This window comes from Carassius auratus, chromosome 32 (genome assembly GCF_003368295.1).
Source record: "Carassius auratus strain Wakin chromosome 32, ASM336829v1, whole genome shotgun sequence".
NCBI lineage: Eukaryota > Metazoa > Chordata > Actinopteri > Cypriniformes > Cyprinidae > Carassius > Carassius auratus.
In genome coordinates, this window is record NC_039274.1 from 27,280,713 (window position 1) to 27,424,891 (window position 144,179).

A 144,179-nucleotide genomic window follows, 5' to 3' on the forward strand; every position below is an offset into this window, starting at 1 on the left:
CAACATGACAACTAACAAACGAATGTTACAGTATGAATTACTGACTGTGGAAAACATGAAATATTGTAATTAGTAGTTATGTCTAATTTATTCGTTATATTTTCTGAATTATATGCATTGTTAGATATAAAAAAATATTATAATATAGACTGTAACACTGACTTACCTGTCGAGAAGAAAACTGGCCACTTCAGCGTCTCTTTTGAAATCTTTATCAAGCATTAGCTCTTTCCACCTAGAAAAAGCATCCCCAACATTAACTCTTGTTTTCTGTAATCTACGGTCACGTTTCCTTTTACGTTCTATTTTTGACTGTTTTGGCGACGATGTTTTCTTCTCCTGTGGCGCAGCATATGTATGGTCCATAATAAGAATGCAATCCAGACTTTTAAACTTGCCGGTGCAGTTTCAAGCGCCTCTCACTGCTCTGCACCTGCGTTTCTGGCTCTGACCGAAAACGCGCTGTGGAAACGCGTTGGCTTAGTACTTTTTGTCCCTCTCTGCTATTATAGTTTTGCAAGATGGCGGAACTACATGGAAGCCTCCATCAACCTACCCGTCCCATGTATATAAAGATAATAAATTCTTCATTTACAAGGATTAGTTTAAACATTGGCATAGGTATTTGTACACCATTGAGGGCATATTTATGAATAAAAATATTGATTTTAGATAATAAAATACCTAAAAAGTTACTTATTGTCCCTTTAACAGTTTAGACACTGAAAAAATTTAATTGGTGGTTTAATAGAATGGGGAAACTTACATTTTATGTTATTCACAAAACTACTGGAAAACAGCCAATGGACAAAAGTAGTCCTATAAAATGTTGAATAGATTTTAAGGTCCTGAATCCTCCTTATGTATAAGTCCATTATGAGCAAGGACCAAACTATATTGCCAACTCTATTGTCAATTACAGTTTACAATTACTTACAAAAGTCTTTTCAAGAATCACCAAAGCTGCATTTATTTGAGAAAAAATATGAAAATTTCAAATAAATTCTATTTGAATATAACTTAAAATGTAATTAATTTCTATGAAGCATCATTCCTCCAGTCTTTAGTCACTTGAACTTCAGAAATCATTCTGATTTGTTGATTTACAGCTCAAAACATTTCTTATTATTATAAAAAAGTTGGGCTGCATCGCATTTTTGTGAAAACCATGATACTATTTTTTTCAGGTGTCTTTGATGATTAGTTCAAAAGACATTTATTTAAAGTTATTTAATGCATTTTAATGCATCCTTGCTGAATAACATTAAAATTAAAATCGTACTGACCCCAAACTTTTGAAACGTAGTGTATATTGTTTACTTAAATAAATAAAACATTTGAAAAAATAAAATAAAATAAAAAAAAATTTAAACACTACTGCAGTTTTAAATACACAACAATATAATCAAGTATTTACATTTATGCATTCCTTGTAAAAGTAATGTGATAAAGAATAATGTTGAATAATAATGTCTTTCTCTCTGTAACACTGTAGTTGCATTGTTTCATCACAATTCATTTTGCGCAGGCTGTACTTCAGAGTGCCGGCTGGCCGAACAAAAGGGGTGTTATATAAATTCTTATCATAGACACTGGTATGGTATCCTAAAAATCTCTGTCACTCTGTCACAGTCCTCACTTATAATGAATCCTTTTTTAATTAAGGGGGACAGAATAAAGGTCCCCGGATACTGTCCCCGGATACTACCCTCCTCCCTCACTCATACTTTTGCTTTCTCACTCTGTGCCACCAACAGCAGTAGTTGTTTTTATTATACTTGTGTCTTGCTGACGGGGGGTGACGAGCCCTCTTTGGTATTGTCTCGCTTGACCATCTAATTTATATAAAGACACTGATTAAACACTGTGAGATCTGATGATCTAAGCGCGCTATGACAGAGACCTGTCTCCCATGGGCAACCTGCTGGAAAAGTGATCGTTTGATGAAGTTTCTGGTAGAGAACTTCATAACAGCATGTCTAAACCCTCAAAAGTTGTCTGACTCATGGGGATTTTGGCTTCTATAGAACAACACTGTCAGGGAAAGGAACAGGACCCAACTGCGGTAGAATGAATGAGGCGTTTTATTGAGTTACTCAGAGGACTTAATCCATTGGAGCATGAGAGAGTCAGCGCTCTGCATGTACAGCCAGCTCGAAGATCCCTACGGCGACCGCCGCACAGCAGGGAGGAACAGGTGGCAGATCAGCGCTGGCGAGCCGAAGCGTCCGAAGGCAATGCACAGGTGAGTCGAGACAGGCGCCTGGTTGATGAGGACTACTGAGTACGAAAGGCAAGCAGGGAAAAAAACAAAAAAAAGCAGGCCGACTAGATAGAGAAAAGATACAAAAACCGAAGTCAGGCAAACTAAGACAAGCAACTAGAAGCTTACTTTAGCAACGCTTACGGACTGACACAAGATAGCAAACACAAGGGTAAGATAAAGGGAAGATAATCAGAGTAATACAGGGTGCAGGTGAGGGAGAAAACGTTAACAGGGATAACAAGAGGGGCGGAGAAAACATAGCGAGAATAGTGAAACACCTGGAGAGCCAGCAAAACCCAAATCATGTGCTCCAGGACAGAAAAGGCCTCAGCCCCCACTGAGATCATGACAGTACCCCCTCCCCCAGGAACGCCACCAGGCGACCTAAGGAAGGGGCTTACCATGTTTGCGGCGGAAGTCGTCGATCAGCGACCGATCCAGAATGTCCCGAGCTGGGACCCAACTCCTCTCCTCCGGGCCGTAACCCTCCCAGTCCACCAGGTATTGAAAGCCCCTGCCACGACGACGAACATCTAGTAATCTCCTAACAGCATAGACAGGAGAACCATCCACTAGACGAGGGGGAGGGGGGGCAGGGGAGAAACTGTTGGTATTAAGAGGGGATCTTAAAACTGGTTTAACCCTGGATACATGGAAAACAGGGTGAACCCGACCAAGAGAGGAGGGCAACTTGAGCCGTATCGCAGCCGGATTAATGACCTTGGTGATCTGGTATGGGCCAATGAACCTGGGTGCCAGTTTGCGAGAGACAGCCCTGAGAGGCAGGTCCTTGGAAGACAGCCATACCTTCTGACCACAGACATAACGGGGTGCTGGGGTCCGGTGGCGATCAGCCGCTGCCTTGGTCCGCCTAGAGGCCTGGGCCAGGGCCTTCCTAGCCTTCCTCCAGATGCGGCGACATCTTCGAACAAAGGCTAGGGCAGACGGAACTGCGGCATCGGGTTCCTGAGAGGGAAATAAGGGAGGGGAGTAACCAACAGAACATTCAAAGGGTGACATACCTGTGGATGCTACTGGAAGAGTATTATGGGAATACTCAATCCACGTGAGCTGTTGGCTCCAGGAGGCAGGGTTACGGAATGCCAGGCAGCGGAGAACTCGCTCGAGATCCTGATTGGCTCGTTCACACTGACCGTTGGTCTGGGGGTGAAATCCTGATGACAGACTTGTAGAGGCCCCAATCTGTCGACAAAATTCTTGCCAAAACCAGGAGACAAACTGGGGACCACTGTCAGAGACTACGTCCACCGGGAGCCCATGGATACGGAAGACGTGGTCAATTACCAGTTGGGCGGTCTCCTTGGCAGAGGGGAGTTTGGGGAGGGGCACAAAATGAACCGCCTTAGAAAAGCGATCCACCACTGTGAGAATAACAGTGTTACCATTTGAGACAGGCAAGCCAGAGACAAAATCTAAGGCAATGTGTGACCAGGGGCGAGAAGGAATGGGCAAGGGTTGAAGTTGGCCAATGTAGGGACGGTTAGAGACCTTGTTTTGGGCACAAACTGAACAAGCCAATACAAACTGCCTGACATCCTGGCCCATTGAGGGCCCCCAAAATCGCTGACGGATGGCAGCCAGAGACCTCCTGATTCCTGGATGGCAGGTGACCTTAGATTCATGCCCCCACTGAAGGACCTCGGGGCGTAACACTGCCGGCACGAACAACCGACCCGCTGGACACTCAACTGGTACTTCCACCCCTCGTCCGGCCTCCTCCACCCGCCGCTCGACGTCCCAGGAGAGCACCCCCACCACCACTCCATCCGGGAGTATGGTCTCGGTAGGCACCTCCTCTCCCGGGCACTCGAACTGACGGGATAGAGTATCAGGTTTGACGTTCTTAGCCCCAGGCCGGTACGAAAGGGTGAAGTTAAAACGGTCAAAGAAGAGTGCCCAGCGGGCCTGGCGCGGACTCAACCTCTTGGCCGAACGGATGTATTCTAAGTTCTTATGATCCGTCCAGACCAAGAAGGGCAGCGCCGACCCCTCCAACCAGTGGCGCCACTCACCCAAGGCCAACCTCACCGCCAGCAGCTCACGATTACCTATGTCGTAGTTTCGTTCAGCCGGGTTAAGGCGATGGGAAAAATATGCACAAGGGTGCATCTTCCCATCCTTACTGGAGCGCTGGGACAAGACCGCGCCTACCCCAACCTCCGACGCGTCCACCTCAACAATGAATTGCCGTTCAGGATCTGGAACAGAGAGAACAGGAGCAGAGATAAACCGGGACTTTAAATTATCAAAGGCCTCCTGAGCCTGCGTACTCCAGGTAAACGGTACCTTAATGGAGGTGAGCGCCGTTAGGGGTGCAGCTACCTGGCCAAAATTCCTGATGAATCGCCGATAAAAGTTGGCAAAGCCCAAGAACCGCTGCAGAGCCCTCCTGGAGTTGGGGACTGGCCACTTGGCGACAGCCTTGACCTTGGCCTGATCAGGCTTGATCTCCCCTTCTGAGACTATAAACCCCAGGAACGAAACGGACTTGGCGTGGAACTCGCACTTCTCCGCTTTGACATATAGCTGGTTCTCAAGAAGCCGTTGGAGGACCTGGCGCACATGCTGAGTGTGTACCTGAGGGGAGGGAGAAAAGATGAGAATATCATCAAGGTACACAAAGACAAACCTATTAATCATGTCTCCCAACACGTTATTGACCATGCCCTGGAAGACAGCCGGAGCATTAGTAAGCCCAAACGGAAGGACCAGGTATTCATAGTGTCCCGTGGGGGTATTGAAGGCTGTCTTCCACTCATCGCCCTCACGAATACGGATGAGGTGATAGGCGTTGCGGAGGTCTAATTTAGTGAAGACCTTGGCTCCCTGCAAAAGTTCAAAGGCAGATGACATTAACGGCAAGGGGTACCGGTTCTTTATAGTTATGTCATTTAACCCTCGATAATCAATGCAAGGACGCAGAGAGCCATCCTTCTTCTTAACGAAGAAGAACCCAGCACCAGCAGGGGAGGATGAGTGGCGGATGAGTCCGGCCCTTAAGGATTCCTGAATGTATGAGTCCATGGCCTCTCGTTCAGGACCTGACAGGGAAAAAAGGCGCCCCCGGGGCGGAGAAGTGCCTGGAAGGAGATCGATGGCACAATCAAACGGTCGATGAGGAGGGAGCGAGGTGGCTCGAGACTTGCTGAAAACCAGCCGCAGATCGAAGTACTCCGCCGGTACCCCAGTGAGGTCAGCAGGCTCCACCTGAAAAACAGGAGGCACAGACACAGGAGGAGAGGCAGAACCAAGGCAACATGCATGACACGACTGACTCCATGAAACAATTTGACTGCGGGACCAATCCACATGAGGGCTGTGCTGAGCCAACCAAGGATGTCCCAAAACAAGTCTGGCATGAGGGGACTTCAGAAGGTACAGCACAACGGACTCATGGTGATTGCCCGAAACAACAAGACTTACACGAGGAGTGGTGTGAGTGATGGTGGCGACCGGCTGACCAGAAAGACCCCAGACTGTGATAGGAGAAGGAAGAGAGACGGCTGGAATGCCCCAATTCTTTGCAGTGCAATAGTCCAGGAAACTGGCTTCAGCGCCAGAATCAATAAGAGCCTTGCAGGAGTGATCTGAGCCCTGGTACTTGATGGTGGCAGACAGTTGGGTACGTGACTGAGGGGAGATGAGGGGAGAAACGCCCACTAGGACTCCCCGGTTGACTAGTGGGCTCTGGCTTTTAATGGACATGACTGAACAAAATGACCTGACCCTCCACAATACAGGCAGAGGCCCTTCACCAGCCGATGTTGTCTCTCCTGGGCCGACAAATGCAGTCGCCCCAGCTGCATGGGTTCAGAATCCATCTGGGGTGATAGAGGCGGTTGTTGGGGCTTGAATGGCTGGGTATCTTCTAGCCCCCAAGATGGACGGGAAGTCAAACGTCGTTGACGTAGATGAAGACGGCTCTCGACTCGAATGGCCAAGTCAATAAAACCCTCCAGGGTCTTGGGCAGCTCGTGTGTAGCTATCTCGTCCTGAATGTCAAAGCTCAGGCCCTCCCGAAACATAGCCCGCAGCGCCTCCTCATTCCAACCACAAGAGGCCGCTAGAGTCTTAAACTGGATGGCGTACTCCGTAACAGAACGCCCACCTTGACGGAGCCGTGCGAGTCGGGAAGCAGCCTCATCCCCCTTCACGGAGCGATCAAACAGCTTCATCATTTCACAGCGAAAATCTTCAAAGTTTGAACAAAAATGGGCCCTCGCGTCCCAAACAGCCGTTCCCCAGTCGCGAGCTTTTCCCGTCAGCAGTGTGATGACATAAGCGATCTTCAAACGCTCTGTAGCGTAACGGCGCGGTTGCAGCGCGAACACCAACGCGCATTGAGACAGGAAAGCCCGACATGAATTGGGATCTCCGTCATACAAGGGCGGATTATTAGCGTGCGGCTCGGGCTCGAGCTGAGCGAGAGGCTGAGAACCCATCGGGGCGGCGGATGACAGAACACTTTGTAGTTCACGGAAGCGATCACTTAATTCGGCCATTTGGGTAGTGAGTGTCTCTACCTCCTGAGCGGTGGACGAAAGCTGGCTGGCTTGGTGGCCGAGGAGAGCGCCTTGATGAGCGATAGCCGATCGAACGAACTCTTCACCCGCTGGGTCCATTTCTGGTCAGTCCGTACTGTCAGGGAAAGGAACAGGACCCAACTGCGGTAGAATGAATGAGGCGTTTTATTGAGTTACTCAGAGGACTTAATCCATTGGAGCATGAGAGAGTCAGCGCTCTGCATGTACAGCCAGCTCGAAGATCCCTACGGCGACCGCCGCACAGCAGGGAGGAACAGGTGGCAGATCAGCACTGGCGAGCCGAAGCGTCCGAAGGCAATGCACAGGTGAGTCGAGACAGGCGCCTGGTTGATGAGGACTACTGAGTACGAAAGGCAAGCAGGGAAAAAAACAAAAAAAAGCAGGCCGACTAGATAGAGAAAAGATACAAAAACCGAAGTCAGGCAAACTAAGACAAGCAACTAGAAGCTTACTCTAGCAACGCTTACGGACTGACACAAGATAGCAAACACAAGGGTAAGATAAAGGGAAGATAATCAGAGTAATACAGGGTGCAGGTGAGGGAGAAAACGTTAACAGGGATAACAAGAGGGGCGGAGAAAACATAGCGAGAATAGTGAAACACCTGGAGAGCCAGCAAAACCCAAATCATGTGCTCCAGGACAGAAAAGGCCTCAGCCCCCACTGAGATCATGACAAACACCCCCTCCAACCCAATCCTACTCTAATGGATGTTTGATGAAAGTGGGTTTCACTTCCATTAAGTGAAGTTCTTTCTTTTTTTTCTCCAGAGTGCACGTCTAATCTAAAATAGTGCACTGTATTTATTTATTAAAAAAAATGTTTGGCACCTGTGAACGAGATAAGAACAAAAGCCTATCAAAGTTCTTAGGACAAACAAAAGCTCAGCTCTGAAATGAGTTCAACAAAATGAATCAACACATTCTTTGCACGTTGAGTGTTTCAGCAGCTCTGGTTCCACAGTGATCTTGTAATAATCTACCCGCGGAGGCAATTTGAACAAATCACATATTTACCTTGTGCCACACATGACACTTTCCATGAATAGCATACAAAATCAGGTTCCTTTTTTCAACTAGGTTTAGACTTCAGAATGTATTGTTCGTTCATGTGCTTTATCTTTTCTCTTTACATGGTTGGTGGTTTATATGGTTTGCATTCTTGGTGACAGGTTTAAATGGTTGAGCTTCTATACAGAAAGGGGTTCCCGCTTATGTCACTTCCTGAGGGGGTCACAAATTTATGCAATATTGAAATTGTTAATTTTTTTATTTATTTTTTAACCGTGGACATTTGTGCTGTAACAGATTACATGCAACAAAAAAAAACAACAAAAAAACAAACAAACAAACAAACAAACTAAATTTACAATTTTATTTGCGTATAAAATTTCTGTCCTTTTGGTTTACACTGTTTTACACTAAACAAACTAATAATGCATATCTGTGATCCATATTTGTCAGTCATACAGTAAATGAAAAAAAGTATTATTTCTGCACTAAAAAAAAGAAATTTATCATCTATTTGCATTTATTTGATTTTAATTACTCAAATTTACTTAGAATCATAAATTTGTTAAAATGGCTAAAAGTGGAAAAAGCAAGCAATTAAAATGTATGAGACTGAATAAAATTTGAATTATTGATGATAAATATGTAAATCTGGTTATTGTGTATTAAAAAAATCAGAAATCTCCATTTCATTTAAGTATGACTGACAAATGAATAACATTATGTAGTTTGTTAAAACTGTAATGTAAATTAATGTTAAAACTATATGCAATTCAGATATACATACATTTTAAATTTAGACCTACGTAAATATTTTTGGAGCATGTATGTCGGATACAGGAAAATCATTTTTTTTTTTTTTTTACAAATGAATTAAAATGAGTAAAAAATATTTTTCAATGATTTACTGAATATTTATTGAACAAAATAGAAATTTATAATACCATTTACTGGTTTAAATTTTTGCATACAGTCGAGAAGGTAAAGAAAAAACATTTTGAGCAAAAAAGAAAGTGGTATAGATTAGTTAATAGTTCATATAACATCTGTATAGAATTTATGACTTAATTTATGGGATATTAATTTGTATCCAATTTGTGTAAAAATGTCATACATTTATATATAGCATTGACATTTATATATGTGACATTTCTAACACAATGTTTGCAACACATTCTAGCCTGCTTGTTGAATGAGCATTCAAATTACAGTTCAACTACATCAGATCAATAAATGCCTCAATTATTAAAAGGTGAAGTCTTTGTCAGCTTTTTGCCATCATTTTTCACCTTTTAACCTGAGGCTTAAAATGTGGTGCCATCACAGATGGAGAAGATCGATTGTTTGATTGATTGGATAACTACTCAGTCCATGGAGGATTGCAGTTTAAAGTCCTCTAACAGGTGATTATAGGAGGATAAAGTGTAAGCCATAAGACTGCTATTACACTACTGTGTTGTTAAACACACACAAACACGATGATGAAGAAAGGCAGTCTTTAACCCTTTCATGCATGAATTATGATAACATCAGTCAGGATTTTTTTCCTATATGTTTTTATTGCTCTTAGGGCATGAAAAACAAGAATTGATTTTTATTTTATTTATTTTTTTTAATTTTTCAAAGAGATCTTCAGATGTCCACTTGAGTGGACAGCATGCGGTTATGGTTTAAACTGATAATGTACTATATTTTATATAAGACAATAATCAAACAGAAAAAGGATGTGAATTTAACAAACTAATCAATACAATTATATAAAATCATGTGAAAACTATAAAATATATACAAAAATATATATGCAAAATATTGCAAAGGCTTCATACAACTTCATACAAGTTGCACTGCACCATCTTTGATATTAGAACATGAGGACATGATTCCATCAGAATTATCTACAGCCTGTCAAAGTACAACTTTGGAAACCACTCAGATGCTCCCTCCAGTGCACCAGAGTATGGATATTTACCCTTATTAGCTGATAATTCTGATTATGTTTAAGATGGACATGCACATTTATATCATAGCCCTCCTCTGAGAAAACCTAGCGATACGTTTTTTTTCTTTTTTTACGATATCTCATCTGAAATGATCAGTGTTGGGGGTAATGCATTACAAGTAACATGCATGACACATTCAGATTACTTTTTTGATGTTACAAGTAAAGTAATGTGTTACAAGTAACATGCATTACCTAATCAGATTACTTTTTGATCTAACAAGTAACTAACTACAAGTAACATGCATTACCTAATCAGATTACTTTTTGATCTAACAAGTAACTAACTACAAGTAACATGCATTACCTAATCAGATTACTTTTTTGATCTAACAAGTAACTAACTACAAGTAACATGCATTACCTAATCAGATTACTTTTTTGATCTAACAAGTAACTAACTACAAGTAACATGCATTACCTAATCAGATTACTTTTTGATCTAACAAGTAACTAACTACAAGTCACATGCATTACCTAATCAGATTACTTTTTGATCTAACAAGTAACTAACTACAAGTAACATGCATTACCTAATCAGATTACTTTTTGATCTAACAAGTAACTAACTACAAGAAACATGCATTACCTAATCAGATTACTTTTTGATTGAACAAGTAACTAACTACAAGTAACATGCATTACCTAATCAGATTACTTTTTGATGTTGAGTAAAGTAATGCATTACAAGTAACATGCATTACTTAATCAGATTACTTTGTGATTTTATGATTAAAAAAACGCATTACAATAACGTGTATTACGAAATCAGATTACTTTTTGATCTAACAAGTAAAGTAATGCCTTACAAGTGTCATACGTAAACACATGACTTTTTTCGATATCAATGGAAATTACATTCTAATAATACAAATACATTTATTTACAGTAAAAAAGTCATTGCAGATTAAGTTTTTGAGTTTTAAGTTTCAAAAACAATATTCACATTATAATTATGAATTGTAGCTGAAATATAGCAATTGATGCATGACGTCCACTACAGTGGACATGTGATTAGTCAGAGTTTTCTCTCAATCTAAATTCAAAACTCGGAAAATTTTACTGTGATATGACTCATTAGATATTGCTTGATGCTGCAATATTTTTTTACCTACCAGAGTCTCCTAGGATAGAAGGAATGGGTGGATATTCCGGAGCAACTTGGCATGTCTGACTGACACCTTGGCCATCTTGGTTTGGAGGGGGAAAAAATCGAAACACAACAGCTTGTCACTTAGTTGAAATTTATGATGCACCAGGGTCCAATGAAGAGGCTGATGTGCAACTTCGCCATAAAAACCTGTGGAAATTCAAGAAAATGCTTTTTTAATAGTTGTCCACTGTAGTGACCACTATGCATGAAAGGGTTAATAAATCAACAGAACGTAAATCCAAACAGAGGAAAGGCTAACAACACACATAATATAGAAGAGACCCAACAACAATGAAAAGAAAGAGAGCATATACAAGAAGACTTGACTAACTGAATGGAATAACAGAATTAACTAAAAGAACGGAAACATGAAAAAAAATTAAAAAGTCCAAACTGAATGATACGGTGACAACTGCCACGTTAAATACAGAGGAAATAATATAGGCATATGGTAGCATTCGTGTATATCTTTTTAGTATAGTATAATATCACAGTGTTCATTAATCATGGTAATGTAAAAAATGTTAACACAAGTAACATTTTTAATAGTATAAAATTTGGCCAAATTAAATAGCTGTACTACACAGCATTACACAACATACAGTTCTCATTTACAATCTATCATATCATATTCATTTTTCTGAGGGTTTTCTTTGGGCTGGACTCTCATTAGCATGACTAAAATATTTGTACAAATGAAGGCACACTGCTCTTAGCATCCAGTTAGGGGGAATGTTGATCTGAAACAACTGTAAACAAACAGTAATTAAATATCCCAAATTGGACTGAATTCTGGACTGAAGTCATTGCTGTATGGTTCATTAAATAAGCACAGTACTTAAATAATTAAATGAAGCTAAATGTGGGCTAATTCTGGCTATGTTCACACCTCAAGCTCCCGATTACAGTTATCTCATTTGTTTGTTTGTGAGGTCATTCACATGACTGTATTGGACAGACACACTAATAATCTTTCTTCTTGTGATGTCTGTTTAAACTGAACAAGCCCATAATAAGCTTCAATCCAAACAATTTAAAGCCATAGTTCACCCCAAAATGAAAATTCCGTCATAATTTTCTCATTCTCATGTCGTTTCAAATCTGTATGACTTTCTTTCTTTTGCAGAACATAAAAGACGATATTCTGAACAATGTTTTGGTAAGTCTCACAGTTCAGTTCAAAATGTAAAGAATAAGAAATACATTTTGCATTAAGAAAATAAATCTGAATGAATATACAATTGATCAATTGATTGATTCATTCATTGATTTGTGTGTATTTATTGGTTTGTTTATTGATTTTTTGTACCTGGTTTTGATTGCTCTGAATTACTTCTTGGAAGGCAGTGCTTAAAAATGTAATGATCAGCTCGAGAGGGTCACTGATAGTCTTGCCTGTCCTTTTCTGGGATTTTAACAATAAAAAGCAGAGCACAACCAGCAATTATTCCTGCTGAACAGATGATGCATGCTTTAGTCTAGCTGTGGATTTCAGACCAGCAACAGGGGGTGTAGATGGATTCAATGGTGTAAAATCCAAGTCATAAGGCTTGTGGTAGATTGAATTTAAAGGGACAGCTCACCCAAAGATGAAAATTCTGTCATCATTTACTCATTCTCAAGTTGTTCCAAACCTGTAAGAATTTCTTTCTTCTGCTGAACACAAAAGAAGATATTCTGAAGAATGTTGGTAACCAAACAGTTGCTGGTCCCTATTGACTTTCATAGTATTTTTCCATACTATTGAAGTCAATGGGGACCAGTAACTGAAAAATTAATAAATCAGTACAAAACAAATTCAGATTCTATGATGTCAAGATGCTGTAACTTTAAATGCAAGACAACACGCCATTCAGTGAATGAGCTCTCAGCTGTGAATTTTTTTTTTAGTGGGTCAAGTACTGCAATACTAGAATGGATTGCCATGACTGCTTATGAAAATGTGCATGAAGAATATATTTTTACTAGTTGTATTTCACTGATGTCATTATGCATTTTTAAAAAGTCTCTCTGGGGTTCAAAAATTATTAAAATATGCATTTTCCTTATCAACTTGTTTGTCTCGCTTGCTGTGTGTTTATAGTCTGAGTAAGCAAGGAAGAACCAAACAGTGCTACAATTAGCCCTGTTCTCCTCTCTTTCCTCATAGACAACAATTAGCACTCATCTGGTATACACTGACACGTTTAATAAAATGTGTTGAATAATATGTATTAAACAAATGTATTTTAATGAATTATTTTTGATGTACCCCATGATTTCATTATAAATATTGAGCTTACAGACTGCATGAAATTCCACTTAGGAGTGACTTAATAGAGTAGTAACTAAAAGCTATTTATACCTGATCTGACCATTAAAGTGACTTTTATCAGCCTGATCTCACAATCAAAAGGTACATATTTAGACGTAAATTAAAACTGTCCAATATGTATGTGCCTTTACGTATTTATAGTGTCGTTTACGTATTATGTGGACGTAATTACAGGTTCGATACGTATCTAAATTTACGTAAAAACAACCTCAAATACGTACAGATAGAACGTGTTCTCTGACCAGTCAGTTTCCCATAGAAATTTGCTCATGAATCTGTAATTAATTTTCATGTATCTGATTATTTTTTTATTTATGTATATTTTCCATTTTTATAATTTTTTTTTTGATAAATGTAAGATCCCTATACCCCACCCGAACCTAAACCTACTCATGTTATAAGAATAAAACATAATAAAACTATTTTAGTAAAAAATATAACATTAAAACGTTATTTTGTGCCACTAACGTTAATCCTACACCTAACGTACCCCTAAACCTACCCATAACCATTTCTTAAAATTACATAACGTTACTGTTATAAATAAACAAATAACAGACAAACAAACGTAACGTTAATCATTTATTTTTTGCGAGAATATCAAAAGTGGTACCAAAAGCAGTTCAAATGATAATGAGTTCCAGTCGCAGTCCTCTCTGGAGGTAATCGTATTTAAAGGGTACAGAGCAGAATTAAATGTATTAATCCGTTATGTATCTATCTTCTCTCCGTGAAGGCGCAGTAACCAGTAACAGAACTGATTTCAAATGTTTCAAAAGACGACATGTCGCAATCTGTGACGAATTAGGTGAGAACCAATGAGCGTTCGATATCAGTGCCGTAAACCAAGTCGTGGAGCACTGGCGCTATTTTCAAATTCGAATCATAACGAGCGCGGGCTTTGACTGTGACAGTCGCTGTTGCTGAGAATGAAGATGAAGATCAATTGATAAAGGGCTGAATTTGGATATGTTCCTTGCAAACATCTGGATTCTAAAGATATGGAGTACAGCAAACAAATAAAATGGACGTGATTTGTAATTTTATGCTGTGCTTTTGTTTATCTATGGTTGTATTGCACAGAAATGTTATTTCCTATTGAGTAGATGAGTAAACTGCTTTCAATAAAAACATGTATTGATATGACAATTAAATACAACCGATTTAAATCATTAAAGCCACGATTTTAATATTAATACATGGGAATTCATATACATTCACACTTTACGTCAGATAATTTACGTTTTTTTCGCTGCTAACACGTAACTATTTGTAAGTTTTACTGCTATAAATACGTCAGAATTGTACGTTTTTATGTGCATGAAAACGTAAGTAAATGTACGTGTGGTAGAACCACAATTAACGTAAAAATAGACACGTATTCTCATGAGATCACGTTGCTTTTATTGATGTAACTCAACTTTGTCAGATTGATACAGTCACATTCAGGTTATTTCAATGGAAGCTACCACATTATTGTTATTTTTTTAAAGTTAAAGTATAACAATTTGGACAATAATCCAAAATCATAATTTACAAAAACAACCAAAAAGCGTGTTTACAGTAATGCACTTGCAATAGAAGTCTACAGGTAAATTCATAGCACTAGAATAAAAGTTTAAATATGCATGGTTTTCCTACTTTACTAATAAATTTCCAGTGTAGTGTGCATGCTACAACCATGACACAAAGTCAACGATAGAAAAAGACTCGATCATAACTGATTTTAGGGGAAAGAAAACGCATCACTAATGAAACTGGAATAAACGAGTTTTTTTTTTTTTTTTTTTTTCTGCGCAGTGGACTTACATAATAGCCTTTGTTGGTCGGGAATCTGATTCCTCCTCCTCCTCTTGCAGGTGTCAGTCTTAATTCTGTCCAGTAGGTGGGACTTTATACTCGTCATCCGGAGCATCGCCGCTTTCAGCGGTACTTTCCTCCGGCTTGGACACTGAGAGCATCTCTATGATGGACTGTGGAATGGAAAGTCGAGGCGAGTTGTGGCATTTACACTTGTTCTTTTGATAAGGCGACCAGATCACGATTCCAACCTCGTATGATGTTCCCAGGCGCGCGCACTCTTATGTAGCCAACGCGTTTAGACATTAAACACTCATATCTTCATCAGCGATCTTCATCATCACCATCCTCATCAGCCCTGGAAGACGTCGAGTCGTTTTGGACCCAGAAGTCATGGATGTATGGTTCTGTTCTGCGGTTCCAGTGTTAGTCTGGAGGCTTCTCTTTCTTTCAAGCATCTTCCAGGGTTATTGGAGCTCCATGCTCGATTGTCCATTAACATGCAGCTGTTCGCCCATTGAGATCTATTGCAATAAGTCCGACAGTGGGAATTTCTTCCCTTTACTTGCTCTACAAGATCCGGCGAGCAATGGCAGTAACAATAATGACATTGAAGATCTCTTCAGGAACATCACGTCCATGTAAGTGGGCTTCTGTGCGTCCCCCTTCTACTGCGCAAAATGTTGATCTATATAAATATATATTTCGCCGCGACTTCCTCGTATAGTCAAACTTGGCTTCTGTGTCATATATGCACCATTATATCAACTTTTATGTTGTATTATATGCATTTAAAAACTATTTCGCTGATTTAGAGATTTACAATCTCAAAGACACCGAAAATGATTTCTTCCCTTTTACTAAAGAGCGTTTTAGCATACTACTATCAAACATTGAGGATATCGATGATGCTAATGCCGTTTTGGTGCCAATTGTATGTCGTTCCTTCTGCATCCATGAATGATCAGAGCATGTAAGAACCTGTTTGCGTCCTAATTGATTTAATCAATGCAGTCTTTTTTTCATATTATTGAATGAAACCCCCTCAAGGAAATGCTAATTTTGAAACGACTGCAAGCTCAGACATTGGAATTAGTAGCCCATTGTCCATTCTCCCTTTATTGCTCAAAATGGATTGTTTGCAGGTACTCATTAATATTCAGGTCTAAACATAAATCCTTTGTTGTGGCATTTATATTATAGAAGTAATTGCAGTGATAATGGAAGGCTGGTAATGAATGATTTGAAGCGAGCAGCTGTGCACCAACAGGTTACTGAGATTTCTTTCATTCAGCACTCTGGACAGCTCCCACAAACTGGGTGATTATATTTACAGTCTTGATCTGTTATAAAACTTACATATTCATATAAAATTCGGGAGATATCTATCTGTTTTTCTTGCTGTCACTCTATCCTTCCCATCTTTCTGTTTGTTCAGTTCATGGCTGGCTGTATACCATGTTACATGGCAGTGTTATTTCAGTGAACACATGATTTATTTAGTGGCTGGCTCAGAAAATGGAGGGGATCTGTCAAAGTTTCAGTTTTTAAGGCAAAGTGTCTGTTCTTTGTGTGTGGAGTTCTGTGTAAGAGCTGGTTTGTCTTCCTCAATTACGCTTTTAAAACCAAAATCTTTCATTTTTGAGTTAAATTAAGTTTGGTCTGAGGCTAAATGGATGTATTTAGTGTTTATTTCTCTTAAGTTACCTATTGTGTGTTTCAATCAAAATCTCAATAAAAAAAATCTTAAGTTATCTAATGTATTTTTGAATAGTTTACTGAATAGTACTAAATAGTAGCACATATAGCTGATTATAAACTACATATTTCTATTGCAGTTACATCAAGAATTCTTCAAGTGTAAATTATTAAATTTTATGTATCTTTTATTGCGATGCATATGAAATGCATTCAAGTTTTATTCAAAAGAGAGCACAAGTGGTTTGTAATGTTCTTGCAATAGCTTTTGAAACTGATCATATGACTTACTGCAAGCAAATCATCAAGTTTGTATGAGGCCGTTTTTGTGTTAAGTAGGTCAGGACTGCCATTTGAGAATTAAGAAGAATGTCAGAGTTCGGCTCTTTACTATGAAGAAGCGTAACTATAATGGCACTGACCCTCCTCTTCCCTGCAGTCCCTGATGTATATGCATTGCATGAGAAGTTATCCTTTAAAGGAAATTTGTGCTCAAATTTGCTTGTTTGTCTTGTAATGGCTATAATAGGGATTTTTGTTGGGGAAGCTGACTGTAGATCAGAGTATCCGGGCTACTCTGAACCATCTGCGGGGGCCCCTCTTTTACTGAGGAATATAAATGAAGCACCTTCCGAGGCAACAATCAAAAGACGCATTGATAACCTGTGGGAGCAGAGGAGGTTCAAAAAGCAAGTGCTTGAGATCTGGAAATGAGGCTCGGTTTGAGCTGTTCGAGCTTTTGAAGTTTGTTTCTAAGGTGATTGTATTTTAATTAGCTTGTCATGGAGACAAACAATAGTTGTGTTAGACATACTGTAGTGTACAGAGAGAAACTGCAGAAGAAAACACATATATATACGCATTATTTTCTGGCAGTTCTCATCTTTAAAAAGATCTAATTAAGAAAAAATAATTCACATTTATACATCATTGTGTATTTGTAAATGCAATATGTATTTATCCAGTAAAAAAGTAAATAATATATGACCATATTACAGTAATGAGAATCTGATGAGAATCACAGCTGAGAATAATGATAATTACAACAAAAAACCCTCAAAAGTAAAACATCCAGACACATTATTGTAATGAGAATTTGGAAGGAAATGTGCTTAATTCCCATGAACATAATGTCACAAAGCGAAAAAAAAAAAAAACTTAATGGTCCTAAAAACAGGCTTCATTTGCTTAATACAAAATGTGATTTATTTTCCTTTTTCTTTTAAAAATTACAATTAAATGTGACTCCACCAATGCTCATGACTCCTTGCTTAAAAAGTTATAGTACATGTACAATAACATTGGATATTCCATCCATTCATAATAAATTAATAATAATGAATCAATAACATCCAGTGCCATATTTTGTCCTTATTAGTGTGTTAGATTATGAGGTTTGAGCTCATTTCTCCATCCTAACCTCGTCTCTGAACCTGGACAGTCACTAAATGGGTGATGGGAAAGAGTTTAGGAGAAGAGGACTAGAGCTCTATAGAAGCAGCGAGGATTTGATTTTGAACAGAGCTTATAGTTTTTATTTTATTTATATATATATATATATATATATATATATATATATATATATATATATATATATATATATATATATATATAAAATTAGCAAATGTATCCCACAATGTAATGTTATAAAGATTTGTTTTACCTTGCTGCCTTCTTAATTGGAAATGTGCCTGAGTCTGTGTGTTAATGGTGAGGTTTCTAGGTCAAAACCAGCACTATTCTTTATAATTAGATTAGATTAGATTCAACTTTATTGTCATTGCACATGTAATTAGAGAGTCTTCCGATAGCTAAAGTTCATCTGAAGGAGCTGCAGTGCTTAATGCAGCATAATGCATAATTATGTTGTATAATGTATATATGGATATAGAAAGAAACTGGAGCGTCTGTACACTTTGAGCCAGTTTAAACTGACGTAGCATTCCATTTGATCCAGCGCCGATTCTTGAGGCAAAACATGCCATAATTTTAGTTTAGTTTTGAAAATATCAATATTTTTACTTTAAAACCCCACTGTGGTGAAAATCTGGTGTTTTTAATATGCTTAAGGGCAAAACTAAAAACTAATTAATCAGACAACACTCAGTTGAGCATTTCCTCCTGCAGTGTAGCAAAAGAAATGCTCAGAAATGCAGTTTGAAACCACCACAAGGCTAATGATATAAAGTATGTTGTAGAGAGCGATACTTAAAATGCATTACCAATCTGATTAATCTTACCTTTGTTATTCTCTCTTCTCTGAAATCTGTTTCTGGTTCAGAGATATCTGGCTGAATGTATCCAATATTGGCATTTGCAATTGTAGAATATTTACTACTTCAGTTAAAGGATTTAGAAGTGGAGCCCAATGGCATAAAGGCGGGGGCTAATTTGCATATTCATGGATCCTCAAAGACTTAATGAGGTAAATGTGTAGAGTTATTCTGAAGCCATTTTAAGGCGTGAAGAAACAATTTACAAATATGTAATATTGATTATCAAATATGAGTTTTAAGGGAAAAAATTAGTGACCGCAAAGGGACATTAATGTTTAATTTATTTGTCTCAGAAGAAAAGGTTTTAAATCATTTCTGTCATAGTTTCTCACCTTTAGCCTTTTTTTTCACTTACTGTCTCAAGAATCAGTGCGAGATGAGGGCAGAGAGTGAAACAATGTGACAGTTCAAATTAAATGAGCAAAATATCTTATTAAAAAAGATCACATCATGAAATAATAATATGGTAGCTGGGAGGCACACATCTCACATTTGTGATTTTTCCCCTTGGTGTCTGTTTCTCAAGGCGGTAAAAACAAAGCTACTTTAATGGCAGCAGCAGTTGTATGACAGCAGCACTATGCCACAATGACACTTTTTTCAATGCCGCACTGATTTTGTTTGCCACCACAGAACTTGACTTTCAAGACGCCATTATTCCACCATGAAATATTGAATTCATGAACAAAATTCCTTTGATCCTCCTTTTCTAGGTCACGTAAAATCCTACATGCCACAAATTCCTTACCAACACAACTATATTTAGATCCAATTTAATTATCATTTTCTCTTTTTGAAAGCCTAATTTGTGCACACTATAGGCTAGTAATGAATGCATTTTAAACTAATAGGGTAAAGACCTAGGCTACAAAGTTTTAGATGCAGTCCACAAACCTGTATATTACAAAATGCCTGCTGCGTAACATGCTGGAATAGATTTCAGAATCTCAGACGTACAGGTTCATATAATATCATGAAATTAAAACTGTAAGACATTCATGCTTTCTTTCTTTCCTTCAATAACATGAGCTGAGTAGATATGGAGATTGAAATTGAAATACAGCAGGAAGATTTTAAATGAAAAATGTACGGTTCTTGTCAGATGAGATTCTCCAATGGCTTGCAATCTGACGTATATAATATGGAAAAACTGCTGTCACTGTCACTATTTTATTTTAAACGTCTCTGTTATTATAATCCAGCTTCAGACACCATACTTACATTACTTGTCTCTGTTATATGTGTGTATACACAGCCAACTTTTAAGACAGCACCCTAAATATAATAATTTGAAGGACTATACAAAGCCAGCAAGTGCACAGAAGACTCACAGATGGGGTAATGCAATACTACAGTCTATTGAAAAAGATTGTGAAAATTTCCTTTTAGATATAAAAAAGTTTTTTTGGGGGGCTGAAACCTTTGAAATCAGTCACTTAGCTGTTTATCACAGTAACTTTTTGTGTGTTTCCCCTCAATTCAGTTCAAAAGGATCAGTGTTAGCAACAGGCATGATGGAAAGAAAAGGTTCAACTCTTACAGAAAGCTGCTTTTATGTGTCCCACAGGGACTATGATGGAAACGCAACACTTCTGAACCACTATTTCACAGATGGGCTGCATGATTTCTCACCATGCATATCCGTCCTTACTTAATTTGAATCAGAATTTAGTTAGTTATCACTTGTTGTAGGCGTGGGGAACTAGAGGAAGTTAGCGTACACTTGTGCGTGAGCACACACTATATTTGCTGTCCCAGCTGGTGGGCTGCAGATTATAATCAACAGCATGTATGTACCCGGACCCCAGATGGGACGTGCTTTAAACACACTTTATTTTCACAGCCGAAAGTTTCCCAGATTTGCATGCTGTATGGCACTTTGGGCTTCTTGCCAGTACAAAAGTGAACAGTGATCCGGTATTTTATTTAAAAGCTTCTCGTACAACAATGGGCTGATAGAAGGCTCATCAGGGGATATTCCATGTATTGCTCGACTCAAGACAAGACATATTGAGTGCACAAAAGAAAGAGCTACATGAAATAGTACTAGAAGGCTTGTTGACAGGGATACCTGCTCCGTTGCTGCTGCTGATGTTTTGCCCCAAGGAATCAACAACAAGTCATAGAAAGCAGTATTTTATTTTAATTTTAATGTGGTGGCCGGTACCCATCCAATAAAGGATGCAGCATTAGTAGCAAGTTTATAAGCAATATAGTGTTGTTTATATGTAATCTGTCAACTAATTTTTATATGACCCCCAATTATTTTTAAATTGTAGATTAATCTCCAATGTTTGTTATCGCTAAAGACCAGTTAATTGTTTTTCTTTTTTCTATTTATTATCCATAAACAATGGAGCCAAAGTTGTTTTAAAACAAATTGTCTGAATGAATGAATTCAATGACGTATTCATCGAAGAATTTGCTTATTTAGTTTAGAAACAATGGTTTTGAATAAATTTCATTTACATCAGTGATCAAATCATAATCAAATCCCTAATATATAGTTCAGACAGGACCACTTTGGCAAGTTACTTGAGTTTATTGAACACAATTTATCTTTGGCGGTATGGTTCCTTATGAGGGTTCTTGCTCCCAAATAGATTGAACATACAAGAGCTTAAACATTAACCCCCCCCCGGAACCATCAGCTTGGAAATACATGACAATTAAGACAATTAATAATGTCTTTAAAAGCAAACCGTGGTAATTGTGTAGATGTGGCAGTAGGACGTCTATCCTGTAGCTTTGTTATGAGGATGAAGTGTCTCTTAGTGGACCTCAGTGAAGTCCATGCCAACTTGGACTTGAAAGCCTAAGTGATCTGAAACAAAGAGACGGCAACCAGAAGGTGCACGGTAATATGCTCATGCTTATAATGGGGAGGGAGGGAGGTGTTGCGAGCTATTTGAGCATGCTTACTGAGCAATAGTGCCAAGTATACGTGTCCCGTGTCTAATTGGAGAATGGTAGTGATTGGAGATATTTGACAGCTGACCACATCAGCTGGTCGCAGCCTATGCCTCCATGGCCTGACTGAACTAACGCTGCGCTCGATTAGGCTAAAAAATGTTTAAAAAGTGTTGGATTCACAGTATTCATAAAACCTACAGTTATCCCATGAGGCCACAAATGAATGATATCTGACAAATCGGATTAATTCATCATACTTTATCCAAAAATGACATTTTCAAAGTGTAAATCAAAATTAGAGTATCTTTTCATTCATAAACACAGACACTTCTTTCCAAAACTACAATGCCAGAAAATGTGGGGCACTGCAAATGCAAACAAATAAACAAACAATGTCTCCCTTAAACGTACAAAGAAAGTGTTTTACACGATTTGTGTGCTATCAGAAAATAAATTTTAATGAGAAAGAACATATCTCTAATGCTTGTTCTCATTTATGTTAAATTAGCTAGACACATTTTTACATCTAAAGCTTTGTATTTTAACATTACATGTTTCAGGCTGTTGGGTCCCTAGGGAATTCTTTGTGTCCTATGTTGAGGTTTGGATCTGGTGAAACATGAAGCAATATTAGTAATGTAATTCAGTGCAATAAGGCAATGCTCATTATACAAATTACCCCCCAGCACACACACACACACGCACGCACACACACACACACACACACACACACACACACACACACACACACACACACTAAATCTCCCCCTCACAAATACTCAACATCATAGACGAAATATGCCAAGAAAACCTAAAAAACACATTTACCCCTAAACAATATTTTTTATATAGAAACCCCACTATATATATATATATACATATATAAAGAAATGAATATTGTAATTCAGCAAGGATGCATTGAATGCTCTTAACAACATACACAAACATAACAGATGTTATAATAATAATTCTTTGTTTTAACTTCATAGTTTGCTGTATTTTCCTGATATCTTCCACTCAACAGAGAGCAAAATTTGGTCCGGTTTTCCCTGATAAGTGCGGGAAATCAGGATCGCCTGCTATTCTGTGTTAAGGAAGTTATCTCATGCAGGTTTTCCAAACAAGTGCTCACTGTAGTCTTTGGTGTGGCAAGTGACTTTGGCATCCCAACACCAAAAAGATATTGGCGTCCGTGCCACTATTGCTGCTCTGTCTAATGCTCTCTACCTCATGGGACCTAATTATGCTCATTTTAATTTTGGCTGAAGCTCAGGAGTGGATGGAGGGTAGAGATGTGCTGAATGTAGATACAGTTCAGAAGGGGTTTTGTTGGGCCTATATTTAGACTGCCAGCTCTGGTCATGGACCATGAAGCTGTGATGCATTGCATACAGTTAATGTGAGGCACACTGATACATGGCCTAAATGCATGCCTGCCTAGGCACGGGTAGTTCGGGAAAGTAGAGTCTTATGTGCATTAGCTTCAATAATATGTCAGAAGCACTTTGGATCAGAAATATTTAATATGGAAGAAATGTCCTTTGAGAATGTGTAACTGCTTTTTTGCTGGTCACATTCAGATATTTTAGAACACTTTTCTGCAAAATGAAAGTTTTTGACTCACCTTTATGTCATTTCATATCTTTATAACTTTGTTTTTTTTTCTAAAATCAAGTCGTCGCTGTCTCACAATGTTTCTGCCTGACCTGTATTCTGGAAGCTCCTTCCAAAAAGTGTATTTTGTTAATTGTTAAGTATTTAAATTATAGGCTTGTTAACATCTTAAGCTATAACCAAAAATATACTCGCCAAAGGTATAAATTAATCAGAGCTTTATTTATTTATTTTTAAAATCTCAATTAGGGTGGAAGTGTCAAATTTGAACAGGTATATGTAGACTAAACACAACAAAACACCCTCATTCACAATATAAAATCAAAAATGTAGTAGGCCTACTTAATATTGATTCATTTCAGTTTGTCATTTTTGTGAAAATGTTTCATTTTTATGAACCATACAAACAAACCAATTCACTGGTTTCTTTCAAGAACTACATATCAGAGAATACTCGAGTGTTTACTTTGTATTTAGTTCATCTATTTTCTTCAGTTTGATGCATTGTGGCCCATTTGTGCACCTGTTGTGAACATCAGGTGTTCATATCCCTCCAGTCACAGAGATATGTACAGAAGAATAATTGGTTAGCTTTTATTTATTTTGTTTTTTGCCATTTCAACTATAAATCTGACATACAGAGTATTTAAAGGGATAGTTCACACAAAAATGAAAAGTACCCCATGAAATACTCACCCTCAAGTCATACATTATGACTTTCTTCTTTCAGATGAATTCAGTGGCAGTTATATAAAAAAATTCCTGGCTCCGGTAAGAATTTGCTAGTCTCGTGAGGACCATGTTTTGCTTATAGCAAAGGAAACCAGTCTCCTTTTGGCTTACATCGAAATTCTCCAATAGTTTTCTGTACAAATCCTCATTTTGTACTTCTAATTCATGACCTGTGTTTTGTTTTGCCCTCTCTTCTGCACTTCCACTTTCGTCACACTTTTCACCATGTCATCTGCTGCAACGCAACTCTCTTGTGAACACGCATATGTGAGAAAGTCTCATGTCATCACATTCTTGGATTGTTGTAATTTTTGTAATGTGCTCCTTTTTGATACCTCTAATAATGTGACATGTTCAGGAGAGCTGTGACTTTGTTCTGTTGACCATTTTAAACACTAAACAGTAGCAAACACCTAGTATTTGAAACACACTGGCAACATGCAAACAACCTGTCAGAGAGCCTTAGGAAGCACATAACAGTGCATCTATAAAGCCCCATAGCACTACAGAAGACAAACACCACTCACATTTACTTCAGAAAATGTAAATGCAACTGCATGTAATTACAGATGTTGTTAATTTAGAAAAAAAAATATCCTGCATACTCTAACTGCCATGTAACAAATGCTAAGAAACCCTTAGAAGTGCTGTCTCACACAAGGCCATATATATTTCCAGCGTCTAAAATGCAAATCAGCAACCAGGCACCTACAAATGATTCATAGCTTGTTAGCGGTTAAGGTGAGACATGTTGTTTTTATACACTGGAAATGTAAATCCTGGATTGCTGAAGCTGAAATCAGCAACAGATGGAGGCTAGCTGTAATTTCATCGACTAGATCCATTATAAATTAGGCATGTTGTACACCTGTCTCTGAATAATTACATTTATTCAGATGCTATGTGGAAGTAGAAGGAAGGCCATTAAAAAAATCTGTGAAGAGTAAAACAGTATGTTCAACTCAAGCAGTCATGGTGAAATATATTGTACTTTTCTACAGATATGGTTACTGTAATTGCTTTTATAATATTTGAAACCATTAAATTGGTCAAATTCACAGTTGTGCTCTTCAGCATTCTTTATTCTTGGAATGGAAGTAAATAAGGATTAAAAAAAAATATTTGGGGGTTTTAGGGTTCTTTACTCAAAGCCTGACTCTGAGATAAAAAGGTTGTCGATCAATGCCTAAAGAGGACGCCTGAGACAATCTATTTTATTAAATGTTCTTCCATTTTGCTCTATGTACTTGTGATGTAGATCATTTAAACAAAGTCATTAATCATGCCCAGGCATGGATTTTGGGAGCAATGGAGAGACTGGTGAGAAGATTATGGAGAATACAGCCATGAACTTGTGCACAGCCCGAGAGAGGCTTTTCATCAGATGCTGAAATGAAACATGTTCAGAGCCTTTGACTGATTTGAATAATTCACATGGCTTTGTGCACCTAAAATAGAACATAATAATAATATCTAGAAAATAAAAAATAAAAAATAAATAAAAGCAATGGAGACTGTTGGGGAAAAGAATATATATATATATATTTTAAAATTACATTTGATATATTTTATAATTTATTTATTTAATAATTTATTACTTTTATAATTTACTAATTTATAAATAAATTAAGGCTGTCAAATCGATTAATCATGATTAATCAAATCCAAAATAAAAATGTGTGTTTACATAATATATGTTTGTATACTGTTTATATTTATGTATCATTTTTATTTTATATATAAATACATACATACGCATGCATATATATTTAAGAAATATTTACATGTATTTGTGTGTGTGTGTGTGTGTGTTTGTTTGTGTGACCCTGGACCACAAAGCCAGTCTTAAGTGTCAGTTTTTCTAAGTTGAGATTTATACAGCACCTGGAAGTTGGATAAATACGTTTCCCATTGATGTATGGTTTATCAGGATCGGACAAAATTTGGCCGAGATACAACTATTTGAAAATCTGGAATCTATGGCTGCCAAAAAAAATACTGAGAAAATTTCCTTTAAAGTTGTCCAAATTAATTCTAAGCAATGCATATTATTAATCAAAAACTACATTTTGATATATTTATGGTAAGAAATGTACAAAATATCTTCATGGAACATGATCTTTACTTAATATCCTAATGATGTTTGGCATAAATGAAAAATAGATAATTTTGAACCATACAATGTTTTTTTTTTGGCTATTGCTAAAAATATACCCCAGTGTAGTTGTGGTCCAGGGTCACACACACACACACATGATTTATATTACATATTACATATATTTCTTACATATATTTACATACAGTACACACTCTTCTATTGTGTAAACACAAACTTTTATTTTGGATGCAATTTATCACAATTAATTGATTTTACAGCCAATACATACATACATACATATATACATACATAAATAGTGTTATAGATTTATTTTCATCCAGCAAGTAATGTCTGATTTGCATATTATTTATACATAAAATAACTTAAAATAATTGTTAAATTGTATACGTATATACATACACATATATGAAAAACTTTCCACATGATGACCAATGTAAAATGGTCTTAGACGTGGTTTTAGACGTGGTTCAGTGGTGAGCTCAGTCAATGCTCTTTGGGGAAATTAGTGACCTGAGGACGCTCTATAAAACCAATGGGCAGTAAAGTAGCAAGGCCTCTGCTGTATTACATTAACTGCAGTGCGACTCATTTGTAAAGTGTCACTTTCTCCACTGCTGTAAACAGAAACATTAAATCTACCTGATGTACTGTGCTGGACTGTGCTTCTAGGGGCTTGTGGCATTGTCAGGGTGTGTGTGGATCTAGAAGCATGTTTGCTTCCGTGTGTGCTTGCGTTCTGTCAGCGGCACATCTGTGATTTCTCCTGCTTGGACCACTTCTGTCCAGATTGTGTTTGTTTTAGCTGGCAGATAAGAAGCCTGTGGAATAGGAACTAAAGGCTATGCTGCATGCCCTGGAAATAGCTGAATTAAATGGAAGCATGTTTTCAAGCAGATTCTGACACTGATAATGGCGTTCAATGACACAGTAAGGGAGAGCGGTAATAACTGTCATATTTTTAGATCATTTGTAAACATGTTTTATCTTGCATTGCATAATGTGCTCATTTATGCTTATCAGCATATTTTTATGCATGTAAATCACATTTACTGTTGCTTATGGTTATATACCTCTACCCTAAGTATTAAACTTCAGCATATAATTTATCCAGCATGTTTTTACTACGGAAATAAATGATATGTCAAAATGCATGGCTTGTTTAGGAGAGATATTTTATTACTTTACCAAGAAATCGGACTGCAATTTGTCTTGGTGGACAATAAATGCTTCCAACAATTTTTCTAAAAGCTTATCTGTCGTTACTCAAAAACAAATATCCCCTGCTTTAATAAACTGGTGCTAATGGTTCTGTTTTCAATATTATGTCTCTCTTTCTTTTGTAGACACATAGAGAACTGGACAGGATTGCAGATTCTTAAGGATGTTGACATGGAACTGTACACAGGACTCCAGAGACTGTGAGTATTAAAAGAACGGATCCTATACTGGTGGATGTATTGTGTTTTAAACTAAAGCCTGGTGCACACTCTACGATTTGGGCTGTTGAACGCTTCTTCTAATCTCAGGGCGAAACATTACTGACATTTGCTCAAGGGCTTGCTTGTGTTTGTGCAATATAATTTCAGTTCTGTTTGTCGATGGGGATGTCAAAATGGGAGATGATTGATCACACATTCTACGCTGTCAATCGTGTCTAAAGACCTGAGATCTATATCACACAGTCAGACAGTTGATTTCACACAGTCTCCAGTGACATTTACCCAAGAGATTTCACTTGGGTTAGATTAGACAGTATGGCAAGTAACACTTGAAAATATTATGGTAAAAATGACAAAGTGTGCAGTGGGTTTGCACATTTAAATTGTGATATTAATGTATTTTCTTTCTGTGAAAGGTTTAATATCTTTAATATGAAGATAATAGATATTAGGGTTTATGTAATTCTTAGATTTTTTAAATACTCTTTTATTCAAAGTTTGGGGTCTGTAAGATATTTCTCTTATGGTGGTCAAAAATACAATCAAAAGCAGTAATACTGTGAAATATTAGAACATGAGAATTCTTATGTTACTGAGTAAAATAACGAGTTGCTCATCTGTTCTTCATTACAGAAAATACAATCATTTTTAACACCAGTGAAACATAGTTAAAAGATTTCATGTAGTTAAAAGTACATATATAAAAATATATAGATGAAAGGTCTAGTGGGAGGAAAAAGACTGGAGCATCTGCTGCGTATTCAGACCTCCCATAGAGTTTCATCACTCCCACTTATGAGCTTGCTTTCACCTCTGTCAAGTCTTCCCATCTTTCTCACCCCATCCTCTCTTCATCGTATCCTCAAGACAGAGTTTCTCACTCCACTCTCCTTAACCCCTCAGTAAGGAAGCCAAGTGGACTATTCCCAGCTTCCAATTTGCATTTTTTCTCATTAACATAGCTCTCTCTTCTGCAAACAGTGGGCTCTCCTGAACCTTCCCACACCTGGGAACAGTTTTCCAGGCTTCTAAATGATCTTCTGAGGTTCCACTAAAGGTCATTAACTTCCGCTTGTGTTGAGCTATGCGCTTCACATCTTTTTTTAAGCAGAAACACTGCAGATAGCAACGTTACATAACCAAACACATGAATGCATCTATCTATCTATCTATCTATCTATCTATCTATCTATCTATCTATCTATCTATCTATCTATCTATCTATCTGTCTATCTGTCTATCTGTCTATCTATCTATCTATCTATCTATCTATCTATCTATCTATCTATCTGCATGTCCATCCATCCATCCATCCACCCAACTGTCCATTATCCATCCATCCATCCATCCATCCATCCATCCATCCATCCATCCATCCATCCATCCATCCATCCATCCATCCATCCAAGTGTCTATCATCCATCTTCCAACTATCTATCTATCTATCTATCTATCTATCTATCTATCTATCTATCTATCTATCTATCTATCTATCTATCTATCTATCTATCTATCTATCTATCTATTCAACTGTCTACCATCCATCCATCCATGTATCCATCTGTCCATCAGTCTATTTAACCATCCATTGATCTCTCCATTCACCCATACATTCATCTGTTCATCTGCACTTTCATCCGTCCAACTGTTTAACCATGTATTTTCCATCCATCTATCTCTGTTAGTTTGTCCATCTATCTATTTATTAATCCATCCAACCATCTGTCTATCCGGCCATCCATCCATCCATCCATCCCTCTGTCCTTCCATCCAATCATTTGTCCATCCATTAGTCCAACCGTTTTTCTGTCTGTCTGCCATTTATCTGTCTATCCATCCACCTATCTATCTATGTGTCCATCCATCTAATGCAAGTCTTAAAGTGATAGTTAATGCAAATAGAATAATTATGTTACCATTTACTGGTTCCAAACGTGTATAACCTAATTTCTTCTGCAGAACACAAAATGTTATTTATTTTATTGTTTGTAAATGCTGTTTGTACCCAAAATATCTCTTTTGTGTTTGACGGAAGAAAGACACCATGCTGTTTTGGAAGGACATGAGTGTAAGTAAATGGTGACATAATTTTATTTTTGGCTAAACTAGCCTTTTAACCTTGTATAGATCTTGAGGTAATCAAAGTACATAAGGCCTGAAACACATTTGAAGTGCTATGTTTTTTTAATTATTATTATTATTTCTTTTTTTTGCCAAACTTTTCGAGTTCAAACACTGGTAGGGACCACTGACCTGCTCGTAGGGAGTTCACCAGCACATACAGAAGCACAACTGCAGCAGTGCCAGAATGAAATATCTGCCTACACTCGTAATCCCACCCCCACAAGTTCATGCGTGTCACGTGAAGGACCATCAGGAGGATTTCGTAATAAGGCCCCTTGCATTTGTTTTCAGGCTTTTAAGAGCTGAATGGTTAAGTGGAGAAATGGTATAAACATGGCCAACATCCTCCTTATATCTCCCACATAACAGAGATGGATAATTGTATTCCTAGAAATAGTTATAGCTATAGAGCCATCATAATAATAAAACTAATTATGTACTGATTACTGTTCACCGGATAAGGGTGTTCTGAGTGTAATCACTTTTTGCATTAAATTCCTGTAATGAAAAGGATGCAGTCATTACCAATTAATGTGCACAGAGTCTTTAGGATGCACAATTCATTCCAGCTACTGCTGCGGCTCAGTGCTGTAAAATTGGGGACCCTGATGATACCATTATTGTAACGACACTCTCTGAAGAGATGGGAAAGATGGTGAACTGAGATTGCTTCTGCAGTTTGTCATCATAAACGGTGTATATCAAACTGCAAGGCTCTAATGAACTGTTGGCTTCCTCAGGTTTGAATGATCGACATTTGAATGATCGCACCAATGCCAGGTGCAAATGACTAACAACAGGTCCCTCAGTCAAAATTACCGGATGAACTGTGCTGTGTGGAGGCTAATATAAATGTTGGTGGTCTCATCTTATGAAATTGATTTGCCCTCATCATTGCTGGATTGATGCTTGTCATTTGTGGCCAGCCAATGACACCTGTCATTCACAGGTTTTTGAGAGGAACTGTGCATTTTTCATGTGGTCGTCTCTCTCTCTCTCTTTTATTTTTCCCAGGACAATAATAAATTGCAGTTTACGGACAATCCAGGCACGTGCATTTGTGCAGAACCCTCACCTCCGCTACATGTGAGTAAAATGTCTTTCAAGTGTGTTTTTGTCGTTCTCTGAAAGAGTCTTTTAAGTGAATGAATCATTCTTGTTTGCTTCCATGCACTTGTAAACAATGTTGGGCAAGCTACATTTAGTGCATATATTGTAGCTCAGATTGTAATATTAGAAAATAGTAGCTGGTGTAGTGATGCAGTGGATGGAAAGAGTCAATGAGTGAATCAGTGAACAATTCAAAAGATCCGAGTCATTGGGATGACTTTTAAACGTTCTTAAGTTTATTAGTTTCAATCAGAGATCAACTTGATTAGATTTTACTCAGTGTTTTAATGGCATAACTATCAAAAAGTCAAGAATAGCTAGCCATACAAATTGGGCCAATTATTTGTTAGACACATTGTAAAAAATATTTTTCAAAGTTGTAAATAAAACAAAGATTATTGTCAAGTTAAATTTAATTTGTTACTTGCTGTTTCTTTGTAATCAATAGTGAAATTTAATAGCAATTTATTAGTGAAATTTTTGTCTACAAAATGTTTTTTTTTCCATGATTGGAAAGAACAGATGATGTTATTAAAGGAACATGTGACCTGTTGTAAATCAAGTTAATATTATAATCAAATGGAAGTAGCAACATTTTTGTATTTTGACATATTTTCCAATGAAAGGGACTATCGAAAAGGAAAACATGCAGGGACTTGGTTCTATCACTCAGTTGTTGATTGGATGACAGATTGGTTGAATGTGGAGCTTGCAGTCTATTATAAGAAAAGAGTGGGATTTAAGTTTACTAAATGATTGGAGAACTCCAAAATACATCACCAGAGACAAGTCTGTCGTTTCACTGTAAGATCGAGTTGACAATCTAAAAACAAATTGTGAGGTCAAAAAATAAATGTGCATTGATGAATCGTTCACAATAAGATCAATAATATGCATGTGGAAAATAGACAAAGTGAATTTTTATTTTAATGCTAAATTATTTTAAACAATTTTCTGCTGATAACTTTTTTTTTTACATCTGAAATGCAGGTTCCTTTTGGAGATAGGTCTCTTTTGGAAACCATAGCTTTTACTTTTCATGTTGGCTGACCTTTCTTTGAATCCTTGCACAACTAATGGATAGACAGTCTTTTTACCATAGCGAGGATAAATCATTTTAAAACTCCTATTACTAATTTTTTTACCTTTCATGCCAGTAAGCAAAATGTCTGTGACTTTTAATATCTGTCATAGTCTCAGAACCAGAGGAATGCATGGTTTTCTAGAGTATGCAATAATGGTCTCAGGTAAAGGCAAGTGAACAGGTTAAGCACTTATGGGCTAGAAAGTAAAATATCCTGTGTTCACTTGAGGCACGGACAGAGCAGATGGACAGGCTAATTGTGGGCTCATTAAGAAATACAGTCAGGAACTTTAATAAAAAAGATGATGACTACTTATGTCTTATTCAATTGTGGCTCTTAGAGGATTAAAGTGGCCACTTTTGAAGCTGGAATGACCGATGGAAATAAATCACTTTCAGTAACGGGCAGCATTTTCAAAAGACAGAACATACTGATTAGGGAATAAGTTAAGTACAGTACAACTACTGAGATGTTAGACTTCCTTGACTCTGATAGAGTTGATTTTTCTAGTCTGAATAAATGAATCACACTCTCTCTCTGAAGACTATAATAATAATATGCCTATAGAGGTAATAATAATAGTCTTTAATAAGTCTAATGAATATTTTTCCACTTTTGTGCAAAGGAAAGGTTCATTGGGTGTTAAAGGTTCTTCATGGGATTATAAATGCCAAATAAGGAACCTTTATTTTTAAGAGGGTTTAATAAAAACTACATAGTGAGATATATTCTGCATAAAGAAAATTACGCCTGTTTTAATTTCTTCCTTCTATATTTAGTTTCTGATATTCACTGAGACTATTTTCATGCAGTTGCCAGTACCTCAATTTCCTCTTTTGATTTTGGGGTATTCACCCGAGAAAAAAATCTGCAATAACAAGTATATATATATATATATAAGTAGATTATTTTACATTTCTGGCATGCATTTTATGTTTGACTGATAGCACACTCTTTAATGTCGACCACATTTCCATCAAAATTAATTCCCCAGCCCCCTAAAGAAAACCGCTTGATGATTCCACGCATGGACTTAAATGAACCTTTCTGTTTTTATGCGTCCTAAACGTCCTGTGTTTTAAATGACGGGGCACAGACTGGGTGGCCAGACGTTGTGTCTCCACAGCCCACATATCAACAGGAGCCTAATAAATTTGAAGGACCCATTGTAGGGAAGGAGGAAAGGTCATATCCTCTTGGGAGGGTGGAGAGTCTCTCCCTCATTAAGTCTTTCTCCTCTACGTGATTCTCCTTTCTTCACCGAACCCCCTCCTCTGACATCAAATATCGTGTGTTCATTTTTAACATGACTTAGATCGGCACAAGAATATTTCTAATAAAATGACTTTAGTGTAGGGCTGAGTAATGTTATGTGTGAAATACAGCTAGACATATTGAAATATTACAATAGTGGAAATGCTTTTTGTTGGTCACATTTTTGACGTTTCATCATACTTTACTTATGGTCTAGTACATACTGTCCTTTTTACAATTATGGGTTATGTGAAGTATACATATTTGTGATGCAGCGGCATGGCTATGTAGTACAGGACACAGTTTTTGTAAATATTGTTATTTTGGCTTTTTTAATGCATGAAATATGATTTAAATAAGTGTTTTTTGGCGCTTCATTCATGTGGAAATTCAAACTGAATTTAGAAAGCTGTATTGCATATATTCAGAGAATCTGATTTATTCTCAGTCACAAGTTTCTTTCACTCTAGCTGTAAACATGCATTTTAATAATTTTTACGTTTGAATTTAATACCCTGGCTGTGCATAGCTGTCGCTGAACTAATTATCATGCATTGCACATGCTGTTGTGTAAAGCACTCTAGAGCCAACAGCACAAACACCAAGTAAATAAAGTTAGAAAAAGAACAGTTATGTAGATGCGTATAATAGGACAGTCAGATGCATTAACCGCCTTAGATGATTAACTTACATATTCTAAATATAACATGCTTTATGGAATATTAAAAGCCAATCAAAAAAAGGGTTTGGGTTGCCAAGGACAGCAAAGAAAACCAAAAATACCCCAAGCTCAATCCCATTACCAGATTTTGATTTGTACAAGACTCAAAAAGGCACATTATACATTAGTGGACATAAAAAGAAATTACAGGATCTGTCTGAGAAGGATGTTGTGCCATTTGTATAATTTTATTCATAATTTAATAGCTTTTTATGAAAAGACTACTAATAGGCTGAATACAATGAATGGTAATTAGAACAACTGTATTATATTACAATCTTTTTATTTATTTATTAAGCTTTATATGTGTGACTATAAATAAAATGACCTCAAAATCAGTACTTTCAAGTTGTATTTTTAGTATAAAAGCCCTGGGATCCTGCACTGATCTTAAGAGCTTTTGCCCAGTGAAGCCTGATTTGTTTTTGTGGTCTTACTGATATGTTGTTTCTTCTGACAGATCACTTTACCCCATCACGACACTTATGTGGACTCACAAGAGAATGACATCGGCTTTTTTTTTTTGGTCCTAAATGTTTTTGTCAGACTAGTCAGATTCCATTTGGCAGATGCAGCATGTATTGTTCATCGAGACAACAGTGGTGGTAAAATGGTCTTTTCTGATTACATTTATTTACAGTTAGTGTCCATGCATGTTACAGTGTATTTTTCAAATGTGAGCTTATATTTTCTCATGCACAACAGCTGTAAATGATATAAAGCGCTATCATGGAACACTATTATGGACTATTATAATATTGTCCTATAATGGACACTTAGAGCTCAATCATTAGTTCAAGACTGAAAACTGTATCGGCCGTGAACATTGTTTGTTTCACGTGACTGGTGCACCACCTGACTATAAGAAGTCACTTGCAATTTTTGTGCAAAATGTGCATTAGATGGCCAGTGAACAGACTGTAAGCTACCCACAGATTTGGATGTAGCTAAGTAGGAAGATTTTAGAGGCTGTGAAAGCTTTCCAAATATCCCCGTAAGATATGCAGAACACACAGCATTTAGCCTTTGCGGGTGATAAGCTAATAGCTGTGGTTGGGTACATAGAGGGGTCTGTCCACTAACGTGATCCTCTGCTTGAATTAATTGCTGCTTTTGCTAAAGGTTGAATGTTACACTCTTTCGTTTGTTACACTGCGTTTGGATAGGCTTGGGAAGCACTCCGTCTCTCTTTGTGGTTTCAAAACATTAAAGGCGTTATTATAACACCATACATTTTTAAAAATCTATTTTTTTTTTTCAGAAATACATTTTTAAAGATTCAATTTACATTGTTAAGGCACTTTGCATCTTTGCATTGTAAAAAAATCTAACATTAATCCATTTCGAATATTGCCTTGCGTGCAGTGTATAATGTAGCTGTCTGTGAGTGTAAACTGCAATTCTGCAAAGTTGTGAAGCCGAAGTCGTTGTGAAAAAACGAATCGTGTGAATCAGTGTCTGGTTGATCAACTAAATGTTTCATCATCGGACTCGGGCTTGAATTTATAGGGTAAAATCAATACCATGCTTTCTCTCTATACATTCTCTCTATAACAAAGTACTGGGCCAATCAGAGCAGAGTAGGCTCACGCAAAGGAGGGGTTTAGAGAGACTTCTTCTAACTGCTTTGTACGAATTTGTTTTATGAATCATTGAGATATGCAGTGAAATTAAATGTAGATTGTTAAGAAACAAAAGTGTTTTTTGACTTTGCATGCATGTAAAACTGGTGTATGAGCCTCCCAAGTCCCAAAACAACACTAGGAACCTTAAAAATGGCATAAGAGGTGCACTTTAATGTCATACGTTTTTCGTTTGTCTTGTATTGAATGCTGTGCCTTTTTAAATGAAAAAATAGAAAATGTGTCAAGAGTTGTCTGACTTCATTTTTGTTAAATGTCCCATCTGGGTTTCATTCCATGAATAAATTATCCGTTGAGAAGTACTTCATCATTTACTGATAAACGGCAGCATGTCTTGGGATCTTGCACATCTTACGTAGTGCTACTTCATGAAAAGAAAGTAAATGTTCTACTGTGTCATTGTAGAATAGCTTTCCAATATTGAATCACTAGCCCGAGATTAGATTTATACTGTATTTTATTACTGATGGCTTGCCTTGCTTGTCCTGCAGAGCTGTTTGGCCTGTGTCAGTTGGGACACCAGCTAATCATCTGCCATGATTTGCACTTAAATTTGGTTGTCAATCAGCAACAGAACACATTTTCTTTTCATTTATTCTAATGAATATTTGCTTTTGCTCATGCATCCAGGTTTTAGGAATTGTTCACCCAAAAATGATAATTTTCTGAAAGCATCTGTCAGTGGAGGCTAAAGATGATCTATAGTGAGTCGCTGTAATTTCAAGATGGCAGATATATAATACATAAGTCAAATGTATTGTTGTTTCTGCGGGCTAAAAATAATATAATTGACCCCCCACACCCCACCCCACGAGATTTCTGTCTTTTAAATAAGATTAGGGAATATTGATTCACCCCAGCTCACATGCTTTGCTCAGTCAGCAGGTTGGATTTTGACAGACAGTAACGGGCGCTCGTCCTGACACTCTGTGTACACAGGTAAAGACAGCCTCTCTGAGCCGCTGTCACTCACTCCAGTCTGAAATGTTTTATCACAGCTGCGAGCTCAAGCTCATCACTGTCGGCTCAAACTCCGGGGGATTGTGGGAATATGTCTTCCATTCACACCCCGTCCACTCACCGTCGGGCTCATCTTGTTTTAGCCGGCTTTCTCAACAACAGCTGATAGTTGAGTCTGCAGCACAGAAGAGGATGCGTTTCATCCGAGACAATAAAAAAAAAGTTTGTTGGTGTACTCATTGTACATTGTTCAGTCTCAGTTGGGCGGCCTGTTTAACATAATTGAAGAAAAATGTGAACAAAAACTGAACTCACAGTGACATTTATTCAAGTGGTTTCTGAGATGTTTCAGGCAGTGAGCTGAGCTGTTTACATGACTGGTTCAGTGCTGCAAATTTGCACATATAATTACATTTTTATTTCCATTTTAGATTTTTTTTCCTGCGGTAACTGTTCTCTTCGTATAAGAAACAATCATGCTTTTATCGAATTACAGGCTGCAGCTGCATTCATCTTCATTCTTTCTGAATCATTTCACTTTCTTGAACAAAATGAGTAATAAAGTTAAGTCTAAAACTGATATTTAAATATAAATGTGAAGCTGAAGCAATATGCATGGACCATTATGACATGAGGACTTAATGGTTACACTTTAAAATTTTGATTTGCACCCCTCCCCCTTAATTATACAACTAACGGTAATCAAATAATAAAAATGAAAGAATTTTCACATATAGCATGGCTTAGTTAAAACTGAAAGTGTTGGACATTCATTTGTAGCATGCTGTACTGTACAAGCGCAGGTTTCATGCACAATGTTATGCTCACGCTGTGGATGTATCTGACTGATCTAATTTAAACCCACAGAAGCCAAACAGGCCAGAGCGCTCCTGTCAGGTTAGGCCTCCAGACAGTAGGACTCTGGCATTGTCGTCTCACAATTTTTTTTATTTTTTGCTTGCCATATCGGTCAGCTTGGCAGAGATGATGCCAATAACTAAAACAGGAAACTATGTGGGCAGTGTGATTTCATTTCATATCCCACCACTATTCAGTACATCCTTTATAGTCAACAGCTGACTTCTAGATTTTTTTTTTTTCTTTGGGCCAGACAGTAAGTCACGAGAAGCCATCATTTACAGTGATTATTCCTAGGGTGGCCATACATCCTCTTTAGATGTACTTTGGGTTTGTTTGTTTTTATTATTGACATGCTCTCTACAGTCCTCATATATTCTATCTACGTGAATTTGCATTGCTGTACTGACATCTATTTCAGAATTTTTTTTTTCTTTGAATAGGAAGTATACTTTGTACAGAATCCTGAAAAAACAAGTATCATGATTGCTACAAACTGTGTTCAACAACTGATAATAAGAAATGTTACTTAAGCAGCAAATCGGCATATTAGAATGATTTCTGAAGGATAGTGTGACACTGAAGACTGAAGTAATGGTGCTGAAAATTCAGCTTTGCCATCATAGGAATAAATTACATTTTAAAATATTTTTAAATAGAAAACAGTTATTTTAAATTGTAATAATATTTCACAATATTACTTTTTTTTTTTTAAATCAAATAAGCATCTTTGATGAGCATAGGAGTATATTGTTAAGTATCTCTTTCCACACTTGGTTGATCTGGTTGATCTCTTTGATATAGTGCGTCCAATTACGTGAAGAAAACCAAATCTCTAGCCAATCCACCAGATCAAGGCAGCCCGCTGATTGAGTTTTGCAGGGGCATGCAGCTTTGCTCCAAACAGCGTTACCCTGTGCCAGTTCAACATTGCCATCTGCCCCTGTCTCTCAACTCATCAGAGCAGCTGAAGGTGGCGGGCCCAGGTGCCAGGGCACGGCGGCTGCGTGGATGACAGCTTTGAGCTGCTGTGAGGTGCCGGCATTCTGCCAGGTCTGGGCACAGTGACAGCGCGGCATTCATTAGTGCCCCTCACACCTCTATCATTCACAGGACCCTATAGTGTCTGTCCTGACAAGCCTTGCCCTTATTGGTGCATTTAAGGGTTGGGCTGTATAACAGTACAGAGTGAGCTATGGTAGAAATGAGTTTAAGTAAATACTGTATAACACTGTTTAAAAGTTTGGGGTCGATAAGCTTTTTTATTATTTTTTTATTTTATTTTTAAAGAAGTCTCTTCTGCTTACCAAGGATGCGTTTATTTGATCAAAAATCATTCCTGTGATGGTAAAGCTGAATTTTCAGCATCAATTTAATCATTTTTTATTTAATCAAGTGTCCTTGATGGAATAAAATAGATGTAATGATATACAATGATATAAAATGAAAGCTTTTAGTCTAGAGTGTGGGATCGATCTATACCAGATCGATCTGTACCAGTTCTTGTTTTTTGTTAGCATGACTCATAAATATTAATTAGGTGACATTCACCCAATAGTCATAAATATTTTTTTCTAAAGCTGCTGACTCTGAAAATCTTTTCTAATAAGCACATTTGTCTTGTAATTCTTTACAAATATCTAAACAACAAAATTAGTAGAGAATATTAAAAATACTACAACCTATTTTAAGGAAGTATTTTAGAAAGCACCTCATTCGCATTATTATTTTCTTTTCTTTTATTAATTGCATTAAGCATAAACCTTACAGGATTTTAATTTATGCTTAATTAAGCATAAATCTTACAGGATTTTAATTTATGCTTAAAAAAAGATACAACTATTTGCCAAGAAACTTAGAAAAAGCAGAACACAGTTTAGCAAAGTGTTGATTCCTTTGTAGGATTTTGGGAAAGTGAACAGGTGACTTTTATAGACCGTGCTTTCGCTACTGTTGACAGCTGATGAGACTCCAAATGGATTTATGAATGAAATAGGAGAGCTATTGAAGGAAACAGCAGAGAGGTAGTTCCACCTGCTGGGTGCAGAGACCACCCGGAGGAACTGAAACACAGGCGATGCTTGATTCGGTCTGGCTGCAGTAGCAGTGGATCTTTCATGTCCCAAGTGTTTTTGTTCCCTACCTGAGCTTATTTCCTCTCTTTTAAAGCATCTCCTGCCAGGATTATGCTTGAAAGCATGATGTCCCATCTCATGAATCTATTTCCTCTCCTCATTGTGCAATCACTGAAAACCAGCGTCATCAAAGCCAGACAATCAAAGGGGACAGTATTCGAAAAGCCATTTGTGGGGCAGAGCATCTTGTGCAATGCAATCCTCTCAGTTTTCTAATTCAGAGACCTGCAATATATTACATTTAAAGTACCTTTTTTGTTTTCCCTCTTTTTGGTGCCACAGAGCGTGCAAACACTGATGAAATGAGTCAGTTATTTTATACAAAACCGGTGCATATTACTGTTTCTGTCTATTAAAAAGGCTTTTTCTACAGCAAAGAGCAACTGGAATGCATTTACACTGAACAAGGCATTAATGGAGCCTTTTTAAACTATTATTGAACTTGCGTGCCTTTCAATGCAACTTCTCAGTAATTAACATGAGTGTGTTGATGTGAAAATAACACATTCTGTTAACAGCACCCACTTGTGTCTGGAAAAAAAATATTTCTATTGTGGTTCCTGTTGTTGCATTTAAGGGTTGAAAACTTTCTTTGAATGTCTTAATATTAGTGAGTTTAGAGAGCCATTATGATAACTGGGGATGCACCGTTCACAATTTTTCATGGCTAATTCCGATTGCTGAATTTTTACAAGCAAATTGGCCAATTCCAATACTGACTGCCATTTTTTCTTTATTAAAGCAAGAAACAAGAAAGAATGAAAGAGTACATATAAAACATGTTCATTTGTTGTAATACAGGCTAAACTGGCTTCAAACAACAAAAATCTGTAGCAATTTGAAATTAAAGGCGACATCGCATTAAATTTAAACAAATTATTTTATTTTAAGTTAGACATCACTTTAATGTTTCATGCTTTAGAATACTGTGAATTTTGTGACATAATTCCTGTCTGATTATTTTTCTCTCCAAATGTTGTGCTTTAGAGAAAAGAAGGAAATCTCTGATTACTGTTCACTAACAGTATAAACATTTTGAATTAACTTTTATTGTTTATATATATATATATATATATATATATATATATATATATATATATATATATATATATATATATATATATATATATATATATATATATATATATAATATATGTAGCTTCAGAACTAAACTAAAATAATCAATTTTAAAATGAAACATATATTTTAACTTTAGTTAGATTACACTTTTATGTTTCATGGTTTAGAACGCTGTGAAGTCTTTGAAACTCCTTTGATACCTGCCAAGTTTTCCAAAGTTTTGCCATGAAAGAATAGCTGTTCACCCTATATTGATACAGACAGTAAAGAGGATCTTTCACCACTGTTACTGATCAACATACACTGACGATTGGATTGCCAAACGTTGTAGGTCTCACAAGCTGTGCATTCAATTTAAAGCAGGTATCTGCAGTTCTGAATAATAGACGGCAGCATGACTCAGCCTCGTGGAGAGAGAAAGAGAGAAAGGCAGAGGGAACTGAACAGGGTGGGTGGCACCATAGCAGCATCTCTGACAACACAGATCTTAAAAGTTAGCTTTAGTCAAGCCAAAAACAGACACTGGCAGAACTCCATCTCAGCCCTTGAACCAGAGCTGAGCAATTAAGATCCCAGTTGGTATTTCTTTCCCCAAGCATGTCATTCCAGGGATCTTTCTAAAGAAAAAAGAGAAATGTTCAGCCAGTCTTTAAATGTGCACAGCTTAACTCCGTTTATGTCTCAATGTGTGTTTACACAGCCTGTAACCTTTCTGTGATGGATTGATTGATTTGAGGAGCTCTGTGCAGAGCTTCATGTGGCTGTATTGGTTGCTAGATGTTATGTTAAGGAAAAGATGTAATTGTATATAGCTGTAAAAGGTAGCCTATGTACTGTATAACGCTGACAGCTTCCTTCACCTTCACAGGGCATCTCTTATGATTAAAAGTTGAATTGAATCGGGCTCAGTTTATGTCCCAATACACCCCCCACCCCCCTCTCTTTCTATTTAAAAGACTGGGACATTAATATAAAAATAAATAAAATTAAAAATATTACTTAATAATTAAAAATATTACTAAAACTATAAAATGTTATATAAATAATTCTAAAATAAAACTGGTGTTCAGTGAAATTCTGTAACACTTTAGAATAGGAAAAAATATTCACTATTAACTAATTGCATATTAGTATTAACATATTGACTATTTATATATATATAAAAACATATATGTTTTAATGTTTTAAATTTTATACTTTTAATATTTTCAGTTCAGATTTCTGTTAGTTTTTTTTTCATTCTATTTATTTTTATTTGTGTTTTTGGTAACTGAAGTATTTATGTCATAATTTCTTTAACAAATTGTAGAAAAACAGTAGTCCACTCCACGTGTGACGATGTGTGGTTCCTGTTATTAGCTCTGAATCACTGGCCTGCCTCTCGTATTGAAATCCCTCACTGACCCACACATAAACAGTTGCATCAGAAGCGAGTAGCAGAATGCCTGTGAGCACATTATGATGATTCATAAACCTCCTCTGTATATCACTGATTGGTGCGAGGTTACATGAGTCTCATTTTATTCTGAATCGTATTGAGGAAGTATATCCTTACATGTATTTTCGACTGATAATGTGGTTCTCAGAGCTTTTAAAAGACTGTGTAGTTTGTTTCCCAGCTGTGGTTGATTAACATACAGTATTCATGTCTCATGGTATTTACCTGATACTCAACAGCACATGATCATGGTATTACAGTGGTACTCTTTAGATTTTACATCTGAATAGTTAATTTGTGCGTGTTGCAGCAAGTACAGTATCCATCAAATGAATATATGGCAGTCTAAGATCATAACTTTTCTGTGAAACATACAGAAAAATATCCTTCACAGACGTTCGGGAGTTCAGAATTGGAAAATGCAAATGTTCTTAGGCATGACTATTTTGGTATCTCCTTCCTAGACTGCAACTTAAAAAAAAAAAAAAAATCAATGAATTCTGTGTGACTCCTGCACAACTGGTGGCAAATTAATTTATTTCCATAGTCATTAACTACCATCCACCCTGTTCAATTTGCACTGACATTTTTCTTCACAGTGATGAAAGATGACCTTTTAAAAGAGCAGCTCCTGAAATATGCAGGTGGCTCTGCACAAAACACCAAAACATTTAGATTTACACTGAAGGCGTTTAGCAGACTCTCTTATCTGGGAAGACTTGCAAAAGTGTTAGATTCTTTAGAGAAAATTGCTGCTGTGGTCTACCAACCACAGTATTCATTTGTTAAATTTGTTTTCATCAGGCATTACTCCAACCTTCAGTAGCACATGGTCTTATAGAAATCCTTCTAATATGCTGATTTGCTGCTCAAGAAACATCAATTTTAACAATATTTTTTTTAACAATATTTTTGATGTAATACATTTTTTCAGGATTTTTTTATGAATAGAAAAGAACAGCATTTGTTTGAAATTTGTAATCGTGTTTAAGTCTTTATGATCAATTTAATGCTTATCAGGACGCAAATGTATTAAGTGTAGCTTTTTATAGAAAATAAAAACTACACCAATTAAGCATTTCTACTTTATTCTTTTAAAATACCCCAAATGCATGTACATAAACCATTTAGTATTGTACTTATTAACTCAATGCTTCATCTGTGTTAGTTAAGGTGGGAATTATTATCACACGATACTGATTGATGGATCTCACAATGGAAATTAATAGAAATTATGCTTCTATCACAATAACAAAGTAAACATGTTAATAGCAATAAAGCCCAAATGGATGTTGAGAATGGGGTCTATCAAACTGGACAACAAATTGCACCCATTATATATAGAGAAATACTAAATAGAAGGCGACAAGATTATGCAGCCTTAAGAAACCTAATTTTAAAAATCTCTCTCTCTCTCTCTCTCTCTCTATATATATATATACAATATTCAGGATAAAGCAATCCCAGAATGCATTGCGACAAATGGAAATTCTAAATGTAGCACATTTCATTTAATAGTAAATAAAAAAGTGTACAATTTTAACCACTAGGTTAAATCACCTGAGCAGTTGCATTGTTGGGCTTTGGAGCTTGATCCAGACATCAATAGCGGGTTCATAGCAGCAGAGGAAATACATATGAATACCTGGCCTGGTTTAGGATCAGCTGGGCTGCAGCATTCTGTGCTGCAGACATTTTATTGCTTATACTGGGCCGTCGGCCAACAGCGAGTTGCAATAATGAAGATGAGACCAGTGTAGAGGCTGTACTGTTGTAAATCTCCTGTCCAGCAGACAGGAATAGAGATCTAGTGCTTTGAATTCACAGGATTGTCATTATCTTAAAGGGGTCAGATGATGAGCAATCACATTTTCCTTGATCTTCTGAGATAAATGAGTTTGATGTACTATGGATATGTACTGTGACTTTCACAACTCAAAAGTTCCTCCCCAGAAGCACTGCTTATTGAAAGGAGACTGCAAAACTGATTTTTCTTAACTTCTTGCACAACTTTCTGATGTCCGACTGACACATTGGATTCTCACCAGTGGATCCTCTGCAGTGAATGGGTGCCGTCAAAATAAGAGTCCAAACAGCTGATAAAAACATCACAATAACCCACAAGTAATCCACACCACTCCAGTCCATAAATTAACAGCTTGTGAAGTGAAGGGCTGAGTGTTTGTAAGAAATAAATCCATCAAGACATTTTTAACTTCAAACCATTGCTTCCAACTAAAATAAAAGTCCTCTGTTCAAAATATTGCTTTCTCCAATGAAGAATGCATCTCGCCTGAATCAGGAAAGAAAAATGCCCAGATCAAGCACCATTTAGTGAGGCAGTCCAAAACAGTGCTAACGAAATATGTTTATATTTAAATATGTATATATTTTATAGAGGACAAATATGCAATGGACTTTTTCAACTGAAGTATGGAGTATGGCCTGTTTTTGTTATTTTGGCCAGAAACGACGGTTTAAAGTTAGAATGCCTCGATGGATTTGTTCCTTGCAAAAGTGCAGCTTTTCACTTCACCAGATGTCAATTGGTTGACTTGAGTGGTGTGGACTACTTGTGGGTTATTGCAATTTTTTTAGCAGTTGTTTGGACTCTCATTCTGACGGCACCCATTCACTGCAGAGGATCCATTAGTGATCAAGTAATGCTAAATTTCTCCAAATATATTCCAGTGAAGAAACAAACTCTGCACCTTAGAGTTTTAATTTTTGTATGAACTATTCCTTTTAACACATGTGTAGTTACATGATGTTTTTTTGTACAATTCAGTTCAATTCAATTCAAGCTTATTTGTACAGCGCTTTTCACGATGCAAAGCAGCTTAAAATTCTAGTTTCTACATTATATTAAGGAGTAGCTGATCAGCTCGTACAGACATTTGGCTGGTCTGGACATGGTGAGTTAAAAACAGAAAGCATAGAGATGTTATTCCTAAACATCAAATCAAAAAATATAGAAAAGTCTGCCAAACCTTGTGCTATTTCTAACTGTGTGTAGCACCTGTCACTCTGCATATCCTTCTAAACAATCCCAATGTTAGAAACGAGCAGCTGAACCTTATTTTTAACAGGTGCCTGATCATTTCAGTCCCACTTTATTCATTTATGCGGCATATTTCAGCTCAGACTGTTTTGTGATTTTGTCACAATGTGCATGGCTTTGCAAAGACTCTGGATAAGATGCTAACAAACTATTTTGGACCCCCACAATGAAAAGCAAAGTTTCTTTTAAAGAAAAATATTTCGTAATAGATTAGCTGCAGGTAAACAATCCCTTGCCAATTTATAACGAATAATCTATTCAATCTATAATATTTCAGATAAAATTATCTTAAACCGCACATACATTCTGATGTTAATGTTAATGTTATGTCAGGCTGGTTTTTTGATAGCACTACAGAGATACTGAAAATAACACTTTCATATGCTTCACCTTTAAGTAACACCCACAAAGATGTGCAATTACACAGATTGACTTATGCAACACATTTTAATAAGACTCCATCAGAAGCTCTTGAAGCAGAAACTGAATGCTTGAATTACTATGAGTTTCAAATAAAAACCGACTAATGGTCAAAGGCTTCTGTCAGAGTGTAAGCGTGTGTGTTTTTGAGTGTGTGTTGTGGGTGTTGACACTTTAAAGCACACAGCGGCAACAAAGCCCCTCCCCATGCATCAGACCGCATCAGAGAGCTTGTTGCTATGGCGACAGGCTTTGGCAGCCAGCAGTGCTTGTTATAAAACTCATAAGAGTTTCTAATGACCCTGAGAATATGCCAGTCGTCTAGTCAAAATAGCTTCTTATAAGACATGCATCCACCACTCCAGCCACCTCACAGCTGTGTGCTTCTCGAAAGAGCAGATTTCTAGGGGAAAAAATGCTATGTGGCTGCTTACTGGTCAAAGTTAAAAGAGGCCATCTGCAAGTCTTAATGATATTCTGTTTCTAAATGTGGTTTGGGTCTCTTCTTGAGTGTAATTTTGTGAGATTCTTCCTATTTAATCATGCACTTGTGCAAAACATGTATGACTGATCTTTATAATCAAGCTGCACAATTTGAGTATTCTGTATCGCAAATAAGACGAGTTACAGTATATAATAAATAGAAAAATAGTAATATTGTGCAATATTATTCAAAATAGCTTTAATAACATTTAAATTTCTCTTCTCTTCTCTTCTCTTCTCTTCAAAACACTATTTTTGTGAAAACAGTAATACATATTTATTTCAGAATTGTTTGATGACAAAAATTGTCTGATGAATAGCAAGTTAAAAAACAGCATTTATTTGAAAAATAAATGTTTTGTAAGATTATAAAACTCTTAACTGACACTTTTGATTAATTTTACGTTCCCTTCTTGAATAAAAGTATCATGTAAAAATATCTTACTGACCCAAATGTTTTGAACTCTACTGTACATATCAGCAATCATTTCATTGCTGATTATTTTATATGAAAGCAGAAGCTTTAAATCATTGAGCCAGATGCTCTGTAAATGATAAAACATTATCTTTTTCCACTGATAAACCTGTAAAAGTCTTCTCTACTTTTACGGAAAGATAAGGGCTATATGTTCCTTCTGAGTGCTTCCTTAAATGTATTATTTGCTATATTTGAGATAGACAGGAACAGATCTACTGAAAGGTTTCAGACCAAGGTCCATTTAAAACCATATTTTGCACTGAAAAAAAAAAAAAAAATGCATTAATAAAAACATATTATATTTCCATTTTGACCAATATTTATGTTTAATATGATTGAAGTTGAATTAGAGATCCGTTCTCTGACATCTGCTCTATTTTTTCTCCATATCATGGATGTCCATCTTTCTTTATAGCCGCTAGATTTATTTAATGCTCCCTAACACATATCATGCCTCTGGCTTTGTTAGTTAAAAGCCATTTTCCAGTCCCAGACCACCTCTTTGTATTGAATTTGTTGGCTTTTAAAACCTGCAGTCTTTCATTGCATCTACTGAATTTGTAGACGGCGAACTGCTCAAGTTCTCTTTATTGATTTGGCTGAGCGGCCCCTGCAGCTGCTCCTTTTCTCTCAGCTCCTCTTGGCAGTGATGGAGGCTCTCTCTGATTTCCTGTTGCATAAAGTACCTCTCTCTCATGTTAACTCTTTCGTTAAAGTTGTGTTTGACAGAACGTGTTCACTGAATTAGTATTTGTGGAACAGGTTTAAATATTAAGGTTTACTTGGTTTTAATATTTGAGTGATATTCATTTAAGCCTGTGTACACTTTTAAAATGTATAGTTTTTGTAAGTATTAGACTCAAGCACTCATGGATGTATCAAGATTTTTCTTCACTTCTTGCCTAGGAAATCATGACTATCTTGTAAATATGTAATGGCGGGGGAGAAATTTGCACTTGTTAAGGTGCCTTTGAGTTTTCTATTCTACACTGAAAAAAATAATTTAGAATTTATTTGAAAGTCTTTTATGCTCACCAAGCCTGCTATTATTAGATCAAAAGTACAGTAAAAAACTGCAATATTGTGGAAATATTATTGCAAATTAAAATAACTCTTTTCTATTTTAATATTTTTTTTTTTAATGTAATTTATTTCCATGTCAGCATCATGGCAAAATCTTACTTACCCCAAACTTTTGAACAGTGAAATTACTTGTTTAGTTCCCAGCATGCTTTTCATAGGGCCAAATCAGGTGTGTAAATGTGCAAATTAATTTTTAATTTTTTTTGGAGTAAACAGAAATTCACTTACAGTACATTTCATATTTTAAAAGAGTTTCTGCTGTATGACATGATTTAGCTATTTACCATTGTGCTGAAGAGTAGAGCTTGAGGTTATTTGACTGAATAAAGATTATAAAGTATATTTCTTAACTCAATGAGTAATAGCTGTGCTAATGATAATAATATTGTTTGTTTTTGTGCTATGCTAGATATAGAAACTCAATTTAATTTAGTGAATACAACTAAAAACAGTAAGTTCAACTTAAAGGAATAGTTCACACAAAATGTTTCCATTTCAATCATTTCAACCCTGTATGAGTTTCTTTGCTGAACATAAATGAAGATATTTTGAAGATTGTTGGTAACCAAAAGTTTTTTCCATACTATGGCGGTCACTGGGGACCAGCAACTGTTTAGCTACCAATATTCTTCAGAATATCTCCATTTAGGTTCAGCAGAAGAAATAAACTAACTATAATTAAGGTAAATTTCTTGTTAACTATAAAAAAGCATTTATTTTATAAAATTATATTTAGTTCTATCCTGTTGTAGATAAAATTTATCATAATCATGTAATGTCCCCTAAAAGCTTTTTGTGTAATGAAGTTTCAATTTATTATATTTTTACGGTCAATATAAAATCAAAATTGTGCTCGATTCATCAGATCGTGTTTTTCAAAATACTAAAAGAAAATGTTTGTCTTCATTAAATCTACACAATTTGCTTCATCTTTCTCTCTATTTCAGCTGATGTCACAAATCTCACAGGAAATGTCACGTTTTGGGAGTAAAATATGTTGCAAGCCTTATGTTATGTTGGTTTAATTGCTTCCTCTGTTCACAGCTAAATCATAAATTGCTGTTCTTCTTTCTGTTTTTCTTTTTGCACAGAAACCTGTCCAAGAACCCTCTGACGACACTCTCTTGGCAGCTTTTTCAGCACCTTCAGCTGGTCGAACTGTAAGTTCATCCTGCATTAGTTAATAGTATTTCCAAAAATGACTACATGAATTCAGCTGCCAAATCGCAGTATAAAAACCAACCCTTTCCTCCAACCAATACGCTCGTATGGGTCGTTTGTCCAAATCCCTGAAATACGACCCATCAGAGCGTATACTACAATTGCGCCGCTATTGGCAAAAGGTCGTTTTCATATTAATATTTTGAAAAAAATAAAGCCTTCTTGTAAAATATGTAGGAATTACTGTGAGATTGGTGTAAAAAGTCCACACATTGCATTTAAATAAACGTGCGTTTTGATTGGTAATGACATAATACGTCATTTCATGACGACAGACGCAACGCGATACTGTCATTATTTTTACGCTTACCTTTCAAACGTAAATATAGGTCGTAATAAGGTGCTTGCACAAACAACCTATATGGTTGTTTTTTTTGTTGGAGGACAGGCTCATAAAAACAGACCAAGCAATAATTAATCTATTCAAAATAAATCTCAAAACTCTCTCTGTGTAGATTTTCTGTGATAAGCAGCACTCGGCTGCCAAATTGGACTCTGAAATGCAGGCTTGATGTTCGATTGCATCGCTGTGTTCATTAGAAATGTTTTCAGCACTTTACTGTCAACTAATTTGTTTGTGCACCCCCTGCTCCCATCTTCCGATAGACTTGTGTCTCTGTCAAAGCAAAACATCTCCAGTGATGAAGCAGAAGCACTTTTTACATGTCTGCGAACAGTCGAGTTGCTCATGCTGGTTAATTAAGCCATGGCAGTGAAATGTATTGGTCTTGTCTGCTGGGAGCCTGACCTCATTTTCTTGTTTGTCATGAATATTTGAGCAATTTGCATGTACATAAAGTGATGAGTTTGTTTATTGATTGTGAGAGATGACATGGTGTCGTCGTGTTGCATTTAAAATGACAAAACTATTCAATTCTTTAGACATGTCCCGTCTTCGTTCTTTGTTGTTGCTGAACACAACTTGAGCAGCTGACATATGTCCTGCTTAATTTTTTATAATGCACATCTTTTGGCCTTTCATTTCAGTTTTTTTTGGGGGGGATTCGGGGACTGTGCACATTGCTGCCTTTTCCTGTCTTCACTCATGTGGATATCGTGGATAACATAAACAACTCCTGTCATTTCTCCAAATCTTTCCTCTAGGAAATTAGTTTTACCAGATTCTGATTGTGTTCACGGTTGTGGTGAATTTATTTACCAGGTGGGTGCTTTTAGAGATCATTTCAGCACAGTTCAGTGCTGAAATGAAAGATAATTTACTAGTGAATTTAATAAGTGTTCAACTGCAACTCTAAAATGTGCCATTATGAGCTAATACTGAAAGATCAAAGGCCATTACTGGAATAACTCTTTAAGGAATAATCTGTAAATATGAGGGAAATTATAATATTCAGACCTGGGAAAGCTATAGAAATTAATAGTGGATGTAGTTATTACGGTTAGCTCTTTTGTTATTGTTTTTAAGGGGGGAATCTATAGTACTGTCAGAACCACTATTGTCAAAGATGATTGACAATTAACATACAGTTTAGGTTGGTGATTTTGTTCTGTTCTGGGCAAAAATTCCCTGCCCATCCATTTAGCCTTGCATGGATAAGAGCAGGGAGAGCAGCATTAAACCTCTTAGGATAAACAGAATACAACCACATTTAGCAAATGTCATTATTGTTCTTAATAACACTTTAATATAATAACTTAATTCATTAAAAATGAGTCTGATTCAATAAGGAATCAGAAAGTCAAGTCCTGACTGTTGGATGAAAGGAGGAGCTGGGGATGGGGGAGGGTAATTAGCTCTTGAGCAAAGTGAAAAAGCTGCTGAATAATACTGAATAGACCCTACATAGGAATGCTGTGATAGGCGTTATATTTCTATAGGTAGACGTGGAGTCAGCCGATGCAAGCTTGACTGATCTGACCTGCCAGAACTAATGCTATGCTTCATTAAATTATGTTATTGAGTTTGCCAATTTCCTGATAATTTACTGACCCCTATGTCGTCCAAGATTTCTTCAGTTGTAAAGAAATTACGGTTTTTGAGGAAAAGTTTCCAGAATTTTTCTCCATATAATGGACTTCAATGGCAACCAATGGGTTGTATGTCCAAATTGGCATTTCAGTGCAGCTTCAAAGGGCTCTACACCATCCCAGACGAGGAATAAAGGTCTTATCTAGTGAAACAACTGGTCATTTTCTTACAAAAATAAAACATATATACTTTTTTTAACACATGACTTGGTGATACATTCACCACTGGCATGACGTGCCATCAAAATGATTGATCATATGGTTAAACTGCACTTAAAATGAAAATGAAAAAAATGCATAGCAATAAAGCCGACAAAGTCATTGTCTTCAAGGACACTTAGTATACAAACACTTGCAGACATAAAACATCAGCATAAGGTCTGAGTTTGTCCTCTGTCTGAGTAAAATTGTGAGTAAAACACTGAACAAATTGCACGTATTATGGAGATGAATGGTGTGGATTGGTATCAGTTATAATGGTGTAATCTTCAAAGCTAGATGAGATTCACAGGCATTATTGATTTTCAGACCAAGTCAATCCATCCTAACAGTCATTGTAATATAATATCAGCCTGAGGGTTTGGAATAAGAATTGAGAATTTAGACTTTCAGATAGTGATTCTCAACTGGTGGGTCACAGGTCTGTTAAGGGTCACAGATAGCAGAGAAAATCATGAAAATACTGAAATACAGAAAACAAATGATAAACCACATTAAAACATAAAAAAATACTTTTACTTTTAAGCAAATTCAGTAGTATGTTGGGTCTCCACTTAAAGTCTAATGTAAAATCTTGATCTGGTTTTGTTTTATTCTTCAGAAAATAAATAAATACTAATACTAATACTAATACTTGTATATATATATATATATCCCATTACATTATGAGGAGTTGCATTTTACAGTTTAATTTCTCAATAGTTTTCAGGTGCATATGCCCAAGTAAATCTCATCAGCGTGCATAATCAGGTTATGGGCTGTTAGTCATTCTGATGAGAGTCAGGCCCCCCATTGGCTGCCGCTGGGTTATTCCTGGTAGCGTAAATGATGCCTTAGAAAACAAAACATCTTTTTTTGTTGTTGTCAGTATCTCTCACAACTTGTTAGTATACTTCATGAAGTCACGGTTTCATATTTCTCTTAAAATCACATTCAAATCGTTTTGGCCATTCTACTTGTCAGCTCATTCCGCACTGTACAGATGAATTTGTTCTTGCGGGTGACCTGGCTCCTGGAAGTTTGCAGAAAGGGATTTGCAAAATAATGAAGGGCTCTGAAAACATACAGTAGCGTATTTTCCAACCCGAGCATACAGATTAATGGACTAAAGTTTCACGCTGAGATCAAAGCCTGTGGGTAATGATATACAGTTCATCACGTTGTGAGCGCCTCATCTTTTTCTCCATTCAGCCACTGCGACTGTGTTTTTCATAAAGTGAAATGTTGTATTGTTCCAGTAATCAGTGTCCACTTACCAAGTACAGCTTTGTATGTTATCACATTCCTGTTTGTCAGCATACTATGCACTTTATGGAAGAGTTCATTAGTTTTAGAAAATCGGTTATGTAATATATTGTAAAATGTATTCCTGTGATGCAAATTTGTATTTTCAGCATCATTCCTCCAGTCTTCAATGTCACATGATCCTTCAGAAATCAGTCTAATATGCTGATTTAATGCTCAATATTTTTATTATTATTATTAATCTTGAAAACAGTTGTGCTGTTAATTATTTAAGGAATAGAAAGTAGAAGCATTTACTTGAAAAAAAAAAAAAAAAAAAAAAAAAAAAAAAAAAAAATATATATATATATATATATATATATATATATATATATATATATATATATATATATATATATATATATATATATATATATTGTTTTAATAAATAATGATAAAGTCTACCATCACTTTTTATCAGCTTAATGCATCCTTGCTAGATAATATTAATTTCTTTGAAACATTCCCCAAGTGTTTGAATGGTAGTATGTATATGTAGTTTGTTTACATAAAATTGTTTTGTTTTGCAGTAAAAAAACACTCTGTACTCTAGAAACTTTCTCATAGCTGTGCAAGATCAATTTCACATGTAGTTGCTTTCTATAATGTTTCAGAACATAATTCATAAATTTGCAAAAAGAATGTGTTGTGTTGCAAGGCATTAGTGTAAACTGCCTTCTGTAGGCACTAAAGCAAGCGGCTGTCTGCTGCAGTCACTTCTTTCTTTTCACAATCTTGCAGTTAAGTTCAGCTGTCAACTCTTTATAGCTAGCTATCTGAATAATAACGCATCTGTTTTTAATGTCACAGACATAGAGGAACTCTATTACCTAGGCTATGTCAGGAATGAGATTTGTCACGGGACAGTGCGCTTACAATTTCTTGCCCAAGCACGTCTACATACTTGGGTAGTTTCTGGTGTAAAATAAAGTAAATATCTGGAAGCTATTAAGATCTGCTTTCAGCTAATGTTTCTTGAGTGTTTTTCTTTTTCATTTTTTACTTATGTTTTGCATAAACATCATTTAATAATCTGATGTTTTTGTAACTGAATCTAGAATGTCACTGCTGGGAATGGTAATCGTGTGCTTTGTGCACTTGCCAGTTTTACAGCTTTGAAATGCAAATACCCATGCTTTTAATGCTGTTTGTGTTTTGCATCATGTATGTGACATGTAGAAGATGCAGTTGACAAAATGCTCATGTGTGCAGTGCATGTCATGCAATAGTAAGTACAGTCAGTTAGCAGATTATTAGGCTGCACTTACCTGGGTTTGACATTCACTTTTTTCCCAGCTGAAAAACTGGAACATTTAGGAACGCATTAAAAAATAAAAAATAAAGTTCAATGAAAATGTATAAAATAATATGGTTTTCTTCAATAAAAGACATTTACAAGATAATTTAATTACAAACAAGTCTGAAACGCACCAGGACACATTTTGAATGCTGCTCATTCAAAAATATGAAGGAGATAAAATATCCACTATTGCAACAATCTCCAACATACTACAAAATTAATAATCTAAGTAAACACTGTCACAATTCATCATTTCTTAAATGCACTGTATTCACTGATTGCGAACTACTTTGAAAATGTGAGAATATAGAAAGCGCAACAGCACTGCGTTTTAACTTTAAACATGCAACGCTCACTTATTTAAGGAATCATAGCCTTTTGAAGATTAATAATCACTTTAGGCTGAATCACGATTTTTGCATTTTCATCCAAAATTTAAGACCTCTCAAAATGATTATTATGACTTATGTTATACTACTATATAAAAATTCATACAGATTCTCCTACATGTAAATACAGTTCACACACCACTATTTTTAGTAGCACATGTGAATGAAACACCCTGCTGCCTGTGGTTATGAGTCTTACTCAAGGGCATAATGTTGATTGCTTATGGATTTCCCTATGTAGGAAACCACAACCTTTCAGTAATCATTTCGGGTCACAATGGCACATCACCCGGGAGAGAGTGTCACAAAGCTGCTGTTTTTAACCAGTGCAGGCAAAGTTTGATTGATTTTGCATGCCCAGTTCAGAATTAAAACAGCATGAAAATGGTGGAGTTTGGGGACTGTATAACTAGCGTTGGCTGTGTTGTTGATGCAGGAGGCTGGAGGGGGTCATCTTTGACTGTGGCTGTGAGATCCGATGGATTCAGCTCTGGCAGCTGAGAGGTGAGGCTGGCCTGCACACCCAGCACCTCTACTGCAAGAATGGTGCAAGCAAAATCCGCCTGAGATCAATGAGCATCGCCTACTGTGGTAAGACATCTTTCTTCATAAATAATACAGCTGTAGGCCAAGCATGCACTACATATTGTTATATAAGATTATATTATTCGTATGATGCAATATTTGTCTCACATTATGATGCAGTATTGGGGAGAGTGAGGTAAGATCTGTTAGTTACATTGCTATCTTTATGAGGGAGATCATGCAACCATTTTTTTTCTTATTCTTTCATATTCTTTTTTTCTTTCTTTCTTTTTTCTTTTTTTTGTCATGCAAAAAAAAGTACAAATGACAATCGCACATAAGAAAAAACTATTATATAATAATAATTATCTATCCATTATTTATGTCAAAAAAATCTAAATCATACATGTTTGTAAATTGCCAGTGTATAAACTATGCACATTTGGGGGTTATGATTTGCCCCAAATTGCTAGTTAGTCATGTATAAGTGGCCCTTTTTTATTAGAACTTTTAATAATATTTCTATATGATTACAGTATATATTAGTATTTTACATTAAATTAAAATTATTTAGTTTATTTCTTCTATTTAAATAATTTTAGTACTTCAACTTAAATGTATTTATTTCAGTTAGCAGCCAAAGTGAGTTTTTCATCTAGTTTTTCATAATTATTTTTAGTTTTATTTCAGTTACCAAAGCCTTTTTTTTAATGGTTGGGTTGAAGGTACAGCACTGATATAGATGCTTTCTTTTAATTTCAGTACACAGCTGTCATCCTGAAATATAATTTGGCATGAAATTTAACCAGTTTCCAGTAAATTTAAGTATAAAGCAACTCTATATAATGTGTATATATAATACTACAGAACATCAAAAATGATTGACTTTCCATACTTTCCACCAAATGCTACATTATGCTTTGGTACTGTATTAGCAATCAAAAGGACTGAAATAATCAGAAAGTTCGTACCATTCCAATTAATTCATTATGGACTCAAGGTTGTAAAAACAAAAAAAATATTCAGAAATTGCACACCATATACCATTCCAGTTAATTCATTATGGACTTAAAAGTCAGATTTTTGGCAGAAACTATGGTTATTATGGTAAAGTCTTGTAAGAGTATAATCAAGTAATGTCCATAATAATCCTTTTTGTGATCTAGACCTGCCAGATATCAGCGTTGCTCACAGTAACCTGACTGTGCTGGAGGGGGGTAACGTGACCCTCAGCTGTAATGGCTCTGGGTCTCCGGTACCTGAGGTGGACTGGACCGTGAACGGCCTTCTCTCCATCAACACACACCAGGTGGGTGCCAATCATCCCACCCCAAACACACCGTTTAACCTTATTTTCAGTCTAACCGTAGCATAATGTTTTTCGTCTGCCATCCAGTCAAATGTCTACTGGCCCAACATTCACTCCATCAACCTGACGCTGGTCAACGTGAGCAGAGACGACAACGGATTTGTTCTGACCTGCATCTCTGAGAATGTGGTCGGAATGACCAATGTGTCCCTTCAGCTGGCTGTGCTATGTACGTATATATTGCTTGTTACAGGTTTTCATGTCTCATACTTGATATTGTTGGCTATTACTCATACTGCAATGACATCCAGTTATGCAGCTTGGTGAGAAAAGATATGCTAGTACATTTAGCAACCAGAAGTAAAAAAATAAATAATAAAGAATAAAATTCTCCTTAACTGCTACTTTTACTTTTTATGGTATTTAATCTGCGTCCTGTAATTGCTGCAGGTTGAGCGAAGAATGGCTTCATTTTACAAACAAAATGAGAGGTCAAGATATCAGCAGTGTTTTTGTTTGGATATGCAGTGGCACAGCAAAAAAAAATAAAAAAATAAAAAAATAAAAAATAAAAAATTTATATATATATATATATATATATATATATATATATATATATATATATATATATATATATATATAATTGTCGAGTTAAGAGCTTGTGAATTGTATGCAAAGAGAATGTGTACTTCAAAGATATAGATAAACACAACTGTTGTGTAGTCTTCACTGTGTGCATATGAAACAAAAATACAATGTAAAGTGGTGTGCAGTTAATCAACGAATCACTCAATGGATTCATTTGAATAAATCACTCAGTCTGTCTGGAAAATCAGACTGAATCAAGCAGTCACTGACTAAAGCAATGCTTTAGTATTGCAAAGCGGTAGAGCATTGTGTTAGCAGCATAAGGTTGTGGGTTCGATACCCAGGGAGCACATGTTAGGTAAAACATGTTAGCCTGAATGCACTAAGTCATTTTGGATAAAATAAATTTTAATCAAATTGGATTGTGGTATGATAATATATTTTAGGTTTGGGTTTTGGTGTATTAAAAGGTTAAAAGTATGTAAAAAAAAAAAAAAAAAAAAGGCTGATTAATTGTTGTCATTTATTTGAATATGGTCCATGAATCCTTTCAAAGTCACATTGAAAATACATTTACTGATGTTGCAAACTTTAAATATAACACCCTACTTCTGTACGGACAGGTTTAAAATAGAACAAGGTACTAAATGAAATGATACACCAATTAACAGCTATGAACCTGTAAGACTCTGTGTTAATTTAATCAGAGGGTGCGCATGTGTTTAGGGAAGGTGTTAGGTTGTAATGCATACATAAAAATAAACCTGCTCTGCATCGTGTTAAACAGGTATAAGATGAGAATTAGACAGAGGCAGGACTGAATCCGAAACATCTCTGCAACTTTTATACATGTTTTAATAGTAATGGAGGACTTTTTCTCACTGATGGCATAAATGTTTTACGACACAGATATGATCTGACACTCAGGCATCATGTTCATTAAACAACATATGATTTTAAGACACTGCATAGATGAAAAGCATGACATTTTATCATTTTGCTGACTAATGACTTTGACGTTAAATTGAAATGACATTGGCAAGATATACAGGTGCTGAAAGGAAAAACTGTACAAGGGTCTTGTCTTTATTAAATAAGAGTGTGGAATGATTTCGAATGGCTTATAAACCCTGTATATAGCTAACTGTATTATACTTGGCTTTTTATCATGTTGAAATTTGGTGTCCAATCAAGTAAATATTGTATATTATTTTTTTTAATGATTTCTAAAAATGGTAATCTTCACATACAACTTTGTGGGTATGTTTGATTTAAAATCTGTAATAATAATAATAATAAAAAAAAATACATATATATATATATATATTTATATGTTCAGATTGTTTCCGGGAGATTCCCCGATAAGAATTGCTTCCCGGGGTTAAAATATACATTTTTTGGAAGGGTTGCCCTGGTAAAATTCACATTTTAGGAGCTAAATATCACGTTATTGGTATTGGGGTTACTTCAAACCGCGGACATGAAAAACAACCGCAGACTTGGCAACACTGGTTCAGGTGGAGCGGCTGTTACTACACAGAGCCGTAGTCTACGCACAACTAACACAAAATCGCTTTCAAAATCGACAAAGAATCGCCTGCGATTTTAACATAGATTTTGTGTAGATTGTTAGTGAGTTACGGCTCGGTGTAGTAAATGCCAACCAGTGTTGCCAAGTCTGTGGCTGTGGTTCGATTTTTTGCACAGCCCTAATAAATGTTATAGATGACATATCCCCATTTTGTAAATTACATTATTTATTTATAAATGACAGCCTCTGAAGACCAGTTCTTGACTATAATGTTCATTACCCGACAGCATGGACAATCAGTCCAAATGATCGGATTTGAGAAACATCACAACTGGGTGCAGAGTCAGCAAAGCCAAAAGGTTTGGCCCTGTTCCACTTAGCCACATTAATAATGCTAATGAAATGTGCACCCGTTGGATTTTAGCATTCCGATCAAAAGCTCCGGAATATGAGATGCACATATGGAATGCACATCCCTCCCGTTCTCTTTCTCTCTTCTGGTGGGATTGCAGCAGGAATCTGTAAATGACAGGCCTCATGCAGTAGTGAGAGCAGACAGGCCGAGAGCAAGGGTGTTCCTGCATGCTGATTCTAAAACACATGTCATCTGTTTAGGCGGGATGTGTGCCGAGCTGCTCTACAGGAGGGATATATCTCTCGTCAAGTCTCATCAGTCAGTCAAGCACAAATCACTTCAGTGAGAGAAGGCAGCTGACAATAACGATGCCTTCTCATTTGAATCACAAACAAATGTGCAGTGTCGGACAATATGCTTGCATGCAGTTTACCTTTAGATAACGTACAATAAGATACAGTCTGTGACAGCAAGATTGCGAGCTGTTTCATGAACGTATAGTGCATATTAACATAACAGTGGGCCTTCTATTTACTTGACAATAACGATGCAGGTGCATTTCTCAAAAAGTGAATCTTTGAGTCTTTTAACATCAAAGGAATAAAAATTGATCATCATTAACCCACTCTTCTTGTCATCTGTCACCATCGTCAGTCTGATGTTGTGTGTACAGTATTATTTTCTTTTATCTGTGAAACTGAAAATGAGATGTTAGGCTGAATGTCTGAGATTCAGTTTTCCATACAATGAAAGGGAATAGATATTCATATTTCCAAGCACATTTAGGCTCCGTTTACACTGCACCCCATTCTGTTCTTTCTTTTTAAATCTGACATTTAGGACTATCTGTATGCACTGTCATTTTGCAGGTAATAAAATTAGATTGGTTTGTTACCATAGTGTTGATTCCAGAAATATAAGAGAGTTGTGGTGGAAAGAGTATGTTTATATATGTGTGTGTGTGTGTGTATTACCATGGGTGAGAAATCTGGGTAAATCTTGGTTTTTCTTTCCTGATATCAGTTCCACCAGTAATACTGAAGCTGGACGAGCCGGAGCGGCGCCATCACACCTGCATTGAGTTCACTGTGAGGGGCTTTCCCCATCCCACACTGCGCTGGTTCCACAAGGACCGTGAGATCCTGCAGAGCGAGTATATCCACATGGAGATGGAGCACTACAAAGATTACTTGGAAGGCTGCTTGACTTTTCAGAACCCCACACATTACGACAATGGAAACTACACCCTAGTAGCCTCCAACTCCCTCGGGTCAGTCACCAAAACCATCTACGGCTATTTTCTTGAGCCACCGTTCATTGAGGATGAGGGTAAGCTATTTAACTGTTTATTTACTTTTGTAGCCTGAGGGATTGAGGGTTTTATTGATATTTATTGATAGGAATGACTCTGATATTTATTCATTTTATTTTGATATACCTTGATATGTGTGCCTGCTTATATAAACAAAACAATATATGTGATATTATATATATATATATATATATATATATATATATATATATATATATATATATATATATATATATATATATGCAGTACAGACCAAAAGTTTGGACACACCTTCTCATTCAAAGAGGTTTCTTTATTTTCATGACTATGAAAATTGTAGAGTCACACGGAAGGCATCAAAACTATGAATTAACACATGTGGAATTATATACATAACAAAAAGTGTGAAACAACTGAAAATATGTCATATTGTAGGTTCTTCAAAGTAGCCACCTTTTGCTTTGATTACTGCTTTGCACACTCTTGGCATTCTCTTGATGAGCTTCAAGAGGTAGTCACCTGAAATGTCTTGAAGGAGGTCCCCGAGAGATGCTCAGCACTTGTTGGCCCTTTTGCCTTCTGTCTGAGGTCCAGCTCACCCCTAAACCATCTTGATTGAGTTCAGGTCCGGTGACTGTGATCCATCACTCTCCTTCTTGCTCAAATAGCCCTCGATGCCTTCAGTGTGACTCTACAATTTTCATAGTCATGAAAATAAAGAAAACTCTTTGAATGAGAAGGTGTGTCCAAACCTTTGCTCTGTACTGTGTATGTATTTGTATATATGTATATATATATATTTAGGATAGCAATATATAATTCACTGTAAAATCTATATACATTACAGTTCAAAAGTTTGAGGTCGGTAAAATTATGTAATATTTTTGAAAGAAGTCACTTCTACTCACCAAGGCTGCAAAATATAGTAAAACTGTAATATTATGAAAAATTATTATAATTTTAAATAAATGTTTTCTATTGCAATATATTTTCAAATGTAATTTATATCTGTGATGTAATGCTGAATTTTTCAGCATCATGACTTCAGTCTTCAGTGTCACATGATCCTTCAGAAATCATCCTAATATGCTGATTTGCTGCTCAATAAACTTTTCTTAATATCATAATTGTTTAAAAGAGTTTTCAGGATTGTATGGTTAGTAGAAAGTTCAAAAGAAAAGCATTTATTTGAAAAATTTGATACATAACTTTAATGCGTATCAAATAAAAATTATTTTTTTTCTAAAACAAAAAGTCTTATTGGCCCCAAACATTTGAATGGTACATTTTTATGCTTTAAAATGTTTTACATTTTTAAACTTTTGTATGTGTTTATTGTCTCCACTTATGCTGTTCTTTCAGGAATGATTGATTACAGTAAGTGCATCTTTCTTTTTGACCAAAAGAATACAGACAGACAAAACATAGTTACATCTCATGTCCCTGTGCTGCTTGTTGAACTAATAAAAAAAAATGAAAAAAAAAAAAATATTAAAAAAACATATATATATTGCTTCAAATACATTATAATCTATGATCTTAAGGTCAACATTGAAGAATTTGATAAAAGAGTACCCTCTTTCGAGCGGTATCTCATAATAATACCTCCTCTTAAGTGCACCAAGAACACAGAAGTTGGCAAACAAAAATGCTCAACATAGCAAAATTGAAATCTTCTCTAGTATCTGTAAAAAAAAAAGGACACCTCTAATGACACAAAAGAGAGGTAGATTACAGAATAGCCCTGATGAATTACACCATGATTTTGGCACGTATACAAGCTCTATGCATTAAGAGTTCAGGACGGTGTAATTGTTTTCGAGTCCGGCGAGGACAGCTCGTGCCTTGGGTGCGTGATGTGGTAATATCTGAGCCCTGCTGCACCTCTGCCATTATGACTCAATTAAATGGCAATTCCTCCCTGACACCTGTGAACAAACCACACGGGTTCAAACTAAAGCCTCCCGAACCAAAACAGTTTACAGTGTGCCCCTCAGGCAGCATAAAAAATGTACAAGTCATGAAGTGAATTGAAAATAGACATATCTAGAAGGAACAGACAGAATTCAATATGTTGGTGGAAGCAAACCTAGTTGTTCCAGGATGAAAAGTTATTGAATCAAAAATCTAATTAAACTAGATTTATATCTTTAAATTCAGATATTTTAAAATTTGGTATCAAATTAGCAATCATTCATTAATGTTCATAAATTGTTTTACTCTGCCAAAAAGTTTATAACAAGCAGTTTAATGACATGACGACTTAATCCACATGAGTGTGATGATGTGTGTCGATGTGTGTTAAATTGCTTTATTTTTATCCCTATAAGAAATAATGGTGGAAATTTTTAACTTGTTTAGGTTTGCTGAAGCCAAGGATGAACATTTAAGAAGTACATATTAAAAGTGTTAACAACTAGTGTTATTTTAGTATTATATACAGTACATATTAAAAGTGTTAACAACTAGTATTATTTTAGTATTATATACAGTATATATATATATATATATATATATATATATATATATATATATATATATATATATATATATATATATTATTAATTTATTAATATCTAGTTTATATTTTCAGTTTTCATTTTAATTTTAGTTTCGGTTTTTGTAATTTTTGTACTACAGCTACAATTTTTTTTCAGTTGGTTGCCAGTGTCACCTATCTAATTTTGTGCAATATTTAAAAGTTTTACATTTAATATTTCTATTATATTTCAGCTTTATTGCGATAAATAAAAAAAGTTTTGGTTAACAACAAAAACACTGTCTAAAGGAAAGCATTTTTTGGCCTCTTTAATTGCGCAGTGTCTTTTTGTTTTTTTTCCCCGTAGCTCCAACATCTGAAGATGAGGCGAAGAGTCCTGAAGAAGATTCATTTGGAGTAAGATGTCTTTAAAAGCAAAAGGCTAAAGTTCTCCTTTAAATTCAAATTCAGCAGACGTATGTCATTGACTGCTGTATTGCTTTTCCTCTAGATGTCGATTGCTGTTGGTCTGGCTGGCTTTGGTTTTGTATTCCTCATTGTGATTTTCGTCCTCATCAACAAATACAGCAGGCGCAACAAATTTGGGATAAAAGGTATGACTCGATTATTTTGCTATATGTTGAAATAAAGGCAACTTTTTGCTCCATATTTTCAGGAAAGTGAGTGGATATGTGGCTGGATGGAATTTTATCCCTGGGGAATTGATTGGATTGTGAACAATGGTCTCTTTACGACAGGTGGTTGGATGGAAATAGTTTTGTCTTAATGTGTCTTAAGGTAAAAATCTAAGTATTCTCAATTCTCTTCATCCTTTCTTGAAGCAGCACAATAGATTTCCTCAGTCTTTCAGTTGTCAATCATCTCAAGGCACTCTGTAACATAACAGGAGTTCTCGGCTTTGGTTTTAGGCTATGTTTAGAGCCTGCTTTTAGACATGGTCTGGCAAGTCATGAGTCAGATAGGGTTTGGTTTGTGCTGTGTGGGTTTGTGTGAATAGAATTTGAGTTGAATGCATCCTCCGGTCTCAGACCTTGGGAAGGCAGTTGGCGGAAATGCCTGCGAGTTTGCCTTTCTTTGGTTAGCCTGACTTCCTCCGCTAATATTATAGTTGAAATCACTGTGGAGCCAGTGTTTTCAGAGATCCGGTTTAATATTCAGGCCTACGTTTGTAGTTGAGGTGGGCAGTACCACAAAAAAAAAAAAAAAAAAAAAAACATGACGATACGAGTCATTTTAGATCACGGTAACAATAATAATTGTAACACATTTTACAATTTTAAGTAACATAAGTAATCATTTTAAACTTACACAGCAATGTTAAATGTAAGTTTATTTTAATATAAAAATGACTTTGTAAATTCTGGTTTGAATTGTTATTTCATTAAGTGCATTATTTGATCCTAAACATTACATTATTGTTGCTTCCATTAACGTTTGCATAGTTATACATTTAATTGGCATTGGAAATGGCTGCAGAATTGTCCTAATAGTTGAAAGAGGCAAACCTTCAAGGGTTTAAACTAAACATTAACAAATAACTCAAACTAAAAAGTGTTACAACTACCTTTTCTTTACTCCATCGCATTTATAAACCTGAGACTGCCATCTTATCCCAGACTTGCCCTCATTTCACTCAGTCTTTGAATAATGACTGTGTGTCCGAGGCAATATGTCAAAGAGCAAACAAATTTCAGGAAATTATCTTTTGTTTCCCATCCGCATTGCTGACCTCACATCCATCTTCGCCTACATGAACACATTGAGTTTATGCGTAAGCCCCTTGACCTGCTCTTTCCTCATACGTGTCATAACATGAAACGCTCTCTCACTTTGTTGTGACAGTCCTGCGAGAGACAGAAATTATGAGTTCTGTTCACTCCGAGAGGAACGGCTCATTATGTTTCACGATCGTTGGCAAGGTTGAAGAGGCATAAAAGGATTGACACTCAAAGCGTGACGTCAATATGAGCCCTTTTCAGCATGCTGGCCTTCCCACAATACACCACTTGCACTGTTTTTCTCTTCAGATCAGCTGGAGGTCTTAGGCAGCCATTACCTCAGATTGAGCTGTATTGGATTTTTGCCTCATTCAATCATTCGGGAGCCTTTTTTTGCCGTTGGAGTTTGATCACAGAGTATTTTGAGGCAGCAAGTAATACCTGATTTTGTGTGTGTGTGTGTGCATTTTTCGCTTTTGGTGTTTGGACACTTGCTATTAAATCATAAAATCATGAACAGGTGTTGTGCCGCTCAACTTTCAGCAGGCTTTTCTTCCCTTTCAAGCCATTCAGGGCACTTCTGCTAATGGTAAAGCTTCATAATCTGGCTCAGTCTTCATTTTGGTGTTTGGTGGTTATTGTGTGTAAATATCAAGAGAGGGAAATTCTTAATTTAAGTGCATTATCAATTTTTACCTCCAACTATCTTGGGAATTTGTATACTTTCTAGTAGTCTCCAATACTAAATGGACTAGTCAGATGGTAATTTAAGGTTATGTGCATGGAATTAAATATACACTTTTGCATTGGGATGGCAATCATTTTCTGTAAAATATTCTGTATTACAAAATTGTGGCAAGGAAGAAAACATTGCATGGCTGCCTTTATAATGATCAACAGATTTTGGTTTTTGCTTCCATAAGTTCCTGATCTTGGGTAGGGAAACTTCTTTTAATCAGTTCCTGTCTGCTATGAATCAAAATGCCAATAACAAAACAGATAATTGATTTGCATTACCAAGAAGAAAGTACACAAGAAATGTTGTTTTCAAGCATTTCTCCTTGCAACATTTCCGCTGGGGATATTTAAGATGTTTTATTAAATTCAGTTCCACATAATGCATTCATTTCCTGTCAGGGGAGGATTATTTAAGAGAGCTTCAGGCTTTATCTGAATTATAATCAGACATTTTGTCCAGCCTCAGATCTGTAATATAATCAGATTTGTGTTTTTATTCAAGAATCTTGATCCATAAAATTTAAAATGTAAGTTTTTTCCTTATAGGTATATTTATTTAAAATAAATTCAACATATATATATATATATATATGCTTCATGTGCTTCAAGTTTTTAAAGAGCATAAGGAATACATTTGCAGACTGTGAAGTTAGGCGGAAAGCACTCACACAGTATGTAGATGTTTTGGATGGGTATTATGATAATTACTAACTGCGGGTATGCACTACTGCATTTAGGATAATCCGCATCCATCAGGATATGATGTTGTGCTCTAGGGCTTCTGTTTTTTGTTTTTAAAAACAATACATTCCAAATAATGATACATTTAAAAGTTAAAATATACTGCATTACTTTCCTGGAACACTTTCCTTTATTATTGGATCAAACAATATAATAAAAACAGTAATTTGTTAATTAAAAAAATTAAGGAATATTATTACAATTTTAAATAACTCTTTTCTGTCTGAATACATTTTAAAATGTAATTTATTCCTGAAATGCAACGCTGAATTTTTGCTGCTTAAAAAACATAAATTATTATTATTATCAATGATGAATCAATATTTTTGTAGAAACAATTTTTCCGATTTGATAGGAAGTTTAAAAGAACAGAATTTATTTGATATTGAAATCATCTGTACTTTCACATCCTTTCTGAGCAAGTGTATTAATTTCTTTCAAAAATTAAACCGAAAACAAAAACTTAACAACCCCAAACTTTTTAATGATAGTGTACCTTATATATATGCTTGTTCATATCTTAATGTCATGTCAGACATCTGAAATGCCATGAGATCTGCTTTTTGCCAAATATTTGGGAGGAAGACTGAGTCATAGCTCATGACGGTAACTAACTGCATGTGACAGAGTTTATTTTAGCTTCACCGCAAAAACCCTCCGCTTTGCCTCCCTCCGCTCTTTGCCCTGATAGCTCACCTGCCTATTAAGATCCTATCATCACTGTCACAAGGGCTTAAACCTTCCTCAGCAACATTACTGCAATAAGCCAAGGGCTGTTTGGCACACATCATCAAACCCAAAGATTTCATGCCTGACTGACTCACCTTTCCCCAGCCAATGAAGCAGTCAATGTAGCCACACATAGAACAACAGCTCACATGTGAAGACACCCGCTCGCATGTCTGCAGTGACCCTGACATGCAGTTTCTTTGACAGAAGGCCACGTACAAAGACATAGTGAAGCTGTCGCTGATTCAGGACAATAGCCGTTTTCTGATGTCAAAATCACAGCAAGGACCCGCTGCCTTTTCCCCTCCTCCTCCACAGTGGAACAGGGCCATTCAGCTCTATTTTTCAATTTTGAAAAGCACTTCACTCCATTAAGATGGGGGTTTAAAAGGATACTTTCCCCATTGAATTAATGCACTTTGCGGTTTCAACCATATTCCTGCCCTACCTGCGCCCGGACTAGTATCTGTAATCACATCATTTTGGTAATAAAAATGAACATATCCCCCTCTTGAAATAGAAAACACCTCTGTTCCAAAAATCCTTACTCATCTCATATTTGAACATTGTTTCAGGTTCATTTGTTGCTCAATTGCTCCCCAGCTCTCACACAGTGCCATTGTGAAACCACCATGCCTGACTGTAGCAGTATTTGGTATTATAAGTGGTGTTTGCTAAAGCATTTGAACAAACCTGAAAAAGTGTTAAACTTTGACTCATTACTCATCCCACACTGTTTGCACTACAAAGATGAATGATATCTCAATTCAAGTGGAAAAGTGAGGCCAGACTTGCATTATGTGTACTATGAAACAGAAGAAAGCCCATAGACTTACATTGAAAAGGTCTTTCGAGCCATGTAATGGAGAGTAGCTTTTGGCATGGGATAAGCAACCACTCAGAACACTCTAAGCATCATTGAAGTAAGTTCTGCATAGATTTTTTTTTTATAACATCCATCCATCCAATCATCCATCTTACATCATTTATCTATCTGTCCATCCTTTTTATTCTGTCCATCCAATCATCCATCCATTAATTCCTTCCGACCATCCATCCATCCATTCATCTATTCATCCATCCATCCATAAAGTTTGACATCCATCTTTGAAATTTAAATTGCAATTAGGTATCCTTTTTCTAACACAATTAAAATTCAGCTGATTTAAAAGCATTTAACATTAAAAAATATATGTACATGTGTTCTAAATTCAATTCAGAAATACTTAAAACCATGGTATTTTTTCTTTTTTCCTGTTTATAGTATGGTCTCTGTTTGTAGTAACCTATGGATAGATTTTTTTTCTGTAAATGAGCTGCTGTAAAGAACCTCTTTTTTCCCCCCAACATACTAGATAATACAGCATAGTTAAATCACTTAACCTCTCAATGCTATTCACCAGACAGATACTGCTCATCTCAACTCTATTATATAGGGAATAGGGGACATTGATAAACGCTGTTCTCTCCCTCTTAAGGCTGTATGAAATGGAGATGAAGGTGTGTGTCATGCAGAGACGAAGGGTCATTATTGGCCCCCTAAAGGCAGTGCACTAAATCAATTTCATGCTAGTGAAATGGCTTAGTCCCTCTTGCCCTAACACAATTAAACATAATACAATCTGACGTGGTCTGGACGTGCTTTGATAATGATTTGGGGTGAGCACATGTAGATTATATAAAAACAGTTTGTATGCAGTTAATTGTGAACTAGTGAGATGAAATATTTCCAGAACACCATTATCAGAATTCTCATTACAGACATGTTTGGTTTATTCTGGGCTTTTATTTGTGGATCATTCTAGAGGACAAGAAATCCTCAGCTAAAACTTCTCCCAGAAGAGAAACTATGGATCAGCCAATGAAACCAGAAAGAAAATGGAATGTTCAGTTATTGTGCATTTTGTTTAAAAAGTGTGTTTTTGTAATGTTTTATCATAATGCTATAGCTTGCTCGGACTTTGAGACAACAATCACTGGCTCCATTCTGGTATGTAATGCCCTGTTCATGATTAAACAAAATGGCTGTATTTGATAGAGCGAGAGGTTATTGACCACTGGTACAGTTAGATATTAATAGGACCATTAATTTAAAGTGACCTTGTTGAATAAAAGTATCAATTATAAAATAATACAAATATATATTGTCCTAGCTTATGCAAAATGTCAGTATTGTGTAAGCACCTGTTTCCATACATGCATTTATGTATATATGTACGTGCATTTATCCTGATCCCGATTATCCACGCTCTATATCCCAGTCTTCCATATACTTCTGTTTGACCTGTGCAATACGTTTTTGAAAACACTGGGGCATTTTGTGCATTAACTTTAGCGGAACTGTCATCTATAATAGGCAATTTCTGTGATCGTCATGGTGTGTTGTCACGGTTGTCACAGGAGAGGGGGATGTGATCGTGAAGAGTGCTGTAGAGGTGGAGAAATCATTTCTTTTCCAAACTGAATCAAGACTGTGTTTCCCCCTCAATAGTGTTCTGCATCCATTGATAGGTCACTTAATTTAATAGAGGTTCCACAATGCTCATAACGTCAATGATGAGAGCTATCGCGGTGCAGAATCAGAGTCTCTGTTAGTGTACACATCTCAAGCATTTGTGTTTCCTGAAGGAAATACCAGCATTTGCATGGCAGCAAAAATTATATTCAGCACAGATGGACAAATAGAAGATCAATCAAAACAGAAACAAGACCAAGTGCAATTCAGAATGCAGATTTTTACAGTGATGTCTTCGCTGTTGGCTACACTTTGAATACTGAACATTCTGTCAGTATAAATCAGTGTGAGTTTTTAAACTTTTTCCTTCACTTTCTTAAAAAGTATATGGTTTATAATAATTAAAAACAGATAGCACTCCCGAGGCTAAAATTATAACTTATATATAATTATAAGTTTGAATAGAGTCTGTATGATAACATGGCCCAGGCTGACTTACAGTAACAAAAGTTTTGAACAAAGGAAAATTAATACAGTGTTTCATTGCAAGCAGAATAATTATACGATGCAATGCCACTTTGATGTTGATTTTTGCATAAAGATTAAAAAAAAAGAATATATTTTTTTTTTTTGCACTGAAATTACTTATAGCAAAAAGTATGTAAAAATAGCATGTTTTCTGTTGTATGGAAGCTAAGAGGTCATGCATTGTTATTGTTCTCTCTTTTTTAGCTAAAATAAAAACATACAAAAAACAACATTATATAAGTATGCAGACTCAAGTTGGCTGGAAGTAAAATTGCCCAAAGAATCATTGATGATAAAGTTGTAGCCTTGTTTTCAAGTGTCATTCATATTAGAATGATTTCTGAAGGATCATGAAACACTGCAGACTGGAGCAATGATGCTGAAAATTCAGCTTTGCATCACAGGAATGTTTTTAATGCATTTGTTTTATCAAATAAATGCAGCCTTTGTGAGCATGAGACTTTTGAAAAATCCTACCAACCCAAACTTTTGAATGCAAGTATACATGTAATGCACCTCCAAAATGTTTTTTTTTTTTTGGACCTCCAGACTAAGAGCAACCTTCTAATGCATGGTCTTATAGGGTTCTGTAATATCCTGCATTAATTAATGACTGTAAAATTAGTCAGCACCCAAAAGGCCAAAGTTTAGATGAGCGTTTGCTTCTAAAAAGGCTTCTGTTCCCATGTCACAGCTTTTGTAACTTAATCTGTCTTAGTACTGCTTTTCTGCTCCAGTGGGAACAAATGCAGCCAATTTTTAATCATTGAGCATGATAATTAGCAACAATTGTAGAAGTAATTTCCCAGATTAGGCAACCTCAACAGAGCAAAGCATGTCCATTAACTTAAAGCTGGCTGCACACTGAATTCTTGCCACGATTTTGTCGTCTGATTCAGACGATTTTGTCGTCTGAGACTAAATTTGAAGGTTGCATAGTGTTACATGCTGACTAATGTTAGATTCATTGCTTTTGTAATAAATCTTGCACAACCTGAGAAGCAATAATCGTAAACGTTGGTAAAACTTGCATAGTGCATATACAGTAGCTGGTTTAAATTGAATATAAGGCACATGGTGACTCTTCTTGGAATAGGAGTTTGTTGAATTTGCAAAAGCACAGTTCACCAAAAAAGTTGCTAAAAATGCATTTACTCTCAGAACATCCAAGGTGTAATGAATTTGTCTTCATCAGAACAGATTTGGAGAAATGTATCATTACATCAGATACAACAGATCCTCTTCAGTGAATGAGTGCCGTCAGAATAAGATTTCAAACAGCTGATACAAACTTCATAATAATCCACAAATATGAGTCCTCAATACATAATTTTTGGTGAACTATTAATTTAAGGCCATCCGACCAATATGTCACTGCCAATATGTCAAGGACAACTTGTGTTTTGTATAAAAAATAAAGAAAGTGAATTATATTGGAACTCCACCTTAAATGTACTGCTTTCATAGTAGATGATTTTGTGGTGGCTAAAGGCAAGAATGTTGCTGGATTGAGGCCTAGATGATCCGATTCACGAAGTATGACCATTGTGCCTTTGAGTAAAGCACTTAACCCCAGTTGCTCCAGGGGAATTGTTGTAATGTAGGTTGCTTTGGATAAAAGTATCCACTAAATAAAAATAAATCTCTAAATCTGTCATTTTTCAGTCACCAGGGTTAAATTGTTGTCCCCCTGACAGGATAATATGCACAATTTATGGCACATTGTGATAGTATAGCATTGGGAGATCCTTGGTAACTCGAAAATCGAATGTTTTCCTTATTTTATTTTCAGCATATATAGGATCTCCTTTGAAGGCATGCGAAGAGTCACGTATCTCAGACATTAGTCAATGACACAGTGATCCATCCAGTTGATCTGCTAGAGGAACACTTGTAGCCTTTCACTGTACATCTCAAAAACAGCGTCTGCCATGTTCTGATACCAGCGTCATCCCTCAGAGAACGCGTCATGTTCACTGTAGATGAGTGGGCGAATGCAAATCAGTCTTATTTCCAGCGCTCGAGTGTTTGTTAAACAGCACAGAAATCACTGCACTCTCAGAATCACACACCCCGAAAATAGTCTATAATCGTTTTAATCCCAGATGTGGGAGGAAGTTGCTTTTTTTAAAGATCGCAATTTGCTTCTGAAAAATGTCAGCACACACTGTGTGTTAGAGAATGTGAATCACTCATCATCCTCATATGTTGATTAAACAAAAGGAATATTCTTATTGTTGAGAAATGCTAGTCAATATATATATGATCTCGCTCTCTCGCTCTTGCTCTCTCTCTCTCTCTCTCTCTCTCTCTCTCTCTCTCTCTATATATATATATATATATATATATATATATATATATACATATACATATAAATATTTATATACACACACACACACACACATATATATATATATATATATATATACATACATATACATATACATATACATATACATATATGTATATATATATATATATATATTTTCACGCACAACCATTTCTAGGGTTTACAAAGAATGGTGTGAAAAGGGAAAAACATCCAGTATGCCGCAGTCCTGTGGGCGAAAATGCCTTGTTGATGCCAGAGGTCAGAGGAGAATGGGCCGACTGATTCAAGCTGATAGAAGAGCAACTTTGACTGAAATAACCACTCGTTACAACCGAGGTATGCAGCTAGATATTTGTGAAGCCACAACACACACAACCTTGAGGCGGATGACTACAACAGCAGAAGACCCCACCACTCATATCCACTACAAATAGGAAAAAGAGGCTACAATTTGCACAAGCTCACCAAAATTGGAAAGTTGAAGACATGGAAAAATGTTGCCTGGTCTGATGAGTCTTGATTTCTGTTGAGTCATTCAGATGGTAAAGTCAGAATTTGGCATAAACAGAATGAGAACATGGATCCATCATGCCTTGTTACCACTGTGCAGGCTGCTGGTGGTGGTGTAATGGTGTGGGGGATGTTTTCTCCGCACACTTTAGGCCTCTTAGTGCCAATTGGGCATTGTTTAAATGCCACGGCCTACCTGAACATTGTTTCTGACCATGTCCATCCCTTAATGACCACCATGTACCCATCCTCTGATGGCTACTTCCAGCAGGATAATGCACCAAGCTCACAAAGCTCGAATCATTTCAAATTGGTTTCTTGAACATGGCAATGAGTTCACTGTACTAAAATGGTCCCAAAAGTCACCAGATCTCAACCCAATAGAGCATCTTTGGGATGTGGTGGAACGGGAGCTTCATGCCCTGGATGTGCATCCTTTCAGCACCTTGTTGAATCAATGCTACGTAGAATTAAGGCAGTTCTGAAGGCGAAAGGGGGTCAAACACAGTATTAGTATGGTGTTCATAATAATCCTTTAGGAGAGTGTATACAGTATATAATAAATCTGAATATTAGAATGATTTTTGAAGGATCATGTGACACTGAAGACTCAATATGTGAGTGTGCTCTTCTTGTCATGTCACATTGTTGGCTTAGCAACATACTCTCAAACTCAAGTGTTTTAATTAAGGAATTATGAACTGCTGTTTGTGTGCCATGATCGTGAAGAGGGTTGCTACATATGTAAAGCACTTCAAACCAGTCAATTTTGCGGTTCCATGTTGTTAGTATGCTTATGTCTTCGACACTAACAGCCTAATTAGATAAGCAAGACCGCTCACTTTTGGAAAAGAGCTATTGTAAATCTGTCTAATTGCTGCAATAAGAGAGACATGTCAAGAGTTCTTCTGAACGGAAGTGATATAAGGTGATTTAAATACAGTACAGTAGTTAATTGGCAGGATTTAATGGATGGCATGGTCCTCTCAAACATGAGTTTGAAATTTACTTAAAAGATACTGGTAATCATATATACGTCAATCATATATTATGTATTACTTGTCCAATTTGGTCTCCACTTTGCGTGCCAATCTAATTACCCTCTCTGGGACATGGGCTTTCTGGAAATCACTAAGAGAGAAACCATGAATCATGTTGCATCCTCAAGAACTTGATGAATCAGACCAGTGTTGGTTAGTGTTTGCAGAACGTGCACAAAAAGCTACCCACTTATGTCTTTCGCAGACATTAGCAGAGCGTCTTTCTGAGGACTAATACAACAATTACAGACGGACAAGCATGAGATGAGATACGGGTATTCCTTTTGATTCACACATAACAAAATGACTTCAAGGGCAGCATCGGAAAATCAAAAAAGGGTCGGAACTTAAAAAACGCTGCTATCGTTCAGCAGCACACTGATTGCTGGAGGATATTCTGCCTCGTGTAGGAAATAAACTGAAAGGGTTATGGACAGAATTTATTGAAATCCTAACAAAAGCTGTTTGCTTTCTCTCAAACAGTGATAAGCCTCAGGCAGCATTCGGTGCTGCAAAGCCCCCTCATCGAGTATTTATATGACATCTGAAAGAGCAGGAATTAAGAAAACACAGTGTGAATGTTTGAAAACTGTAGAAATGATTTAAATGCATCGGAAGCTCTCCCGTTGACTAAAGCAAAACACTGAAGTTTGTCATTAGTGCTGTTTAGAATAGAAGTGCCACTTTACATTAGAGTGGCATCCTTAAAGAGGTCATATCGTGAAAAATGTATGTATTTTTTCTTGATGCTTTGAAAGCGAACAGTTTGATGTAGCAATTAATTCGTAAACCTGGCTATGGAAGAAACCTTGACTAATATTTTCAAGGGCATTTATCTACAAAACTGAATTAATCAATGAATTTTTTAATAAATGGAAATTCATGTTCTAGTCACATTCTCTTGGTTAAATAAAAATAATTACTTAACACTGTCAGAAAAAAAAATAGATTTAGTATTTTTACATTAACAGTAATAGATTATTCTATTTATTAAAACCAAGTCTCATCAGTTTAGCATTTTACATTTATAATAAATCAAGGCATTATTTAACAAAATATGTTGTAACAATATTTTGACACTGTATATTTTTATATTTTATCATTAATTCTATATTTTATTTATTAAGTGGTGTTCAGCTGTTCTTTTTGATAATGAACTTATTTCTGGATCATCAGTCATCAGAGCTCGGTAAACAATGATTACCAAGGGCCAGATCTGGATCCAGCCCAGCTTATCCAGCCCACGACTTATGTGAATGTTGTGCTGGGCTAAATAAATGACTAAATAAAACAGGACAGAAACAAATAATGATATTACTGAATTCACAGCAAATGCAACAAACTTAATAATGCATTTTTGTCACTTGGACTTGACAGTAAAGCACAGATTTTGAGCTTGAATGCAGACAATTGACTGTTATTCTGTCATAATTTCCTAACCCTCATGTCATTCCAAACCTTTACGACTTAGTTCCCTTTCAGTCGGTCACTCTCGACGCCACGTCGGATGACCGACGAATATGGGATATCGCTTCGATAGACCAATCTACTTCGAGTGTAAACTAAACGAGCCAATGCACATTGGCATGCAATTATTGCATCCAGCTGCCGCTGATCACTGCGTGAGTATAAGAGGGCAGCAGGTGCAATGCATACCAGCTTTTCGCTTCGGAGCCGAGCTTTAGTATCGCTCTGCTCAACTGTGTCTGCTGTGAACTACGGGTTCAGCACGCTCTCGGAAGCTTCGTGTGTTGGCGAGACGGCGCTTCAGCGGCGGTCGTTCCTGTGTCGAGTGGATTTGCACACTTCAGGTTGCACTACCCCTGTCGTGTTGCAAGCGGCCATCCCCCCTGTGCGCCTCAGCACTGAAAGAGCATTTCCTAAAAGAGCAAATTCTCTCTAAAAGAGCTTCACGGGTGCGTCTTTGTAAAGACGACGGATCGTCCTTATAAGGATGCCGTTTCACCCGTGCGTTTCTGGGTGCGGTCGTTACCTGGCACCGGGTGATGGTCACGATCGCTGCCTCACGTGTCTGGGCGCCGTTGCCGCGGCCGCGATCTGGGGCTCGTTCTGGCGGCCGACAGACGAGAACCACTTCCGGCAGTAGCGCGAGTGGTTTGAGGATCACAGTGGTGGCAAACCCCGCAGGGAACCAACCCTCTGGGGACCATCACTCCTCTAGCACCTCCGATCCAGTGGAGCAACCCACGGAACGCGCTGGGCCCTCTACAAGGAGCGTACCAGCGGTATCCAGTGGGACTCCCCCCGACCAGATGTCGATCTCAGCATCGGAGGGAGAGCTGTCGGATCACGGTTCGGTTGCGCTACCGTCCTCTGGGATGGTGACAAAGCCTGATTCGGATCCCGAAGTGGCAGCTATGCTTTCCCGGGCCGCCGAGAGGGTAGGGCTCGAGTGGAATCCCCCACCGCGTCCCGAGCCCTCACGGCTGGATGATTGGTTTCTCGGGGTGGTGCGCGCTGGTTCTCAGCGCCCCACCCCAGTGCCTTTCTTTCCGGAAGTGCATGACGAGCTCACCAAGTCGTGGATGGCACCTTTTACTGCCAGAAACCAGCCGGTGAGCTCCTCCTCCCTCACCACCCTCGAGGGCGGTGCAGCGAAGGGGTATTCAGGAATCCCGTCGGTGGAGCGGGCGGTAGCGATGCAATTGTGTCCTAAGTCCGCCGCCTCCTGGCGTGGAGACCCGGTGCTCCCTTCCCGGGCCTGTAGGCACTCGTCTGGTCTGACCGGCAGTGCCTATGTGGCTTGCGGGGAAGCTGCTTCCGCCTTACACGCTATGGCGTTACTGCAGGTGCACAAGGCTAAGGCACTGAAAGACCTGCACGAGGGTGGTCACGATCCAGCGCTTCTGGAAGAGCTCCGAACCGCCACTGACCTTGCGCTTCGAGCGACGAAGGTCACCGCGAGTTCGCTGGGTCGTGCGATGTCCACATTAGTGGTCCAGGAGCGCCATCTGTGGCTGGGTCTGGCAGACATGAGGGACACCGACAAGGTCCGGTTTCTCAATGCCCCTGTGTCCCAGACCGGCTTCTTCGGCGACGCAGTTGAGATTTTGGCCCAGCAATTCTCGGCTGCCCAGAAGCAGACTGAGGCGATCCGACACATCCTGCCCCGGCGGGCAGCTGCTGCTATCTCCACCCACCCGCCGGCTGCAGTGCCCCAGCCTGCTCGTCGCCGAGGGCAGCCCCCTGCATCCGCCCCTGCTCACGCGTCGCATCTGCAGCAGCCTCCAAGTGGTGCCGTTGAGCTGGGCACAGGCAGGCTGCCCCTCCCGTCCTGGCCCCCGTCAAACCTGACGGTAAGCAGAAGAGCAAGAGGCCCTGGGACGGGTGACCCAGAGAGAGGTAGCTGCTTTCTGGGAGATGGTGTAGGCACCTCTCCCTCCCCTGGAGGAGGGCCAGGCGGAGAATTTGGAAATCTCGACAGGAGAGTAGTTTCCTCCCTCTCTGGGTCCCAGGAGGGCACGGAGAGTTGCGGACGGCCAAGCACCGGACCTCACTCATCCTCCTCCTTCGCCAGATGGCAGCTGCGGGCGGTTCGAGAGCGTCAACAAAGGCCCTACTCACGCACCCTCTGCCAACCCATGGAACCAGGTGAGCCCTGCACCCCACACTCGCACCACACTCCGGCCTGCTCACAAGCCGCCCGAGTTGGGCCCCTGTGTTCCACCTCGCTGCCCCACTGCGGGTACGGCTGTGGTTCTGCTGGTCCCGCTTGTACGGTTCTTAGGCGCCTGGTCAGCGCTACCCAGCCCGTCTCGCTGGCTTCTGCGAACCATCAGCCTCGGCTATGCGATTCAGATCGCCCGGCTTCCCCCCAAGCTCTGCGGTGTCCGCTTCACTACAGTGGAAGCGTCCGATGCCCCTGTCTTGCGGAAAGAGATCGCAGTCCTACTGGCGAAGGCCGCGATAGAGCCGGTCCCTCCAGCCGATATGAGGAAGGGGCTTTACAGCCCGTACCTCATTGTACCCAAGAAAAGCAGTGGGTTACGACCGGTCTTGGATCTGCGAGTTTTGAATCCGGCCCTCTATCGGCTACAGTTCAAAATGTTGACACAGAAACGCATTTTCAGGTGCGTCCGTCCCCAAGATTGGTTTGCAGCGATCGACCTGAAGGACGTGTACTTTCATGTGTCCATACTTCCGCGCCACAGACCTTTTCTGCGGCTTGCGTTCGAAGGACTAGCATATCAGTACAAGGTCCTGCCCTTCCGGCTGTCCCAGTCTCCCTGTGTCTTCACGGAAGTCACGGAGGCAGCTCTCGTTCCTCTCAGAGAGCAGAGTGTTCGCATTCTCAATTGGCTGATACTAGCACAATTTCGAGATCAGTTGTGCGAGCACAGGGATGTGGTGCTCCGGCACCTGAGCCTGTTGGGCCTTCAGGTCAGCTGGGAAAAGAGCAAACTCTCACCATTGCAGAGGATCTCTTTTCTCGGTATGGAGTTGGATTCGGTCGAACAGACAGCACGCCTCACAGAGGAACGTGCGCGGTCGGTGCTAGCCTGCTTGAATACATCCAAGAGCAGGACGGCGGTCCCACTGAAACTCTTTCAGAGGCTCCTGGGGCATATGGTGGCCACAGCGGCACTTACACCGCTCGGCCTATCACATATGAGACCGCTCCGGCACTGGCTTTATGGCCGAGTCCCGAGGTGGGCGTGGAAGCGCGGCACTCACCGGGTCCAAGTTACACCGGCCTGTCGCCAAACCCTCACTCCGTGGTCAGATCTGGCATTCCTATGGGCAGGGGTGCCCCTAGAGCAGATCTCCAGGCATGCTGTGGTTTACACGCATGCCTCCACCACCGCCGGGGGGGCCACGTACAACGGGCATGCAGTCTCAGGGGTTTGGACGGGCCCGCAGCTGCAGTGGCACATCAATTGCCTAGAGTTGTTAGCAACGCACCTTGCCTTGAACCGTCTCAAAGGTCTCTTACGAGGCAAGCCTGTGCTGGTCCGATTGGACAACACTGCGACTGTTGCGTACATCAACCACCAAGGTGGTCTGCGCTCTCGTCGCATCTTGCAACTCGCCCGCCACCTCCTCCTTTGGAGTCAGAAGGTTCTGAGGTCACTTCGTGCTGTTCACATTCCAGGCCTGCTCAGTCGTACAGCCGACGAGCTGTCTTGAGCAATGCTCCCAGGAGAATGGCGACTCCATCCCCTGACGGTCCAGCTGATTTGGAGGCGGTTCAGAGCCGCTCAGGTAGACCTGTTTGCTGCTCCAGAGACCTCTCACTGCCAGGCTTTCTACTCCCTGACCGAGGGAACTCTCGGCACGGACGCACTGGCACACAGCTGGCCGCGGGACCTACGCAAGTATGCGTTTCCCCCAGTGAGCCTTCTCGCACAGACGTTGTGCAAAGTCCAGGAGGACGAGGAGCAAGTCTTGCTAGTAGCGCCATATTGGCCTACTCGGACCTGGTTCCCCGAACTAGTGCTTCTCTCGACAGCCCCTCCTTGGCTGGTTCCTCTGAGGAGGGATTTACTGACTCAGAGACGGGGCACCATTTGGCACCCGCGTCCAGACCTTTGGAAACTCCATGTTTGGTCCCTGGACGGGACGCGGAGGTTCTAGGTGACCTACCCCAAGAGGTAGTTAACACCATCACTTCGGCAAGAGCACCGTCTACGAGACACGCCTATGCCTTGAAGTGGAACCTGTTCGTTGAGTGGTGTTCTTCTCGCCGAGAAGACCCCCGAAGATGCCCGATTGCGGCCGTGCTATCCTTTTTGCAGCAAGGGTTGGAGCGAAGGCTGTCTCCCTCCACCCTCAAAGTCCAGGTTGCTGCTATTGCTGCGTACCATGACCCTGTGAATGGGAAGTCTTTGGGTAAGCATGACCTCATCATCAGGTTCCTTAGAGGGGCCAGGAGGTTAAATCCATCCCGGCCCCCCTGTATACCCTCTTGGGACCTGTCTCTAGTGCTTAAATCACTACAGCAGGGCCCATTCGAGCCTTTGCATTCAGTTGAGCTAAAGTTTCTTTCATTGAAAACTGTGCTCCTGCTTGCACTGGCCTCCATCAAGAGGGTAGGGGACCTGCATGCATTTTCGGTCAACGATTCGTGCCTAGAGTTCGGGCCGGCTGACTCCCAGGTAATCCTGAGGCCCCGGCCTGGCTACGTGCCCAAGGTTCCCACTACACCCTTCAAAGACCAAGTGGTGAACCTGCAAGCGCTGCCCCTGGAGGAGGCAGACCCAGCCCTGGCTTTGCTTTGTCCTGTTCGAGCATTAAGGTGCTACGTGGACCGGACGCAAAGCTTCAGGACCTCAGACCAGCTCTTTGTCTGTTACGGAGGCCGGCAGAAGGGGAATGCCGTCTCTAAGCAGAGGATGGCCCACTGGATTGTGGATGCCATAACCCTGGCTTATCAGGCTCAGGATGTGCCCTGCCCGTTCAGGCTTCGAGCTCACTCAACTAGAAGTGTTGCATCCTCCTGGGCGCTGGCTCGTGGCGCCTCGCTGACAGATATTTGTAGAGCGGCGGGCTGGGCGACCCCTAACACGTTCGCTAGGTTCTATAGCCTTCGTGTAGAGCCGGTATCCTCCTGTGTTCTCACCTCAAACGGGTAGTGGCACTGAGAGGCCCCGGTTAGTGTCGGCTTGCTAAAACTGCTCCAGAGTGTCCGAACTGTAGACCCTGTTGAGTTCCTCCATCACCCTAGGCAGCTGGACGCGGCGGAACGTCCGGCGCCAGGCCTTCATGATGAATCCGTGAGAACCATGGAAGGCTGGGCTCCATATTGAGACCTAAGCGGTACTCGTATGTGTATAGTCCACGGTATAGTCTTAGAGCCCGTGTTTCCCCGGCAGACTTCTGCCTTCCCAAGAGGGTTTTAATCACCTCAAATTTCTCCGTATACTCCTAAACGGATGCTATATGTGTATTTGCCTCCGAGACCTCCTTCGGGAAGGATGGGGCTTCCGCAGCGTCCCGGCTCCAAGCGGACCGGGTACGTTTTCCCAGTGTTATCCAATCTCACCCAGTGAGGTAGTGCTTTGACAATGGTGAGTGGAGCTACTTGTTCTGAGCCCCGGCCTACACCTAATAGGGGCGCAGGCGGCTCGCACAGGGCACTGGAAGGGGCAGCACCCATGGCGCTTTGATAGGGATCCCATATTCGTCGGTCATCCGACGTGGCGTCGAGAGTGACCGACTGAAAGGGAACGTCTCGGTTACGTATGGTAACCCTCGTTCCCTGAAGGAGGGAACGGAGACGCCACGTCCCGTCGCCATGGTTGCTGTACCGCCGCTGAGCTGCCGGGTTCCCGGCTCGGCTCCTCAGCGAAAAACTGGTATGCATTGCACCTGCTGCCCTCTTATACTCACGCAGTGATCAGCGGCAGCTGGATGCAATAATTGCATGCCAATGTGCATTGGCTCGTTTAGTTTACACTCGAAGTAGATTGGTCTATCGAAGCGATATCCCATATTCGTCGGTCATCCGACGTGGCGTCTCCGTTCCCTCCTTCAGGGAACGAGGGTTACCATACGTAACCGAGACGTTTCTTCTGTGGAACACAAAAGAAAATATTTTGTATAATGTTATCAAAAAACAATTTGGTTACCCTTGATTTCTACTGCACAGAAGAAAAAAAAAATTGAATTTCTCAAATTTTATGTTCCACAGAATAAAGAAATTCATACTGGTTTGGAATGACACGATGGAGAGTAAATGATAACCGTTTTAATTTTTGGGTGAACTATCCCTTTAAGGACTTTAACATTTGTATGTTAACACCGATATTTATGTTAACGCCGATATTTATCTGTAATCAGGCTCTTATTGAATTAAAATTTTACTTGAATTAAAATTAATTAGACACTTATAGAGAAAGAAGCTATTCTGTTCAATTATCTGAATGGACCAAGCATTACGCTGTTTATCATTTTACATTGTGACGGAAGCACAGTGCACCTTTGCCATCAACTGTGCGGGTGACTGATCCCGCTCTGCTTTTTCATCGAGTAGCAACACTTTACACTTTTAGAGTATTTGCTTTTTGCAGTTTCGCATGCGCTGTAATGGCTTCGGCGATCGGCACACTATTGACCCGATGGCCAGTTCATGTCTGCTGGTCACTGATGTGGAGATGTATACCTTTGATTTCAACAAGCTTGCTCACTAAAAAAAAAAACACAGATCATGCTTTCAGGCCATTTGAGGTTTGATTTTGACGTGGCAAAGTATCAATATGTAAGTGTGTGTATTGCTTATAGTTTAATAAGACTTTCCGTTAATGCATTCATTTAATTTATTCAAACTGATTTGCAAAAACGTAATATGCATGAACACAAGAGGCAATTTTATTCAAATTATGAGAGTACTTTCTTCATGATGGTAAATAGAACTGAATGCTTTTTTAAAATTTAGTTCATTATTTAGTATATATATATATATATATATATATATATATATATATATATATATATATATATATACACAGTAATTTGTGAATTTCTGGATGATTGGTATGATATGATTTGTAAAAGGTCCTCAGGGAGAAAAATTTTTTTTTTAAATATATTTGTTTCTCCAGTAATTCTGCAGACAATTCTCCAATGTCTGCAAGTACTAGTCAAAACTGCAACTCTGTTAATAACTATAAATAGCTAGATGAATCTAAATGAAATACTTCTCATATCTGCCTTTGATGAGCAAAAGCAGTGTTGACAGGGGAATCCCTGCGTTCTAGACACTGTAACAGGGTCACAGACAACATCAAAACAAAAATGCTTTTATTTCTAACACGTGTTTGAATTATTAAATGAAGCATTTTGCACTTTCTTTTGTTTTGTTCTCATTTTGAGCTTGTTTGTTCCTGTCTTGTGATGGGATTAACACAGCTAAATTATGATTTAAGAGCCGCAAAATATAGTCCAAGGGCCCCTGTGTGTGATTTGTTTGTGTTTAATGAACCTCTTGGACTACCCATAGAATTCTATCTAGAATTAACTGGAGAGCTAAAAAGAAATGCTGATATGATACATGTTATGTAACTGTCTGTGGCACGACATGAGGAGAATCAGACAATAATTACATTCTTGCCTCTAGCACTGTGTCTGATTGAGCCCATTATGCGAACCCAGATTTTGGGTGACAGTGGCTCACCTCTGTGATTATCTGTACTGCGCATTTAAGATTAGCGTGTGTGTATTTCAGCTTTCTGTTTGCCACGGTATTTGCAGATGTATTTCCTAGACTCTTTGAGTTGTGATTGAACCCTGTCTGGTGCTTTGGTCGGGCGAGCTTCAGGAGATTGTTATTGTCTTTGGTTATTGTTGTGATTTCCTTTCCTTCAGGCCTCTTAGAACCAAACTTGGGACCCTGCATTTGTCTATAAATTCATTTGGATTAACATGAAGACATACAAACTGTCTACATGTGCACATTTCCTAACATTTATCACAGAGGGAGCTTTATGAAATATAATAAAATACAAAAGCAAAATACATATAGTTTGTATATTTATTTACATGCTTAATTTATATATTTACAAAAAATATTTCACACTATTGGCAGAGATGTCAAAATGTTCATTTTGGATAATATTTTTGCTTTAACCCTTTGTTGTAATCAGTGATAGGCTTCATTATTGACTGGTTCTTGTGTTCTTTACTAATTGAATAACCTGTATGAGATTGGTTAACATAAAAGAGGCTGTTTTATTGCTAGTGGAATTGCCAAGTTCTGTCATCAGACGGTTTTTCATAGAAGTTTACATTGATTACCATAATAACCAACAATAAACCACGTACTCAAGTTAATGCAACCCATAAAACCGAGATTGATTATTGATCAGACTTAATCTTTAACAAAAGCTATGGTTATGTTTGGAATGCAGTCCAAGTGTACTGCACAGTATACAGTATATAATACTTTCCATTTAGTAAGAATAGTATGTGATACAGAATGCATGTTGCACATATGTTGTATGTTTCAAAAAGTAGTATGCTACATTGTTGTCACATGACCCTATTTAATTTAGCAAGTGTTATAGAAGTTACATTTCAGAAATATGAACAGATATTTTAGATTGCTTTTTTTTTCTTCATCAAAATAGTCTAAAAAGGACTTAAAATGTGTAGCCTTGGTTTCAGTGTTTTGTATTTGTAGGACAGTGCAAGAGTACTGTGAGCACTTTTGCAACAGTCAATATCATGTCACTAAATTAATAAATAAATAAAACAATAATAAAAAATAAAATAAAAGGTAATTGCGACTTTTCTTATCACAGTTCAGACTTTTGAGTTGGACTTTTGAGTTGATATCACAATTCATATTTTTTTAGTGAATTCAGAGAAATTGCAAAACAAACTCAACTTGGAGAAAAATAAATCAGAATTGCAAGATAAAAAGTCATGACTCTGAGAGAGAGAGAGAAAAAACTGAACGTGAGATAAAAACGTACAATTGTTAAGAAAAAAAAATAATTAAACCCAGAGTTGGGAGTTTATATCTCAAAATTTTGAGTTTGTATGTCATAATTTTTTTTTCTCAGAATTATAAGAAAACAAGTCAGTTGTGGGTCAGTTCCATAGCATACATAGATAGATATCCATACAACCTCAAACACTTATTCTACCTGCAGCCTATATAGCATCCTCTCATTTGAGTTCAATATGAATTGTTGTGCTAGCACTAAAGAGTCCAAATCTATTTTCTCTGCATTTGCTGTGGGGATTCAATGCGGCTTGTTGAGTTTTCCTTGCACTGTTGGATCAGTGAAGTCATGGGGCCATGCAGTAGCCTGATCAATAGCAGTCTTACTGTCAGAATCTGAATGATCACATGTCTCCTTGCGCTCCCTGTGACTATAATAAAAGGTAAATATTTAATGGCCCCTGCTCAATCCTGACCCACCACTGACTGCCCAGGATGATGCAACCGTATCAATTTTGATCACACCTCCCTCGGTTTAAATGGTTGGAGTCTGAGTGAAGAAAGCAGCTCTTTATTATTTCATTGCAGTTCTGTTCAGGAGAATGTGTGCTAGTGTAGAGTAGGAATAAATCTGCTCCAATGCGTTTAGAGTGCTTGCCTAGCTTTTCTAGTGTTCATAAAGCCTGTGTAACATTATGAATTACACAATCTACACAAGTAGTTTTTTTCTTGTTAAGGTAGTCACGTGTCCACTACGTTTCTGTTTTGAGTCTGTTCAATACAGTAGCATAGTGTTCTCGACCATTGAGTTAATGATTGTTTTTTTTACGCTTGTAACATATTGACATATTGCTTGCGAACTGATGTGGTTGTACAATGACAAACTACATTTTTACATTTTACATTACTTTTTTTTTTTTTTTTGCATAACAAATTACTAATTCAATTATGATGCACATAGCCTAAGTATCTACCTGTTGCAAAAACACGTCCAAGCCATATTTAACTTCAAAATCAAAGCAAGAGATGAAGTATAATTTGCTTGATGAAATGGTTTCCTTTTTTCCATTACTATAATATTAAATCGGATATTCCCATTAATATCCAATCATTACGCTATATTAAATGATTTATTATTTATACCTCAATATTGTACAGTAAGTAGCATCCATGGAAGTATTTGTTATACCCGTTTTAATTTATGCAAATTTTATGCTGAGTAGTAATGAGAATTACCACTTAGAATAATTGTAATTATTGTATTGAGTTTAGATCTAGATTTATTTAAATGTGATAAATTGTTACAAAAATAATGCCCTGCAAATCTTAAATGCTTTTAAAATCTGTATAACTCTCTTAATGCAAGAAATAAACATTTAAATACATTTACCTATTTATTTTTCAGGGTAAAATGACCATGGCTTTTTGTGAGATACAGCCCATTAACACCAGTGGCTAAAAACAAACTAAACTTGTATAATGCGTATGGTAAGTTTAGCATTGTTGTAGAATAAAATATTATCCTGCTTTTCTCCCAAAGCTTTTTATATAATCATAAAGAAAATAAATGATCAGCCCAATGGAGGAGTCATACATTTCCTATAGCCTACTTCGTGAAGGATCATCAATAACGGCCGTCTGTATCCCTCAGAGTGAGATTTGACTGAGAACACCAAGACTTACACTCAAATGTTTAATATTGAACTCTCAGATTTACTTTGTGCCAACAAGCATGCATCATTTCTCACTAGGACCCTAAATGTCAAACTCAAAAGACCAACCAAAAGATATGTGGTTATATACATGGGGTGTGTTTACTTTTACCTACAGTGTGTGTTCTGTCACCACTTGAGCTTTAGCAGTTCAGAGAATTGCAGACGATTGCATAGCTTCTTCAGTCTGACATTCATGTACGTTTATGGTTAAGACATTTTATAGATGCTTTTGTCCAGAATACACATAAGAAACTGTTGTGGACAAACAGGCAGTTTAACATGCAAACATAGGGACTTGAGCTAAAACCTTATGCCTTATTCAAAGCCTAAAAAAAATCAACACACAATACAAGTAAACAAGCCATGTCACTTGTGCGCTTCACTTTCCGTCTAGTGTTTGCGTCTTGTCTGCGGCTCTGCTGTTATGGCAAGACTACACACCCCCTTGCACCCAGGGTTGTATTTGGAGGGGTTACACCTATAGCAAGTCTGGGCAATGCTCCATAACCCTGAGAAAGTCAAGGTGAGAAGAGAGAGACAAAAAAAAGAAGAAAATTGCAGTGCTCTTCAACCACTACTGACACGAGATTTATTGATTCGACTGAAAACTATTATTTCTGATGTTAGCTTTAAAAATTCACAGGATATGACAAACTCACCTAGTGAGCTGCCTACCTAGACAGCATTTGAAAGCATCATGGGCACAAAGACTTTGGCGGTCTTCTAAGATTTCTTCATTTGACAAATTTGCATGATGTGTATCCTTCACTAAAAAGGCAAAACCAAAATGGATCTTGACTAGCTAATTTAAAATAGTCCAAGATGGCTTGTGGACATAAATGTGGAATATAAATATAATATATAAATATTTATATTAATATTTTAGCTAGTGTTTCTTATGTGTGTGTGTGTGTGTGTGTAGATGGGCTGCCAGGATGACAAACCATAAGCTTCATACTGAATTCCTTCAACAAAACCAAATATAATTTTTCTATTTGTTTTTGGATTATTAAATAAATAAATAAATAAATAAATAAATAAATAAATACATAATTATCATAATTTGATGATGAAAACCTATGTAACTGTAATAGATCTAACCTTGCATTTAATGTAATTATACAACAAAATACTGTTAAATTTGCATACAAAAAAACTTTTTTGAAACGTTTTTGAAAGTGAAAAAAAAAATATATATATATATATATATATATATATATTGTGTAATTAGAAGTGAAAAAACATAAATGTTAGCACTCATTTCTGCAGCACTCATTAGACAGCAAGGCAGCTCACTAGGTTTTGGAACAGAGCTAGAGATTTTCATTAGAAAACCTGGGTATTCAGAAAAAAATGAATTAATTTTTACAGTAGGATAACAGAATTTGACATCAAACGTTAACTGACAAGAGCTCGGCTTGGAATGAATTCACTGAAATGATGCTCATTAGGTGGGTTTACAGATATCTGTCCAGGTCTGAACTATTACAAACAGGTTTTAGACATTTGAGGAGACAAAGAAACAACATTCAGTACTTCAGTCCCTCTGTGTTGATGATTTGCTTGGCTGGCCGTGTTTAAACTGGTCCCCTGAGTGTGCTTGTGAACAAACGACTGTTTTGAAGAGTCCTGCTTTGAGCTGGGCTTGTTGAAAATTATATGTTTACCAGCCGTAACACCACCCTATCTTTCCAATTCTCCAACTCAGCTCAGTGGCTCTCCCTCAGGTGGCAAATCTGGATGATTTTAAATCACTGTCAATTTCACAATAAATAAATAAGTAAACTTGATGAAAGAGTTTGTGACGTCTTTGTAGTCTTGTGAAGGTTTTATGTTGTGAAATGAGCCGATGGTTGTTAAGTCCTCCTGTTTAGCTGCTGTTTAAAGTTTAATGTCTCCTTTGGCTCTTTACAAAGATAGTAATCAGCATTCGATTTGGATCAAAGCCATGTTGTGATAGAATTTTTTTTTTTATGCTTCTAAATAACATTCACTTTGGTTGATGGTTTATCATTGCGTTGTGATTATTCTACAGGCCCAGTGGCAGTCATCAGTGGGGAGGAAGACTCTGCAAGCCCTCTTCATCACGTCAACCATGGTATCGTCACACCCTGCTCTCTCGAGGCGGGACCGGACGCCGTCGTAATCGGCATGAGTCGCATTCCTGTCATCGAGAACCCGCAGTACTTTCGACATGGACACAGCTGCAACAAACCAACCACTTGTGAGTAAACGTCTCACTGTTTGATGTTGTGATCCATTTCAGTGTGGTTGGAGTTGCAACTGACTTCCGAAAGATGCAAGTCATGACAAACACATTTAAAGAAATTCTGTGTGTCCTGAACTGAACTGGAAAACGAGTTGTTAATGACATATTTAAATGCGTATAAGAGTGGTGTCTCTTCTCTACATGCGTGATGCAATAAATTACAGTGAACCAGGTGCAATTTGACTCATTAGTATTGCTCGAACTTGCTATAAAAACAGCAACAAGGCTGAACTGTAATAAGCTTAAATCCAAATGCGATATCTTGGAAATTTTCCACATACCAAAATATTGCGAACTGCACCTGCATTGAACTGAGCCCAAACAACAAACCCGCAGATGCTTAAAAAGTGTTGCTTATAATAAATGGACATGGCAACCCTTCAAGAGCGTGCTCTGCCAAGCAACCTTCCAAACGTAAACACAACATGACGGCTCTGCCGACGATGGGTTAATTAATATCGCCGAACATAATGAGTCTTTGGTCACTGTAATATTTCCAAAAATAGCAGATACCAACCACTGAGGAAGCCAAAGTTTTGCTATGGTTACCATAGTATCAATCATGGCCATTTCAAAAGTGAAATCTGTTCTGTACACACATGAATTTAAGTTGCTTATGTAGCTTGCTTTTTTCCTGATATTTGTATTCATTTTAATTTTGTACAGTATGGAATACATGGTCAAACTAAATTCTTGAGTGACAACGACTTTAATAAAACTACATTAATTATAATATAGTATATCCTCATCATAGAGTGCAGGATATGGGCCGCTTTGAAGATATAGTGTTAATAAGCACAATAGTGTTAAAAATAGATGACTTTTGGATACCCGTAGCTTGCACTTACTGCAGAGTGCATGGGAACAAATGCCAACACCATTGTTTAGTATAAATGGGCAGAAATGTAAATGCAGAGATCATGCCAAGATTTATGTGGTCATTTATATATTTATTTGCTATTTTTGGGTTTCTTTGTGACTGAAGACTTTCAAATGACTTTACTGGAGCAATAGTGTCTTAGTTTAGACCTTTTATGTAATTAATTGGAACAAATTTACTTGTGACTTTTTTTTATTTTTTTATAGAACATAGTATTGTATATATGGAGACACAGACTTGCACACATCAACACACACAGTCTATTTATATTCCAGGCACAAAACAGTGGTCTATTCAAAGGGTGCACTGACAGCTATGAAAAGGAATCAAAAGGCAGAGGACAATCACATTTTGCCCTCATGAATAAATTAACTCTTTATGCATAATGGATGGCATAAAATCTTTATGGCTGTAGATACATAACCATCGTGGTGTGCCTACGTCTGATGAGTGTGTGATATTTAAATGGCAGTTAGCTGCTGAAGAGAGGGTATATTTTTACTTCTTGGGCTCTGGGCTACTAGAAAGCCCTTTATGTGCTAGCTGTAGTAAGCTGAATCATTTATATAAAGATACACCTTATAAAAATGGTCCAAGGTTCAGCTCATGATTTTTTTATAGTGAGGAGTGTGGGATGGAGTGACTGGGTATTAGTTCTTGTTTTTTATAGAGTACATATTGAAATATTGTGTTCCCTTCAAATTATTCCTTAAACATTTTTTACTTGGTCTTAAAAGGTTTTTTGAAAAAGACTTAAATTTACCTTCATAAAACCTGCAGAAACCACATATAACATTGTCAATCTTGTTTTTGTAATATTTAAAATAACGTTTATTATTTCCTTTTTTTTATTTAGATTTTATGTACACAAAGTAATACTCTATACTGCAAAAATGTAACTGCAATTCATTAAAAAAATGCATTATTGTATTCCTTTCCTGTAATACATGAAGGAGAATCTAATAACGGGCATAAAGGAAACTTAAAAGTAAAATCTGGATGCATTATGGTCATTTGTGGAAAAATTGCTTTAATTGTCATTAAGGTCACAATGCAAGATACATTTTTTATGCTAAATATGAAAAAGGCTAAATGAGAAATATCCCTGTAAGAGTATAATTTCTACAGGAGTTCTGACAAATAAAAATATTATTTGATTGCCGTTTTATCTGTAGACTGCTGCAGTAGATGTATTTGAAAGGAAGCTGTTGCACGGTTTCAAGTAAGCGAGTCCCTTGAGCCATGACATGATGACTTTTCAGGAATCCATAAGATGACTGACTCACACAAGCTATTCTGCAATTACAATTGAGTTGTGCTGCATTTACTTTCCTTTTCAACCCAAGGTGAATTTGCCTGAACTACACAGCATCTCCGTTGGTATTCAGCTCCAACTAACTTACATCAACTATAGTTTTGCTTTAACTAGATACAAGAATAATCTCCAGCACCTTGTTTTTACGTTTGCCTGATCTGTATTAGGAGAACAGTCTAAACTGCCTAAATTGTTAAAGACATTTCTTCTTTTTTTGTGCATTTTTCCATATAGATCACGAAACAGGATTATGTTAACATAACACATTTATTTCAGAAGAGCAAGGGAAATTGATTTCTGTGAGATGGCCCTTTAATTTCTTTAATTAGTAATCACGAAATATTTGCAGCTGGGATTTCTGGCATAAATCATGGGAAATACAGCGGCTGGATCACATGCAATAGACTGAAGATCATTATTCAGATAGCAGTATTCCTAGGGGAAGTGAGTGCACTGGGATCTACAGTGAGCTCCTGTGAGTACAACGACTATAAATACAAGATCCTGACTGTGCATTGCAAATATGGATGATTTGGAGCAGTGCTGCATTTGTCACATTGATCAAATTGTCAGATTATGTCCTTTGAGTTTAAACAAAATGTCCTTAATAATCTGTGAGTGCAAAGGCTATAAATACAAGATCTGGACTGTGCATCACAAATATAGATGATTTTGAGCAAGTGCTGCGTTTACCACATTTATCATATTATTTCCTTTGAATTAAACAAAAATTCATCAGTGATCAATAAAAAATAATTCAGAATAAACCTTTTATTATTATTATTATTATTATTATTATTATTATTATTATTATTATTACTATTATTATTATTATTATTATAATAAACATTATTGAGCACCAAATCAGCATTTCTGAAGGATCATGTGACACTGAAGACTGGAAGAATGATACTGAAAATACAGTTTTGCATCACAGGAATAAATTACATTTTCAAATATTTTCAAATAGACAACAGATATTTTAAATTCTAAAACATTTTTTTATTTTATTTTACTGTTATTGGATGCCTTTGTCACATAATGTCTCTATAAGATATTTAAAAACACATCTAGACTATATAATACAATCATGAAAATGCCACATATGAATGTACTGTATAGCAGGAGCCAAAATGCAATTATAGACTGTCTGTATGAATGAAAATAGTGACCTTCCGTTTTAAATAACTCGTCTTAAAGATACAGTTGAGAAGAGCAGTTGTTCTTATCATACTCCTGCAATATCCGTTCATTTGTCTCACTTCGTCAGATTAGTGACAATGATATTGTATTCAGCAGTGACCGTTTTGTGTCCTGTTCACATTGAACTGTTAGAGACGTTTAGAGAAGATATATCCATGCTGATGTCTCCTGCGTACACCTTCATTGTTCTGGACACAATTACTTCGATTGGATTGTTTCAAGGTAACATTTAATGACAAGCTGAATTTATCAGGCTTGAGAGTGAGAAGACAAAGGCATGAGCTCAGAAAAAGGGCATTGCAAATTAATGCAGACCAGGTTTAATGGAGCTCTGAACGTGCACACCTTCACAAAGATTCGGATTCAGTCCATCTATTATTACTGCTCATAATTGAACTATTATCTCATCAAACCATCTCAGTGAAGGTGGACACCGACACAAACCAAGTGCTTGACAACAACTGATCAGCCATATTTGTGACTATGGAACACAAAACCAGTCTTAAAGGGTTAGTTCATCCAAAAATGAAAATTATGTCATTAATAACTCACCCCCATGTCGTTCCAAACCCGTAAGACCTCTGTTTATCTTCAGAACTCTGTTTAAGATATTTTAGATTTAGTCCGAAAACTTTCTGTCCCTCCATTGAAAATGTACAGTATGTATGGTATACTGTCCATGTCCAGAAAGGTAATAAAAAATCACCAAAGTAGTCAATTTAACCTCTATGTGCTGGCCTACATTCCAAATTGTTGCATGTTTATGTATGTTTATTTTTATAACACCATGCTTTCAGAACTAGATTGTATATCCTTTTAAATTGATGGTCTGCATGACCTGGAGGAATTCCTCCCTTTTAACCGAGAAATCATGGTTGCTTCATTAGGAACGAACAGCATTATTTTAAGCATAGATTTTTGATGTCGCAAACGCACCTGCCTCTGTGCTCTCCTAATTTCAGCCTTCAGGGGCTGATACAGGTTCAGTCAGGGTGAGGAATAAATAAATGGCAATGAATCTTGGGATGGTGCCTTTCTAATTCAGAGTCTTTCCACAAACGGATTGTGGTAAATAGGCAGCTGAGGGAGCCGGGCTTTATCGGTTGGGTGAGAAGCTGAAGGTTAAGTTAACCCATCCCAGACTCTTACTGCAGGTGCACATGTAATTGTTCACTTGGAGGACGGGACAAACCCAGTGGACCACTTAATGGAAGAGCAAGTGAATACAAATGAGGTTTTGGGGGACGGGAAGGTGCTCCAGACTTAAACTGATCCTGCACCAATCCACAAGATCCCTGCTGCTCAAGTCTCTGAGAGTCAATGATGATTGTAGCACTTGATATTGGATGTCTGTCAGTGGCTCAAGTGTCTCTGATCAGTACGTTTTGTTGCCTTTATGGCAAGGTGCCATACTGAATACAATCTTGCTGTTTTACTGACAGTTTGTATGTAGTTTTTTTAAATTTATTAAACGTTTATTATTTAGTGTTTATTATAATATTCAATTTATTGGCTGTCAATAAAAAAGAGCTTGAAGCAAGATAATTTTCAGTATAACGTCTTGCCATAAGGGCAACAATAAATGTGGTTTGATAATTACAGTTATTATAAAAAAGATATGATTCATTACAATATGTATAATAAATATTTTGAATTTTTTTGCATGTTTGACATTTATTGTTGCCCTTATGGCAAAGTATACTAAATATCATCTTGCTTTGTGCTGTTTTATTGACAGTCTGTCAACAAATGAAATATTTCAGTTATATTCATAATTGTAATGCATCATATCTGTTTCATAATAACTTATTATAAAACGGCATTTATTGAATGCATTACAATACTCATCTAGTAATGCAACAACAACTTGTAAAATTTAAAAATGTTATAATGTGACTGATGTACATGTTGATCATATGCTTTGATGCATCATATTCTTTACAATAAATATGCATTTATAAGTATTACAGTTATTGTATTATAAATTATTAGATTATATTAACTCACTTTATAATGGATTATATATACAAACACACTTCAATTTGCTTTGCCATTTTTGTTTTCTAATTGGATGTAATGATGGAAGAAAAAAAAACTACAAAAGCTGCTGGGTTGCTACCTTTTCAGATGGTACTTTTGTATCTTATTTATACATAAGAGGTACATATTAATATCTAAAGAGCACATATTAGTCTCTATTTCTGAGAGTGTACGTTTGTTTACCCAAAATATGCTGGTTTATAAAAACTCGATATGAACAGGAATATTTATTATCTTTAATAGCAAAACACACTGTTTTGCCTCAGAATAGCATTTTTTACCCAATGACCCTAGCATAATATAAATTGGCTTCACCATAGCAACCAGTAGAATTTGATCCAGTAGAACAAACCATTTTGTTTTGGACATGCATAGAGCAAACGGTTATTTTTGATCTGACAGCAGTATAACAGGGTATACGATATGTTTACATCATGCACATGAATTAATAGCCTGTGGTGTCAGTTGATTCATTTAGAAACTTATATTTACTGTTTGGTAGAGGCTAATGAGTAGATAGCTAAATAATTAGATGTAGGAAAAGAGAAGCTGTTATGTTTGTGTAGAGACATATTTGTAGCATTATTATTTTTTTTTTTTAGCATTTTTTTTTTTTTTAGCATTTTTGCTTTTAAGCTACTTTAAATTCACAAAAATAATTGGAAATGACAATGAACATTGATGGCAAAGCATTACAAGTCCCAGGTGAGTTCCCAACAGATGGCAAAAAGAGACCTTTTACAACTGACTCTCATTTGCATCACACTCGTTTTGTTTTGAAAAAGAGAACTCGGAGAAGACAAAAAAACACCCAGAAAACATCCAGCTGTAACTGCAAGCAGCAATTCTACAACACCATCTGCACAAGAACTGACCTTTTACACAATGCAAACAACTCTCGATTGAAGCCTTTATTTACACTTGTACAAGTATGCATAAACACACCACACACAACGGGCGCATACAGATAACCTGTCACTCATATTTAATTTGGCTTGGGTTTCTGCACTCATTTTTGCCACCTGTTCCTGAGGGACATTGTCTCTTATGATGATATTATTTGGATAATTTTATGCCTGGACCTCTCTCGTCATTGTTTGATCGTATATTATGGTTGATTAAGTTGATGAGATTCACAGACAGATCTTTTTTTTTTAATGTTTATAAAAATAAAAAAAAATTCCAAACACATGTTCTGGGGAAACCAAGACATACTGTACTTCAACATTACATTTAATCAAGCTACAATAAAATATTTAATTAAATTAAAAGCTTAAACTGGATTACAAATGTTGCCTTGGCTACTTGGTATCACTCAGATCCTATTATAGTTTTTATTAATATTTTGAATTAGTTTTTAAATTAATATTGTGAAATTAAACTTCAACTAAAAATGTAATTTCAACTGAAAATATCAACGCTGATTTGAAATATGAATATATGCAAAACTAGTACGATAATAGAATTACTAAAACAACACAGCAGTATCCTTTTACAATCCAGTCTCATTTTACTGCACCATTGTGAACTCATGACCTTGACATAGAAAACATAAATTTAATAACAATATGCTTTTCTCTATCTGTGTTTCTCTTTTAGATGTGCAGCATATTAAACGGAGGGACATTGTTCTGAAGAGGGAGCTGGGCGAGGGGGCTTTTGGGAAGGTGTTTCTGGCCGAATGTTACAACCTCAGCCCCACCAAAGATAAGATGCTGGTGGCTGTGAAGGTAAGGCATGTTTTTGCAGTTAAAAGCACCTTCTTCTGGCTATGCTTTGCTTCTGTGCACTCCATTCTATTACCAGGAATATGCATTATGAAAGTAAATGCACATTGCTGCTCTCATTTCAGACAATCTAAAGAAGTTTGGGTCTAAATGTAATTTTATTAACCTAATTTTTTTTTATATATTATTAATTAATTCTTTTTTTTTTAAGGCTTTACTTTCAACAAGGTTTTGTTACACCAACATTTCACAATCCAGTTCCATGAGATAAAAATCTTGTTGATTTTGTCAAAATGCAGTTTTGTGTTTCAACTGGTTTTATAGACCACACACACACACACACACACACACATATATATATATATTTATGCATTTATGCATTTAGCAGACGCTTTTATCCAAAGCAACTTACAGTGCATTCAGGCTATCAATTTTAACCTATATAAATGTGTGTGTGTGTGTGTGTGTGTGTGTGTGTAGTGACAAGGATACACATGGATTTTGTGTTTTGTGTCCAAAGAATGAACCAGAAAACAAAATCCTTACTTTTGAATGACAAACTATTTTTGTCTCTAGTGTGGGTCCTTTTGAAAAAAAAAACAGCTAAGAACTGGTATAACATCAATAACATAATTTAACCATTGGAAAGCACTCTCCAGATATTGGTTCTCCACTATATGTCCAATGTAATATATGGGTCCTTTTGCAAAAAACAGTTGAGAACAGGTCTAGAAAGACATATTAAGGCCAATAATATAATTTAACCATTGGAAAGCGCTCTCCACATCTTGAACTTCCTCCTCTAATCGAATGAACTGCCTCACCAGAGCGACTGAAACTTTTACATCATAAAGATAACTGAAGATGCTGTGAAAATACTCTGGTGTCATGAGGATATCTTGCAGGATGCTGCAGCAGAAAGCCAGCACGTCAGGACTGTGTTGAGTGGCATGGCACTAACGCTTTCCCTGACGAAAATGAGCGATCCACCATCTGTCATATACACCATTCTCTCTCGATGCCTCCCTCTGCTTGTGTCGGAGAGATCAGGGCAATTCTATAATTAAAATCAAATTGCATCATGTGCCATTCAGGTCAAGTTATCATTTAATTGGAAGGAGCAGGACAGTGAAAAGTCTAGGAAGCACTTTAAAGTTCCCGGGAACATTAAATGGTTGTGTTTTTTTTTTTTATGCTGTGTCAGGAAATACAATTACAAACACCACTGGAAAATATTGCAAATATTCAGAAATATCCAACCTCTGCTAGACTGGTTTATTACAACCCAAATAATGTGCAACAAAATGAGACATTACATTTGTATTTATTACGTATACTGTTTGTATTCATAGTTTAATTTTAACTCCTCAGTGAACACAGTTTATGCAAGTCGTGTCACTGAAGCACTTTCGTTCATTTCAAGTCATGCTGTGGCCTTTTGTTGTATGTTTTCATCTCTTTTCAATTGATGGCAGACGTCCTGAAATGCAATTAGGCATATTAGTTTAACCTCCGTCTCATTTCTCCTTGCCTAGAGGACAACTTCAGTAAAGACGTGGCATCCCGCTCTCCGCCATGCATTTGTTTTCATCTGTACACCTCCTAAGAGTAACATGCTTTTTGTTTCTCAGACTCTCAAAGATCCGACCCTGACTGCCAGGAAAGACTTTCAAAGGGAGGCCGAGCTCCTCACCAACCTCCAGCACGAGCACATCGTGACGTTCTACGGCGTGTGCGTGGATGGCGACCCTCTCATCATGGTGTTTGAGTACATGAAGCATGGAGACCTCAATAAGTTTCTGAGGTATTTTTATATTGGGATTTACATAGCAAAGTCTCCTTGGAAAAACGTGCCTCTAAAAATTTAACTATAAATACCACTCACTGCTGTTTCCTGCTGAAATGAACACTAGAGATAGTAAACCCACAACTTGTATTCTTTATCACACAAATTATGATTACAAGGGCAGATTATTGATTATTAAATAACTTTCATGCAGTTCCTGCACGATACTATGTTATGACCTCAAAAATCTTTTACTACAGCACATGATTTACAAACTGATACATTGTGATGTTTGCATCACATATGCTTCATATGGATGTGCGAGAAAAGTGGTGAAAGTGAGTAATTTTAATGTTAAACCTTAAAAAAATAATCAAATATTTGAAAAGTGAATATCTGGAGCGGACAACAAAACAATTTTATTTCGCATCAGACCTTGCATACATGTGTTTTCTTCTTGTCACTCAGTGCCTGCTCAGAAATATCTGCTTGGAAGCAAGGAGCAAGGTGTTGGAGAGTTTTTACTGGTTTAAAGGGGGAAACATTATGAATGAAAGGGAACTGACTTTCTTCAGAAATATTTAGTTGACTTTTTTTATGTTATCTCCATATAATGCCTTATAAAATCGATTGCTGATTTGTTTACAGTAGCAACCATGGTTAACACTGTATTTCTGCTTGTGCAAAAGCGCCACCTAATGGCAGAGAATGCATTTGCATTTTCATTCAGCACATCTGATGCTTTAGTTGCTGTCTGTCATTTGTCTGTTGTAAATTTTAACATTTTGATGGAAAATAAGAGCTCAACTCTAATAATAAGGTGTCTGGAATTAGATGACTGTTTGAGTCAAATGTTCAGTATTCCAATATAAGTGTGCAAAAATGTCTGGGCTGGAATTATAGGACTACAGTATGTTATGAACTCCCTAAGCAAAAGCTGTCTGAAATTGCAGTAAGTGAAATTATTCTAACACCTAAGATACCTTATTTTGGCAAAAAAAAAAAAAAAAAAGGGGGGGGGGGGAATATACAATTTCCTTCATAAATGATGTAACGTTATCATGCATTGCAACAAGCAATGAAAATTTTTTAATATGTTGGATAGAGCCAGCCAGAGGAAAATTTTATTGCTCACAGGTAGCACAGTAAACTTAATTGAGCTCTGTTATTGTTATTATAGAATTAACTTTGTCTAAAATATGTCTTTCTTAAAATCCTTTAGCATAAATAAAAATGGAAACATGGAGAATTGTGCATAATATCTCAGATAATTTGATCTATAAGCAAATTCAAACATTATTGAGTTCTCTTCTGAAGATTTTTTTTTTTTTTTTTGTACTCCATTTCATATCATCACTGTTTAGCAGAAGTCATTCAGATATTAAAGGTAACTGAAAGATTTACGGAAGTAGTTATACAGTATGATTTAAAATATGCATATGAAGAATTGTATCATTTCAGCTATCAGTCATATAAGGTTACTGCTCCTCAAATCAATCCAACTATGAAAAGTCATGTCAGTTTCAATGTTATGTAGACACCTGCCCATGTAGGTATTAGATATGTCTTGTTTTGAGACACAAGATTCTATTTCAAAATGGCAGCATGTGATTGAACTTCACTGCATGCATGTCCCAAGGTGGATTGAGGCCATGTGAATTATAATTTGCAGGGGAGAACTGTGAAAATATAAAGGCAGATAGAGTACTGGAGTGAGATGATTGTCTTCTGGGAGCAAAGTGATTTGTGATTATAATAAATTATTCTTTTGTTTAGTGAGAGAATTGTTTCACATCCGCAGATGGCCAGACTTGCATTTCAAAAAAAAAAAAAAAAAAAAAGAAAGAAAAAAAAAAGCTAAAATTATTTTAAGAAAAGCTTCAATGATACATGTCTTGTTGATTTTCATGGATGGCAAAATGATTTATATCATATTAGACAGGTCAGAATATATCATTTGTAGAAGAGTGCACAACAGTGTAAAGCTTAGTTTTTCAGCAGCCATGGTTAGGACCCCCCCCCCATCATTTAATCTATAGATATTTTAAGAAATACTCTTCAGCAATGTTTAGTTAAACAGTTAACAGTTAACATAAACAGTTCAATCTCAACTTGTGGTTTGGTTTGATTCATGTCTTGCAAACTTTGATTAGAATCAAAAAATATTTAAAATGTTAAAATGTACATACTGGGTAAAGATCATATTGAATCATAAATTGATACATTATAAAAGCAAAGCAAGTTGTTCATTATACACTAGTTCAAAAGCTTGGGGTCAGTATAATTTTTATTAAGTTAGATTTATTATATTATTATTAACAAGGAAGCATTAATCAAAAGTGACAGTTAAGACAAAAATTATATTTAAAATAAATCCTAAATCCTCCACAATAATATTAAGCAGCACAACTATATACAACATTGGTAATAATTCTTGAGCAGCAAATCAGCATATAAGACTGATTTCTGGAGGATCATGTGACACTGAAGACTGGAGGAATGATGCTGAAAATTCAGCTTTGCATCACAGGAATAAATTACATTTTAAAATATATTTAAACAAAAAACAGTTATTATGAATTATGATAACATTTCACAATATTGCTGTTTTTACTGTATTTTTGATTAAAGAAAAGCAGCCTTCATGACCTTAAAACTTAAAAACTTAAAACAACGGTGGTGTACATATAAACTGTAATATATTTTACGTTTACTGCACAGTGCACACTTTTAAAATACAACAATAAGTTTTTCTTGGAATGTAGGGAGACTGCTGTGCATATTTGGTAGGGTTCACATTTCTATGGAAACTGATCTCTGTTCAGATTAAAGAAAAGGAATGTTTTTGTTGTTGTTTTTGTTGTTGTTGTTTTGTTTTAGTTCGTTTTTCTGGATCCAGCCTGTTGCAATCTAAAGCAGCAATGCCGCTGGGATTGTTAGCTCTCTGATTTTTAGCTCTTCAACATACAAGAGCACGCTGCTGAAGAGGCACTGACCAGAAGAGATGCACACATTACAGTCAAGCCCTATTGAATACCTACCTTATGCAAATGCTGCCACAATCGGACAAAAATCATTTTCCCAGAGTGAAGAGATAATCGAAAAAAGTTAACTGAATTGGCGATTTTATTTCACCAAGCAGTTAAAGCACATTTTTCTTTGCCTTGACTTACTCACTTCAAATTAGACAGCTTTACAGGATTAAAGGATTAGGGGGGGAATTATTTTATGGGGCAATAAGGCAGTGCGTTTGACCACTTCGACCCTGTGCCCTTTCACATTGATCCATAATCAATTTTCCCTGCTCAGATCCTAAACGCAAGTAATTGCAAACCTGGACAAAGCTTAGAAGTGAAGGACAATTACTGCCAAGACTAACAAGTGTAACCAATGCGCCTTTCTCCCCATGTTTCAGAGCCCATGGTCCAGACGCCATGATCCTCGTTGACGGCCAACCGATGCAGCCTAATGGGGAACTTGGTCTCTCGCAGATGTTTCATATCGCTACACAGATAGCGGCAGGCATGGTCTACCTGTCCTCGCAGCATTTCGTGCACCGTGACCTGGCCACCCGCAACTGCCTCGTGGGTAACGGCCTGCTCGTGAAAATCGGAGACTTCGGGATGTCCAGAGACATCTACAGCTCAGATTACTACAGAGTAAGTTTAATTAACTAAATTTTTTTGTGGTAAAAAAAAGGGTAAATTATTAAAAATATATATATTTTATTTTCAACTTTAAGGTTTTAAGTAAAAGAAAAATTACAATCAAGTAAGGCACTTTCAACTGAAGTAAAAGGGTCCATTATAGTGAAAGAAAATACATTTTTTATTCACCCTAATGATATTTGAAAGTATTTTTGTACATACAGTGAAAGTCACTCGGGTCCAATTTTATTAAGGAACCTATTGACTTTCACTGTGTGGATAAAACTGGTGGAAAAATTCTGGCACAAATAGATTTATTGAACTGTAGTATAACTTTGCAAAGGCAAGGATTGCAAGTGATTTTATCACACCAGTCTGACGTTAACGGGATGTTTATTTCTTTATATATATTTTAATATTTATTGCATAACCCTGTTTACTTCCATTGTAAATGCCAGACTAATACCATAATATTTACTTTTTTCAGTTAATGGATTAGATTCAATAATTTTCTGTGGTAGCCAACATTATGACATTGGATTTAATCTTTTTGTCAACTTGATTACTTTCAATTGCCCCAGATATGCATTTCTTTTTGGAATTGATTGATTGCAGGCCTCATTGCCTCATAGGCTTATGCACCCCAGTTGTTGGGTGAAAAAATAATTATTTATATATAACTTTGGCAAAACAGACTCAAAACTGTATAATCCCAGATCACTCCATTCCAAAAAGAACTGATTAAAGGTTTTTTTTTTTTTTTTTTTTTTTTTCGCAGGCCAATCATTTTTTAAAAAGAACACCACATGTGCATCATGATGGGGAAAAGTACAAAAATTATCAACATTTTTGAAAATGAAAAGTCCTCTCTAGGTCAAAATGTCCAAGACGCATCATTAAATCTGTGGTTATTTTACATTTAAAAATAAATATATATATACATAAATATTATCCTTTATTTGTGCTAAAACAGTAACATATTAGATCGAGTTAAATGCCAAGGACTCCAAAATATTCCACTGAGAAACTGGTTTGTGGAGGGTTTTTGTATTCAAGCCAGTCATAAGCTAAAGGCCAGAAACATCTTTATCAGCCACACATACACACACTTACGCGCAGTCTGCAATATTGACAAAGCAGAGAGATTACGAAATTATTACCGCATTGGACACGTTCACTGTGTCAAGTGATTATAAATAGCGGATCCTGCCAAGCACGTAATCCACACATGGCGAGTCATATTGACGTTTGTTGTCCTCTGGGGCTCGAGCGTCTGGCCACAGGAATGGAGCATGACTGGAAGAGCGATTGAGGTACTTTCATCAGTGACCAATTCAACCGCCTTCGTCAAGATGTTATAAGTGGCACATCGACATCCTGTCACCCAATGGCCCGCCGAGTAGCTTTTTGCATGAGATGTCTTTGATAACTCTGTTTATAGGCAGTGATGGTTGTACAGAAAACAGATTCAGGGGAAAGTCACAACACAGATCCTAGATCCTGCAAACACGCTGCGGATTGTCTTAGATGTCGTCTTGGGTTTTCTTCACCACCGATAGCCGATTACACGCTATAAACAAGTGCTATAAAAACATTGTGGTTTTTAACACCCTGTAAATACACATGAAATGTCATCACATTGACAAGGTTTTCTTTCTGAACTCTCAAAAGGTCCGTTTTTACTTGAGATTCAGCCAAGTGTTGTAAAAGCTTGGCGAAATCTGTTATCGGTCATGGATGCATAGATCTGCTTCCCCTGTTGAAAAAGAGTAAATGCCCAGAGAGTAGCTCTAGTGGGGCTGTAATCCATTCTCCACCATGCTGCTTTGCTCTTCATACCCATAATCCAATCTAGCCCTCTACCACCGAGCCACAGACTAACCCGTAATCCAGTTTACAAACTACCAAAATACAGAAAAAAAAAAAACATGTTGCCTTCTTCCTAAAACCCACACCACACTGACAGAACAGAAAAAGATTAATCAAATTCCACTTTCAGTCTTTTATTGCCTAATGGGCTTATCCATTTTCAAACCGTCAAGCTAATTGCTCCAGTCTCAACGACAAAGCCCAAGGTGATACAGTGGATAGTGTTTGAATGACTGTTTAACCAATTTTAGTTGCTCGTCTTAATCAGGGATTTGAAAGTAATTTACATTATTTAAGGAACAGGATGTGTGTGTGTGTCTCTCTCGTGGAAGTCCATTATTAAGATTACTGTTACTCAACTCATTTAAATTAGCAGTTCACTTGAATATATCCAGTAACTCTAATACCATTTGAAGCTGTAGGTCACTGTTCAAACAGAATTCACATTGTTTTAAATAGAGTTATATGAATTCCTTACAATTCGATGCATTTTAATTCTTCTTATTTGGCATCTTGTTTGCTACCTCAATTTATGTTTGATTTGTTAATTAGTCAGTCTCAATTCAATGCTGGGGAACAACTGTGCAAGACACTTACTTAAAAGCTTTATACTATAGATAAAACATACTGATTACAAAAGTTGGCAGAACATATTGATGTTTTAAGTTATCTACGCTTTCAGGTGTATTTTTTAGTAAAACACATATTCATCTAATACATTTAGATTTTGTTTCATGCAAAAACAACAACAACAAAAAATCTAATATCACAAATGAGATGGTTTCACAGCAGGGGTACTGCAGATATGAGAAGCATATCTCATGCTTTTTATTTCACTACATCTCTCACTAGGATACTCAATTAAAGATGTTGCAGCCTTCTATACTTAAAAGAGAACATATTAGAGTTTACATGAGACGCAGGGCAATGATTACTGTGTAATAACTGTGTAGTTACTATGGCAGGAGAAAAAAATAGATTCTGTGATGCATCGCGATCCTCTCTTCAGCAGTTCTGAAACAATTCTAAATATTTCAGAATCTATTCTGAGCTTGTTTTTTCCTGCATGTGGTGCATATGCACTAGAGACAATCGTGGTGGGCTTCATTGCACAGGATGTGAGATATGTGTGCATTGCTTGATAGTGTGTGCTTCCACCCGCCGTTATTTCAGTTTTGTACTTTAGATTTGCTTTCATTGATGCCGCTTGGAATGCAGTAAATATAAGATGCACGAAACTCACATACTGACAGACTTTCATGTGCACTTTGTGTTTCTTCATCCTGAAGCACTTGCATCTCCAAATACTTTTATGACATGAAATTGACAGAACAGGAAAAAACAGCTGATACTGTATGTCGAAATAGACTTGTGCATTAGCGTGAATGCAGCCTATTAAACCCGCCACTGACTATGTTGTCACCAGTAATAATCAAACAGAAGTAATGCTGAGGAAAAAAGAAAAACCATAACTATGACTGTCTGTAGACTTTCGGATACTGAAAGTGATAATCGTAATCTAATCGACTCTTTCATACAGTATATACTAAATGTTATAAATATGTCACAGACATGTCAGTGTTGTGTCAGAATGGGTATCTTCTCCCAACTATCACTTGCAATAGGAGCAGCTAAAATACCAATAAACACAAACTCATTTAAAGAACACAGCCTGAAAAGGTTTCGATAAGATATTGACTATATGCAGCAGACAGTAGTCACAGGAAATTGGCTAATTTCTTACGTGGAGGTAGACTTCCATTAGTCTGCTCTCTCCCAGCCGGAAGTAGGATCAATGTAACGGCACACAACACAGGGAATAGTAATTACAAAGACAATTCCACACCGAGCTGGAAGGGCTCCAGCAATACCCGGTAGTCTCTTGAACATTTCATGCTGGCACAGCATGATGAATGAAGTGGAATTGATGTGTATAAGAAATAGATTTGAGAATAAGCCGTTTTAATCGAAACTGAGTGCATGCACAATTAACAAATTATTGTTTAGTCAATTCTCACACTCAAAGCATTTTACAGAGTGGGTCAGGATCATCAATGTGTTATGTACTGTCCTTATAAGAATTCTGTTCTTATAATTTATATTATAGAAGAATCCCATTACGATACACACACGTGCTGTGAAGAACAACTTTCTATTGGCTGCTTTCATGATCTGTCAACTATGGCTGAAGTAAATGTAGTTGGAAAGCTCTAAATATACAACTATATATATACAATTTTAGGGCTTTAAACACTTTGAGTGATAAATATTTACTGGTTATATTTTTATGGTTTGAAGCACTGCTTCTTCTCTCAAAGTGCCATTTGGTACAATAGGTAAAATTAAATGCCAAAAGGTAAAATTACCTGGCATTCTTTGGCTTGATAAATGTTGAATGGTTATAATTAATGGCTTGAACTGAGGGGAAATGCAGTTAGTATCAATAGCAATACTGGTATCAGTGATAATGGTCTTCATGAATAATATGCAACGTAGTTAAAAGATGTCATCAAACTTATTTAAAATACAACATCATGTTATTTCTGCATTAATTTGGGGATTCAATGTAAAACTATGAAAATATAAATATATTGTATGTGATCAATCTTGATTAATTAGAAAAAAATGTGCCACTAATTTTTTAATTTTAATTATTATTAGACAGCTCTAGTGTAAATACTCAACCATTCAAGAGTTTGGGGTTGGTCATTTTTTTGATAGTTTTGAAAAAAAAAAGTCTCCTATGTTCATGAAGGCTGCATTGGTTTGATCAAAAATAAAGTAAAAACTGTAATATTGTGAAGTTCAGAATTATTACAACTTTAACTGTTTTCTATATTAATATTTAAATATTAAATTAAAAGATAAATTAGCATAATAACTCCAGACTTCCGTGTCACATGATCCTTTAGAAATCATTCTAATACGCTGATTAGGTGTTAAAATAAATATTTCAATGTTAAAAATAGCTGCTACTTAATATTTTTGTGGTAACATCGATAAATGTTTTACAAGATACTTGATGAATAGAAAGATTAAGAACATTTATTTGAAATACATTTTTATCTCTAACCATTTAAAAGTCATTACTGTCATTTTTTATCAGTTTAATGCATCCATGAATTAAGAATGCATCATTGCATCTTTGAATATAAGTATTAAATTCTTTCTTTTATACAGTAGTTTATATTTACATTATTCATTCTTGCTGGTGTACAAGCTCTTTCATATCCTCATTGGGGTCTGTGTATCATACGCAGTGGCAGCAGAGTTCACTGAACTGCCACACACATACACACCAAAAAGCACTTTCATTACAGTTCAATTTTTGTAATTAATTTCAGCTTCAAAAACTTTTTTTTTTTTTTTTTATAGAAAATGTTTTGCAATGCTGTTTTTTCTTCAAAGTCAGCCTCTAAAAACAGTTAAGCACATGATCTCTACCAGAGCACATTGATAACGCAATTCACAACGTCTGCAGAAAGTGTATCAGTTTATCATGGCCTGCAAAAACCCAACTTAATACATGGATAAATATTTTTTGAATTAAAATTAAGTACTGCATTAAAAAAATTAAAGAAGAAAAGTAAGCTGTGACAGCCTCTGTGCTGGTGTCATGTAAGAACTGTTGCATTGTATGCATATTTTCAATTCAAATCAGTAGACTAAGCTGTTTGCTTGTTTACAAAGAAAGGGAAATGTCATCCATACTGCGTAATATGCTTTGTGAGCAATGCCTGATGGTTAATCTGTCTTCTAGGTGGGAGGTTACACCATGCTGCCCATACGCTGGATGCCTCCGGAGAGCATCATGTACAGGAAGTTCTCCACAGAGAGCGATGTATGGAGCTTCGGAGTCATTATGTGGGAGATCTTCACCTATGGGAAACAGCCATGGTATCAGTTATCTAATAATGAGGTAAATGTTCGCAAAAAGAGATGGAGCCATTGTTAGAACGTCAGTGTGAATATGACATTTTTAGAAAGTGAGTGTGATCTCTACAGGCGGGGTGTCATGCTGTCAGAGATCAGGTTAGCAGCTCACATCTCGCCACACACACAGTTCGGTTGGAAAAACTTGTGTTCAGTTTACTGGACTGTATTTTAAGGCATCATATGTGCACTGACATGAGCATTAAATAAAAGGAAGAAAAGGTCCAAAGATTCAATTGTATATTTAAAAATAAAATGAAAAGAAAAAGTGCAAAGGGAGTTGTATATTCCCTTTTTGTGGATCTGTCAGTTCCATTTTGCATTATGACAAGCTCATATGTGACCCTGGACCACAAAACCAAACTTAGTTGCTGGGGTATATTTTTAGCAATAGCCAAAAAACAAAAAAATAAATAAAAATGTATGGGTCAAAATATATTTTTTTTTCTTTTATGCCAAAAAATCATTAGGTTATTAATAAAGATCATGTTCCATGAAAATATTTAGTAAATTACCTACCTTAAATATATCAAAACTTAATTTTTGATGATTAGTAATATGCATTGCTAAGAATCCATTTGGAGAAATTCTCAGCATTTTTATTTATTTATTTTGCACCCTCAGATTCCAGATTTTCAAATAGTTGTATCTCGGCCAAATATTGTTCGATCGTAATAAACCACACATCAATGGAAGGCATATTTATTTAGATTTCAGATGATGTATAAATCTCAATTTCGATTAAATTTACACATAAGTCTCTCTACATATGTGTGTGGTGACAATTTGTTTTAATAAATTAGTTTTAAATATATTTCAATATAAAGTAATTACATCTTAACCATTTGTATACCTCTTATTTTTTTATTTTATATTTTAATTAAATTTTTAATAAGAGTTCAGTCCAATTAAAAATAATTTGAAACAATACACCACCATTAGAAAGTTGTATTAGAAATAATAAAAGATTAGAAATAACTATAACAGAATAACTTTATGCTGTTTATTTTTGATGTGTAATATTTTAGATTAGAATGCTTATACTGATCAAATGGGAGTTTGTTATGAGTGAATTATGGGAACGGGACAAACAGAGTTAAAATCTCACCGTTATTTCAACCAACGTTTCTGTATCAGATTGGTCAGGAAGCTCAAACAAACAGAGTCACAAAGTGCAACGTTATTTATATTTGACTGAAATAGCATTAAAAATTAAACATACTACCTCTAAATCAATTTCATACATTTGCTCTTTCTTTTTTTTTTTTTGCAGGTCATTGAATGCATTACTCAAGGTCGGGTTCTAGACAGGCCTCGCCTGTGTCCTAAGGAAGTGTACGACCTCATGTTAGGCTGCTGGCAAAGAGAGCCGCAACAACGACTGAACATCAAAGACATTCAGAAAGTTCTTTATGCTCTGGGAAAAGCCACGCCTGTCTACTTGGACATCCTCGGCTGAGACCGGTGCGACGGCTCTCAGCAGAATCCAACACAATCCAGGAATAACCAAACAAGCCCTTTTCCCCGCGTCGGCGCTCCACTGTAAAAACACCAACACGTCGGAGATGGACTTTAAGTGCCTGCAACACTTTTTTTCGATACACTGAGTATACATTAAAAAAAAAAAGTAAAAAATATTTAAAAACAAACTTTTACATTTTGTTTACTGGTACAGTATATAGTGTACAGAATTATTCTACAAAGACAAAAAAAGATTCCTATAAAATGTTGGCGAAAGCAGAATGTTGCCTTCGGTGTGGCGGCTCTAATTTTGAGAAATTATGATTTTCAGTGTTTCATTTTGTAAGCATATATACACACACATATATGAATATATTTTTATTTATTTCGTTTCATTTGGAAGGTGAAGTATGGGTGCCTGTCATGTTTAGTGCTGTTGATATATTATCTTTTCAAGACGGCTGCTCTTCGGTTCTGCTCTGCTTTAACAGCTGGGGTTTTATGAGGAACGCCTTATTAGATTTCGATTATTTTGCAGATGCATCTTTTTCTCTTACTTTTTTTTTTTTTGTTGCTGCAACTTTGATTTGACGGTCTATAGTTCTTGAGCAGGCAACATGGAACCTTTAGAATACTAAAACGTTGATATATTTTCATCGTACCTGATTGTATATACTGTAAATTTCTATTCTTGTCAACCTGTTAACTTATTTTCCTTTATATGTGTTTTGATTTCTTTTTCGACACACAATAGTTCTTCTGTGATGTACTCTTTAGAAAAGGGTCAGCCAGGAGAGAACATAAATATCACACAGTATCTTAAAATGAGCACTTTGCGGCTCACTATTAATACAGGGTGTCTCTAATATCCCGGCCCGAGTCCAGTCTGTAACCGTGCTGCCAAAACTGAATGTGGTAAAACTAGAACTAAACTGCAGGTTCTTGGTCTCCGAGATCCTAAAATGACACCTGTTTGAATTAACGTTTCGCAGTCTTCATAGCGTTTGATAAATATCAATGCCATTGCATCTGAAGTTAACAATTTCATGTTGTTGTCTGTAGCTAAACTGTTCTATGTTATACCAGGGGCTGTTTCTCTGAGATGTTTGTTTATGCGACACCAAATCTTTTTGACGTCAATTTCGATGCGGATTCTCTTGCCTCTTTGCAGTACCACAGATATTTGCAAACGACATATTCAAATGGATGTTTAGATTAAGTATAAAATAAATATAAGAACCTTGTCAAATCAAGTCTTTTCTGTTCATTGTGTTTAGGCCATCTATATTGTTGATAACGGCTCTTCAGAGATTTGTAGCATAACCTAGTTTTGACTCATTGTGACGGCTGGATATGTCCTGTCTTTTGCTTTGGAGGCAAAGTACATTGAATTCTAATAGAGTTTATTCTAATAGCATTTGAATATCAGCCCTATCCACAATAGTGCCTTGCTGGCTAGCAATCAGCTGAGGAAAAAGCCTTTGGGTTCTAACATATTTTAATGTGGCAATTTCTTTGAAAAATATTTAGTAATATTATTCCTTGTAATAAAAGAGTGTTTTTAAGATATTTAGAATGTGCAAATCATATGTATTGAGCAGTGCATTTAGTTTATTCATGTGGAAACTGAGGCCATGTGTATGCAATGGTTGTCAGGCTTAACGAGTAACCATAATCATATCATTAAACCATTAAATGTCAAATATACTCATACGCCTGTGATGGAAAAATTTTATGCTGTAAATGTAATGTTGCAGATTATGCAATTACAATATTTCATTATACATTTTGTGTCAACACATTTGGTACCTTTTAAGCAAACCAGGCAATTTAAAATGTACATCTACAAAACATGTCCGGGTCATATTTTACTTAAAAAAAAAAAAAAAACACATGATAGAAATAGTAAATTATATTATGCTTTAGAAAATAAACAAATCACTGAGAATGAGAAGTAATGAGAATTTACCTTTTGGAAAATGTGATGTTTTGCTTGTCATGAAAATGTCGTGATGCAAACTGTACACTTTGTAGAAAAGAAGGTACTAAGCTGTCACTGGGGTGGTCCCCAAAAGGTACAAAAGCTAAAATATACATATTTGTACATAATTTAGCCCTATATTGTACATGTTAGTACCTCTAACATATTATTACCTGAAGTGGTAATAAAGGTTTATTTTCATCATCTTAAGGGTTATTTTGTTATGCAATATCTGTCTGTCAAGTGTTTAAATATCTGACCATGACATTTCATGCATGGACATTGACAATATACAGAAGGAGCATAACAAAGTGCTTATTAAATCTGATCACCACAATTTCACAAATTCAACTAGAGATTGCTCTGTCCATTGTATAATTTCTCCATCACACGAGGACTACTGTATTGCTTTTAAAGTGATAACATTTGATACTCTATACCCCCGACTGGAACTCTGTGTATATGAGCCACTCAAGTCTAGCTAGATGGGACTGCTTTAGGCAGATGAAGATGTTCCCTGTCAATGGCGTTATCATAATGAAGGGGGACTTTCATGGAGCGCTGTGAAACCCAGCTGTTTCAGTATCAATATTAAATCCCTTAAGGGTGCACAGACGGAGCACTAAACCTACATTCCCCATTGCCTTCATAAACGCAACACAAATGTGCACTGCAATACATCGGAGTTATTATATTGCTTTATTAGAACACTCTAGATTATTATTCATGGAATCACGACAGGTACAAAGACAGTATTATAGTAAAGAGACATACAATATATTATGATTAAACTGAAATGAACTTTAAAAAAATAAATAAAAAAATGACACCACTGTTAAATTACAAAGACAATTGCCTTTAAAGCTATTTAACCACTTTCGAAAGCCTGCCCTCATTCTCCATTATGACTGATTGTCCTCTTTAGCTAAAATATGACTATAATGTGATTAAAATCACATAATCCTTGAGGGAGTTGAAGAGCTTTTCTAGACCGAAGAAAAAAAAACATTACAAAAATCGAACTCATTTCAAGTTCTTTATACATAACATACATTCATCATGATGCAAGCATCACAATAATCCACATGCAGTCCGTCAATTAATGTCTTGTGAAGCAAAACGCTGCAAGTTTAAAACAAATTTGTCATTAAGGTGTTTTAACCTCAAACCACAATTTCCGGATAAAGCAGCAGTCTATAATCCATACTAATGCTTCATCCAGCCAAAAAGTCCATATCCTGTTGTGCTCTCACACCAAAATCCACCAATTTATTTATATAGAGCAATTTTTAAGGGTAAGCAGTGCTTAATGTGTGTATATTTCTCTCCCGATTCAGAAGACCCATCTTTTTCACTGAAGAAAGCTAAATATTAGGGGTATAAGACTATTATGGAAGAAGATATTTTAACTGGATGCTTTTCACTTCACAATATGTTAAATGATGGACTGGAGTGGTGTGGATAACTTGTGGATTATTGTGATGTTTTTATCAGCTGTTCGGACTCTCATTCTGACGGCACCCATTCACTGATTAAGAAAAAAAAAAGTCTGAAACCTACATCGTGGATGGCCTGAAGGGGAGTAAATTTTCAGCAAATGTTTTCCAAACAGTTTGCAAAAAAAAAAAAAAAAAAAAAAAATGGGTGATACATCAAAGGTAATGAAATCGTATAATCTACACTTCAACCAAGCAAACATTACACCACTGCATAGCCACAAGTGTTCAAAAAGTTTTAAAGCACAATGTTGGCACATTATGGTAACATTAAATGCTTAGTTTGACAGGTGAAAATTGTTCCCGAGAGAGCAACCCTATTTAGAAACATTATATCTAGATTAGTGATGACAGGATATTGTGAATTATTGCACACAGTTGCACCAATCAAGTGTTAAAGTTATTAAGAGTAACTCTGACTCCAATTTTTAAACTAGTAAGTAAAAAAAGGAGGGGAATGAATCTAGGAATTTTCTTCGAATCAAACTAAGCGAATCCAGTGACTGATCCAAATATGGAAAACACGAAACAAAGGGAGAGTTGAAGAGCTGTACATACTTGTGGTGCTTTCTCATGTCACCCCGGAGCATTATCCAATTCCGGCGACAGGTGTTGACACCTAGATTAACCTTGGTTTGCAGAGAGCCAGGCTGCCGAGAGCTTATTAGAATGCACTGGGGATGAGAGCTCCACTCCAGGGCTGCAACCCTCAGGGGCTTTGTCTGCTGTGTGTGTGTCTGACAGCTCGACTACCTGTCTGCTGCGTGAGTGTGTACCATCTAAAAAGAGAACGTGTGGACTGCGGCAACACTGCATTACTGCACACAAAACCGTGCTCGATCATCTTTCAACCCGGTTTCTCCTGCAGGAGGAACTCTTTTCATGTGCACGCGTTCAATCAAACTTAAATTTGATTGAGCTAAATCTCCAAGTGAATCACTCACTTATGCAAAAACATGTAACTATATATATATATATATATATATATATATCTGTCAACCATGGGCTTATAAAGAGTTAAATTACACTTGCCAGAGTTATAAGCTAAGAATAAGTTTATCATATATTTTCAAATCAGTTGAAAATAGTGAATGCAATTCATGTTCAATGTTGAAATGTATCATTATTATTATTTCATCAGACCAAAGGATGCTTTATACTGTTATTAGTGACCAATAATGACAATGGATTGTCACCAATAGCCTTTTGAGTTTTCACACACATTTAAATGCTGAATGCAATTTGCACAACACAGTTCCTGATGTTGCCTGTCGGCTCTTTAAAATGGTGAAGGTGTGGATATATGCCCGGATATCATGCTCTTCGCCATCATTTGATCTTTTGATGAATTACTGCTGCAATGAACAATAGAAAACATAAACATTACATTTCATTTACCGCCTGCTTTCTGTGGGCAGCAATATGATGCTAATTACGCCAGACAAATAGCACAGAGTTCTGTGAATGAGACACGATAATGAGCCTAATTAACATAAGATCTGTGTTTGTGCAGAAAAGAATGACAAGGACTTAATTTAAATACTATTTTAGTGTATTTAGCACCATTTTGCATGACACAGCAGTGAACTGTGATGTGCTATTTGCAATTGATAACCAGTGACCAGAAGGGGTCAAGTTTTTTTTTCCAAGTTAGTTTACCCCACTGGCCCCTGCTGGTAGATTTTGTAATTACACTGAAAATTATAAATATAGAACAGAATTTACAGAATTTAGTCAGACAAATTAGGAAACAGATTTGTTTCATCCTAGCCCTGGACAACGGTGTAGCATAGCTTCATTCAGATTGGAAATATAATAATTAGTTGTCAGGCAGATGCATGGTGCCCTTTGCATCTAAACTCCACAAACAATTTATACAGACTGTGGATCACTTAATTGGCCTTTTGATCAGAGACGAAAGCAAACATTCTAGTCATTTCATGTAAAAGTCCTTCATGGCTATCACGGACTACTTTCCATCAGTTACGCACCAGGGCTGAATTACGTGCTTAAAAGCTGCACTTAGTTTTTTTCTCTCTCACTTTTTTATAATGCTTTTATGTTTGCTTTTGCTTTTTGAGTTGATAATATATTATGCTAAAACCTATGGAATTGACAGATTTTGGGTAATTTCCAAATCTGCAAATCCATGTGGAGCACTATTTGGTCAAATTTCAAAAGGCGGAACGCTATGCAAACATGAAATACATTATAACAAAATGTACATCCATAGTTCATTTGATTCAATGAATGAATCAAAGGTTGATGACATTTCTAACAGCCGCTGCACTCTTTAAATTTGCATATACTTATCTGAATGTGTTTACATTTATATTTAAAACGTTTAGCTGTTGCTCTTATTCAGAACAGCTAACATAAAGTGCTTTCTATTTAATGTGAAAGAGAGCTCACGTCCCCAGCGTATTCTAATAGACATCTGTCTTATATCAGAAACCTGTTCAGCTTGCGGTGCAACCTCTACACTGTAACGTTCCGTTATTTACACTCAGTTAAGTGAATCATTTACATGCTATTTTTATCTGTACACATTCAAACCTGACTAATTGCATCCAACTCCAAGTCCTTCGAGCAGCCAATTCTGTGTTTTAGTTTACAGAATCCCTGAATGTAGAGAATCTCACAGGCATGCAGAGCAGATTGATCAATGTGCCGGTCACATCCACTGCCTGCATGGATCTATGTTTCTTAATCTAATTAGCTGGGCTTGACTTTATGTTGCCTGTCAATCGCAGGACACCGTGTGTAGGTCAAGTTCTCCTTCAGCAGACAGACAAGCATGTAAGCAACTGTGGTATTTGCCTCTGAAACATTTTTCACATTTGATATGCATGTGTTAACATTCTCATGTAGGATAAATTGGATCTTGCCTTCTTCCTTTGTAAACTTAAATTCTTGTTTCAAAGGGTCTTGTTTTCATTTAAAAATGATAAAATCAGTGCATAAGTCTAATGTACCCAGCATATTTTCACAAATGAACCACAACATCTCAGAAATTGCTCGAAAATTTCACAATTACAAAGAAATGGAAAGTAACAAGTTTAACGACAGAAATAGGATTTTCCTGTAAAATGTACCAATACATGCCAATCATGATATATTTACAACTTGCAATGTATTGAAAGAATGATTTAAGCGCAATACCTAGATACTCAATCACACCAAAACTAGCAACCACCCAGAACACCATAGCAACAACAGCTTCACCCTGACAACCACTCACAGCAAACTAACATTGACGGCATCCTCTGAACTGGCAAACACATCTTGTGTTTCCTTCATAAACTCTATAGAATAAGTAACCAGTTTTGATGCATTTATAAATACAAGGGATGAATTCAGAATAGCACAAGACCCACTTAATTATACTATGTCATATCTTTATGTTGCAGAAATAGGAAAAATATTTTGCTATCCGAATTTAGCCAATGTGAAGAACCTCTACTGCTCCTTAAATATACTACAATAGTTTACGATATGGTGTTTTAATAGCCAGTGAAATTATTTTTCATATTTTTACATTGTTGTCAGTGTTAATAGCGATTAGCTGTTAATAGTAGTTTACAATTTATCTTTTTTCTTATTTTTTTGAAAAGTTGTAAATAATGTTATGATTTACTACTGTAATGGGTGTCTGAGGCTGGAATCGAACTCAGATCTTCTGGTCAACTGAACTACCTCTTTACCGCTAGGCTCCGGTAGTCAATGCACGGCCAAGGCCACCATCCTTCTTCCCCACAAAGAAAAACCCAGCCCCTGCCGGTGACGTAGATGGATGGATAAATCCATTGTTAAGAGCGTCACTAATATATTCCTTCATGGCAGCTCTCTCTGGGGCAGAGAGGGAATAAAGTCTCCCTTGAGGAGGGCGGGTACCTGGTAGCAGATCGGTCTTTGGGGTGGCAGAGAAGCGGCGCGGGTCTTGCTGAAAACTTCAGAGGTCTGCGTATTCTGAGGGGACTCGAGACAGCTCAGGAGGAATCACTGGGACGCTGGAGGATACAGGTCTTAGCTTGGAGATAGTTAACACCTCTGTGGATTGGGCTGGTGGCTTTAGAGGTATGGGCAGCAGCTTGGAAGTGGTTGGAGAGTCAGACTTCGCCAGCAACTGAAATGAAAAATAACAGAGAGAGAGACCTGAAATACCACAATTAGTACCCCAATCAATCACTGGCCCTGGCTATCCAATCTATACAGTTTGTGGATTACAGAGGGATAACCCATGGGAAACCAAGGATTAAAGGGAACTCTGGTGAATGAATCAAGAAAAACCGTATCCTCTCCTTATGACAACCGATTTGGAGATGGAGGGGTGTAGTGCACGGTCTCACCTGACCAGACCCCAGATGTCTCCCGTCCAATGCAGTTATGGTCAGGGGTTCTTGAAGAGAGATGGGCTGAATTCTTAGGCTTCTGGCTAAAGTATAATCCATAAAATTTCCAGCAGCCCCTGAATCTAGAAAGGCCCGAAGCTTATGTTGTTGGTTGCCCCAATTCAGTGACGCATTGAGTGAAACCCCAGAAGCTGTTGGTTGGGGGAATGTGAATACTCTCGTCCCAGCCCCCCTCTTCTCGAACAAGAGTGGTCTTCTCCCGTCAGCTCAGGGAAGTTGGACCTGAAGTGGTCTGGCTTTCCACAGTACAAACAGCACTTCTCCCTTATGCGTCATTCCCTCTCGGCTTGTGACAGTCTGGTCCTTCCCAGCTGCATGGGTTCCTCGAAATTCCTGGGGAGTGGAGGTGGATCAAGGGTACTGGCAGAAGCTTGGGGCTCAGGCAGCAGGACCTCCCCACAGCGTTTGCACTCTCGAATGCGGTTGTATACCCTGATAGCAATGTCAATAGGGGACTCTAGGTCGGGAGCCAGATCCCGGAAGGCTAGTTCATCCTTGAGTTCAAGGGACAGGGCATGGTGGAACGTTGCTATCAGGGCTCGTTGGTCCCAACCACTCTCAGTGGCTAACGTGCGGAACTCAATAGAAAATTCAGCTACACTCCTTGTCCCTTGAGAGATCTGAAGCAGCATGTGATCCATTTCTCCCCCACTAGCAGGGTGATGAAAGACTCAGACAGAAGCCCAGGAACTGGAGGTAAAACAGTAAACATTGGAGAGGTTCGGGACTCAGTTTGCTCTCCTAAGCGTTGTAGGATCCCAGTTAAGATCTGCTCATGTCTGCGAATGGTGGAGGCTTGGCCAGACAGAGCAGCTAATATACAATCCACATTGGAGGCAGGTGGGGCTCCTTCTGCTGGGTCCACTTCCATGGTTCAATCTTGCTGTAATGGGTGTCTGAGGCTGGAATCGAACTCAGGTCTTCTAGTCAACTGAACTACCTCTTTACCTCTGGTCTATGGTGGATGATAGATATCCATTGGACCCAAGAGCAGAAGAATAACAAGCAGGATTTGTCAATCGAACAAAAGGGCATCACTAAAGGTTCCAAGTTCCCAAAGTACAACATAAAAGAAGGCATGCTTCTTTAGTGAAAATACAAAACAAAAGATGAACAGTAACAAAACGAGAAGCTTAACAAACTTGACTTCCTAGGCAAGGATTACACACAATAAGCTAGCTCAAGATTGAATACAAGGCTAAGGAAGAGGCACACTTAAATAGGCAGAACACAAACAAGATAATGACCAGCAGGTGGTTGAAATTAATACCTAATTAGTGGTGACCCAGAGAGTTCTACAAAGGCTGGGCCATCCTAGTGGTTGGGAGAGTCATTACATGAGCAGCAACTAGATGCTAGTGCCTTACAACTACGAAAGCACCCCAAAACAAATTTGTATATAACTGTTCTACTTGTAATTAATAGTTCTCTAATCAGAGATATGTATTTGCTTATTTGTTTTCATATTTCTAATTTGTTACTGAGTGCACCTTTAAATCGTACAAATGGACTGAAACTTGTACTTGAAGTTTATTATTTCACAAGAAATTCCCACTTCAGCATTAATTCCCCATCATTATTCTTTGCATCCCCGATCAATTTGTAGTTCATTGCATTATTCCATTTAACATCATAATGGTGTATCTATCAAATGTGATACTAAAAATACAGTGTATATTACAAACTAACTCTGTGCCCACTTAAAGTGTCTTATATTCCGAATGCGCAAATGAATAAGAATGTTGTACAAAGTCAGCAGTCTCCTGTACACTCACTTCTACACTTGTGAGAATGACAACATGTCTTTCAATGCACCAAAGTCCTTTTAAGCATTCCCTTGGATTTCTGTCAAAACATTATGTCTTTGACAAACAAAGCAGAGGAACGGCATGCCTCAAAGGTTGTTTGTATAAGAGAGCAACATCTGATTCCCGTAGATCTTCTCTGTTGCTCACTCTCGGAGCTGTCAGAGGCGGTGAGTTGAGCGGATGGGACGATTCAGCTGGCAGAGGCCTCTCACCTTGAAACTTGAAGGGTAAATGTGTAGCGCTCTCATTAGGCAACCATTAGATGCACTTGGTTACACACATTTGGTTACCTCTCGTAAGACACTTTCAATGTAGCTACTGTGGCAAGATGATGGGGTTAAATAAGTACTTGGAGCTAAAGCACTTTTTCATGTTCTTTCTCCAAGAGAAACCTGAATAAATGATACCAGCATGAAGACATTCTGCTAATAAAAATGCCTCTTTTCTACTTTCATCTGAGCATGAATAGTAATGTGGGGAGCTGCAAATGCATGTTGCCAGTAGAGGTGAGCTAACTTGGCCTTTTAGTACAGAGGTGTGGGGTGACTAAAGGTAACTGCAATCTAAAGAAGACAAAAACTCTAGAAACATAGAGACTTTGATTGTGCCTTCATCATGCATTGCATTACCTTGATAATGCATTGTTCATGCATTGCGTCATTTTGATCATGTTGATATCAAACAGTCACATATCCTTTTGATGCCATGACCTAGCAGTTAGAGTATGTTCTCATGCTGGAGACTTGTATGAAAAAAAAAAAATCTAAAATAAATGTATTGTCACACAAGCAAGGCCGGTAGAAAACATTTCCAAGACTTTCAAATGATGTTATACCATCAAAATGATCACAATCTCAAAGGATAAGAGTTTGGCTGATTTCAGTACAATGGTCCTGCTGGAAGATGCCATGACTACATTATCTGGGGGTTAAAGCAGATTCTTCAATTCGAAGCAGCATACTGTATAAATGACAAGTATTTCATTATATCATAGTAAATGTTTTGATAGGGCCCAATTGTTTAGAGTGCTCGAAACAGTGAAATATTTTCCCTGTCTGCTGTCTTTGGCTCACTGTAGTTGCTAGATCCATCTGCCAATCTTTGTCATGATGTCACTAGTTTCATTTGTTATGGCATAATTATGTATGCCTTGGTGATGTTTCCAATTTATACTTAGAATTGAGGAATAGACTTTACTTCATTTATTTCATCATTGCAATCAGATACATTCCCTTCAGGAATTCAGTAATCCTTTTATGAAATGTGATTTAAACTGTTCTCCAAGAGATGCATTTCCTTTTTTTCCTAGACAGTAACCACGCTGTTGATTTGACTGTTCAATTTTTTTTTTTGCATTGCAAATTTTTATTCATAAGAACAAACTTTAGTAACACTTAAGAACACATGTTCACTACTAACAAAGCATTTTCCCTGAACAAACTCTGAAATTGCTGCTTATTAATATTTAGTAAGGTAGTTGTAAAGTTTATGTATGGGGTAGCATAAAATTAATTAAGGGATCTAAAATATGGCCATGCAGAATAAGGCATTAATACGTGCTTTATACTAGTACTAGTACTAGTACTAGTAAACACCCAATATGCTAGAAATATGCATGCTAATGAGCAACTAGTTAATAGTGAGAATTAGTCCTTAAAATAAAGTGTTATCCAAATTTTCCGATGTTTTCATGCCGACATTTCTCATCCTGTAAAATATCTTAAACTCAGAAAATAAAATAAAAATTAATTTAAGGACTATGATCTTATCTTTCTTACTCATCGAGTCATTGTTTACCTATTCATGTACCTACAGTAGCCTATGCTTTTTTCAAATGCAATGCTGTTTCTTAAAGTCGAACTAGTGCAAGATGTGCATTTGTGGTTAAAAAGTATATACTAGATAGACCCTTATTCCTCGGCTGAAATCATGTAGAGCCATTTGAGGATGCATTGAAACAATTTGGACATTAAACCCATTGGCCACCAATACATGTCAATTATATGGAGAAAAATTCTGGAATGTTTTCCTTAAAAACCTAAATTTCTTTGCAACTGAAGACAGAAAGACATGAACCTCTTGGATGACATGAGGGTGAATTATCAGGAAATGTTAATTCTGTAAGTGAAGTAATCCTTTAATAAGTTGCCTTTACTTTTAGCCAAAAGCTAAATGGGAATAAATAAATAAAATAAAATAAGGTGTTTTAATTTGATTGATTTATAAATAATGGCGCATGCAAAAGAGCTGTCTAATAGCCAAAGTATTCTGTTACTGTTTTGATGTAAGAAATCGCTGCAAATGATTCAGCGCGTAACTGAACTGTCTGAATAAATCAAACAGAACTGTGAAAAATCCAGACCTTTTCCCTAATCCATTTAATCTTCTAGATAAAAAAAAGACATTCGCGAATCGCTAGTGAACACAACATGTTCGCTGAAATACTGTCAAGGATAATGATTTTCAGGTTAGTATACACTAATCTCCACTGAGAGGCAAGGATTTATCATTCACTAAATCGATTCGTTCAAAACACCGCTGTGTTGGCAGCATTATACATGCAGACACACATATGAGTAGATTTAAACAGCAGATTAGTCATTTAGAGTACAATTTGTATGTCTTGTGTTTAAAGGGCCACACATAACGTATGATTAAAAGGCAATACATCAAAATAAGTGTAACAAAGAAAGCACAAATGAAAAGAAAGCATTAAAATTATAACAGGACGAATGTAGTATGCCTAGATGACATTCATAATACATTTTAATGGTCACTTAAGTACTTATTCAAAAGAAGTATGATATGAATGAGTCATTAATGACTCACTAAAAAGATTTGCTAAAAAAAACCTTTTTTTTCACAAAATGAACCACTACTCTCGTAGAAGCACAACGGTTCCTGTGGCCTTGTTTGGAGATATTTTCATATTGACAAAGCAAAAATAGTGACTTAGTAACGAGTAACTTTCAATATTGTGTCTTAATTGTAATTAAATAATGTTAACTTTGGATTTTTTTCTTAAAGCAATATTGTGCTTACTCTCTTCCCAAAATGCACCACTCCCTACTTGCTTCTGTCAGTTAAAATGTTAAAAGCTTGAAACAAAACATACTCAATCTCTTACTACAACCAGTTCAGTGTTTCAGAAGCTGAACTTTCTTATGCTAAAGCACTTCTTTTATTGCAAACTCGTTTAAGTGATGACATAACACCTCAGACAAACTGCATTATGCATGACATTAATGCCTTATTGTGGTGTGTTGCCCATCAGTATTCAGAAGAGCACACCTGACTGACTTTCTTAATTAGACCTGTGCCTGGATCCTAGTGCTTCCTTTGCACAGTCATATCAGTCATCTTTTACCACCCAATCGGTCACCCCAGCCACCTTACACTGTAACTAATCGACTAAATGTCTTTATTTCAAACAGGTTTCCAACTAATTGACCTGTGGTGGATTCATCAGTGATTACATTTTTCCCACTAATTTCACACCATGATGAGCAGAAGATTAATGAAGTGTATTTTTTGGCTTAATGCAATTTGCGGATTGGTCATGTCATGTTCCTGTGTCAAAGTGGCTAGAGAGTAAAATATTTATGTGCAACGAGAAAAAGGAATGCATTAATAAAGACCATTTAGATGGGAGATTTTTTTACTTACATATGATATTTTTGTCAAAAAAATGCAAAGTCTCTATGAAACAGAGGATGAGTAAAATGAGCTTAAGTCCATTCTGATGACTGCAATAATTCTTGTCACATTCACATTTTGCAAAGTTAAAAAAATGTAAAACTTCAGAATATATCATCCTCTTTCAAGTATTTGATTGTATTGATTGCACTGATATCACTATTGTACTGGGGTGCGTTCCCAAAAACATTGTTAACTAACTAAGGAGGTAAGTTCCATTGAACTCTATTGGTAAAGGCAGTACTTGCGACCATCGTTGCTTTTGGGAAACGCACCTTTGACCATAACATCACCCACTGGCAATCATTTTCTTCAAGATGTGTTCATCAAATTGTACAGTTTGAGAGCATGCAGAAACACCCACCCAGCTTTTGATGAAAGATATTTGCTTCTAACATCATGGCGTTACACAACCACACCACAGGATTTGCCCCAGTTTTTTAAGAAAACAGCATTTTTGAAAAACAGAAATGAAGTTCGCACAACTTTTTTTCCCCACTATGTACTCTGTGGTGCGTCTGCTTTGAATTATATATTTCACCCAGATGAGAGAGATGCCCATGTATTCTGAGCTACACAACCACTTTAGTATAACTTATTGAAGACATACAGGCTGAAGAAGCATTAATGGTTACCAGTGCTCTTTGGGTACCTGTATGCATTGTCACTCGGACCATCTCTGACTGAACTGAACCAACATGTATAATCATTTGTATTTTTCCCTTCAATTTTATTGTCATTGATAGACAGACTGGTTGATTGATTGATTGGTTGGATGATGAATTTCTCCAAAAGATCATCATTTATTCTTTACTGTTGTAAAGTCCTTCAGTTCAAAACTTTCTCATCCAATCCTGGAGTATTTCAAGATTAAACATATTTATCAAAATATGTTTTAGGTTCTTTTAATTTAATTCTCAATCAGCATGGTGAAGTTTAGGTGATCGCAATTCCAACTCTGATCTTAAAGCAATATGCAATTTTGCAGAAACAAAAACAAATTCCACCTGATAAAAAATGTCAGCTTCTTTAACTTATGGACATGCACATGATAAAATGCACATCTTAAAGAGAACATGTAAAAAAACACTGTACACACACTGTACATTCCTAAACCAGGAGTTAACGTTCTTATATGCTGTTGATTAGACCAAGGAAGCATGCAACCTGTTTACATAACGGCTCTAGCACTGCACATCCTGAATGGATTTTTTGGTGGACTACAAAGTTAAGAACCTCTGAGTATCTCTGAAAAAGCTAAAACGACTGTTTATACAAAGCGTGACGTTTCTGTCCAAAACATGTGAATATCTTCTAAATTGCTTTTAAAATTAGGAATTCCTTTATCGAGGGTTTAAAAGCAGGGTTTAGAACAACGATAAACCCTGGGGTTAAGTGCATTGTGCAGAAGAAGTCCAAGAACATAGTTAACCAATTATTATGATAATGTGTCTTAAGGGAGTTACTCTAGCAGTATATGACAGAAATTAGATACACTGACAGTGGCTCAATACAAGGTCAGACTGAAGATCTAAAGAGACTTAAGAGAAAGTCTTTCAACATTCTAATTGATACAGCACATCCCTAATTAATAACTGCATAATCACGCTGACAAATGAATGTAAATTTAAATCAATTTACACTGGATTAATTGCAGGTAAATTGTTATGGGGTTAAGTGACTGGCTGAAGGTCGTACAGTGTAAATATGATCTCATTTCATACTCTTTAACCTTAACCTGCACTAAATAATGAATCCCAGATCCTTGACCATTATTAAAAAAATTATAAAATAGACTCACCAGTCATGCATTAGAAGTACAAAATGAGGATTTGTAAAAAAAAAAAAAAAAAAAAAAAAAAAATGTCATAAGATTTTGATATAGGCCAAGAGAATACTGGTTTTCCTTTGATGTAAACAAAATGTCTCACGAGACTAGCATATTCTCACTGGAGCTTATGCCAGAGATTATCTTACTATTGGGAGATGAGAGGGTCTGTATTATTTCCTATTAAAGAAAGCGTAACAGTCAACTTGGATAATGTGTGCCTTAATAACCAATCACATTACAGCCTTGACATCACTGAATTTCCATCAGAGTTTTCCGAAAATCAATCGCCATTTACAGATAACATAGGAATGAATGAAAAGTGCCATAAGCTGTACCACCTGTCACAAAAAGTCAGTGACTTCTCTTCAAATTTAGTTTTTTTCTCTGTATAAACTCCAAAAATGTTTCAATCCAAAAGTATCGCTTAGTGTAAAACCTGTTGGAGATTAGCTGATAGGCAGTCAGTTCATTAAATGATAACATTTCCTCTAAAAAACTCTCCTTTATTGACATCCATAAAAATAAAAATGCATCTGGTCTCCTTTCCCACGTACTGGCAAACTGGAAGCATTTGCATTAGTCATCACACTTTTTTGTCTAAAGGTTGCAGGCTTGCCTTCTAGTGGCTTTCTGTCATGCTTATGTCCTACTATCTGCTGGAATGCCACTGTCTTCTGTATGTGCGTACGACACCAAGCGGAAGCTAGGTATTACAGTTTATGGAGTTTTGAATATGGATATTTTTCTTACACAAACACATCGCTTCACTTTAGAAGGCCTTCATTAACTCTCTAGAGCCACGTGGAGCACTGATGGATGGACACACTTTTTTAGGGCATCAAAATCTTGACCCCCATTCACTGCCATTATAAAGTTAGGAAAAACCAGGACAATTTTCATTTTTGGGTGAACTCCCTTTAACGTCACTGATGTCAAACCATTTGTTCTTTAATTTCTTCTTAAGAACAGAAGTTAAGTCATACTTACATAAGTGAGACTAAATATTCTTCTTCTTCTTCTTTTTTTTTTTTTTAGCTAAACTATCCTTTTAAGTTCTGCATTCCAGTCGTTCATTAAAGACAGTACTCCATAGCCTCAAACAGACTGTGTTTTCACACTACACTGAATCTGCTAAATACAGTAAGTCCCAGTGTGTCTTGTTAGCTGTGCAGCACACCTGGAGACATTACCACAGTGATGAGGGGTTTGCAGAGCACTGCAGAGCTCCACAATGCGGTGACCTCATTGCAAACGATTATATCAAAACAACTCATTTTATGCAACCGCTTATACTACAGTGTGTGACCTGGCAAAGTTGCAATACATAACCTCAACTTTTGTCATTAACTGAATGCAGTATTTTTCCAAAGTAGATTTAAGGATTTCATCAATAAGATACTGCATTATGCTCACTGGGACTTGTTATAGCAATTGCATATCATTGTTGATTTTCTTTTGGATTTTCATGATATCATCTTTTGTTGATTTTGATTGCTTCCATTGTCCTCATTTATGTCGCTTTGGATAAAAGCGTCTGCTGAATGATTTTTTTTTTAGCAATATGCTTATTAATTAATTATATACAGTATTTTATATCTCAGTATCTTAGGTGATATGCATGCTCTCACTTTGTCAAAGTTTGTCGTCATTATTTTAAAGATGCCATGTCATTTTTTTATTGTACTAAATTATAAAAATACCAGAATATTTGCAGATATGTAGGAAATATGTTGATTTCACATAACCTACTTGTTTCTCCAAAAAACAATGCTAAAGTCAATTATTCTACTTTGACATGTGCGTTCCATGATGGAATGTCTGTTTTTGTTTTGGTCCATATGATTCCATCCACTTCCAACTTACCCAATAGTATTCTGCCACCCCGGGTTGCCAGTTGGTGTATTGCAGCCATGGAAACCAGCAAACGGACTGGTTCAGAGATGACAAATTCTACCTGGCCTAAAAAAACTTTGCATTTATCTAAAAAACTTTATGAGCAGAGGAATATTAAGATGCGGATAAATCAACTCATCTGCCTACAGACAGTGTAAGGCACGTCGCCTTCTACTGTCATTTGTGCTCGTTTATCTTGCACGTCCACAATCTGGCAACCCGAGTGAACGTTGATTCTGAGGAGATGACTCTGAATTTTAGAATGCTTTACCCATTTCAAACACGAGCTGTCAATATTACAATTTTAATACTCACTCTTCTGATGACACTTTTGTTATGCATTGTGAAAATGTGAGCTGTATTTTACTTGCTAAAACGGGTGCCTAGTCTTTTAGTTCAGTACTTCTACTCTATCAGTATCTGTAGAAAACCACCTTTTTAAAAGTGCATACTTTAAAGGTGCTTTCTACTCAGAAAAGAAACAAAAACTATGTGGCATAAGGTCAAGACTGTTCCAAAAATTCCAAAAAGTGTGAAAAGTGGGTCTGGAGTGCTATCGTCTACATCTAAATGATAAATGCTTAATGAGGTGTTGTCAGTTTAGTGCAACAATGCGGTATGCATTTTGAAGTCAACCCTTTGGCAGAATCACCCTTCTGACTGGAGCAACATTTTTATTATATAATGTATATGTCTGTCTCTTTGACGAGGCAGTTTTTTGCAATACTTTTCCCCCTCAGGCCCTGGAGATGACACGACCTTCAAATGGCCATAGGCAGTGCTAGAATAAATGACTCTCTGTGGCAGACCATGAGGTCTTGTGTGGTACAAGTAGTTGCACCAGAATCCTCAGCTCTGACTCAGCTGCCATTCTGATCAATAAAGCAATGCCACAGGGTTAGACACCTGTTTATGTAACTCTACCACAATATCTACCACACAAGCAATCCTTAAAGGGATAGTTCACCAAAAAATTCTAAAATAAATACATTTACTTTGAATACAACTAATAATAATAATCATTTAGAAAAAAACGAACTCAACATTCCTCACCAGTTTTTTTCCAAGACCAAATTGCCTAAGTGATGTTTTACGTATTTATTTTTACAGCGTTATCCTTCACAGACTTACTTTGTGATTTTACTCCCATTTTGAAATCAAAAACAAAACCTCATTAAAAAAATTCACAAGCAAATTGTTGCTTGCCAAACTCCTCTTAAGGGTTCAGTGATAATCTAATCCTGCCCACATAGGAATATCTGTTATTGCAGTATATTATTCTATATGCAGTATATTATTATTATTATTGGGGAAGTCGTGGCCTAATGGTTAGAGAGTCAGACTCCCAATCAAAGGGTTGTGAGTTCGAGTCTTGGGCCGGCAGGAATTGTGGGTGGGGGGAGTGCATGTACAGTGCTCTCAATACCATGACTTAGGTGCCCTTGAGCAAGGCATCGAACCCCCAACTGCTCCCTGGGTGTGTGTTCACAGTGTGTGTGTGTGTGTTCACTGCTCTGTGTGTGTGCACTTCAGATGGGTTAAATGCAGATCAAGAATTCTGAGCATCTCATAATTTATTTTGACCTTTGTTGAATACTAAACCTACAATAAGTATAAGTTGTGTAGTATCTGTTCTTATCAGTTTAATATCTAAGGGGGGAGTCGTGGCCTAATGGTTAGAGGGTTGGACTCCCAATCGAAGGGTTGTGAGTTCTAGTCTCGGTCCGGACGGAATTGTGGGTGGGGGTAGTGCATGAAGAGCTTTCCACCTTCAATACCACGACTTAGGTGCCCTTGAGCAAGGCATCGAACCCGCAGCATAAATGGCTGCCCACTGCTCCGGGGGTGTGTGTGTGTGTGTGTGTGTGTGTGTGTGTGTGTGTGTGTGTGTGTGTGTGTGTGCGTGCGTGCGTGCGTGCGTGCGTGCGTGCGTGCGTGCGTGCGTGCGTGCGTGCGTGCGTGTGTGTGTGTGGTGCATTTCGGATGGGTTAAATGCAGAGCACAAATTCTGAGTATGGGTCACCATACTTGGCTGAATGTCACTTCACTCACTCACTCACTCATAAGTTTCATTGTCTGGTGAACCGTCATTGTGGATTTTGACCTTTATTCCAACTTTCTGTGTAAAAAAAAGATCAGTTGTTAGTCCAAGTACTGGCATCCCATCTAAAGGAAAAATAGAATATAATGAGCACCCTATCAGTGTAAGGTACGAATTCTAACTTTCCTTCAATATTCACATAAAGACATAAATATATAATATATGTAAGTCTTATTTATTTCACTGAACAGGCATCCTCTGTTAATAATTGCAACTTGAACACCGGTTGAAAAATGAATTCCATCCAAATAGTGCTTGAGATTGGGCCGTCTGAAGATCATTTCCAAATGATCCTATCCAAACCCCCCCCCCCCCATCTCTCTCTCTCTCTCACACACACACACACACCTACTTCAATCAGGGTGATCAGGCTATCTATCTCCTTTAAGCAGCCATAAGGCCTTATTGTCGCTTACTCTTTGTCTCTTGCTCCATTTCTCCCTCTCTCTGTCCCTTTCTGAGCTGATATTGTTTGATATGGTGTGATAAATCATACTATTCCACTATCGGGTGTAAAGTGATTCGAGTCACAATCAGAAGGTGTGTAATCCATAATGTGTGCCACACACTGTCTCACGGGGGTCAGACGTGCAGCCAGAGAGTGCTGAAAACTTCATTGCTGAAGTCTGCACTTAGACTAGAAGTCCTTGCAGTGCAAACACATCACCAGATAACCACAATATCCATTTTTGTGTAGTACTCCTACGCGTTCAATATAACCACCATTGAATCATTTTCTTTTAAACCTGAAAGATACAGTAATTGTTAACCATTTAGTGCATCAATAAATATTTGTCTCCACCAGCATTATGGATGTCAGTATAACCAATTATTTGTTTTAGAAATAAATGCTTTGAAACCGTCTTTGTTATATAAAATGCTATTTAAATAAATGTAACTTGACTGCCACAAAGACTGGTTATTATTAACCAATAGATTCATTGCTATTTGAACATCATTTTAGGCCACTGTTTTTACCTCTTACTGTATTGTAACCTTTATATTCCAGTTATTAATACAATTGTTAACACAGTAATTTAAAAGTGGTTAACTACTGCTATGGTAATTCAAATCTAATAATAGATATGAGAAAGAAGCATGAACATAGTGCCGGTGGTTTTTCGGGATAGTGTTCCTTCACAATCCACTGCAAACTCACATTCAGGTCCAGTTGTATACTGGCATGAAACATATTTTCTAATCAACTCCCGGTGGATAAAAAGTAATTCATTTCTCACTGATTCTTCTATTTCACTTGGAAACCTGTCACATTATGGAAACTGAATGGGTTGCAAAGGTCAAGTCAACTGGAAAATGATTGGCTGAGAAAACTGGCATAACATGAAAGAGAGGAAATGACATTCGATGACTTGTTTACTCAAATATCATCTGACAGCATGCTGGTTCAGACTGATGTCAGACAGTACCAAAGTGTGTCAAGTCAATTTCATTTGTATAGCACTTTTCACAATATACATTATTATTATTCACAGTGGTATTTTTATGTTGTATGCTATGATAAACTGTTGCTTTTTTGGTTATGTAGCATGCATTTTGGTTATGTATCTTGCAACTTAATAAATGCACTAACAAGACAATGAGATTTCTTTAGAAATATGATGGTACATTAGAGATGAATATGTGCAACACTCAGGCTCTGCCAACTATCACATACTTTTGCATGTTTGGAGACAAGAAAAGCATGAAACATGCAATAATAAATACAGCGAGTGTGCATGGTTGCATTGTCAGCTACTCACCTGTATGACTTCATGCTACACAGTCTGCCACCTCTTTGGCAAGATCCATCAAAATAAAGCGCAGGCACGTCTTTTGACATCTAGAAATGAAGGTAATGTTCTGTCTGTGCCTCCCTTGGAAACCCATGGCATGGTATTATGGGTGATTTGTCAGCACTCAGTGGACCCATAGCACCATGTTCTCTGACACACGCCAGGCAGTGCAGCAACGCTCAACTTGTTCTTCGTCTCTTGTACTGTGCCAAAGGATTTCAAGCACTGTTTGAGGAAATTCTCTCAATGCAGTGGCCCCAGAAATGGCGCCAAGAGTGATGGGAATGTGTCAGTGGTGGATGATCCTTTATGCTTCTGTGGTCTCTGTCTTGACAAGTTAAGAATCTTTCTGGTGATTCTTAACTTATTAATCAACAAGGGCAGAGCAAAGATTTCAGTTTCAAATGGTGAAACACATTGACAATTAGAAATTAATTAGTAATTTTTCATGTTGTTTAGTCTATCAGTTCAAAATAATATTCAAGCAATAGTTCACCCAAAAATGAAAATTTGCTGTAAATTTACTCACATTTCTTCAAGAAATGTTCAATTTCTTAAATTGGTCACCAGTGTAACCTCTGCAGTGAATGGGTGCCATCAGAGTGATGAGTCCAAACAGCTGATAAAAACACCAAAATAACCTAATCCACACCACTCCAGTCCATAGATTAACATCTTGTAAAGCGAAAAGCTGTGTGTCTGTAAGAGAGAAATCTCTGTTGGTTTAAAGTTTAAATCTTAATGGTGGATTTATTTTTGACACACAGCTTTTTGATCATTTGTTTATTGTTTGCTTATTATTTGTTTGATTATTAACTAATGGACGGGAGTGGTGTGGATTACTTGTGGATTATTGTGATGTTTTTATCAGCTGTTTGGACTCTCATTCTGACGGCACCCATGGACGGGAGTGGTGTGGCTTACTTGTGGATTATTGTGATGTTTTTATCAGCTGTTTGGACTCTCATTCTGACGGCACCCATTCACTGCAGAGGATCCATTGGGATGCAATGCTAAGATTTCTCCACAAATACTCCTAAAATGTAAAACAAACACATCTACATCTTGGCTGGCATAGTTGGGAGAACTTTAACTTATAACTTGAAGATGATTTTGAAACTTTGACCCAAAGTGTTCACTTCTGGTTTACAGAGTTTAAAATGATGCGTGATGCAACTGAGCCATTTGGTCAGTTTTGCCATTAAAGAAAATATATAAATGAAAAAAAAAAAAACTCAGTGCTAAATAATATGAACAAGATAACCATTCACTGCCAACCAATCACTGTCACTCTTAATATTTTAATATGGTAATCTATTCTATTTTGGCAAAATGCACATTGAATACAGTTTAAAACCATGAGAGGCTAAAACACACGAAGCTGCAAAGCAGTTTAATGAAATGTAAATGAGATTCGTATTTCATTGTGTTGAACTGCACGAGGAGCAGAATACATTTCGTGACCTCTTTCAAGGCAGAATTTTAGATCCCTCGCTGACCTTTGATGTCTTATTAGCAAAGCCTCAAATTCTCTCTCTGATTTACACAATGCCATATCACAGCTTTTCAAAACACAGAGAAATCATAATGCCGTGAATAGATTTGAAAATACAGAGACCATGAAGAATACAACAGGAAAGTATCTGACATGGGTAAAAGACCTTGAATATGTTTATTTCTTAGGTTGTGCAATCTTTACAAACAGTGCCCTAATTCCTTATATTTTTGTATGTCTTATTTATGAAATATGCACGAAACCCAAAGCTTATACAGATCTCCTCATGGCAATGTGATCTACTTTGACGTTTCGTATTTGTTGTGTAAACATCACTGGACTCTGCCTGCATATTTCTGGGACATTTTCAGAATAAATGACTATAATAATGCATCACCACACATTCACACACAGATTCGCTGTTGTTGTAATCAGACGCCATGAAACTGCCGCATAATGTGACGTACTCGTGAATGAAACAAAATGAGGACAAAATGCAAGGACCATTCCATTGGGAATTGATTAGATTGCAAAAATGGGCTGTTTCATATCTGAATAAGAGATTGCAGCTGTCTTGGATGAAAAAGGAATCAGTTCATGTTTATCTTAGCCTCCACCTCTCAGGTTCACCCTTGAAAGGAGCTCATCATATCCTAATGATAACACTTAAGCTACATTGAATTACTGTACTAACTGGCATTTCAAAGGTTGTGTCACCCACAATAGCAATAGCATGAAGTAATGCCTAAATAGCTTTCATTTTCACCAGCTGTACTGTCAGACGAAAAGGAAAACCTTTTCAGAGGAAGAGCGAGTTATTACTGTACTTTATTTGGATGAATGATTGTCAAGACAAACGTTTTTCTTTGAAATGAAGTGAACTGCTGATTCAGGGAGCAGAGACAGTTAATAGGACCGATTTAGATGTCATGTTGTCCTTAAATCTGACATAAATGATCGGTGTTAGCTGGGTCCAAGCAAAGAGGGAGCTGTTGCATTTATGGTTGGGAATCATTTTTTTTTAAAAGGTGGATGTTAAATGCATCACAATCTTCCCTGATTTTTATTTTCTAGCCTTATATCTCTCATCCTGCAAAGATTTTGGATTAAAACCTGCATAGTGAGCTGTGATATTTGACAGAGGTGCATTAATGAAGGGAAGTAAACATGTAGAATGAGTATTTTCTGTTTACTTGGAACTTTTACTGTTTGCTTTATTGAGCCCCTGGTTTGAAAACATACACCCTTTCATTATGATATTTGTCATCTTATCAAACTATAATTGCCTTTTAAATTTATGGTACTTATAATGGTTAAATTAAGTATTTGAAGTGACAAGGATTTGTACAATTTGTACAATTCTCTCCCCTTAACTGCTCAGCTTGGCATACTGTTAGCCTGCTAGCATATTGTGATGATTATCTTTTATCACTTGTAAGAACATGCGAATAATATGATATTGTGGTAACAATAGTTGCTTATCAGCATGCATATTACTAGTATATTGGCTGTTAATTAGTACTTTTGTAGTTATTTTAATTATTGATTTAATAATTGACAGAACACATTAATAATTCAGAAAAATGTAATGTAAAACATACCACATTTAGCCAGGGGAGATAATTTTCATCTGTATTCCCAGGCAGGGTTGATATTTAATAAATAAAATAATAAAAGAACTAAATATATAAACAAACAAAAAAATTGACATACATAGAGCATTTGTAAAACTAAAATCACAATAAATGTCCACAATTTTGATTTGACAACAACCAAAATGTTCTTCCTTTTTTAGTTAACAAATTTTCTTCCATTTATTGATGCAGAAATTGCACCATATATATTTATTTTTTGTTATCTTCTATTTTATTCTATTCACTTACAGAATTATTATTGATTTCATTATATAATCTTTATTTGTTGCTTGTGCAAGTGTCTACAAATGAAAGAATGTAACTGAAAATGTTGCAATTGAGCAATCAGCCGTAGATATTCCAGTGAAAATGTCAGCATTAGATGTGTATGCATACATAAGTGTTGTTTTTATTTCAATAGATAACATGTCTCATATTCAGACAAGGAATGCCTAAAACATCTCTTGGTTCTTCAGGAGTACCGCGTGCATCACACTAAATAATTGAACAATGTAGCGGTTAAGAGTGAAATATTTATGCATTTTCTGCAAAATAAGGGAGGGTTGGATATTGTGATTGAGCTCACAATATCTGGTGGTTTACGACGGCACTCAAACCAAGCTGATTCAAGTAGTGCTTGTGTTAAGCGCCGGAGTGCGGGCGGATGACGGGGAAACAGAAGTGGGTAAGATCAGACGAACCATCACAACCTCTCACAGAATGTGTCACGTGGTCACAGATTTTGGTACAGTAAGTCATTAAAATGAATCTGTGATGAGATGAGCTCATGTAACCGCCTCCAGACTGCATGAACCCATTTGCCTCTTTCTGCATCTGCTAAATGTGATTGTCATAAACAAAATTGTCAGGCCCAATTACTTTTAGTCATATTGCTAATAAAATACTGTGTTTTAAACTGTGGCAACATTGAACATCTCATATGGCTGCTGTTTACATTTCAAAGCTAAAAGAATAAAATACTACTGAATAAAGTGAGGCTCCTATTCTTCATATTACTGCGCTACATTTTTGCCTTGACATTAAATGTGAAACAAATGGGTTCAGCCTCCCTAGGAGGACTGGAAATGTGCAACAATGAGGTGTTAAACTGAAGTCAATTGAATTTGGTTGCAAGAGAGCTAAAGATGGAATCATTCCATAAAGAGGCATTGATAGAACAGACCGTGACATACAAAAGATCCAGCACAGACACACACTAGACATGCTCATGTCATGTCATGTTATTTTACAATCCCTGTACATATGCATTGGTTTATGTGATGTAAAATGAATCAGTTGTAGATCAAACAGTTGATTTATCGGATGTTCTTTTCATATTCTGTACTGATTTTGGGCAATTAATTTAAGCATGGTAAAATGCGTTAAATGTGTTAAAAAAGTATCACGCACTGTAGCTGAAAGCATTACATTCACTGAACTACTGATCAAATAACATGCAGATGGGTATATGCAGAACTTGGTGAATTATTAATAATACAACCAGATGTTACAACAACAACAAGAAAGCAATGAATCCATGCTTACATTTTATGTTTTTAGATCTAAATCAAAAATGAGAATCAAAACTTTAACTTTAACTTTATTGCTGAATTTTATCATCAAACTATGGCTATTAATTAAACAAATTCCATGTGGTTACAAAAACAAGTAATGAGTGTAATGCATGTATGTCTTTGTATTTAGATTAAAATATATGTATATACACGTTTGGAGGATGCTTTCATTCAATTCAGATTAATTCAAGGTACATATTTACTGACCACTCATCAGGAAAGTGTTTAAAACATGCTTTGAAATAAAGTTTGGGGCTTTAAAATCAGCAAGGTTATTATTATTTTTTTAAACATTGACTCAAACCTTCCACAAAAATGTTCAGCAAACATAACAGTTGTCCTAGATGGGTCATTTTTTAAGTTTACTGCAGTAATGTTTCATATCACTTTTATATGTAAATGTACAATGCACTGCATGCCTGTCATATTAAAGCCTACTGTATTATATGTACATTTCCATGGTCTGAAAATTATTAATGTCATCTGATACATAAATGTTACTTTTTTTTTTTACAAGTAAAAGGCCAACAGGTGTCTTTTCGCTGTGAAACTGTGATGATTTGTATAAATTAACAACTTTTAAATTGTCAGTAATATTTAAAGACGGACACTTTGTTACAGCTGCTGGTGTGTAAATGATGCGCACGAAGGAGACGATACACTAAAGGGTTCTTTTAATAATCATGGGAGAATAAGGACACAGCCAACATAATACAATACATCAACTTAATCACGGACAAGGAGGAACTCAAAAGACAGGGTATTTAAGCACGAGGGGAGAAATCAGGTGAATGGAGACAGGTGGGGATTAATCAATTAACCAAACAATAACAGGAAAATGACCAAATAAGGAAACAGAAAGTCAATGAATGTAACACACTTACTGGACTGAAAGAACTTATGTTCACTTGATTACCCATGCATCATTTTTTTGGAAAAATCATGATAAATATTAAACATGATACATCAGGGGACGAAGAACGTTTAATTATTCATCTCCATGTATTTTACATTTCCGTCACATTTTGTGTTTTGCCCCTATAATAAGAACTATATAATTTTTTTAATAAAACGAAGCATTTTAAAACAAATATTATTGGGAGATATACAGTAGAGTGACAACTGATATTAAATGCATTTTGTGTGAGTAGATCGTAGTAGATCTCATTGATTTATTTACTATCAGAACCTCAGTTCTCTTTTTGGTCATATAAATATCAGCAACTGCACCAAAGTTCATATTATTATTATATTCATATTATTTTTTCCTTCTCAAGTATGAGCTCCATATCATACTATATGAAGATTATACATCAAATACGATACTAAACAAAAGCACAAAATGCTCATTCAAAAAAAGTGACTTTTGTAACTATTATTTCACATGTCAGTCTTTTAATCACTACGTAAGGTCTGGTCAAATTCTCATATTATAACTGATGAACTATAGATCTTTTTAAAGATTCACACTTTTCTGAAGGCCCTCACTAGCCAGCACTTGTGACCCGTCGTGTCTTTTAGTCACATTACTCAGGTTAACCGATCTGCCAGCAGCTCTCGATGGGCGTGACAGCAGTCTTTACACCTGGCTGGAGCCCGTGGATCCTGAGGGGCCGTGCCAGGGCGTGGAGGCATGATGAATAACAGATGTTTCCTGATTGGCTGTGCCATTTGTCATACACCTGCCTCGCCTCAGCCGCAGAGAGCTCCACAATATGTCACTGTCGCCGGGCGGATGGCCCCAATGCATCACCCCATCTAAGCAACACTCAGCTCTCCAGATCCTTCTGCTTTTATAGAGTCATATTTCTCCTCCCAGCGAAAAAAGAAAAGAAAACCGGACAGCTCATGTTTTTCTTTCTTTTTTCACTCAGTATGTTCTTAGCTCAGGGGTAAGGTCAAATGGACACAGTTGGTTGGGTTTTTAATGTAAGTTGCGCTAGGCAGACTGCATTAGCAAAGCTGTGTCATGTTCAAACCGCAGTGAGAAGGCCTTTAAGCACCCCTTTAAAAGTCTTAAATGTAAAATTGTCCTGACATCAGTAACACCACAATCTATTCAGAACCCTGAATGTTTCATTTGCTTTGGTTATTTGGTATTTGATATGGCAGCTTTTCCATTGGTTATGTGATTTTCAGTTCAAAGAACATGATTCGTGGTGTGCAACATTGCCATTTCTTAAATGATTATACACTTAACTACGAGGTTCAGCACATTATTTTACACATTAGGTATGCTAAAATAACAATTAAAAATGTTTACAGCATGTACTACACTAATCAAGGTTAAATGTTCATTTCTACATATATTAAAATTCATAGTTTAAGTTGCATAAATTAATATTAAAGCATTTTAAAATGTATTAAGAATCAGCATCTTCAAATAGTGGGTTGTTAGTTTAGGACAGGGTTTGTTCTCGGTAAATACAACGATTTAAAATGATTTTAGTTCACTGAAATGAAGATGATATGAGGTCAAATAAAATATAAATGTTAAACTTAAACTTAAAAATGTTGCCTTGGGATCTAACTGAAATTAAATAAGATAGAGCTTGTACAAATACGGCTCACTGGCAAAATATACAATATAATAAAATGGAATATTAGCAGTATGCACATTTCTATCAAACAAACAAACTGATACATACATGCATACATAAATAAATAATAGTCGGCATGTAACTATGAATGGTCATTAATAAAGAATGGTGCAGTTACAACATCTGCCAGCATGGACTAACTAGTACAGCACTTACTGTAAATCAGTGTTTTTTTACCTTTTTGACTCCAAGGCCCCCTACTGTTGACAACAATATTATGAAAGCCCCATTACTTTATTAATTTATGTTTTAATTGATTAAAAATAAAGATTTTTTTAAGCAATACATTTACTTAACTAAAAATTAAATAATAAAAAAAGCACTTGAGAATCACATAACACCTGCACCTCTAACTAATGAACTTCAGAGCATAACACACACTGTACCATTCGTGCTACCTTACATCACTAACACAGGCTGAGAGGTGAGCAATGACATTTCTAAGTGACTTAATACTGAGACAGAAAAAAAATCCCAATGACTTTCAAATTAAGGATAAATCTGGAGTGAGTCATATCTATGAATCAGCAGGACCTAGCAACTATCACAAACACCATAGCAACCACACAACAACAAGCTTACAACCAGAACAACATCCTGCCGTGCGTTTCCAACATTTCATGAACTAATGTGCCGGCTCTCATATTGAGTTGCTTAATGTAAGAATAATGCATTTTAATGCATCCCAATGTGAAGACAAACCTGAAAATCAAATTAGCAATCAAAGAAACCAACAAAAACCCTGAGTGAGCTTTTGCAAGAAAAGGCCGAGATCAGCGGGAAATAAAATAAATCATAAAGGGGAAGCCTGTAGAAGGCTTTGGGTTTTTGAAGTTTTGATCTTTTGATCTTCGTGTATTACTTCTTCTTTTATAATCTATGGATGAAACGCTGATCTCTAGCCATCGTCCGAGGTCACATGTTGAATATGCTGATTGTCTGGTGTCATATCTTCTTTATAAGAGTAACCTGGCTGACATCTGACATGGGCAAATCTTATGTATGTACTTCACTTCACTTCACTGTACTTCGAGCTGCTGCTCAGCTTCATATTCAGCTTTCAAAGAACTAAAGAATTTACTCATTCCATACAGTGTTGCCGTAAACACACTTCTGACCTGAACTTCTGACCCTTCTGACCTGAAAAGTGATCAAAAGGAAGCCTGAACATTTTTGTAAAATGTTATGATTGATATCTAAGATTTCTCGGCCGCATTATCATCTCTGGTTCAGCCATGAATAATTGAAGAGAATGTGTTTTCTCTTTGCACATCTTATTCTGTACCTCATATCCAGGCATTATTCATGCTTGAATCTTTAATGCTGTGATACTTGAATGGAGTGGTGCTTTGTCTCGATCAGATCAGCTCTGCTTACATCAAACAACAGGCTGCAGGATTACGCACAGACGGCTCGGGTGAGTATTATTAGCACTCAATCACAGACATTCGTGATGACAACCAAGTTAATGTACGTGAACAGCTTTTTCCCAGGAATTACTTGAAGTATTTTTGACTATCAAACAACAGACTTTTACTTTATACTTGAATACTATTCATTCGACCTGAGCCAAGATTAAAGTCATAAAACCTCTAGAAAGCTATTCATTAGCTAACGTTAACGTGGATGGATGGATAGGTCTGATCTATCTGATCAAGTTGGATTTTTCTGCAGTAATGGTTCTTCTGGTGGAGAGGGATATATTTTACTCTCCATTAAATATCTGATTGGACACAGTGATATATAAGACAGTGATTGTTAAGTGTTTTATGTGGGTTTGAGATAACAGAATAATCACTTATTCTGGCCACCACATGAAGAGGAAAGCTACATTTAGCATGTCTCATTAAGATCTCCGCTGTGATTTAGTGCCACTTTATGGACTCACCTGCTCAATGTTTTAGTGCAGTATTTGCAATTGGGGGGAAATTACTTTTACTTTATAATACCATCATTTAAATATAGTTAAATGATGGGGAAATGTGACCGTATATATTGAGACACCACAAAAGTATGATTTAAGGATAATATTTGTGTTATAAGATAAAGTTGATTTAATTTTGCTTAACCAAATATCCATATTGTTCAGTGCTTGAAAAATCATGCTAATTCAAGAGCACCTCTTATGACCCATGTTTTTCATCTTGCTAACAATTAATTTAAAAATGCATAAGAATGCATTTACATAATTTCCAAAAGCATCATGACATTAATAATAAATAGTTTTATTTTTATACACTAGTTTGTAATTTAAAGGAAATAATAATATAATAAAAATGTAAGAAATAAATTGAGTGGATCACTATACTTCAGTATTGTCTTTCAGTAAATGTAAATGTCTTCTTTGGAAGCATCGCAAAAACAAATTCAAACAGATCTCCATTACTTTTTCATTGATTTGTATTAAAATAATAATAATAATAATAATAATAATAATAATAATAATAATGCTTTAATACCTCTGTTCTGAATTACTAAATTATGGAAATAAAAATGAACTGAGTTTATAATTAAAACCAGCAAAATAGATCTTATCATAAAATATCTTAAAATGTATATTGTTGTTAATAATATGTGATTCTGCAATAAATCATGACCCTGTCCCAGAATAATATATATTTTTTTAAAGTTAAACTGCTGAACATAAAAAGCATCTTTAAAAAAATTGCAGTGAAATGCAAAAAAAAAAAAACAACAACCGGTAAGACACATATGCAAACAATTTTTTTTAAAAAAGCCTCTTTTTATTATATCCGTGCATTACGTCTGCCTTTAATTATTTTTATTTGGAGGCTCTTCTTGATTATTAACATTCGATTATTAAACAACATACTATCAATTAATTTAATTTAGAGCCCTAATCAAGTCACCAAAAGCTACATACATGGCATCTAAAACTTGGCATGGCATGCAAGGAGAAAAACATACACAGCAGCAAATGAAACAGCAGTCATATGAGATATTCATGCGCATACCGGCCTCTGCAGCCAATAAAACCACAAAACCCTCAAAGGCATAAGTAAATCAATTTATTGTTGCAAAGATGATGCTAAAAATTACATCTACCCTGAAGCAAGAACATTTGCATAGTGACTTAACTGACCGTGTGAATGCTCATTTTAATAAATGTGATTCAATTGTGTATTTGTACTGCATTGATATGAAAAGCATATTTGGCCAAATGCAATAAAGAAAAAGAAAAAATCTGCAAGCCCTTAGGAAACAAAAAGTAAATACAATATCTCGTTGCCTCTGAGGAGTGCTGAGAAACTTGGAATGAGATTAAAGATTAATCTTCTCTGTCCCCTCTGAAGATGCTTCGGCACAATTCAGAGGTAACGGCACTACATTTTAAGCTTGTTCTATGCACAGAAGATCCAGAAGGACTCATTTCTATTCACTATATACACTGTTGTTAAATATGGCATCTGAAGATCTAAAGATCAACTATAAAACCAATGAAATGTTTACTATTAAGAATGCTTGACAATAAAACAGACTGAATTCATGTAAGAAAGCTTAATTTATTTAATATACTATGAATTAAACTGATATGCAAAGATTAGCCAACCATAATGAAATGTATATATAGAAGTCTCAAAAGTGCAGCAGGGTCATGTTATTATCATGTCGTAATTAGTGCTCTCGATCAATTAAAAAAAGTAACTAATTAATTGCAATTGTTTTCTGAAATTAATCATGATTAATCCCTCCTAAAGTTTTTAATATACTTTAATATTGCAATAATTTCACACTCAATCTTCAAATTAATGTAGAAACGACAGAGTATATTCAGAATATTTGTTTAATGGCATCTTTTGTATGTCTGAAGGTGAGTATACCAATACTATTGATGTCTCTATTAAATAGTTTTTCCCCCTAATATTTAACCATTGTATACAGCCAATCAATATTACATTAACATTTATTAGACTTTAAGAAATAACAACTTAAGTGAACTAAAATGCTGACTGCAAAGTCATTGCCTGATAGGGCATCCAAAACAATTATGGATGTTAATTCTATAAGCAATATCAAAAACAAAACTAGCTGTAGACAAAACACAAGACATCTCAACACAACAAAAGCTATGCTTTGCTATATTTCAATGTGCACTTTTCTGTCTTTGAGAGGTTGATTTTTAATAAACATACCAGATGTGATATTATTTAAAAACTACTTTTCAAAAGCATATTGTATTAAATTCTTAATTTAATATATGAAACTAATATTCAACCCAACTTTGGGTCTAATATGGACTAACCCAACTATAAAATTTTAAATAAAATGTTTACCGCAAAAATTGGTTTAGTTCATATTTGACCCAAAGTTTGGGTTGAAACAATCCAGCATTTATTTACTCAACACAACTATAGTCTAAATGAACAATCCATTTCGGTATTAAGTGTGAAGATGATTTCTATTCACCCATCTTATTTTATCTGGCCTTCAACAAACACATACATGTGAATCAAAACATGTCTTCCCATCAGCCTTCAGATCCTGTGCTGATTCTGCTCAATGGCCAGAGAGAAGCGAGAGATGAAAGACTTAAACAAGGAGAGGCACTCAAATATGTATGAAAGCACACATCCCTCTCACAGACAAGAGAGGGAGTGTAAGGTGCTGTCAAGGTGTTTGATCGATGTAATGGAGTCCGTTTAAGAAGCGGTGGGTGCGTGGCCGATTCCCTGGAGCAGAGAGAGAGTGAGTTTGATATGATAATGCACCTCGTGCCAGTTCTGTGCGCCATGCCATATGCCCATCCTTTCATTGGGGGGATTGGTGCAGATGGTTGGACTCGCTGCTAATAAGGGGAATAGAGCAGGCTGGGAAAAGGGATGAAGGAATCCCTGGTGCAACACTAATGACAAACCCACTGACAACACCTTCAGTCTAGAACAGCAGGGTCAACTTGTCCTGCCTTCTTCCAAAAATCACAGAAATCTGTCTTGTTGGCTACAGGCTGAACTCCTCCTTGACTCTTGAATAATTGATGTAGAGGTAAAGTAAGTGAGTCATTTCTGTGCCAATTGCGGCACCACATGATAAAATAATGATTGTTTCCAAACAGGTCTCATAAGGGAAGAGTGCTCATAAGAGTCATTTGTTTGTGAATCAGTATTGAGCATGCTGCAATTTACTAGACTATAGTATACTAGTTAGAACCTGCTCGCATTTATTTGTATGTGAATACCACTGGTCTTACTGCATTTGATTCATTTACAAACAAAGAAAGAACTCATAGTCATTTTTGTTTGTGGATTGGCACAGGTCTCACTCATTTTTTGGCCACGAGAAATACATGTAGTTCCCTCAACATAAGAAATCGTGGCCACGAGAAGTGGATGTTGTTCCCGCAACCTCATCTCGAGGCCATGACATAAGGATGTCGTTACCTCGACAAAATGATCTCGTGGCCACAACATAATATGATGTTCCCACGAGTTAATATGTCTTTCCCACAAATTAATATCTCGTGGCCACGACATATTATCGCGTTCCCACGAGTTATAATTTCGTGGCCACGACAAAACTAAGCAAACCGAACCAAGTCACCTTACGGCACCGTAATTTTCTCTCCACAATATGCTCTTCTGTATCAGCGGCACCACAAGGATAAGTTTACGTACATTTTACGACGTGGGGGTAAGTGATTAAAGAGCCAGTAAGATGAAAATTCTAAGCTTCCTATCACAGTTTATAAGTCCTGTACATTAGGTTTAAATCCATCCAAGGTTAAAAAAACATTGTCATTTTGTCAAAATATAATTTTAAAATTACCTCAATTCTCTGAGATCCCCAAACGGTTCGCGCGAAGCTGTTCAAAAGATTCAGTTTCCTTAAACCCCACCTTTCGGTAGCATACTGTGCTCTGATTGGTCAACTAACATAACCAGTTTGGATTGGTTGTTCGGCACACAACTTCATGGTAAACAATGCGTTAGCATCTGTTTGGGGTGAATTATGTCTTATTCCTCTCACCGCGAAGCAAACAGTAAAATAAAAAACTTGAACAGTCTCGCTGCTTTTTCTTCTGTGTGGGTGTATTCAAGCCGCGCGCTTCAGTTTGAATCTGAATAGCGCGTTCAGCGCGGGGGCGTGGTCACATTAGATATAGTGAAGGGAGACATGAAAAATAGACATTGCGTTGTTATCATATGGATTACGTGATCACAGAATATCTGTTTTCGGCAGCACTTGTTTAGTTTTAAAGTAGACATGTCAAGCTTTCTATAGATCTCTCTCTCATGTCTCTTCGTTGAGTTTTCACGGAGTTACACTTCATTTTAATGACGTGTTTGTACATGACGATCAGCGCAGACAGGCTGCAGACAGCACACATACTGATAAGACGCTCAGGAGAAAACAAACACATAACTTCATAATCATACTTCGCGTTGTGATTCGGAGATGCTTGTTGGTCTAAATAAAGCTGGTAATGAACCCTCTTTTATGGCCAAACGCTTTGAAAATCCCGCCTTGTACTCACCGAGATTAGAAAAGCAGTCATCAGTGAAATGTTGTGAACACAACAAAAGGGATTTGTTTTACTGCTCTGGTATTGTGGTGAAAATGAATTTTAGACATTGGTTCTTCTGATCTTCATTCTTTGGCAGTGAAAATAAAACAAACTTGCCTTTACGATTAAAAACACACTGTCTCCTCGACATGATGCTATCACACCAAACCAGAGCATCTGTGTGTGGGGGTGGGGCAGGTCAGAGCTTCAGTTTCTCCCAAGACGGAAGGCGGAGATTATTATGCAAAGTGTTCCTAGTGACGTACATAGAGATTTGAAATCTATAACGACTCGTTTCAGCGATTCAGAGTCGACTCCTTACTTTAGACGCCAATAACTTTATAAATCGTGTACTTTTTGGTTTAATTACTTTGCACATTGTTTACACTGATGGACAGCTACATCATACACTGGAATACAGGTCATTTTTGATTTCCCATCTGTGTGGCTCTTTAATGACAAAATGTTCAATTTGGTGTAGTATCCCTTTAAACGTTTACCTTTAAAAAAAAAAATACATTTCTATTTCCATTAACGTTTAATTTACTTCAAGCAACAAACTGTTTTTTATGGTTTTAGTTAACTTACCCTCTACAGCTTTAAATAATTAAATTTTTGTTATATTTCTTATCAGGAATGAATGACTGCGTGGCTTGTATTCAAACCGAGGCTGAAAGGAAGGTCTACACAAAACTGCACTGCATCCATTTGAAATTGACCTGCAACTGAATCAATAAACATGATTTCTGTTCATTTCTTTACACTCCACCTACTAATAAAAGGATTCAGAATATAATTCCTTTGAAAGCAGTGAGGTCAGAGCACAGAGCATTATTGATGGAAAGTTTAAGGCCTTATGGGTATCAGCACAGTCTCTGCTGATATTTCCATGCTTGCTTTCTCACTGTCAGCGGCCATCTGCTGTGTCAAAGTGTAAGCAGTGTTAAGTGATGGCAGTGTGGGAACGCTGGGTAAAGATTAATTCTCTCTGACTGGCATACAGTTCATGCAACAACTCAATGCTGTCTTTAATACCTGGACAAGCATTGATTTTCCATGCAAAGACCATCTGCATGAACGGTGAATATCAAGAAAGAACAATAATTCAATGAATGATTTTCAGAAAATCATCTCTAAACTAAAATAAAAATTAGACACACAAGACACTTATTCATGGACTGGAGCCTTGTGGATTATTGTGATGTTTTTATCAGCCATTTGGACTCATTTGGACGGCACCCATTCACTGCAGTGAGTCCAATGGTGAGTGATGCAATGCTACGTTTCCAAATCTGTTTAAGAAATTATTGGGGAAAAAAAAGATCTTGGATGGCCTGAGGGCGAGTAAATATTCAGCTAATTTAAACATTTTGGTGGAATATTCCTTTAATTGGTAATCAATCAATAAAACTTTAATGTTTTCTAAAATCAATAGAAAAAAATAATTACTGGACTTAAATGATTGTTATAGGTGATAATATATTCAATAAAATTATTATCTATGCAGACAAATGAAAGAAAAGAAAAATGCATATAGATTTGAAGGGACATTTTTGGGTGAACTTTTCCAGTAATATTAAATGCATTTTAGAAATGTTAAAAGAGTTTGTTAAATGTGAATGCCAAAAAGAAATCTTTCCTCAATGTCACAGAAGTGATTTTATGTTGTTATGAGCAGCCAAATATTCAAACTGTTTTCTATTTAATTTTATAATTCTATATTATATATACCTTCAGTTCTGGCACATAACTCAACCCGCGTTTGATCTACAGTCAAGAACGATGCCTCAACTCAACGAACTTATAAAGGTGAGGCGTGTTATTACTTTTCTTTCTGAATTTAGATTTTTTTGTCTGGAGGCTGAAAATCAGGCGAAACAATCCCACTCACTGATGACATGTTCAGACTCTGAGCCCCTTGAGGTCTTAGTCATATCCAGACATGAAACAAAAAGCAGATATAGACATA

At 36.9% G+C, this 144,179-nt stretch overlaps 1 protein-coding gene across 1 annotated transcript; it reads left to right on the forward strand.

The window, feature by feature from the left end:
• Positions 1-15,081: 15,081 nt before the first annotated feature.
• Positions 15,082-108,626, forward strand: LOC113051985 (NT-3 growth factor receptor). Its single transcript, XM_026216196.1, has 17 exons — positions 15,082-15,748; positions 27,803-27,877; positions 31,037-31,108; positions 48,923-48,991; positions 54,670-54,824; positions 55,925-56,067; positions 56,155-56,296; positions 59,565-59,870; positions 61,195-61,209; positions 62,679-62,728; positions 62,823-62,925; positions 87,279-87,467; positions 94,550-94,680; positions 96,309-96,481; positions 99,879-100,122; positions 105,740-105,898; positions 107,186-108,626. Exons 1-17 carry the CDS (start codon positions 15,501-15,503, stop codon positions 107,369-107,371), a joined length of 2,460 nt encoding a protein of 819 aa, XP_026071981.1. The 5' UTR covers positions 15,082-15,500; the 3' UTR covers positions 107,372-108,626.
• The last annotated feature ends 35,553 nt before the right edge of the window (positions 108,627-144,179 follow it).

Coding starts and splice junctions, on each gene's coding strand:
- LOC113051985 (XM_026216196.1), top strand. CDS start 15,501: ATGGATGTATGGTTCTGTTCTGCGGTTCCAGTGTTAGTCTGGAGGCTT. Junction 96,482..99,878: donor GACCTCAATAAGTTTCTGAG/GTATTTTTATAT, acceptor CCCATGTTTCAG/AGCCCATGGTCCAGACGCCA. Junction 105,899..107,185: donor ATCAGTTATCTAATAATGAG/GTAAATGTTCGC, acceptor TTTTTTTTGCAG/GTCATTGAATGCATTACTCA.